General features: G+C 43.5%; 4 protein-coding genes across 8 annotated transcripts; 1 reads left to right on the top strand and 3 right to left on the bottom strand.

Moving 5' to 3' along the window:
- Positions 1–51,470: 51,470 nt before the first annotated feature.
- On the bottom strand, positions 51,471–57,191 carry LOC106587400 (lysozyme G). The gene is made up of 4 exons (XM_014175758.2): positions 56,936–57,191; positions 53,707–53,897; positions 53,446–53,584; positions 51,471–52,008 (listed from the first exon to the last, which is right to left on the bottom strand). Exons 2-4 carry the CDS (start codon positions 53,884–53,886, stop codon positions 51,875–51,877), a joined length of 453 nt encoding a protein of 150 aa, XP_014031233.1. The 5' UTR covers positions 53,887–53,897; positions 56,936–57,191; the 3' UTR covers positions 51,471–51,874.
- A 7,142-nt stretch (positions 57,192–64,333) lies between these two features.
- Positions 64,334–68,594, top strand: LOC106587409 (lysozyme g). 2 transcript variants are annotated; one of them, XM_014175780.2, is made up of 5 exons: positions 64,334–64,632; positions 64,780–64,881; positions 64,982–65,064; positions 65,796–65,946; positions 66,079–68,594. In XM_014175780.2, the coding sequence occupies exons 1-5, from the start codon at positions 64,629–64,631 to the stop codon at positions 66,213–66,215; spliced, it is 477 nt and encodes a 158-aa protein (XP_014031255.1). In that variant the 5' UTR covers positions 64,334–64,628; the 3' UTR covers positions 66,216–68,594. The 2 variants fall into 2 exon arrangements, with proteins under 2 accessions (XP_014031255.1, XP_014031245.2); XM_014175770.2 differs by having other exon boundaries at positions 64,982–65,214.
- A 1,764-nt stretch (positions 68,595–70,358) lies between these two features.
- Positions 70,359–92,608, bottom strand: LOC106587435 (dual specificity mitogen-activated protein kinase kinase 7). Of its 3 annotated transcripts, XM_014175833.2 has the most exons (13): positions 92,514–92,608; positions 92,090–92,213; positions 90,488–90,535; positions 86,117–86,264; positions 85,844–85,910; positions 85,521–85,634; positions 82,617–82,736; positions 82,317–82,424; positions 81,921–82,100; positions 78,072–78,152; positions 76,961–77,103; positions 76,755–76,800; positions 70,359–76,548 (listed from the first exon to the last, which is right to left on the bottom strand). In XM_014175833.2, the coding sequence occupies exons 2-13, from the start codon at positions 92,211–92,213 to the stop codon at positions 76,408–76,410; spliced, it is 1,320 nt and encodes a 439-aa protein (XP_014031308.1). In that variant the 5' UTR covers positions 92,514–92,608; the 3' UTR covers positions 70,359–76,407. The 3 variants fall into 3 exon arrangements, with proteins under 3 accessions (XP_014031308.1, XP_045562584.1, XP_014031313.1); XM_045706628.1 differs by lacking the exons at positions 92,090–92,213; positions 92,514–92,608 and adding an exon at positions 91,253–92,022; XM_014175838.2 differs by lacking the exons at positions 90,488–90,535; positions 92,514–92,608 and having other exon boundaries at positions 92,090–92,467.
- A 554-nt stretch (positions 92,609–93,162) lies between these two features.
- On the bottom strand, positions 93,163–130,504 carry LOC106587417 (serine/threonine-protein kinase N1). Of its 2 annotated transcripts, none has more exons than XM_014175820.2 (23): positions 130,480–130,504; positions 111,479–111,673; positions 111,120–111,224; positions 110,793–110,941; positions 110,309–110,429; positions 108,314–108,459; positions 106,047–106,260; positions 105,463–105,663; positions 105,223–105,332; positions 104,770–104,913; positions 104,536–104,611; positions 104,010–104,139; positions 103,702–103,786; positions 103,353–103,432; positions 97,604–97,676; positions 97,405–97,496; positions 97,043–97,219; positions 96,599–96,661; positions 96,434–96,510; positions 96,128–96,270; positions 95,778–95,885; positions 95,424–95,504; positions 93,163–95,283 (listed from the first exon to the last, which is right to left on the bottom strand). In XM_014175820.2, exons 4-23 carry the CDS (start codon positions 110,823–110,825, stop codon positions 95,080–95,082), a joined length of 2,358 nt encoding a protein of 785 aa, XP_014031295.2. In that variant the 5' UTR covers positions 110,826–110,941; positions 111,120–111,224; positions 111,479–111,673; positions 130,480–130,504; the 3' UTR covers positions 93,163–95,079. The 2 variants fall into 2 exon arrangements, with proteins under 2 accessions (XP_014031295.2, XP_045562577.1); XM_045706621.1 differs by lacking the exon at positions 130,480–130,504 and adding an exon at positions 120,018–120,346 and having other exon boundaries at positions 111,116–111,224.
- Between the last annotated feature and the right edge of the window lie 1,578 nt (positions 130,505–132,082).

The following is a 132,082-nucleotide window of genomic DNA, read 5'->3' as shown; positions in this document are numbered from 1 at the left end:
TAAAGAATTATAGATATACTTCTCCTTTATGCAACCGCTGTGTCAGATTTTAAAATAGCTTTACGGAGAAAGCACATTTTCAATATTCTGAGTACATAGCTTGCCATCACAGCAAGCTATACAGACACCTGCCAAGTTCGGGGTCAACTAAACTCAGAATTAGTATTATAAATATTCTCTTACCTTTACTGATCTTCGTCAGAATGCACTCCCAGGACTGCTACTTCCACAATAAATGTTATTTTTGTTCTAAATAATCCATATTTATGTCCAAATACCTCCGTTTTGGTCGTGCGTTCAGATCACTATCCAAAGGCATAACGCGCGAGCGCAGTACCAGAGACGAAAAGTCAAAATGTTCCATTACCGTTCGAAGAAGCATGTCAAACGTTGTTTGCAATCAATCTTTAGGGTATTTTTTACGTAAAATTACGATAATATTCCAACTGGACAATAGCGTATTCATTCTAGAAGAAAGATGTATGCAGATGATACAGTGATATATGTGCATGCAAAGAGCAAACAACAAGCTGCACAAGAACTCACTACTGTAATGGTCCAGGTTACAAAGTGGCTCAGTGACTCGTGTTTGCATCTCAATGTGAAAAAAACTGTTTGCATGTTCTTCACAAAGAGGGCAACAGATGCTACTGAGCCAGATGTCTATGTGTCAGGGGAGAAGCTCCAGGTGGTATCTGATTTTAAGTACCTTGGAATCATACTTGATTCCAACCTCACTTTTAAAAAGCATGTGAAAAAGGTAATTCAAATAACCAAATTCAACCTAGCTAATTTCCGATTTATACGAAATTGTTTGACCACAGAGGTAGCAACACTGTATTTCAAATCGATGATACTCCCCCACTTAACATACTGCTTGACTAGTTGGACCCAAGCTTGCTATACAACATTAAAACCTATTCAGTCTGTCTACAAACAGGCTCTCAAAGTGCTCGATAGAAAGCCCAATAGCCATCATCACTGTTACATCCTCAGAAAGCATGAGCTCCTGAGTTGGGAAAATCTTGTGCAATACACCGACGCATGTCTTGTATTCAAGATCCTAAATGGCCTAGCTCCCCCTCCACTCAGTATTTTTGTAAAACAGAAAACCCAAACATATGGCAGCAGATCCACAAGGTCTGCCATGAGAGGTGACTGTATAGTTCCCTTAAGGAAAAGCACCTTTAGTAAATCTGCTTTCTCTGTGAGAGCTTCCCATGTCTGGAATACACTGCCATCAGACACACATAACTGCACCACATATCACACTTTCACAAAATGCATGAAGACATGGCTAAAGGTCAATCAGACTTGTGAACATAATCCCTAGCTGTGTATTGCCGCTTTCCATGTTGTCTGTTGTCTGTAGCTTGTGAGGTGTGGAAACACTTTGTTGTTTTTATGGATTTTGTCTTGTTGCTTTTTGTTCTGTCTGTATGCTACATCTTGCTTGTCCTATGTTGCTCTGTCTGTATGCTATGTCTTGCTTGTCCTATGTTACTCTGCGTGTGCTCACTGTTCAATGATTGTCTATATTGTAATTGTTTTTAATAACCTGCCCAGGGACTGCGGTTGAAAATTAGCCGGCTGGCGAAAACCGGCACTTTTACTGAAACGTTGATTAATGTGCACTGTCCCTGTAAAAATAAAAATAAATAAACTCAAGAGAAGGAACGGCGCGCTCGCGGGATCGCGCATACCCAAACCCTTTGTCCATAGGCAGTCCACTGATTGACTGAGCTACTATTATCTGCCCAGTAACAGGAGAAGGCTGAAAGAACTTCTGAAGGCTGTTGACAGCCAATGGAAGCCTTAGGAAGTGCAACGTGACCCCACAGACACTGTAGTTTCGATAAGGATTCAAAAGAAGAACTACAATTCTCAGATTTTCCACTTCCTGGTTGGATTTTTCTCATGTTTTTGCCTGCCACATGAGTTCTGCTATACTCACAGACACCATTCAAACAGTTGTAGAAACTTTAGTGTTTTCTATCCAAATCTACTAATTATATGCATATTCTAGTTTCTGGGCAGGAGTAGTAACCAGATAAAATCGGGTACGTTTTTTATCCGGCCGTGAAAATACTGCCCCCATCCCAAAGAAGTTAAGAAACTGACGCACCCAGGAGGTCTTCTGTCATCAGCAATCTTGTGGGATGCTGTGGTACTTTTAAGCAAGTCCATCATATGAGAACCCCTGACAACATCCCCCTGAAAGATAATCTCTCCTTTGTCATTCCAAGTAGCAGCCCCCTTTGAGTCTTTTATTTTGTTTATAATGTATCTAACATTTTTCCTGTTACGTGCTGGAACATGTGTCAACATGTCATGCATAACATTATCTTCAACATGCATTTGATCTTCAACCGGTAAGATCTCTGGTCCAGGCATTACAGGGGCATGGCTCTCTCTATGCTCTTCATCCTTTAAGGGTTCCGGTAGGGAAAGCGATAAATGATTGCTTTCTCTCTCACCTTGTTTTATCAAGGCCAAATACCTTTGCAAGAGGTTTGTGTATTTTTGTACCTTATCATAGGGATTCAATCCTTTTCTGTTCAAAATATCCTTCATGGCCATATCCAAATCATTTCCCGCTGTTTGTCTGATGTTTTCAGGACCCTGTAATTGCTGTTTCAGTCTATCCAACTCTTGTTGAGGCACTAAGTACATTTTATTGGCCATCAAACTCTGTGTTCAACCCCCACGTCTGGCAGCAATAAGGCTGGTAATGAAGGGCACGGCTATACTTAGTAAAGGTAGACGAAAACCCCCAGACTGTTGTATGGTATGTATTTTCTTTTGAAGATTGCGATCAAACTCTTTGCCAATAAAAGGGCCAGTCTTTTGTCTCTTAAATTTTTTTTATTGGGTCAGGGTAAGTGGAATGCAGCCTTTGAGAAGATTCAAAGCAATCTCACATAGTGATAATATAAGATATGAAGAACAATGGCCCAAGATGGCCTTACGTTCTTTAGAGGTAGCCCCAACTAGGGATCTCAAGAGCGGTAGGTTTCTTTTTAAACGCAGAGACATATTTTTACTTTTTTGGAATGTAAACTGTCAGCCACTCCCACGGAAACTATCCTCAGGTGTTGTGGCGTGTTTGATTTTAAAACCACGTTTAAATAAGAAAATGGTGCTTTGGTAGCATCCTCATAGCTTTCCATAAAGTAGGATTTCCTTCCAGGCTACATCTGCTGAGCTAGAATGTTTATTTGTAGTTTGTCTCAAGGGGGTTTTGAACAAAACTAAGTAATTGGCGTTCACACTAATGGTACAGCTATTTATACCTTGGTGAAACACATTTTGTGCCAATTAAAGCACGGACAGGTTTCAACGATGAGTGAGTAAAAGCTCGTGCTATTTCAGGATGTTTACTACCGGCAAAAAGCATATCATCCAAAACCATCAGATTAGGTAAAAGTTCATCATCAGACAGGGATGCGGGTATTCCTTCAACAAACTTGATTTTTATTTTCTTCACAACTCATCATACAAAGGTTGATAACATGAATAACACCAAACAATATTGTCAGGTTTCTGAGATAATACATGTTCAGAATTCTCTAAAATACTTTTTACAAAACAAGTTTTACCGCTATTGGATGGGCCTGCGATTAAGGCCGAAAATGGTATTTGCAACCTGGGATCAAAACCTTCTACAGCAGCCATTATATCTTAAGGGTTAAGACACACAGGGCTTGTAACATAAGTCAGTAACCAAAGGGCGAGGTGGTCCCGTCAGGTGAAAGCAATCTCTTGTCATATAGACTACCCGGAATCTTTTAGTAAGTGGGGACCCTTTTTTATCCCTAACAATCTTTCTGTAGGAGTTCAAAATTTCTAATTCACTATTCCGGTCGTTTATGAACCCCTCGACTAAGCGTGTGATTGATTCCAAGTTTACACGGTGGGCATTTTCATAGTTTTGAGTCACACCTTTGCCTTTCAACACCACGTGATTGTCTTTAGTTCTAAAAACATATATTTTGGGGCCACAGGATGACCACTCTATGATATGGTCACCATCTTCGAGTTCACTCGTTAAACCACCCAGATAGTTGCTAAGAGGGGGGTTCCAATCACCAGGTTTGCTTACATAGACCACGTTTACATTACCTGGGGGTAGAACCCACTTCTTGTTACGTCTCCATTGCACCAGGGCAATGTCTTGACTCAAGAATGAAAAATGGGAAATTTCATATTGGTCTGAAAAAACAAATTCCATAAATTCTTCGGGATCTTTAATGATCAACATTGTTAACATATCACTACTCTTGGATAATTTCCCCCAAAGCGAATTTAAATACAATTTTGACAGATTTCTTTTGGTTTTGTTGACCTCTATTTTGTCAGGGTCAAGACGTATGCCTTCTTTTTCATGATAGTCCTGAATGTATCTGTCTTTGCTCTCTTGATCTGTGACTGATGCAGGATACCCTGAAGCCATTTGCTTGCATCTCAAGAAGGTCTTGATGTACTCTTTAAAAAGACTGTCTGATTTCCTGGAAAAGTTCCACACTTCAAAGATTTTGGACACACGATACCCCTTCTCTATAGCCTTAGAGAATTCAACGATGACCCATACACCGGTCAGAGCTCTTTCTTGATCTCAATGATCACAAGGCTTTTCCTGGTTGTTGTTTTCACAGCAGGTGCAACAAAGGGGAAAGAAACGTTTCCATTGAGGTCCCTTGTAAGGAAAAACTGGCAGAAACAAGCCCTGGGGTGGGTAAACAGTTGCATTTACATTTTAGTCATTTAGCAGATGCTTTTATCCAGAGTGACTTACAGTAGTGAATGCATACATTTCATAAATTTTTCTCCGTACATTTTTTCTCCGTACTGGTCCCCTGTGGGAATCGAACCCACAACCCTGGCGTTGCAAACACCATGCTCTACCAACTGAGCCACATGAGACGTGCTTTTATCAGACCAAAATAGTTTTGTGGTAAGTCAAAGTCACGGTGAATCATTTCAGGATGACCCATAGGATAAGAAGAGGAACTCATTACATGAGGATAAAGGGATGTAAAATCTACATATCCAATTTTCTCATCAGGTTGCGCTATATAAAGCATTGGTATGACCCCTGGCGGGGTTCCAGGGGTTCAGGTATGTCAAAGGTGGAAAGGAGAGCTCAAAAATGAGGATCAGACTTTTTGAGTTCTGTCCACTCATGTTCCCAGATAACCGTAACGCTCACCCCATAAGCAGCCTGTAAAGATTCCAATTTGTCTTGGAACTCCTGGTACATATCCCCAAAAGTATTTTGGGTTAAGACACACATGACCTGGGACACAAAGCAAGATTTACAACCGTGGAAGAAACAACCGTTGTACTCATACACTGTCTCAACACCGTCAAGATGTGTGTAACCATCTACATGGTAGGGTCCAATTTTTTCCCCTCTTTATTCAAAGCATGTTGAATAAAAATGTTTTTAGCCTGGGACAAATTCTCCAACCATTGAATGGAGGCACTAGAGTATGACTTGAATTGTCGGCGGTAGTTGTCAGACGATGGAATAGCTATAGATGCTGGAGGTAAAAAGTGTGTACGACAGGTTTTCATGCATGCCGATGGAATAGTTGTAGAACTCCAGGGGTCAATGCTGGCATCTTTGATTACCTCTTCTCTGAATCTGAGGCATCTTTCACGCAGGATAACCACATCATTGTCACAGTATAATTCCATCTCTTTATGGAAATCAAAGGTATTATGACGTACTGTCTCATACCATGTCATGAATCTCTCTCTCTCTTTGGGAGACATTTGATCACACCAGTGCATTTCGGGACTGGGATAAGCTCCAATATAATGTAGATTCTCCTCAGATGTGAAGAAATGAGGAAACCAAACTTTCACAGAGTTTTCAAAACCAAAGACCTCTGGCATTTGAGCCAATCTCATGGGTAAGAACCTTAAACTGTCAATGTATCTGGTTGAAGGCGGGGTCTACAAAACACCAGATTTTACTACCGTGGGCTATGACCCTGGGTGCAACGCCATGTTGTATCAACGGGTTCAAAAGAAGATCGAAATCTTAGGCTTTAGAATTGTGAGTCGTTTTTAAAAAAATGTTTTAGATAGAGTAGTGCCCAATTGGGGCCTTCTGCCGACCACTTTTCACCCTTGAAAGTCATGGTAGATACAAAAATAGGTCAATTAATTCCTGATTCCTGATTACTCTCAAAGTCATAAAACACATATTTCTCTGAATGTTCATCTTCAGCCAAGGGCTGAATATAGCACTCATGTTCCAAGTCTTAAACCACTTCAGTGTCTCTGCTTTTCAAAGCACCATTACAGATTGGGCAGCGTATGATACCACATACGTGAGGTTGGGGGTTGTCTATTTTAAGGTTGTAATTACAATGGCATTTTGGACATTTCTTGTTAATGTCACATCTGCTTACAGATTTACATGCCTTGGGGTGCCATGTTTCAATTTTGTGTATTTCGTAGAGTAGGCAGAACGACATGTACGATGACGATCCTCACATGGTGTTAGGTGTAAGGGCTGCATCGAACATTTTTCATCCTGACACACTGTCGGTTGTTGCCTGAATGACATGATGGACACATATTGTGCTTCTAAGAAAGCTCTGATGTTGGTAATACCATAACAATTTTAGGTTGTTTGGCAAAAAAAGTACAGAATATGAGAATGAGGTTGAGGGTTGTTCTGGAATTTCACGAGAGCTGAATTAGCTCTACTATGGTACAAAACCACAATATTGATGTTCAGCAAATTTTGCATTTGAATTACTGAATTTGGCACAACCTAAAATTGTCACTTTGGAGTCTGGACTATATGCCACTGAAGATTCTTATGGCTTTCAAATCATCTCACCCGCAGACTTCCTCTTCCAATGCGTACCCCGACAGGGTTGTTCCACTCAGGGCCTGTTCGATCTGTCGTAGAGCAAGTCTTATCTTAAGCCATTCTCTCATCCGCAACACAAGTGAAAAACTCGTTTTTTTTTTTTGTTTTTTTTAACTCTCAAGAAAATACGAAACAATATTAGCAGAATTTAGACGAAAAAACTAAAAGAGCATGTACAGGAGACGTAGAAAAACCCTGAGGCTTGTAAGGCACTTCGTCCTTTCAAATGATTATGGAATAAAAAAATACAAAAAACTATCTTGGTTCAACAAACTGTGAAGTGTTTACAATGAAATTGTAATGCAATTGTAAACAAACACTGTGTAGCTTCAACATATGGTCAACACTATCATTTTCATCCTGTCAGGCCTTGAATCCATATCTTTAACATGTTTCATCATCCAAGACCAGGCATAATCTGTGTCCCAGCAACCAGCCCATATTGGTTATCTGATACTGATAGGTCACACACAGTATGTCTCCTCTGCCCTCTTATCCCAGGTGTGTGGCAAAGCTAACCTCTTCACCCACAGCCGTCCTCACAGTAGCAAACAGCCCTAACAGCCCAAACAGCACCAGGAGAATCACATAGGTTTTAGACCTTCAGGCTAAAACCCTGCTACCAGCTGATCTGAGTTCAGCATCACTACTGCTGACAGGCTTACAAGCAGCTACAGTTGCTGACCTTAGTTAAGTTTTAATTTGTCAATAGTTCAAGGATCATGTCACTGCTGCCCTGTTTAGCTACCAGCTGAACATTCAAACTTTTTCTATGCTGTCTTCACATTTGGGCAAGGAAAGAGGCATATGTGTTGGACTTTGATACTGGCATGGTTATTTCAAGGTTATAAGTCTTGGATCAATATGCAACACTATGATACCGACGACTATGACCCCAGTATCTACAGTTGTTATTATTGATAATTTGTTTGATTCTTATTATTATATTTGATAATATTCTTCATAATAAACTGTCCAAGTATACATGTTTTAGTCTATTGAAGAGTCCAGATGAAAATCGCCCTCTGACCAGTGAAGACGACGTGTGGTGCCCCTCTGTCCCTGTGCCTATTTTGTAGGGTTGTTTTTCTTCACACAACAGTGTAGTAGGCCTTGACCAGTGAATGCATTTATCAGTGATATTCTTCAAGAATCAATGGGTAGCCTGTATTTCATTCATTTAAATGATTAAAAAACAACTGTAAATATGACAGTGGGCCATATTTTAGGATTTTGTGCCCAAAATGTCACCCTATTCCCAATAGAGGGCACTACTTTTGACCAGTGAAGACGATGTGTGGTGTCCCTGTGTTGAGAGGGAGAATTAAAAGAATCTGGCCATTTTTTATTCAGTCTCTCCGTGATTCCCAGTTCATATGCATCACGTTTTATTTTATTATTACCTTGTAACGGCTGTCTTTGGAAGCCAAGGTGCAGCGTGTAATTGTTGGCATCTTTTATTTTGATGACAAGGCACTTTACAAATGAAACAAATGACAGCCACCAGTCCTAGTCAGGTATGCTAGCACACTAAAAGAAAATAATTCTACCTTCACCTTTTCTTGTCAAACACCAAATGAAAACGGCTGCCATATGACTCCAATCAGCGACAACGATGTGACAGCTGTCCCTGTGTTTTGAGAGCAGGCAAAGAAATACAAAGCATAGAAAAAAGGACATGTAGAATGCCCCCTCTCTCCCTGACCGGGAACCTAAATAGAGACATAAAGGCTCTCTCAGGTCATTGTGCGTGACGTTTATTTTATTTTATCCTATCCTCCCGGGGCTGCAGTTTTAATTTTCTTTTCCCTAATTGTGGTTGTTTAAATTTTTTGGGTTAATGAAGTAATGAAATAAAACGTTTTATACAATTATGTCACTGTTTCTTTTCTTTTTCCTTACTAATAGGGTTCAAATCTTTTGCCATTTTTGTGAAATTTCAGGAAATCCCAGTGATTCTCTGCTTATTCCCTCCCTGGGAATGTTGGGAAAGTTACAATAAATGTTTTTCACCATACTTACTAATTAGAGAAGTTGGAGATTGGCTTTTCACATTGCAGCATATCATTGAACATGAAAGATCAATGTTGAATTCAAATGTCAAGACAAACCTAGATTAACGTTATAGAATATATCAGATTCACCATTCCACAGGCCACAATCAGAAGCCTGATCAACTCTATGCAAAGGAGATGTGTTGTGCTGCATGAGAAAAATGGTGGTCACACCAGATACTGACTGGTTTTCTGATCCACTCCCCTACTTTTTTTTAAGGTATCTGTGACCAACAGATGTATATCTGTACTCCCAATCATATGATATCAATAGATTAGGGCCTACACCCACTGTTTGTCTTGACAGCGTTCAACACCATAGTACCATCAAAGCTCATCAATAAGCTAAGGACCCTGGGACTAAAAACCTCCCTCTGCAACTGGATCCTGGACTTCCTGATGGGCCTCCCCCAGGTGGTAAGGGTAGGTAACAACACATCCACCACGCTGATCCTCAACACGGGGGCCCCTCAGGGGTGCGTGATCAGTCCCCTTCTGTTTCCCTGTTCACTCATGACTGCATGGCCAGGCACAACTCCAACACCATCATTAAGTTTGCCGATGACACAACAGTGGTAGGCCTGATCACCGACAATGACGAGATAGCCTATAGGGAGGAGGTCAGAGACCTGGCCGTGTGGTGGCAGGACAACAATCTCTCCCTCGACGTGATCAAGACAAAGGAGATGATTGTGGGCTACAGGAAAAGGAGCACCGAGCACATCCCCATTATCATCGACGGGGTTGTAGTGGAGCAGGTTGAGAGTTTCAAGTTCCTTGGTGTCCACATCACCAACAAACTAACATGGTCCAAATACACCAAGACAGTCATGAAGAGGGCATGACAAAATCTATTTCCCTTCAGGTGACTGAAAAGATTTGGCATGGGTCATCAGATCTTCAAAAAGTTCGATAGCTGCACCATCGAGAGCATCGTGACTGGTTGCATCACTGCCTGGTATGGCAACTGCTCGGCCTCCGACCGCAAGGCACTACAGAGAGTTGTGCGTACGGCCCAGTACATCACTGGGTCCAAGCTTCCTGCCATCCAGGACCTCTATACCAGTCGGTGTCAGAGGAAGATTCCAGCCACCCTAGTCATAGACTGTTCTCTCTGCTATCGCACGGCAAGCGGTACCGGAGCGCAAAGTCTAGGTCCAAGAGGCTTCTCAACAGCTTCTACTCCTAAGCCATAAGACTCCTGAACATCTAATCAAATGGCTACGCAGACTATTTGCATTGCCCCCCCCCCCTTTTACTCTGATGCTAGTCACTATTTATTATCTATGCATAGTCACTTTAATAACTCTGACTACATGTACATATTACCTCAATAACCTCAACTAACCTGTGCCCCCGCACATTGACTCTGTACCGGTACCCCATGTATATAGCCTTGCTATTGTTATTTTACTGCTGCTCTTTAATTATTTGTTACTTTTATTTTGTATTTTTTGTAGGTATTGTTAGGTATTTTTGTTAGGTATTTTTCTTAAAACGGCATTGTTGGATAAGTGCTTGTAAGTAAGCATTTCACTGTAAGGTCTCCCCCTGTTGTATTCGGCGCATGTGACAAATACATTTTGATTTGATTTGTAGCTTGGTATCCGCTTCATCGGACTACTTCCGTATTTAGTGGTTCACTGGTACTTCCTGTTTGAGTTTTGTCTTGTCCTTCTAATTTTTAAATCATTACTGTATGTCTAATACTTTACTGTATGTGTTTATTTAATGAAAATAATGGCAAATATTTTGTATAATTTATTTCCCTGAGCCACAATATACTTTAAAAGGACTAAAACCAAACCGAAACTGTGTAGTAATGACAATGGAACTATATACGTTCATACAATTTCTTGACAGTGTCTAGCTTGCCGAAATGAATGCTAGACAATCAGGGATCATGGAAAATTCCCAAAACAAATATGGAGCCTATTTTCAGTTTGGCCATCCGGAACCGAAGGCCACCCCTGGGGCAAAATGAGCGTTGTACATGGTGGTGTTCGAGATCTTCAGTTTCTTGGCAGTTTCTCGCATGGAACAGCCTTCATTTCTCAGAACAAGAATAGACTGACGAGTTTCAGAAGAAAGTCATTTACAACATTAACAATGTCTACACTGTATTTCTGATCAATTTGATGTTATTATAATGGATAAAAAATGTCATTTTTTTAACGGTAGTTTATCTAAATATATTGCTCTTGTGACGCCAACGTAGGTTCTCCGGAACTGATTCCTCCTCTTCAGTTCTCTGGAACATAAACATAAACACCCTCCCTCTCTCTGTCAGCGCTACCCTATAAAATATTGATTTATTGAAACCAACAGGTTTAATCATGCCGTGGAACACAATCTTCAAAAAGGCAGTAAGCAAAGCTGGTGCTTAATTGTAGAAGCCTAGGTCTGTGCAACGGCATTGCCTTGTTTTGTTAATTTAGCTAACGCTTTCTGTCAGTGCTACCCTAAAAAAGTCGAACCAGTTATTGAGTGTAAAAGGGGGCAATTCATTTTTCACACAGGGGAATTGGGTGTTGCATAACTTTGTTAATTAAATAAATAAAGTAAGAATACCTTTTTTTGTTACTTGTAAAATCAGGTTCCCTTGGTTCCCAGGTTTTGGTTGAAGATCTGATAACATTCAGTATAAAAAATATGCAAAAATAGAGAAAATCAGAAAGTGGGCAAATACTTTTTCACAACACTGTATATTAGCTTGTTTTGTTTGGTGTATTTGTAAAACAGATATATTAAAAAAAATACAACAAAAATAATGATTTAACTTAACATGAAACTGTGATTGAAATCAATGTGAAAACGAAAATATGTAGATTATATAGTCAAATGAAATCAAACTTTATTTGCCACATGCGCCTACTACAACAAGTGTGGACTTTACCGTGAAATGCTTACTTTACAAGCCCTTAACCAACAGTGCAGTTCAAGAAGGAAATATTTATCAAGTAGGCTAAAATAAAAAGTAATAATGAAAAGTAACACAATAATAGTTGCGGAACTCCAATTTGAGCAGCAGCAGCTGAAAAATGAGCTCCTACAAATATTGAAATTTACATGGTTTTTAGAGTGAAGTACATCGGAAAAAAGCAAAAGAAAACTGCAAGACTGAATAGGAGAAAAAACAAGCAACAAACAAAGAAGATAGGCTTTTGAAAAATAACTATTTTTCATAAAATTGTAGTTATCTTAGCTAGCTGAATTGTTTACCAGTTGCTAAGCAGTTGCTAGGGACTCTTTTGGAAGAAGCTAGCTAGCTAACGAAGAACAACAAAGAATATCTAGTTAACAGAAGAAAAGAAAGAGAAAATCAGGACAGAAGAAAAAGGATATCAAAGTGAAACAGTTCTCTAAAGACACAAGAGACAATAATACAAGAAACAACACTTCTGTAGCTTGTCAACTATGTGTCTGTCTATCCCTGTTCTCTCCCCTCTGAACAGGCCATACAAACGCTTCACACCGCGTGGCCGCTGCCACTTTAACCTGGTGGTCCCAGCGCGCACGACCCACGTGGAGTTCCAGGTCTCCGGCAGCCTCTGGAACTGCCGGTCTGCAGCCAACAAGGCTGAGTTCATCTCAGCCTATGCTACCCTCCAGTCCCTAGACTTCCTGGCGCTGACGGAAACATGGATTACCACAGATAACACTGCTACTCCTACTGCTCTCTCTTCGTCTGCCCACGTGTTCTCGCATACCCCTAGAGCATCGAGCCAGCGGGGTGGTGGCACTGGAATCCTCATCTCTCCCAAGTGGACATTCTCTCTTTCTCCCCTGACCCATCTGTCTATCTCCTCATTTGAATTCCATGCTGTCACAGTTACCAGCCCTTTCAAGCTTAACATCCTTATCATTTATCGCCCTCCAGGTTCCCTTGGAGAGTTCATCAATGAGCTTGACGCCTTGATAAGTTCCTTTCCTGAGGATGGCTCACCTCTCACAGTTCTGGGTGACTTTAACCTCCCCACGTCTACCTTTGACTCATTCCTCTCTGCCTCCTTCTTTCCACTCCTCTCCTCTTTTGACCTCACCCTCTCACCTTCCCCCCCTACTCACAAGGCAGGCAATACGCTTGACCTCATCTTTACTAGATGCTGTTCTTCCACTAATCTCATTGCAACTCCCCTCCAAATCTCCGACCACTACCTTGTATCCTTTTCCCTCTTGCTCTCATCCAACACTTCTCACTCTGCCCCTACTCGGATGGTATTGCGCCGTCCCAACCTTCGCTCTCTCTCTCCCGCTACTCTCTCCTCTTCCATCCTATCATCTCTTCCCTCTGCTCAAACGTTCTCCAACCTATCTCCTGATTCTGCCTCCTCAACCCTCCTCTCCTCCCTTTCTTCATCCTTTGATTTTCTCTGTCCCCTATCCTCCAGGCCGGCTCGGTCCTCCCCTCCTGCTCCGTGGCTCGACGACTCACTACGAGCTCACAGAACAGGGCTCCGGGCAGCCGAGCGGAAATGGAGGAAAACTCGCCTTCCTGCGGACCTGGCATCCTTTCACTCCCTCCTCTCTACATTCTCCTCTTCTGTCTCTGCTGCTAAAGCCACTTTCTACCACTCTAAATTCCAAGCATCTGCCTCTAACCCTAGGAAGCTCTTTGCTACCTTCTCCTCCCTCCTGAATCCTCCTCCCCCCCTCCTCCCTCTCTGCGGATGACTTCGTCAACCATTTTGAAAAGAAGGTTGACGACATCCGATCCTCGTTTGCTAAGTCAAACGACACCGCTGGTCCTGCTCACACTGCCCTACCCTGTGCTTTGACCTCTCTCTCTCCAGATGAAATCTCGCGTCTTGTGACGGCCGGCCGCCCAACAACCTGCCCACTTGACCCTATCCCCTCCTCTCTTCTCCAGACCATTTCCGGAGACCTTCTCCCCTTCCTCACCTCGCTCATCAACTCATCCTTGACCGCTGGCTACGTCCCTTCCGTCTTCAAGAGAGCGAGAGTTGCACCCCTTCTGAAAAAACCTACACTCGATCCCTCCGATGTCAACAACTACAGACCAGTATCCCTTCTTTCTTTTCTCTCCAAAACTCTTGAACGTGCCGTCCTTGGCCAGCTCTCCTGCTATCTCTCTCAGAATGACCTTCTTGATCCTAATCAGTCAGGTTTCAAGACTGGGCATTCAACTGAGACTGCTCTTCTCTGTGTCACGGAGGCTCTCTGCACTGCTAAAGCTAACTCTCTCTCCTCTGCTCTCATCCTTCTAGACCTATCTGCTGCCTTTGATACTGTTAACCATCAGATCCTCCTCTCCACCCTCTCCGAGTTGGGCATCTCCGGCGCGGCCCACGCTTGGATTGCGTCCTACCTGACAGGTCGCTCCTACCAGGTGGCGTGGCGAGAATCTGTCTCCGCACCATTCGCTCTCACCACTGGTTTCCCCCAGGGCTCTGTTCTAGGCCCTCTCCTATTCTCGCTATACACCAAGTCACTTGGCTCTGTCATATCCTCACATGGTCTCTCCTATCATTGCTATGCAGACGACACACAATTAATCTTCTCCTTTCCCCCTTCTGATAACCAGGCGGCGAATCGCATCTCTGCATGTCTGTCAGACATATCAGTGTGGATGACGGATGACCACCTCAAGCTGAACCTCGGCAAGACGGAGCTGCTCTTCCTCCCGGGGAAGGACTGCCCGTTCCATGATCTCGCCATCACGGTTGACAACTCCCTTGTGTCCTCCTCCCAGAGTGCTAAGAACCTTGGCGTGATCCTGGACAACACCCTGTCGTTCTCCACTAACATCAAGGCGGTGACCCGATCCTGTAGGTTCATGCTCTACAACATTCGCAGAGTACGACCCTGCCTCACACAGGAAGCGGTGCAGGTCCTAATCCAGGCACTTGTCATCTCCCGTCTGGATTACTGCAACTCCCTGTTGGCGGGGCTCCCTGCCTGTGCCATTAAACCCCTACAACTCATCCAGAACGCCGCAGCCCGTCTGGTGTTCAAACTTCCGAAGTTCTCTCACGTCACCCCGCTCCTCCGCACACTCCACTGGCTTCCAGTTGAAGCTCGCATCTGCTACAAGACCATGGTGCTTGCCTACGGAGCTGTGAGGGGAACGGCACCTCTGTACCTTCAGGCTTTGATCAGGCCCTACACCCAAACAAGGGCACTGCATTCATCCACCTCTGGCCTGCTGGCCCCTCTACCTCTGCGGAAGCACAGTTCCCACTCAGCCCAGTCAAAACTGTTCGCTGCTCTGGCACCCCAATGGTGGAACAAGCTCCCTCACGACGCCAGGACAGGGGGGGCAATCACCACCTTCCGGAGACACCTGAAACCCCACCTCTTTAAGGGATACCTGGGATAGGATATAGTAATCCTTCTAACCCCCCCCCAAAAAAAAGATATAGATGTACTATTGTAAAGTGGTTGTTCCACTGGATATCTTAAGGTGAATGCACCAATTTGTAAGTCGCTCTGGATAAGAGCGTCTGCTAAATGACGTAAATGTAAATGTAAATAGGTAAAACTATAATTTTGATATCATGGATGGTCAGTCCTTGCATCTATAGCTCTGTCTATTAATTTGAGTGGTTACATTTCTCCAGCCCCATCCCTCAGCTTTTTACCAAAGCAGGGGTGGTAAGACCACATTTTTATTGTTTCTTCTGTTGATTGCTGCTTTAAAATCATTTTCTTAAGCAATATGATTAATCATTTTGCTCACAATGTAATTTCCTTAATTAAAATTGAGTAACTCCAATCATATTTTTTATTTAGACTCACTAAATAACAAATGGAATCCTCAAATTATTGACATACTAAAAGAGTGAGATTAGATAATCATTTTTATTAATAGCTAAGTTTCCCATTGGTGGAAATGCTCAAGTTCCTTATATATATTTTACAGTGAATTCAGAAAGTATTCAGACCTCTTCCCTTTTCTACATTTTGTTACATTACAGCCTTATTCTAAAATTGATTAAATAGATACAAGTTCTCATCAATCTACACACAATACCCCATAATAACAAAGCGAAAACAGGTTTTTAGACATTTATGCAAATGTATTTATTATAAAAAACAGATATACCTTATTTACATAATGTCACGTTTTCTTAGGAGCAGGAAAGGTGCAGAGTCAAGAGCAGTACAGAAGTTTTATTCCACCGTTGAAAATAAGGTAGCCGAAAAAGCACAGGGTGCGCACAACACCCAAACGATAACGCACTGGGCGCAGCCCTGCAAACACAATACAGAAATGCAACACGCTGAATACTAAGGCAGCGCTAACTACCGTCTGCCCTCTTAGTGACATACAAACAATCCCGCACGAATTCCTGAACACAAAAGGACACACTAAATACCCCCCCACTAATGACAGACAAGGAACAGGTGCGGACCTAGACAGACAAAACCAAAAGACACAGAAACATAGATCGGTGGCAGTCCAAGCTTTGAATCTGTAGGGGCGGTATGTGAATTAGAGTGGGTCTAGGTTGTCAGGGAGGATGCTGTTGATGTGAGCCATGACCAGCCTTTCAAAGCACTTCATGGCTACCAACGTGAGTGCCACGGGGCGGTGCCACGGGCATTTAGGCACGTTACCTTCGCTTCCTTGGGCACAGGGACTATGGTGGTCTAATTGAAACATGTAGGTATTACAGACTCGGTCAGGGAGAGGTTAAAAATGTTGGTGAAGACACTTGACAGTTGGTCCGAGCATGCTTTGAGTACACATCCTTGTAATCCTTCTGGCCCAGCGGCTTTGTGAATGTTGACCTGTTTAAAGGTTTTGTTCACATCGGTTACCGAGAGCGTTATCACACAATCATCCAGAACAGCTGGTGCTCTCGTGCATGCTTCAGTGTTGCTTGCCTCGAAGCGAGCATAAAAGGCATTTAGCCCGTCTGGTAGGCTCGCATCACTGGGCATCTCGTGTCTGGGTTTCCCTTTGTAAGACGAGCGTCAGAGGCGGTGTAGTAGGATTCAATCTTAATCCTGTATTGACGCTTTGCTTGTTTGATGGTTCATCTGAGGGCATAGCGGGATATTTTATAAGCATTCGGATTAGTCTCCCGCTCATTGAAAGCGGCAGCTCTAGCCTTTAGCTCTAAGCGGCTGTTGCCTGTAATCCATGACTTCTGGTTGAGATATGTACGTATGGTCACTGTCAGGATGACGTTGTCGATGTGCTTACTAATGAAGCCGGTGACTGATGTGGTATACTCCTCAATGCCATTGCATGAATCCCGGAACATATTCCAGTCTGTGCAAACACATATTTTGTATTATTTATTTCTCTGAGACTCAATATACTTTAAAAGGACTAAAACCAAATTCGAAACTGTGTAGAAATGACAGTGGACCTATATACAGTGGGGAGAACAAGTATTTGATACACTGCCGATTTTGCAGGTTTTCCTACTTACAAAGCATGTAGAGGTCTGTAATTTTTATCATAGGTACACTTCAACTGTGAGAGACGGAATCTAAAACAAAAATCCAGAAAATCACATTGTATGATTTTAAGTAATTAATTTGCATTTTATTGCATGACATAAGTATTTGATACATCAGAAAATCAGAACTTAATATTTGGTACAGAAACCTTTGTTTGCAATTACAGAGATCATACGTTTCCTGTAGTTCTTGACCAGGTTTGCACACACTGCAGCAGGGATTTTGGCCCACTCCTCCATACAGACCAGATCCTTCAGGTTTCGGGGCTGTCGCTGGGAAATACGTACTTTCAGCTCCCTCCAAAGATTTTCTACTGGGTTCAGGTCTGGAGACTGGCTAGGCCACTCCAGGACCTTGAGATGCTTCTTACGGAGCTACTCCTTAGTTGCCCTGGCTGTGTGTTTCGGGTCGTTGTCATGCTGGAAGACCCAGCCACGACCCATCTTCAATGCTCTTACTGAGGGAAGGAGGTTGTTGGCCAAGATCTCGCGATACATGGCCCCATCCATCCTCCCCTCAATATGGTGCAGTCGTCCTGTCCCCTTTGCAAAAAAGCATCCCCAAAGAATGATGTTTCCATCTCCATGCTTCACGGTTGGGATGGTGTTCTTGGGGTTGTACTCATCCTTCTTCTTCCTCCAAACACGGCAAGTGGAGTTTAGACCAAAAAGCTCTATTTTTGTCTCATCAGACCACATGACCTTCTCCCATTCCTCCTCTGGATCATCCAGATGGTCATTGGCAAACTTCAGACGGGCCTGGGCATGCGCTGGCTTGAGTAGGGGGACCTTGCGTGCGCTGCGGGATTTTATTCCATGACGGCGTAGTGTGTTACTAATGGTTTTCTTTGAGACTGTGGTCCCAGCTCTCTTCAGGTCAATGCCCAGGTCCTGCTGTGTAGTTCTGGGCTGATCCCTCACCTTCCTCATGATCATTGATGCCCCACGAGGTGAGATCTTGCATGGAGCCCCAGGCTGAGGGTGATTGACCGTCATCTTGAACTTCTTCCATTTTCTAATAATTGCGCCAATAATTGCCAATAATTGCCACATTTTTAACTGCACTGCCCATTGACTTATAGAATAGTGAACTTCCCCTTTAATATAGTATGTCCTCTCTGTTTTTATATCCCAAAAACTGAAATATTACATTTACATAAGTATTCAGACCCTTTACGCAGTACTTTGTTGAAGTACCTTTGGCAGCAATACCAGCCTCAAGTCTTCTTGGGTATGATGCAACAAGCTTGGCACACCTGTATTTTGGGAGTTTCTCCCATTCTTCTCTGCAGATCCTCACAAGTTCTGTCAGGTTGGATGGGGAGCATGGACTTTTTTAGTTTGATGCGCTGTCACAATGCCACTATTAAAATGTTTAAAACTTGTCTCAGCAGCATACATTTTTGATGCAATGAGGGTAGAAATTGCTTACTTGGTCGATATTACTTACCAAGCAAAGCAGAGCTGTTTTATTGAGGTACAAATATCCTGTGCTTTTTTCATTTTGCGCATACGCGTCTAAAACTCAGCTTGTTTAAATTGTAACCACAAAGCATATATGGCTCAGCCAGGACTGTTACAATTGTAACATAATGAAAACATTTTAACAATGTGATTTAACCGATTGGTGTTGGGAAAATATATGGGATAAATGCAGAATGTTGTTAAATATCTGTAAACAGTTCGGAGTGAAATCATGTAATATTAGACCTACTGTCACATGCCCGTGCTCATCATGGTTCTTACAGGCACAGGGAAATGACACAATTTGCTCATGGTCAACGCTGCTCAAATTATGTGTAACAACACCCTGAGTGCATTGGACATAAAACAACGATACAAATGTAACAGCACAGCAAAATATATATATATTTACATTTGCAGGTGACTTTACATTTTTTCTAATTTCAGTCACTAGTTAGCACAGCCACAGACATAAACCCCGCATCATTCTATAATTTAGTAAAATCTGATTTTAAATCTCAACCCAAACCTTAACCACACTGCTATCCTTATGCCTAACACTGACCCTAACCTTAAAAAATGTTATATAACCAATTTAGACTTTGTGGCTGTGGTAGCTGTGGAAACAATGTATAACTCTGCTGATCCAAAACAGTGGCACACTGGAGGGAAGCAAAACCTCCCAGTGGGCAAAACCATTCATCTTGAGGCAACGGGAAGAGGTTGTAAAAAATATATAAAATTGACATATCTGTTTTAATACAGACTAGCTCAAAACATTGCTAATCATTGAAAATGACAACTTACCCAATGGGGATCATGATCCTTTTCTGGTAAGGAAGTGGTGCACCCCTATTTTGAATGTAGGGATGCAGCTGCTCCACTTGCTCCATTGCTCAGGCGCCTATAGTGACATACTTGAGCAAGGATGACTAAGGGGCCATACAGATATGTTGTGTGTATGGGGTACAATACAGAGATGGGATAGTTGTTTAACAAATCATATTGAACACTATTATTTCAAACAGAGTGAGTCAATGCAACTTATTAGATATTTTAAGTAAATGTTTTCCCCTGAACTAAGCTTGCCATAACAAAGGGGTTGAACACTTATCTAACATTTTGTCTTAGATGTTTGTTTTTAAATGTTTACATTTTATTCTTTTTTTATCACTTTGACATGTTTGTGTAGATCAGTCAAAACCCCTAATAAATCAAATGTTGTTCCTGTTTGTAACACAAAAACAAATTGAAAAAAGTCAGAGGGGCATGAATACATTCTATAGTCACTGTAATGAAACTGAACCTCAAGAGACTGTTGAAGCCACCCGTTATCATAGTCTCACACCTACTGACTGGTTCTCAACCTAGTTTACATTTATTATAAAACAAAAGTTGTTGTTACTTTGAATATTTGAATAGTGCCTTATTTCAGTTATTGTTACAGTTGTTGAATTTACATGCATATCTCTTTTTATGTTGACGGAATACAAGATAGCTGGAAGGGAGGAGTTGTTACATGTGATATAGAATTTATCCTAGACACTACTTTGTTGTTACTGTGGAACCTAGAGCATTGATACTAATTGAGTAGCCTACTTTGCCTGCACATGTTCTGCACTTAAACTTAAGTTTGATCGAAAAACTAAAGTTAACGTTACCTCCGTTTCAAGTATCATTATTACTGTTGTAAAGAAGTAAGAACACAACACCTAACGCCAATTTAAAAAAAAACAGTAACAGAGAGCAAAGTACAATATGGCAAATTTAGCAAACTAGACATTTGTGGTAAGTACTTTGGGTCTGCCAACTTCATGAAACTTCACCATTCTCAAATAAATTCTGCTTGACACCAACCCTTGTCTCATTTAAAAATGTTTAATTAGCAGATGGGACCAGGAAGACACCAGGAAGATGGATCACAGAAGACATGCAATGCCACTTAGTGCAATGGTGACTAATAGTGATAAATTGCACATTTAAACTTTGCTTATCGAGATCTGTGCTTTATGTGGACAGTTTGGATGAGGAAAATTATTTAATTTAGTCAGTGGTGTAAAGTGCTTAAGTAAAAATGCTTTACAGTACTACATAATATGTTTTTGGGGGTATCTGTATTCTACTATTTCTCTTATTTGTAAACTTTTACTTGACTACATTTCTAAAGAAAATAATGCACATTTTACTCCATACATTTTCACTGACACCCAAAAGTACTCGTTACATTTTGAATGCTTAGCAGGACAGGAAAATTGTCCAATTCATGCACTTGTCAAGAGAACATCCCTGGTCATCCTAATGCCTCTGATCTGGTGGACTCACTAAACATATGCTTTGTTTGTAAATGTTCGAGTGTGCCCCTGGCTATCTGTAAATAGAAATAAGAAAATGTGCCATTTGGTTTACTTAATATAAGGAAATTTAAATGATTTATACTTTTACTTTTAATAAAAAAGTATGTTTAAAACGAAATACGTTTAGACATTACTCAAGTAGTATTTTACTGGGTGACTTTTACTTGAGTCATTTTCTACTAAGGTATCTTTACTTTTACTCAAGTATGACACTTAGGTACTTTTCCACCACTGAATTTAATCGACTTAACCCTTAATTACCCTCTTTCTCTCCCGCTCTCTTTCTCTCCTCTCTCTATCGTAGCAGCAAGAGGAGGGAATACTTCACATGATGGTGCTACATCACATACCAACAGCCATAATGACAGCTATAATGACAGCCATGACGACAACCGTGTTGACAAAAGTCAACACATATCAGGCCAAAGCATATCAAGCGATATGAAAGGCAATTTTTCCATTGGCAACCAGACCAACATCACCAGTCATTCCGGTATGTAACCCAATCCAACAGGAGGGGAATCTATATATGAATGAATAAATAAATACATTCAACTTTTATTGTTATGCCATGTGGCCATTCCACATGGGATTATAAAACACATTGATATTAGACATTTCAAAGCATAAAGTAATTACATGTCTATATACATACACATTTCACAGCTCAGTTCCAGCACCAGTGTAAAAATACATAAAAATAAACAATTCTTTATTGTTGATCATAGCAGTTTTCTCAGCAAACTCCTAATACTGACAACCACATTTATTGTAGTACTGTCCAATGACTCTCTCGTCCTCTTAGCTCCACCAAAAACTCCCCAAAAATCTGTCGTACCCAGCTTCACCATTGCCAACGTTACAGGCGGCAAAGTGCGTCTCTACTACAAGTCAGAGGAGATGGCTCTCAGTGACCTCATCGAGGGGTGTAAACTCAAGAAGGGCGACTCCATGCTCATCCTGGAAGGCACCGTTAAGAGCGTTCTCCCGCATAAACTCTATGTCACTGGCTTCCAAGTAGAAAATGACAATACTCAATTATGCCCTGAGGAAGGCCCAATTTATGGGATGAACAACCTCCTGGCAGAGTATGCTGAGGGTCAACCCAAGTCCTACATCCTCACTGCTGACAAAGAGGTGAAGATAGCTGAAACAGGAAAGATCTGGGTGGATGAGGACGGGTTGGATCACAACCCCAAAAAGTAACGCCACCAGAGAACCTCCTGTATATTAACACCCTTTATTATTCACAGATTAAACTACTTACAAATTATTGATGAAAAATAAAGAGAGTATACATCACAGATAAGTGAAATAGTGCTTCAAGATACACTCTGTGTATGGTAGAAATCAGCAATGTTATCACTGTAGTTTTGTGACAAATAAATAAATGTTACCTAACTAAGAAAACGTTAGTGTGTGTGTGTGTGTGTGTGTGATTACATTACATGATTGGAGATGCCACCAGATATGCTACATACGGATACTTATGTTAACAAAGGTCAACAACACAAGATTGTAATATACGTTTTATTTCTATGGTTGTAGTCATTTTATTTCAAGCATACAAAGTGATGGTGCAAGACACTTACAGGGAGCACAAATATATATAGCAGAGAAAAAGCCTGCATATTTCCTCATTACCTTGGAATTGAAGATCATGTGAACTAGAATGTTAGATACAGTGCATTCGGAAAGTGTTCAGAACCCTTCAGACTTTTTCTACATTTTGTTACGTTACAGTCATATTCTAAAATGGATTAAATACTTTTTTCTACACACAATGCCCCATAATGACAAAGCAAAAACAGATTTTTAGACATTTTTGCAAATGTAAATTTATTAAAAACTCCAAAATAACTTATTTACCTGTACATACGAATTCAGATCCTTTGCTATGATCGAAATTGAGTTCAGTTGTATCCTGTTTCCATTAATCATCCTTGAGATGTTTCTATAACTTGATTGGAGTCCACCTGTGGTAAATTCAATTGGTTGGACATGATTTGGAAAGGCACACACCTGTCTATATAAGGTTCCACAGTTGACAGTGCATGTCAGAGCAAAAACCAAGCCATGAGGACAAAAGAATTGTCCATAGACCTTCAAGACAGGATTGTGTCAAGTCCCAAATCTGGGGAAGGGTACCAAAACATTTCTGCAGCATTGAAGGTTCCCAAGAATACAGTGGCCTCTATCATTCTTAAATGCAAGAAGTTTGGAACCTTCAAGAATCTTCCTAGAGCTCGCCACCCGGCCAAACTGAGCAATCAATTGTCCGATTTCAAAAAGGCTTTACAGCGAAAGCAAAACATCAGATTATGTTAGGAGAGTACATCGACAAAAATAACCACACAGCCATTTTCCAAGCAAGGAGATATGTCACAAAAACCCAAAACACAGCTAAATGAAGCACTAACCTTTGACGATCTTCATCAGATGACACTCCTAGGACATTATGTTACACAATACATGTATGTTTTGTTCGATAAAGTTCATATTTACATCCAAAAACAGCGTGATGTTCAGAAAATGTATTCCCACCAAAACTTCCTGTGAATGTGCACATCAATTTACAAAAATACTCATCATAAACGTTGACAAAATACATAACAATTATTTTAAGAATTATAGATACAGTACTCCTTTATGCAACCGTTGTGTCAGATTTTAAAATAGCTTTTCGGCGAAAGCACATTTTTCAATATTCTGAGTACATAGCTCGCCATCAAAGCAAGCTATACAGACAAGTTCTGGGGTCACCTAAACTCAGAATTAGTATCATAAATGTTCTCTTACCTTTGCTGATCTTCGTCAGAATGCACTCCCAGGACTGCTACTTCCACAATAAATTTTGTTTTTGTTCAAAATAATCCATATTTATGTCCAAATACTTCCGTTTTGTTCGTGTGTTCGAGACACAAAAAGTAAAAATGTTCCATTACCGTTCTTAGAAGCATGTCAAACATTGTTCACGATCAATCTTTATTGTATTTTTTATGTAAAATTGCGATAATATTCCAACCGGACAATAGCATATTCATTCAAGAAGAAAAAGAAGGAACGGGGCGCTCGCGGGATTGCGCATCTTCAATCCCTTTGTCCTCAGGCAGTCCACTCATTGACTGAGCTCCTTTTCTCTGCCCAGTTACAGGAGACGGATGAAAAAACTTTCTGAAGGCTTTTGACAGCCAATTGAAGCCTTAGGAAGTGCAATGTGACCCCACAGACACTGTAGTTTCAAAAGGGATTAGGAAGAAGAACTACAATTCTCAGATCTCCCACTTCCTGGTTGAATTTTTCTCAGGTTTTTGCCTGCCATATGAGTTCTGTTATACTCACAGACACCATTCAGAGTGTTTTCTATCCAAATCTACTAATAATATGCATATTCTAGTTTCTGGGCCAGAGTAGTAACAAGTTTAATTTGGGTACGTTTTTCATCCAGCCGTGAAAATACTGCCCCCTACACCTTAACTTATTAACCAAAGGTCAAAGTGCAGAAACTGAAGTCTGACGTGCTTTGATTGTCTATTCTGTTTCTGACTGGAAGACCAGTGTGAGGATTAAAAAAAGATAATAGGTAAATTGTATTTACTGCACTGCTCTCCCCTTCTGCAAATCACATTAAAGCGTTTGTTATCTTTTCAGAGTTTCTTTTATTTCTCCAGTCTGGAGTCCCACGTCCACAAGTCCCATGGTGGCAGACACAAGCAGTCGTCATCAACACACACAAAGACTAACAGGGTCAAGGTAGGAGTAACACACCTAATGAGGCAAATAAAGGCCTGCCATGGTACACACTACATGGATAATAAAGGAATTTAAAGCAGACTTGAGGTCAATTCCATTTTTATTCAGTCACCTAAATAGAATTTACCTCTAAGTTCAAAGTAGATACTATGAGGGTCATTCTTGAAGTGGTAATTGCGTCCCTCGCCTTTGCGCCCATGAAAAACACTTTCAAATGACAAATAGTTACAGGTCATACATGTTTTGTTTATATTGATCTGTATCAGTTATCAAACATAATGCAAGTCCTTTATACTGCAATAGCATATGTATATGCATTGTTTCAAATACTTAGGGCAAACAAACTGGCTTGTTCCAGTAGTGATGAGTAGAGTTGTAGTGACATGTTTTGGGAATTTAGAGACAGTAAACAACATTGTTTAATATATATTGTAGAGATCAATAAAAACAAATATAATATGACAAAGTTTTATGTCATAGGTGTTACCGCCTTGATAATCACTCATTATAAAGATATACAGTGAATTAGGAAAGTATTCAGACCCCTTGACTTTTTCCACATTGTTACATTACAGCCTTATTCTAAAATGTATTAAATCGTTTTTTTCCCGCTCAATCTACACACAGTACCCGATAATGAGAAAGCAAAACACGTTAGGAATTTTTGCAAATGTATTTGCCTGTATTTGGGGAGTTTCTCCCATTCTTCTCTGCAGATCCTCTCAAGCTCTGTCAGGTTGGATGGGGAGCGTCGGTGCACAGCTATTTTCAGGTCCCTCCAGAAATGTTTGAACGGGTTTCAAGTCCGGGCTCTGGCTGGGACATTGAAGGACATTCAGAGACTTGTCCCGAAGCCACTCCTGCGTTGTCTTGGCTGTGTGCTTAGGATTATTGTTCTGTTGGAAGGTGAAGCTTCGCCCCAATCTGAGGTCATGAGCGCTCTGGAGCAGGTTTTCATCAAGGATATCTCTGTACGTTGCTCCGTTCATCTTTCCATCGATCCTGACGAGTCTCCCAGTCCCTGCCACTGAAAAACATCCCCACAGCATGATGCTACCACCACCATAATTCAACGTAGGGATGGTGCCAGGTTTCCTCAAGACGTGACACTTGGCATTCAGGCCAAAGAGTTCAATCTTGGTTTCATCAGACCAGAGAATCTTGTTTCTCATGGTCTGAGAGTCCTTTAGGTGCCTTTTAGCAAACTCCAAGCGGGCTGTCATGTGCCTTTTACTGAGGAGTGGCTTCTGTCTGGCCACTCTACCATAAAGGCCTGATTGGTGGAGTGCTGTAGAGATGTTTCTCCTTCTAGAGGTTCTCCCATCTCTACAGAGGAACTCTGGAGCTCTGTTCTTGGTCACCTCCCTGACCAAGGCCCTACTCCACCGATTGCTCAGTTTGGCTCTAGGAAGAGTCTTCGTGGTTCCAAACTTCTTCCATTTAAGAATGATGGAGGCCACTGTGTTCTTGTGTACCTTCAATGCTGCAGGCCATTTTTGGTACCTCTCCCAAGATCTGTGCCTCGACAGTCTCTGAGCTCTACGGACAATTCCTTCGACCTCCTGGCTTGATTTTTGCTCTGACATGCACTGTCAACTGTGGGACCTTATATAGACAGGTGTGTGCCTTTCCAAATCATGTCCAATCAATTTAATTTACCACAGGTGGACTCCAATCAGGTTGTAGAAACATCTCAAGGATGATCAACAGAAACAGGATGCACCTGAGCTCAATTTCACATCTCATAGCAAATGGTCTGAATACTTATGTAAATAAGGTATATCTGTTTTTTATAATAAATACATTTGCATAAATGTCTAAAACCTGTTTTCGCTTTGTCATTATGGGGTATTGTGTGTAGATTGATGAGAACTTGCATCTATTTAATCAATTTTAGAATAAGGCTGTAATGTAACAAAATGTGGAAAAGGGAAGAGGTCTGAATACTTTCTAAATTCACTGTAAAATATATATAAGGAACTTGAGCATTTCCACCAATGGGAAACTTAGCTATTAATGAAAATGATTATCACACTCTTTTAGTATGTCAATAATTTGAGGATTCCATTTGTTATTTGGTGAGTCTAAATAAAAAATATAAAAAATAAAAAATATCATAGGAGTTACTCAATTTTAATTAAGGAAATTACATTGTGAGCAAAATGATTAATCATATTGCTTCAGAAAATGATTTTAAAGCAGCAATCAGCAGAAGAAACAATAAAAATGTGGTCTTACCACCCCTGCTTTGGTAAAAAGCTGAGGGATGGGGCTGGAGAAATGTAACCACTCAAATTAATAGACAGAGCTATAGATGCAAGGACTGACCATCCATGATATCAAAATTATAGTTTTACCTATGTTTTGAAGCTATATAGTGTTTGTTTAAATGTTCTTAGTTTACAAACATACCAGATAAGCAATACTATATTTTGGGTCATGATGGGGTACGACAGTTGAACTAAGCTCTTGAGGTACATATGATTCATTTATAAGTCCTAAAATGGATGTTGCAACTGCTGATTGCCCCTTTAAAGGGTTAATGACCTTAGATTGGAGCATCTGAGGCCTCCATTCAAGAACATCTTTAATGAAATGTGTCATTGGTGTTAACATCATTGGTGTTACTACTTCTACTGGTGGCACAATGTTATCATAATGGTAAAAAAGATTTAAAGTAATTAAAATCTGCCACATTACTTGATATAGAAAAGGAAGATGTTCTGAAATACATTTAAATAAATAAAACAACTAGAAAAATGCATTTCATTCTCCCCAAAATGCCATTCCCAAATGCCACTGCAATTCAATAATGCCCCAATGTATTAAATATGGGATATTGTGTGTTATGTATTATCACAAGGTCTGTTTATCAAGGTTTTGGATGCCATTCATAAACTATATTCAAGAAACACACCACAGTAGAACCTATATGTGGCTATATGGCTTATACAGTATACAGTATGTATGCTGTGTTGTCATGTGTCAGAGGAGCGTACGTTGGGCTTTAATGTGAATAGGAAAGTGTTCAAGCCCCCCCCCAACCCTGTCCACTCACCTGCTTATTCACTCTGACATGCAGCCCTATCTCTGTCAATACTGAGAAAGAGATTTCACCAGAAATCTGACTTGATAAAAACACACCTTAATTCACACAGGTGAATCCGTGAACACGCTATTTTTATTTATTTTATTTCACCTTTATTTAACCAGGTAGGCTAGCTGAGAACAAGTTCTCATTTGCAACTGCGACCTGGCCAAGATAAAGCATAGCAATTCAACACATACAACAACACAGAGTTACACATGGAATAAACAAAACATACAGTCAATAATACAGTAGAACAAAAGAAAACAAAAAGTCTATATACAGTGAGTGCAAATGAGGTAAGTTAAGGGAGTTAAGGTAATCAATAGGCCATGGTGGCAAAGTAATTACAATATAGCAATTAAACACTGGAATGGTAGATGTGCAGAAGATGAATGTGCAAGTAGAGATACTGGAGTGCAAAGGAGCAAGATAAATAAATAAATACAGTATGGGGATGAGGTAGGTAGATTGATGGGCTGTTTACAGATGGGCTATGTACAGGTGCAGTGATCTGTGAGCTGCTTTGACAGCTGGTGCTTAAAGCTAGTGAGGGAGATATGAGTCTCCAGCTTCAGAGATTTTTGCAGTTCGTTCCAGTCATTGGCAGCAGAGAACTGTAAGGAAAGACGACCAAAGGATGAATTGGCTTTGGGGGTGACCAGTGAGATATACTGTAACGGATCTTCTTAGAGAAGTGGAGGAGTCAGGCGCAGGACACAGGAATGAAGGTAAACCAAAACGTGTTTACTAAAATTATTAAATCCATCTTCTCTTAAAAATACATAGTCTGGAGAACACACCTTCAACTACACTAAACAGACAAACAATCACCGACAAGACAAACAGGAAATGCAGAGGTTTAAATAATGAACATAATTAGGGAAACTCAAAACAGGTGTACACAATAAAGACAAAACCAAACGAACAGTGAAACATCGATCGGTGGCAACTAGTAAGCCGGTGACGTCGACCGCCGAACGCCGCCCGAACAAGGAGAGGGGTCGACTTCGGCGGGAGTCGTGACAGTACCCCCCCGACGCGCGCCTCCAGAAGCGCGTGTCGACACCGGCCTCGGGGACGACCCGGAGGACGGGGAGCAGGGCGATCCGGATGGAAGCGATGAAAATCCTGGATTAACGATGGATCCAGGATGTCTTCCGCCGGTACCCAGCTTCGCTCCTCCGGGCCATACCCCTCCCACTCCACGAGGTACTGAAGGCCCCCGCCCGACGTCTGGAGTCCATAATGGCTCATACGGTATATGCCGGGGGCCCCCTCGATGTCCAGAGGGGGCGGAGGAACCTCCCGTACCTCCGACTGCTGGAGCGGACCAGTTACCACCGGCCTGAGGAGAGACACATGGAACGAGGGGTTAATATGATAATCAGGGGGAAGTTGTAACCTATAACAAACCTCGTTCAATCTCCTCAGGACTTTAAATGGCCCCACAAACCGCGGACCCAGCTTCCGGCAGGGCAGGTGAAGGGGCAGGTTTCGGGTCGAGAGCCAGACCCGATCCCCCGGTGCATAAACCGGGGCCTCACTGCGGTGGCTGTCGGCACTCGCCTTTTGCCGCCTGATGGCCCGTTGCAGACGTACATGGGCAGCGTTCCATGTCTCCTCCGAGTGCCGAAACCATTCATCCACCGCAGGAGCCTCGATCTGGCTCTGATGCCATGGTGCCAGGACCGGTTGATACCCTAGCACACACTGAAAAGGGGTAAGGTTAGTGGAAGAGTGGCGTAAGGAATTTTGGGCCATCTCCGCCCAAGGGATAAATGATGCCCACTCTCCCGGCCGGTCCTGGCAATAGGACCGCAGAAACCTACCCACCTCTTGGTTGACTCTTTCCACCTGCCCATTACTCTCGGGGTGGAACCCTGAGGTAAGACTGACCGAGACCCCCAGGCGTTCCATAAACGCCCTCCAGACTCTAGACGTAAATTGGGGACCCCGATCAGAGACTATATCCTCAGGCACCCCGGAGTGCCGGAATACATGGGTAAATAGGGCCTCCGCTGTCTGTAGGGCCGTAGGGAGACCGGGCAAAGGAAGGAGATGGCAGGACTTAGAAAACCGATCCACAACGACCAGGATCGTGGTGTTCCCCCGTGACGGGGGAAGATCCGTCACGAAATCCACCGATAGGTGTGACCACAGTCGTTGCGGAACGGGAAGGGGTTGTAATTTCCCTCTGGGCAAATGTCTAGGTGCCTTGCACTGTGCGCATACCGAACAGGAGGAGACATAAACCCTCACGTCCTTGGCTAACGTGGGCCACCAGTACTTCCCCGTCAGGCAGCGCACTGTCCGACCTATACCAGGATGACCAGAGGAGGGTGATGTGTGGGCCCAACAGATCAAACGATCGCGAACATCAAACGGCACGTACACGCGCCCAACGGGACACTGGGAGGGAGTGGGTTCTGCATGTGACGCCCATTCGATGTCCGCGTCCACCTCCCATACCACCGGTGCCACCAGGCATGAGGCTGGAATTATGGGAGTGGGCTCTGTGGACCGCTCCTCTGTATCATACAGCCGGGACAGTGCGTCTGCCTTGACGTTCTGGTAACCTGGTTTATAAGAAAGAGTGAAAGAAAAGCGTGTGAAAAACATAGCCCACCTAGCCTGGCGAGGGTTCAGTCTCCTTGTTGCCCGAATATACTCCAGATTTCGGTGGTCAGTCCAAATGAGGAAAGGGTGTCTAGCCCCCTCAAGCCAATGTCTCCACGCTTTCAGAGCCCCGACAACAGCTAACAACTCCCTATCCCCCACGTCATAGTTTCGCTCCGCCGGGCTGAGCTTCTTCGAAAAGAAAGCACAGGGGCGGAGTTTTGGTGGGTTACCCAAGCGCTGAGATAGCACAGCCCCTATTCCAGCCTCGGATGCATCCACCTCAACTATGAACGCTAAGGAGGGATCAGGATGCGCCAGCACTGGAGCCGTGGTAAACAGAGCCTTCAGGTTACCAAAAGCTCTATCCGCCTCAGCCGACCACCGCAACCGCACCGGTCCCCCCTTCAGTAAGGAGGTAATGGGAGCCGCCACCTGGCCAAAGCCACGGATAAACCTCCGGTAGTAGTTGGCAAACCCTAAAAACCGCTGCACCTCCTTTACCGTGGTTGGAGTCGGCCAATTACGCACGGCTGAAATGCGGTCAGTCTCCATCTCCACCCCTGACGCGGACAAACGGTACCCAAGGAAGGAGACGGACTGTTGAAAGAACAGACATTTCTCCGCCTTGACGTAAAGGTCATGCTCCAACAGTCGACCAAGCACCGTACGCACAAGTGACACATGCTCAGCGCGGGTGGTAGAGTATATGAGAATATCATCTATATACACCACTACACCCCGCCCGTGCAGGTCCCTGAAGATCTCATCCACAAATGATTGGAAGACGGATGGAGCATTCATTAACCCATACGGCATGACGAGGTACTCATAGTGCCCAGATGTAGTGCTAAATGCCGTCTTCCACTCATCCCCTCCCCTGATATGCACCAGATTGTACGCGCTCCTGAGGTCCAATTTTGTGAAGAAGCGCGCCCCGAGCAATGACTCTGTCATACTGGCGATCAGAGGTAGCGGGTAACTGTATTTCACAGTAATCTTGTTCAAACCTCGATAGTCAATGCACGGGCGTAAACCTCCATCCTTCTTCTTCACAAAAAAGAAGCTTGAGGAGACAGGTGAAATGGAGGGCCGAATGTATCCCTGTCCCAGAGATTCAGCGACATATGTTTCCATAGCCGCCGTCTCCTCCTGTGACAAAGGATACACGTGACTCCTGGGAAGTGCAGCACCCTCCAGGAGATTTATCGCACAATCCCCCGGTCGATGGGGTGGTAATTGAGTCGCCTTCCTTTTACAGAAAGCGATTGCCAAATCGGCATATTCGGGGGGAATGTGCATGGTGGAAACCTGGTTTGGACTTTCCACCGTAGTGGCACCTAAGGAAACACCTAAACACCTCCCTGAACACTGACAGGACCATCCCTTGAGAACCCTCTGTTGCCACGAAATAATAGGATCATGAGAAGTCAACCAGGGAAGCCCCAATACAACGGGAAACGCAGGAGCGTCAATCAGAAAGAGACTAATCCTCTCTTCATGACTCTCCTGCGTCACCATAGCAATGGGAACTGTGACCTCCCTAATCAGCCCAGACCCCAAAGGATGACTATCTAGGGCATGTATAGGGAAGGGAACATCAACGGGAACAATAGGAATCCCTAATCTATTGGCCAAAGACCGATCTATAAAGTTCCCAGCTGCGCCTGAATCTACTAGCGCCTTATGCTGGGAATGCGGGGAAAACCCCGGAAATCTTATAGACAACCACATGTGAGCAACAGGGGGGTCTGGGTGAGTCGTGTGCCTACTCACCTGAGATGAACCACCAGTGTTCCGCCTACCACCTCGACGACCTGGAAAACCTCCCCAGCACCGACCAGCAGTGTGTCCTCTGCGGTCACCTCTGGTGCATGGAACGGTTTCCCCTCCGGTCTCCCTAGTACCAGCCCCGCCTAACTCCATTGGTGTTGGGTCTAAAGGACTGAAGGATGGAACCAACGGACCCCGATCCGGACGTCCGCGGGAGGCCAGCAGGTTCTCCAGCTGGATAGATAAGTCCATCAGCTGGTCCAGGTGGAGGGTGGTGTCCCTGCAGGCTAGCTCCCTACGAACGTCCTCTCGCAAACCACACCTGTAGTGATCGATCAGGGCCCGCTCATTCCATCCTGCACCAGCCGCTAGAGTTCTGAAATCCAGTGCGAACTCCCGAGCGCTCCTCATCTCCTGCTTTAAATGGAACAAGCGCTCTCCCGCCGCTTTTCCTTCTGGTGGATGATCAAACACTGCCCGAAAGCGGCGGGAGAAATCCTCGTAGTTTTCCCGAGTCGGATCTTCCACCTCACAGATGGCGTTGGCCCACTCTAGGGCTTTACCAGTCAAACAGGAGATGAGGGCGCTCACTCTCTCGCGTCCCGAGGGCGGCGGCCAGACAGCCGCCAGGTAGAGCTCCAGCTGGAGTAGGAATCCCTGACACCCGGCAGCTGTTCCGTCATACGCTCCCGGGAGCGAGAGCCGAATCCCACCGGATCCAGACGGCGGTTGGATAGGATCCAGAGATGTCCCGGGCGGTGGTGTGGCTGGGTCGACGGGACATCCTTTCCTCTCCAATCTCTCCATGGTCAGCAGCACAATCCATGGCAGTCATTAGATCCTGGATCATATTCGCCTGCTGCTTAACGCGCTCCTCTATATGACTAGGAGAACTGGCTGCTCCTGCTGACTCCATTTGTGGTCAGTGATTCTGTAACGGATCTTCTTAGAGAAGTGGAGGAGTCAGGCGCAGGACACAGGGATGAAGGTAAACCAAAACGTGTTTACTAAAATTATTAAATCCATCTTCTCTTAAAAATACATAGTCTGGAGAACACACCTCCAACTACACTAAACAGACAAACAATCACCGACAAGACAAACAGGAAATGCAGAGGTTTAAATAATGAACATAATTAGGGAAACTCAAAACAGGTGTACACAATAAAGACAAAACCAAACGAACAGTGAAACATCGATCGGTGGCAACTAGTAAGCCGGTGACGTCGACCGCCGAACGCCGCCCGAACAAGGAGAGGGGTCGACTTCGGCGGGAGTCGTGACATATACCTGGTGGAGCGCGTGCTACGAGTGGGTGCTGCTATGGTGACCAGTGAGCTGAGAAAAGGCGGGGCTTTACCTAGCAGAGATATGTAGATAACCTGTAGCCAGTGGGTTTGGCGATGAGCATGAAGCGAGGGCCAACCAACGAGAGCGTACAGGTCGCAGTGGTGGGTAGTGTATGGGTCTTTGGTGACAAAACGGATGGCACTGTGATAGACTGCATCCAATTTGTTGAGTAGAGTGTTGGAGGCTATTTTATAGATGACATCACCGAAGTCGAGGATCGGTGGGATGGTCAGTTTTACGAGGGTATGTTTGGCAGCATGAGTGAAGGATGCTTTGTTGCGATATAGGAAGCCGATTCTAGATTTAACTTTGGATTGGAGATGCTTAATGTTAGTCTGGAAGGAGAGTTTACAGTCTAACCAGACACCTAGGTATTTGTAGTTGTCCACGTATTCTAAGTTAGAGCCGTCCAGAGCAGTGATGCTGGACGGGCGAGCAGGTGCGGGCAGTGATCGATTGAATAGCATGCATTTAGTTTTACTTGCGTTTAAGAGCAGTTGGAGGCCACGGAAGGAGAGTTGTATGGCACTGAAGCTCGTCTGGACGTTAGTTAACACAGTGTCCAAAGAGGGGCCAGAAGTATACAGAATGGTGTCGTCTGCGTAGAGGTGGATTAGAGAATCCCCAGCAGCAAGAGCGACATCATTGATGTATACAGAGAAGAGAGTCGGCCCGAGAATTGAACCCTGTGGCACCCCCATAGAGACTGCCAGAGGTCCGGAAAACAGCCCCTCCAATTTGACACACTGAACTCTATTAGAGAAGTAGTTGGTAAACCAGGCGAGGCAATCATTTGAGAAACCAAGGCTGTCGAGTCTGCCAATAAGAATATGGTGATTGACAGAGTCGAAAGCCTTGGCCAGGTTGATGAATACGGCTGCACAGTAATGTCTCTTATCGATGGCGGTTATGATGTCGTTCAGGACCATGAGCGTGGCTGAGGTGCACCCATGACCAGCTCTGAAACCAGATTGCATAGCGGAGAAGGTACGGTGGGATTCAAAATGGTCGGTAATCTGTTTGTTAACTAGGCTTTCGAAGACCTTAGAAAGACAGAGTAGGATAGATATAGGTCTGTAGCAGTTTGGGTCTAGAGTGTCACCCCCTTTGAAGAGGGGGATGACCGCTGCAGCTTTCCAATCTTTGGGAATCTCAGACGATACGAAAGAGAGGTTGAACAGGCTAGTAATAGGGGTTGCAATCTGGATTTGGGTGAAGGAGAAATGGTGGGTGCTTTGGCGGGTTGCTGTGGAGAGTGCCGGGCAGTTGACCGGGATAGGGGTAGCCAGGTGGAAAGCATGGCCAGCCGTAGATAAATGCTTATTGAAATTCTCAATTATGGTGGATTTATTCGTGGTAACAGTGTTTCCTAGCCTCAGAGCAGTGGGCAGCTGGGAGGAGGTGCTCTTATTCTCCATGGACTTTACAGTGTCCCAGAACTTTTTTGAGTTAGTACTACAGGATGCAAATTTCTGTTTGAAAAAGCTAGCCTTAGCTTTCCTAACTGCCTGTGTATATTTGTTCCTAACTTCCCTGAAAAGTTGCATATCACGGGGGCTGTTCGATGCTAATGCAGAACGCCACAGGATGTTTTTGTGCTGATCAAGGGCAGACAGGTCTGGAGTGAAGAAAGGACTATATCTATTCCTTGTTCAACATTTTTTGAATGGGGCGTGCTTATTTAAGATGGTGAGGAAGGCACTTTTAAAGAATAGCCAGGCATCATCTACTGACGGGATGAGGTCAATGTCATTCCAGGATACCCCAGCCAGGTCGATTAGAAAGGCCTGCTCGCAGAAGTGTTTTAGGGAGCGTTTGACAGTGATGAGGGGTGGTCGTTTGATTGCAGACCCATTACGGATGCAGGCAATGAGGCAATGATCGCTGAGATCTTGATTGAAAACAGCAGAGGTGTATTTGGAGGGCGAGTTAGTTAGGATGATATCTATGAGGGTGCCCGTGTTTACGGATTTGGGGTTGTACCTGGTAGGTTCATTGATAATTTGTGTGAGATTTAGGGCATCAAGCTTAAATTGTAGGATGGCCGGGGTGTTAAGCATGTCCCAGTTTAGGTCACCTAGTAGCACGAGCTCAGAAGAGAGATGGGGGGCAATCAATTCACATATGGTATCGAGGGCACAGCTGGGGGCAGAGGGAGGTCTATAGCAAGCGGCAACAGTGAGAGACTTGTTTCTGGAAAGGTGAATTTTTAGAAGTAGAAGCTCGAATTGCTTGGGTACAGACTTGGATAGTAATACAGAACTCTGCAGGCTATCTTTGCTGTAAATTGCAACACCGCCCCCTTTGGCAGTTCTATCTTGGCGAAAAATGTTGTAGTTAGAGATGGAGATTTCAGGGTTTTTGGTGGTTTTCCTAAGCCAGGATTCAGACACGGCTAGACATCCGGGTTGGCAGAGTGTGCTAAAGCAGTGAGTAAAACAAACTTAGGGAGTAGGCTTCTAATGTTAACATGCATGAAACCAAGGCTTATACGGTTACAGAAGTCAACAAATGAGAGCACCTGGGAAGTGGGAGTGGAGCAAGGCACTGCAGGACCTGGATTAACCTCAACATCACCAGAGGAACAGAGGAGAAGTAGGAGAAGTGTACGGCTAAAGGCTATACGAACTGCCCTTCTAGCACGTTTGGAACAGAGAGTAAAAGGAGTAGGTTTCTGGGCACGATAGCATAGATTCAAGGCATAGTGTACAGACAAAGGTAAGGTAGGATGTGAGTACATTGGAGGTAAACCTAAGCATTGAGTGATGATGAGAGAGATATAGTCTCTAGAGACGTTTAAACCAGGTGATGTCATCGCATATGTAGGAGGTGGAACAACATGGTTGGTTAAGGCAATTAAATTATGATGATCATTATTATTATATCATTTTTACATCTGGGATTATTTTTACATTGAAATAATAATAACAAGCCTCATGATCTTAGTTTAACTGTCCTACCGCATCAGAACCCAACATATTTGCTTGTTTCACTCCACTGGTTTACTCCATTATTATTATTATTTTTATAATTTTTATGTTATTTATTTTATTATTTATTACACAAGAAAATACGAAACAATATTATCAGAATTTAGAAGAAAAAAATAAAAGAGCATGTGCAGGAGACGTAGAAAAACCCTGAGGCTTGTAAAGCACTTCGTCCTTTCAAATGATTATGGAATAAAAAAAATAAAAAACTATCTTGGTTCAACAAACACTGTGTAGTGTTTACAATGAAATTGTAATGCAATTGTAAACAAACACTGTGTAGCTTCAACACATGGTCAACACTATCATTTTGATCCTGTCAGGCCTTGAATCCATATCTTTAACATGTTTCATCATCCAAGACCAGGCATAATCTGTGTCCCAGCAACCAGCCCATATTGGTTATCTGATACTGATAGGTCACACACAGTATGTCTCCTCTGCCCTCTTATCCCAGGTGTGTGGCAAAGCCAACCTCTTCACCCACAGCCGTCCTCACAGTAGCAAACAGCCCTCCCACAGCACCAGGAGAATCACATAGGTTTTAGACCTTCAGGCTAAAACCCTGCTACCAGCTGATCTGAGTTCAGCTCTACCACCAGCATCACTACTGCTGACAGGCACACAAGCAGCTACAGTTGCTGACCTTAGTTAAGTTTTAATTTGTCAATAGTTCAAGGATCATGTCACTGCTGCCCTGTTTAGCTACCAGCTGAACATTCAAACTTTTTCTATGCTGTCCTCACATTTGGGCAAGGAAAGAGGCATATGTGTTGGACTTTGATACTGGCATGGTTATTTCAAGGTTATAAGTCTTGGATCAATATGCAACACTATGATACCGACGACTATGACCCCAGTATCTACAGTTGTTATTATTGATAATTTGTTTGATTCTTATTATTATATTTGATAATATTCTTCATAATAAACTGTCCAAGTATACATGTTTTAGTCTATTGAAGAGTCCAGATGAAAATCGCCCTCTGACCAGTGAAGACGACGTGTGGTGCCCCTCTGTCCCTGTGCCTATTTTGTAGGGTTGTTTTTCTTCACACAACAGTGTAGTAGGCCTTGACCAGTGAATGCATTTATCAGTGATATTCTTCAAGAATCAATGGGTAGCCTATATTTCATTAATTTAAATGATCAAAAAACGGAAAATATGACAGCGGGCCATATTTTAGGATTTTGTGTCCAAAATGTCACCCTATTCCCAATGAAAATGTCCCTCTGACCAGTGAAGACGATGTGTGGTGTCCCTGTGTCTTTCGGAGAGGGAGAATTAAAAAAAGAATCTGGCCATTTTTTTATTTAAATGTCTCTCCCTGATCTCCCAGTTCATTATGCATCACGTTTTATTTTATTTTATCCTTGTAACGGCTGTCTTTGGAAGAAGAGGACCAAGGTGCAGCGTGGAATTTGTTCATCTTTTATTTTGGATGACAAAAGGCACTTCACAAAGAAAAAAACAAATGACAGCCACCAGTCCTGTCAGGTATCCTAACACACTAAACAGAAATTAACTACCCACAAACCCCAAAGGAAAACAGGCTGCCTAAGTATGACTCCCAATCAGCGACAACGATGTACAGCTGTCCCTGATTGAGAGCCATACCAGGCCAAAACAAAGAAATACAAAGCATAGAAAAAAGGACATAGAATGCCCACCCAAATCACACCCTGACCAAACCTAAATAGAGACATAAAAAAGGCTCTCTCAGGTCAGGGCGTGACAATCCTATCCTCCCGGGGCTGCAGTTTTAATTTTCTTTTCCCTAATTGTGGTTGTTTACATTTTTTGGGTTAATGAAGTAATGAAATGAAAACTTTTTATACAATTATGTCACTGTTTATTTTCTTTTTCCTTACTAATAGCGTTCAAATATTTTGCCATTTTTGTGACATTTCAGGAAATCCCAGTGATTCTCTGCTTATTCCCTCCCTGGGAATGTTGGGAAAGTTACAATAAATGTTTTTCACCATACTTACGAATTAGAGAAGTTGGAGATTGGCTTTTCACATTGCAGCATATCATTGAACATGAAAGATCAATGTTGAATTCAAATGTCAAGACAGACCTAGATAAAAACTATAGAATATATCAGATTCAATTTTGCCTGTCACAAGTAGAGGGCACTATGATCATAGATTTCAGATGTCTTCCACTATTAAAATATATATATATACTGAACAAAAATATATATGCAATATGCAGTGTTGGTCCCAGGTTTCATGAGCTGAAATAAAAGGTCAGAGAAATGTTCCATACACAAAAGCTTATTTCTCTCAAATTTTGTGCAGAAATGTGTTTATATCCCTGTTGGTGAGAATTTCTCCTTTGCAAAAATAATTCATCCACCTGACAGGTGTGACATATCAAGAAACTGAGTAAACAGCATGATTATTACACAGGTGCACCTTGTGCTGGGGACAATTAAAGGCCAGTCTAAAATTGATGTTTTGTCACATCACAGTCCCACAGATGTCTCGTGTTTTGAGGGAGTGTGCAATTGGCATGCTGACTGCAGGAATGTCCACCTGAGCTGTTGCTAGATAATTGAATGTTCATGTCTCTACCATAAGCCACCTCCAACCTTGTTTTAGAGAATTTGCACAATTTCTGCACAAATTGTAAGAAACCGTCTAAGGTAAGCTCATCTGCGTGCTCGTGTGTGGGCGAGCAGTTTGCTGATGTCAATGTTGTGAACAAAGTGCTCTATGATGGCGGTAGGGTTATGGTATTTTATGTCATTTTTTAAATTAAATAGTTTTAACCTCATGTTGCGTATGAGCAGGCATAAACTACAGACAACAAATAAATCGCATTTTATTGTGCCGTTCATCTGCCGCCATCACCTCATGTTTCAGCATGATAATGCATGGCCCCATGTTGCAAGGATCTGTACTCAATTCCTGGAAGTTGAAAATGTCCCAGTTCTTCCATGGCCTGCATACTCACCAGACATGTCACCCATTGATTATGTTTTCGATGCTCTGGATCGACGTGTACGAAAGCGGGTTCCAGTTCCCACCAATATACAGCAACAGCCATTGAAGAGGAGTGGGACAACATTCCACAGGCCACAATCAGAAGCCTGATCAACTCTATGCAAAGGAGATGTGTTGCGCTGCATGAGGCAAATGGTGGTCACACCAGATACTGACTGGTTTTCTGATCCACTCCCCTACTTTTTTTTTAAGGTATCTGTGACCAACAGATGTATATCTGTACTCCCAGTCATATGATATCAATAGATTAGGGCCTAATGAATTCATTTCAATTGACTGATTTCCTTATATGAACTGTAACTCGGTAAAGTATTTTGAATTTGTTGCATATTTCGTAGTATATTTTTTGTTCAGTATTATTCTACATTTCCAAATGACCACCTATTAGTCTATGTGTAACACGATCATCTACACCCACTGAATATGTGAAGGATATTTTTTCCTTTAAAGTAGGGTGAGTTTTGGCAAAGTGGGACACTTTCTGTAATTTTGCTCTCCGGAAAACCTTACAGAATCATCTCATTGTCTTAACCCCCGACATACTATTCTAGATAGCTTAAGAACTCTACTACACTATACAAAGAAAGAATTAAGAAATAACTGGCATGTGTGTGTCCTCAGATCAGGAGTGCAGGGGGCTGGAAAAGGTAAAGGGGGCATGTTTACAGAGTCACCTCTCCAGTTCTGACAGGCAAGGATGGCTGTTTATCCAAAAGCTGTGCCCTGTGGCACTAGATCTGGTTTCTGCCCCTGCATCCCAAGTGTTCATGAACAGAATATTCAAATCAAATCTAATGTTATTTCTCACTTGCGTCATATACAACAGGTGTAAACCTTGCCAGGAAATGCATACTTATGAGCCCTTAACCAACAATTCAGAGTTGTTCAAAAGTAATTAAGAAAAATGTACTAAATAAACTAAAGGAAAAATAGTAACATAAAAAAACAACAACAACGAGGCTATATACAAGAGGTACTGAGTCAATGTATAGATAATAAACAAAGAGTAGCAGCATATGTAAAGATGTGAGTGTGTGTGTGTGTTTTGTGTGTGTGTGTCCGTGTGTGTACATCAAGCCTCTGCAAGAGAGTCAGAGCAAAAAAGTATAATAAATAAGAACAATAGTCCGGGTAGCCATTTGATTAACTGTTCAGCAGTCTTACGGCCTGTGGGTAGAAGCTATTAAGGTGACTTTTGGACCCAGACTTGGCGCTCCAGTACTGCTTGCCATGCGCTAGCAGAGAGAACAGTCTATGACTTGGGTGGCTGGAGTCTTTCACCATTTTTAGGGCCTTCCTCTGACAATACCTGGTATAGAGATCCTGGATGGCAGGAAGCTCTGCCCCTGTGATGTACTGGGCAGTACGCACTACCCTCTGTAGCGCCTTGCGGTCGGATGCAGTTGCCATAACAAGCGGTGATGCAACCAGTCAGGATGCTCTCTATGGTGACAAATGCTTTGAAGAACTGAGGTCCCATGCCAAATCTTTTCAGCCTCCTGAGAATAGTCGTTGTAGTGCCTTCTTCACAACTGTGTTGGTGTTTTTGCACCATGATATGTCCTTACTGATGTGAACACCAATGAACTTGAAGCTCTCACCCCCTCCTCTACAGCCCCCTCGATGTGAATGTGGGCGTGCTCTGCCCTCCTTTTCCTGTAGTCCACGATCAGCTCCTTTGTGTTGCATATGTTGAGGGAGAGGTTGTTGTCCTGGCACCACACTGCCAGGTCTCTGACCTCGTCCTACAGGCTGTATCATTGTCGTCTGTGATCAGGCCTACCACCGTCGTATCGGCGGAAAACTTAATGATGGTGTATGAGTCATGCATGGCCAAGCAGTCATGGGTAAACAGGGAGTACAGGAAAGGACTAAGCACACACCTCTGAGGGGTCCTCCGTGTTGAGGGTCAGCGTGGCAGATGTGTTGTTGCCTACCCTCACCACCTGGGGGTGGCCTGTCAGGAAGTCCAGGATCCAGTTGCAGAGGGAGGTGTTCAGTCCCAGGGTCCTTAGTTTAGTGAAGAGCTTGGAGGGAACTATGGTGTTGAACGCTGAGTTGTAGTCAATGAACAGCATTCTCACGTAGGTGCTCCTTTTGTCCAGGTGGGAAAGGGCAGTGTGGAGTGCAATAGTGATTGTGTCATCTCTGGATCTGTTGGGGCAGTACGCGAATTGGAGTGCTGGAAGCAGGGTTTCTGGGATGATGGTGTTATGTGAGCAATGACCAGCCTTTTAAAGCATTTCATGACTACAGATGTGAGTGCTACAATGCAGTCATTTAGGCAGGTTACCTTCGCATTCTTGGGCACAGGGAGTATGGAGTTCTGCTTCAAACATGTAGGTATTACAGACTGGGACAGGGTGAGGTTAAAAATGTTAGTGAATACACTTGCCAGCTGGTCAGTGTATGCTCTGAGTACGCATCCTGGTAATCCGTCTGGCCCGCTGCCTTTTGGATGTTGACTTACTTTAAGGTCTTACTTACATCGGCTCCGGAGAGCGTGATCATACAGTAGTTCGGAACGGCTGGTGCTTTCATGTATGGTTCACTGTTACTTGCCTCAAAGCGAGCATAGAAGGCATTTAGCTCATTAGGTAGGCTCGCGTCACGGGGCATCTCGAGGCTGGGTTTCCTTTTGTAATCTGTAGTAGTTTGCAAGCACTATCACATCTGACGAGCATCAGAGCCGGTGTAGTACGATTCGATCTTAGTCCTGTATGGACGCTTTGCCTGTTATATGGTTCTTTGGAGGGCGTAGCAGGATTTCTTATAAACGTCTGGATTGGTGTCCCACTACTTGAAAGCGGCAGGACTGGCCTTTAGCTCAGTGCAGATGTTGCCTGGAGTCCATGGCTTCTGGTTGGGATATGTACGTATGGTCACTGTGGGGACTTCATAGTCGATGCACTTATTATTGATGTCGGTGACTGATGTGGTATACTACTCAATGCCATCGAATGAATCCCAGATTCCAGTCTGTGATAGCGAAACAGTCCTGTAGCTTAGCATCTGCTTCATCGGACCACTTCCATATTAAGAGCTCCACTGGTACTTCCTGTTTGAGTTTTTGCTTGTCTTTATTGAATTTTTAAATCATTACTGTATGTCTAATAAATCACTGTATGTGATTTTGCATAATTTATTTCCCTGAGCCTCAATTTACTTTAAAATGGTTAAAACCAAATCGAAACTGCATAGAAATGACAATGGACCTATATACATTCATACAGTTTCTTGACTGTGGCTAGCTTGCCAGGGATCATGGAAAATTCCCCAAATTAACCAAATTCAGCAGTTTTTTGTTTCCAAAAAAAGCTCTTACACACAGTTTCAGAGTGTTATTTCGGCCTCCTAATGTGAAAAGCCCTCCGGAACTATCATTACACACACCTGGCCCTATTCCCAGTGATTAGTAATTGTATAAGTCTGCCCTTGGTTTACCAGTGTCCTGTCGATTATTGTTACAATGTCCGTTGGTTCGTGTGAGTACCTGTGCTATGTTGTGTTGGCTTTCGTGCCGTTGTGGATTGTGCGGATGATTATGGTTTTCGTCCCGTGTGGTATCATTGTGTGCATGTGTGTTAAGGGTCTCGCCCCGGTGTATTTATTCAAGGTACTCCTCGCTCTTTTGTTTGGGTTTCAACCCTGTGTTTTGTATACGTGTTTGTTTGGTCTTCGTCCCCGGGCCTTTACATGGCACGCTGAAAATAAAACCCTATTACGCATTCCTGCGCCTGTCTCCCGTCCCTTCATACCAACGTGACAGATAAATCAAAAAAAAATCGAATTTTTTACTGCACTGCGCCTTTAACTTGTAAGATAATGAGCTTCCCCTTTAATACAGTATGTCCGCTCTGTTTTTCTATCCTATGTGAGAAGCCCCATGCGTGTCAGGTGTGTGGCAAATCCTTCAGCCAGAGCTCCAACCTTATCACTCACAGCCGTCAGCACAGTGGCAACCAACCCTACTACTGACCCCGCTGCCTCTTCGGTTTCCAACGCAAACTGGACCTGAGGCAGCACCAGGAGAACAAATGCACATAGACTACGCACACGTAGGTTCTCTGGAACATAAACATTTACCTGGAATGGATTGGGCCGAGAACTCCCCACCCACCCTCCCTCTCTCTGTCAGCCCTACCCTAAAAGAAGTATGGATTTATCTAAACCATAATATCAACAGGTTTTATCATATCGTCGAACACAATCTTCAAAAAGGCAATCATCTCAGCAGGCGGTTAATTGTAGAAGCCTAGGGCTATGCAATGGCATTCACAAGCCTTTATCACAGTCAAGACACCTATTTAATAGTAATATAAAACAATGTAATATAATAGAACTAAATATTTTTCCAAATGAAAAAAGTTGGCAGTGTGAAGGCATGTGCATCTCCTGCCTCGAACAGTTATTCTCAAATAGTGATAATTTGAAATGAGCTCAATTTGGCGAGTTGAACCACCATTTTTTCAGGGTTACAAACCAAAAAGAATGTGGTCTTTGGTTATAAATCGAGTTTTGGTGTCCGACATAGACTTTTTTTTTTGTTAAAAGCGCTGTCACAATGCCACCATTAAAATGCATACATATTTGATGCAACGAGGGTATAAATTGCTTATTTGGTCGATATTACTTACCAAGCAAAGCAGAGCTGTTTTATTGAGGTACAAATATCCAGTGCTTTTTCTTTTTGTGCATAGGTGCATACAGACATGGTAACCGCAAAGTGTATGTGGCTCAGCCAGGACTGTTAGAATTGTAACAGAATGAAAACATTTGAACAATGTGATTTAACAGTTTGATGTTGTGAAAATAGATGGCAAAAATGCAGAATGGTGTTAAATGCCTGTAAACAGCTTGGGGAGAATTTTTTTTTCACAGATTTAAATCAGGGGCGCAACTTTGATTTTATAAGTGGGGGATATATATACACTGCTCAAAAAAATAAAGGGAACACTAAAATAACACATCCTAGATCTGAATGAATGAAATAATCTTATTAAATACTTTTTTCTTTACATAGTTGAATGTGCTGACAACAAAATCACACAAAAATAATCAATGGAAATCCAATTTATCAACCCATGGAGGTCTGGATTTGGAGTCACACTCAAAACTAAAGTGGAAAACCACACTACAGGCTGATCCAAGTTTGATGTAATGTCCTTAAAACAAGTCAAAATGAGGCTCAGTAGTGTGTGTGGCCTCCACGTGCCTGTATGACCTCCCTACAACGCCTGGGCATGCTACTGATGAGGTGGCGGAGGGTCTCCTGAGGGATCTCCTCCCAGACCTGGACTAAAGCATCCGCCAACTCCTGGACAGTCTGTGGTGCAACGTGGCATTGGTGGATGGAGCGAGACATGATGTCCCAGATGTGCTCAATTGGATTCAGGTCTGGGGAACGGGCGGGCCAGTCCATAGCATCAATGCCTTCCTCTTGCAGGAACTGCTGACACACTCCAGCCACATGAGGTCTAGCATTGTCTTGCATTAGTAGGAACCCAGGGCCAACCGCACCAGCATATGGTCTCACAAGGGGTCTGAGGATCTCATCTCGGTACCTAATGGCAGTCAGGCTACCTCTGGCGAGCACATGGAGGGCTGTGCGGCCCCCCAAAGAAATGCCACCCCACACCATGACTGACCCACCGCCAAACCGGTCATGCTGGAGGATGTTGCAGGCAGCAGAACGTTCTCCACGGCGTCTCCAGACTCTGTCACGTCTGTCACATGTGCTCAGTGTGAACCTGCTTTCATCTGTGAAGAGCACAGGGCGCCAGTGGCGAATTTGCCAATCTTGGTGTTCTCTGGCAAATGCCAAATGTCCTGCATGGTGTTGGGCTGTAAGCACAACCCCCACCTGTGGACGTCGGGCCCTCATACCACCCTCATGGAGTCTGTTTCTGACCGTTTGAGCAGATACATGCACATTTGTGGCCTGCTGGAGGTCATTTCGCAGGGCTCTGGCAGTGCTCCTCCTGCTCCTCCTGGCACAAAGGCGGAGGTAGCGGTCCTGCTGCTGCGTTGTTGCCCTCCTACGGCCTCCTCCACGTCTCCTGATGTACTGCATTCAAAAGTGACCAAAACATCAGCCAGGAAGCATAGGAACTGAGAAGTGGTCTGTGGTCACCACCTGCAGAACCACTCCTTTATTGGGGGTGTCTTGCTAATTGCCTATAATTTCCACCTGTTGTCTATTCCATTTGCACAACAGCATGTGAAATTTATTGTCAATCAGTGTTGCTTCCTAAGTGGACAGTTTGATTTCACAGAAGTGTGATTGACTTGGAGTTACATTGTGTTGTTTAAGTGTTCCCTTTATTTTTTTGAGCAGTGTATTTTTTTATCCGGTCGGATAAACACTCCAAATAGTGTACCCTTTGAGCCATTGGGTAGGCTATGTTTGATGCTGTAAACTAACCTCTCCCTCGTCTTTCACCTTTTCTCATTTCAGTTGAACACTCCAGATGAAAATCACCTCTGACCAGTGAAGAGTACGTGTGCGTGCCCATCTGTCCCTGTGTTTTTCAGAGGGAGAATAAAAAAAGAATCTGACCGTTTTTTATTTTAAATGTCTCTCCCTGATCTCCCAGTTCATTATGCATCACGTTTTATTTGATTTTATCCTATCCTCCAGGGGCTGCAGTTTTACTTTTCTTTTCCTTGTTAATCATGGTTGTTTCTATTTTTTTGTTAATTAAATAATTGAAATTAAAACTTTTTATAACAATTATGTCAATGTTTATTTTATTTTTCTTTACTAATAGGAAATTCTGTCAATTTTCTGAAATGTCCCAATCCCAGTGATTCTCTTATTTTTTATTTTTTACCATACTTACTAATTAGAGAAGTTGGAGATTGGCTTTTCACATTGCAGCATATCACTGAACATGAAAGATCAATGTTGAATTCAAATGTCAGAAGACAAACCTAGATGAACACTATAGAATATATCAGATTCAATTTTGCCTGTCACAAGTAGAGGGCACTATGATCATAGATTTCAGATGTCTTCCACTATAAAAACATATATATATATATATATATATACTGAACAAAAATATAAATGCAACATGTAAAGTGTTGGTCCCAGGTTTCATGAGCTGAAATAAAAGATCACAGAAATGTTCCATACGCACAAGAATATTATTTATCTCAAATTTTGTGCAGAAATGTGATTACATCCCTGTTAGTGAGCATTTCTCCTTTGCCAAGATAATCCATCCACCTGACAGGTGTGGCATATCAAGGAGCTGGTTAAACAGCATAATCATTACACAGGTGCACCTTGTGCTGGGGACAATTAAAGGCCACTCTAAAATGTGCAGTTTTGTCACATCACAATGACACATGTCTCAAGTTGAGGGAACGTGCAATTGGCATACTGACTACAGGAATGTCCACCAGAGCTGTTGCCAGATAATCTCTACCATAAGCCACCTCCAACGTTGTTTTAGAGAATTTGGCAGTACCTCCAACCGGCCTCAGAACCGCAGACCACGTGTAACCATGACAGCCCAGGACCTCCACATCTGGCTTCTTCACCTGCAGGATCGTCTGACACCAGCCAGCTGGACAGCTGATGAAACTGTGAGTTTACACAACTGAAGAATTTTTGCACAAATTGTAAAAAAAAAATACATCTCAGGGAAGCTCATCTGCATGCTCGTGTGGGCGAGCGGTTAGCTGATGTCAATGTTGTGAACAAAACCCTATGATGGCAGTAGGGTTATGGTATTTTATGTTTTTTTAAATTAAATAGTTTTAACCTCATGTTTAGTATGAGCAGGCATAAACTACAGACAACGAATCAATCGCATTTTATTGTGCGGTTCATCCGCCGCCATCACCTGATGTTTCAGCACGATAATGCATGGCCCCATGTTGCAAGGATCTGTACTCAATTCCTGGAAGTTGAAAATGTCCCAGTTCTTCCATGGCCTGCATACTCACCAGACATGTTACCTATTGAACATGTTTGGGATGCTCTGGATCGATGTGTACGACAGCGGGTTCCAGTTCCGCCAATATACAGCAACAGCCATTGAAGAGGAGTGGGACACCATTCCAAAGGCCACAATCAAAAGCCTGATCAACTCTATGCGAAGGAGATGTGTTGTGCTGCATGAGGCATATGGTGGTCACACCAGATACTGTTTTTTTAAAGCTATATCTGACCAACAGATGCATATCTATATTCCCAGTCATATGAAATCAATAGATTAGGGCCTAATGAATTCATTTCAATTGACTGATTTCCTTAAATGAACTGTAACTCAGTAAAGTATTTGAATTTGTTGCATGCTGCGTAGTATATTTTTTTGTTCAGTACTCTGCCCTTGAATTACGTTCCCATGCAAAACTAGACAGACGGCTAACAACTAAGTCTTCAATAAAACTCCCAAGGCGTGACTTTTCTTGAATGAATATATTGAAACGTTTATGTTGTGAAACTGCAAAATACAGAAAAGAATATACTTTAGTATTCAATTCAAATCGACATACTGTAGCTGTACATTATACATTTCAAGTGCATGAAAATACAAAACACGTGCCAAGGTACCATGCATCTGGCATGACGCCAAACCATGTAGCTAATTGTTACTCATATGGTAATTGGCTAACTTCTTTCATTACTCTAATAATGTACAACCATCTCTGTAGAATAACAAAGCATATTACACTAGAAACAGTAACAAAACTTCAGTATTGTATGTTTTACAATTCGTTTGCATGACGCACGAGCAAAGTAATACAGCTGACGACATACATGAAAAGCATTGCAATTTGTGTGAGTAAATACAACCAACCAACATTGATATGTAAGCAACTCTATCAATAACAAGATTATCATCACTAGCTAAATGCTTGAATCGAACTTACAAACAACTATTTTCCGAGGCTGAAGCGTGACAAGAAATAGCTACACTGAAAGACCTGCACCGTAGCAGGTTAGATGCTTCTATGCGTGCAGAACGAATTCTCTACTTCCTGTTTGTGTACAGTCTTTAAGTACCAGAAAGCTCCACTAGGGGGCGAATAACACCATGGAACACAATGAAAATCCATCTTAACCATTGTGATACAAATATCTGTTACCTTCTAACAGGATGGCAGCACATTCAGTATTATTCCACCTTTCCAAATGACCACCTATTTATTAGTCTATGTATAACACGAGAATCTACATCCACTAAATATGTGAAGGATATTTTTTCCTTTTAAGTAGGTTGAGTATTGGCAAAGTGGGACAATCTGAAAATGTGCTTTCTGGAAAACTTTACAGAATCATCCCATTGTCTTAACCCCCAACATGATACTATTCTAGATAGCTTAAGAACTCTACTACAAGGATTGTGTTATTTGGGATATGTAAGGAATTCAGTGAATTCTCCTTTATCACACCGTCATAAACGTGTGATTACAGAAACGGAGAGATTCTTTGCGATTGCTTTTCCATCTTATGGTATTTCTAAAATAGTTATTAAAATATGGCTAACTCTTTGGAACTCGTAGCTAATAGTATAGTTGAGGGTCTTGAGTTAATTACAGCTGAGATGGTTTCCATTCAGACTGTGGCGATGCAAAATCGTTTGGCACTTGATTATCTTCTGTTAGCACAATGGGGTACATGTGTTGTTATTGGTGCTGAATGATGTACTTACATTCCTGATAATTCTGAGGAAATAACTGACCTAATCCAAAAGATCAGGACTGAGGGCGCTAAATATCATGATTACAATCCTGATGATTTAGGCTTAGTCATGCGGTTGTCTTCAACATTCGGTACATGGGTAAGTTTTTTGGGTGAGCATGATAATTCCAATAGTGGGAGTTGTGGTTATTTTTCTTATCCTCATCCAGGTTATCAAGTGTGCTATTGCCCGATGTTGTTCTGCTAAAATCCGACGATTATGTGATAGGGGATATCATAAGATTAATCAAGCGTGTACTTTTGGAGATGGGTGTCAGTGGTGTTCACAAGAATGTGGTGGGGATCATAAGGGTCTTCATCATCACAGCAAGCCTCATGATTGTGGTCAATGTGCCCGTGGTAACTGTCCTCGGTGCTGTAATGAACCATGCTCATTCCGATGTGGTGTCACACTTGTTAATACCTCTTTTCTGTAACTTTGTGTGAAATCTATTTCTTATTGCAACGGCAAGTAGAATATGCCCTTTGTGTTTTATAGAAATGCAAGGTGTTTAATGTGAATGATTTTATGCTTACTGCTAATGTTATTTATTCTGTCAATTTTTTCATGTTCTCTAAAAATACATTTTAACTATATATATATATTTTTTTTTTAAATGGTCTAGGGGGAATATAAGAATATTTTGAAGATAAATACACAACACAGAGGATGAGTGGACGAGAGTACTAGAGTACTAATGGTCAATAGCGAATTGTAAATAGGAGTTCGGTTTCAGTTCAACATCTGTTTGGGATCTGTGGAATGTCACTCCTGAACTCAGAGTGACATGTGCTACGTTCTGTACATTGAGTCGGGGGCAGGATACTTGTTATTTGGCCATTGGCCAAGTTGTACTGCAGGGACTTCTGATTGGTCAACCCCAGGCTAGGGTGGGGGGTTATAAATGGCATCCTGTTCCTTTGTTCAGTGGGGAAAAGCTGAGGACAGAGGAGACTTAACATCTACCTCCCAGCATAACATCTTGATTTGTCCTCTCTGAATAAACCTTTTTTTCTCCCCCTGATTTGCTTTGGAGTTTGTGTTATTGAAGAATAACATAAATTGCTAACAGTCTCAAGAACATGCATATCCTTGCTTCAGGTCTGGCACCTATTACCATACCCTGTTCAAAGGCACTTACATCTTTTGTCTTGCCCATTCCCCGTCTGAATGGCACACATACACACTCCATGTCATTTTAGGTGAAAATTGGGAAAAAAGGGTCTGATCCTTAAGAGGTTTTAAAGAAGGATTTACAAGCCTTGAGACAATTGAGACATGGAGTGTGTATGTGTGCCATTCAGAGGGGGAATGGGCAAGACAAAAGATGTAAGTGCCTTTGAACAGGCTATGGTAATAGGTGCCAGGTGCACCGGTTTGTGTCAAGAATTGCAACACTGCCGGGTTTTTGACGCTCAACAGTTTGTGTATCAAGAATGGTCCACAATCCAAAGGACATCTAGCCAACTTGACAGGACTGTGGGAAGCATTGGAGTCAACATGCACCAGCATCCTTGTTGAACACTTTCGACACCTTGAGGTCCATGCCCTGAGAAATTGAGGCTGCTCTGAGGGCAAAAGGGGGTGCAACTCAATATTATGTTGTGTTCTTAATGTTTTGTTCACTCAGTGTATCTTTTAGTGTAATGATGTAATTGTCTATGTAAGATTGTATTTCTTCATTGAGTGGAAGACCCGTGTATTTGTAACCGTGTAGGTTCCGTCCCTCTCTTCGCCCCAACCTGGGCTCGAACCAGGGCCCCTTGCACACATCAACACCTGACACCCCACGAAGCATTGTTACCCATCGCGCCACAAAAGCCGCGGCCCTTGCAACGCAAGGGGAAACCCTACTTCAAGTCTCAGAGCGAGTGACGTCACTGATTGAAATGCTATTAGCGCGCACCACCGCTAACTAACTAGCCATTTCACATCGGTTACATATTCATGTAAGTGATATTCTGCAAGAATCAATGGGTAGCCTATAATTCATTCGAATATTATTTTTTTTTAATACTGGAAATCAGCAATGTAATCACTCTACTTTGACAATTAATGTTACCCACCTAAGAAAAAGTGAGTGTGTATTCTGTAAAATTGTATTTTGACAAGTAAGTCAATGTGTCATTCCAAGACATGACTGGGGTTGCTACCAGATTTCCATCATACTGATACTTATTTCAACATAGGTCAACAACAAAAGACTGTAATCATGTGTTACCTCTAGGCCAAAAGAAAAATGTGCAACATAGGACAAGGATCGGTAAACACTGGATTAATGAATCATAATTAATTAACAATTAAACATCAGTTTTGATGAGATAGTAGAGGATATGTCATTTACTTCACTATGGTCTGAATCGAAAACTGCTAGGCAATCACTGAGTTGACTTTAATAACCATTGCGTCTGTAAAATTCAGCTCTGGCAAGAACATCCTTGGAGTAGTCCCCCCCAGTGGTGTTCTCATCCACTCTGCTGTATGAGTGGACCTTATCCAGCCCGATATTGTAGGCCGCTAATCCCCCTGAAAAAACAAACACAGGCTGTAATGTAGCTATGTAATCTATGTAGTTGTATAATGCATAATACAGTTTGCATTAAACTTATGACTGATCATCTCTATCAAACTCTGGGCAGTTTCCTTTAAGGACATAAAAATTGACAGCTGTGCCATAGATTGCAAAATTGTTGGGAAGAGATTTGATGTACTGATTCCTTGGCACATGGTTTATGAACTGATACAGAACCACGACAGATTAAAAACTTAGAATTTAAATTATTATACAAAATGATTGCAAACAATAGAATGTTCTGTTATATATGGGGGATACAACCATCCCACATCTCCAGATTTTGATGCGAAGAGACAGAATCATTAGATCATTTGTTTGGGTATTTTCTATATGTAGCTTGTTTTTGGTCGCTGGTTCAGGAATGTCTGAAGAATTGCAACATTTACCAGGAGCTAACTCTGCAAATAGCACTGCTGGGTGATTTGAAAAGTCTGTAACGCCCTGGCCATAGAGAGGGGTTTTTGTTCTTTATTTTGGTTAGGCCAGGGTGTTACATTGGGTGGCCGTTCTATTTTCGTTTTCTAGGTTTTTTGTATTTCTTTGTTTTGGGCCCTGTGTGGCTCCCAATCAGGCACAGCTGAAGTTCGTTGTTGCTGATTGGGAGTCACACATAAGGAGCATGATTTTCCTTTGGGTTTTGTGGGTAATTGTTTCTGTTTCGATAATTTCCTAACAGGACTGTTTGGCTGTCGTGTTTTTGTTCAGTTGTAGTGTTCTCTTTTTGTTCTAATTAAATTCAAGATGAACACTAACTCCCGACAGCCGTTACAAAGTCACAGTCAATCGATAAATAAAATAATAATACTTTTAGCAAAGGTTTTTATCTTTGGTTTGCAATCTGTAGACTATGAGAATTGAAAACTGGATGGTCTTCAGAGATAGATGGGAGGGGTTGACGGCAGCTGAAGGATGGGATTAAAAACAAACAAAAGATAACTATTGTAAAATACATTGTTAGTAAAATCTATATAGTATGCATAAACTGGAAGTAGAAGCCGGGGTGTTGTTTCCCATAAGTTTACTCCAATTAGGAGAGGGGTGGCAGGGTTAGGAGAAAATAATAAAGGTAACTTTATTTAGAAAGGATAGTGATATATATACACTGCTCAAAAAAAGAAAGGGAACCCTTAAACAACACATCCTAGATCTGAATGAAAGAAATAATCTTATTAAATACTTTTTTCTTTACATAGTTGAATGTGCTGACAAAATCACACAAAAATAATCAATGGAAATCCAATTTATCAACCCATGGAGGTCTGGATTTGGAGTCACACTCAAAACTAAAGTGGAAAACCACACTACAGGCTGATCCCCCCCCCCACAAAAAAAAATTAATAAATAAAATAACGATTGGCAAGAAGGGCAGGTCAATTGGTAGGCTATACCTCTCAGCTGCTGCTCTTTGGTCCATGAAGGGAATTTTCTCTGAACCGATCTGATTATATCAACGAGAATCCCAGTTGCTTGACTCAGATGTTCCTCACTGTCCCATCCCCCCCGTGGAATGTGCCAGTTTTTGTCAACCTATAAAAAATATGCAATAGAAATCTATGGACACCACTTACATTGTATTGTGAAATAGGAAAAAGGCTCTCTTGTCTGCAAACAACAGTATAACAAATGTACCTGCAAAACTGAGTACCTACCTGCATGAGTCCAAATGCATTTCCATTGTCCCCCCAACCATTGACCAGTCCTGCTCCTGTCCCAGCCCTGGTCTCTCGTGAGATGATACCAGCTATGATGGATGGCTCCACTCCATGGTTTCGCCCCACCCGCTTTATGATGGACTTATACTTGTTCATGTTTTTCAGTTCGTCTGCCATTTGGTGAGATCCTGTTTGTAAATGAATGTTTGTATAAGAACTTATTATATTTTAGTATTTGTCAGAACTTGTAAGAGTTGCCAGAGACCACTTACAGCTTTATGAGGTACAAGTAGCATCAACCTTCATATCATAGGCTGTAATCAAGACAATTCACTTGAGATTAAATTCAGAGTGCACAGACTACACAAAACAAACCCAAACTGAAGTGTATATTAGTACAAGCCCTGTTGTAAGCTAGCAGTGATATTCCAAAAACACAAAATGTATATAGATTTCTGGTAGGGGAGAGTGGGGTAAGTTAAGCCATTTTTTACATTCAGCATCACTCCGTCAAGGAAAATATAGTAATCTTTCTATTAAATATATCTACATATATTTCAGGATGTTGTGTATCCCGGGTATGGGGTACGTTGAGCTGAGGTACAGGGTAAGGTGTGCCACCTAAACATTTTTTAACTAAATGAAATATTACCATTACCTTTTTAAAACTCTTTATTTCCCAAACAATTCAAAACAATCACAATAGCTTTTTTGTCTTTTAATCATTTTAAGCACCTAACAAACACTGTGCTTTTGTTTTTACACTTTTAACACAGGCCAGGCCCCATTGTTACCTCATATCCCAGTGATAATGCATTGCATTATGCTTGAGAAGAAAACATTTCAATTTGCTTATGGCCATTGGCTCAACTTACCCCAAGGCAAACATTTTGATTATATTAGCCCACACAACTACAAGGATGCACTTTCATGCTAGGTTCAGAACCTCATATTGAAGCTTATCAGGATGTATAGAACAATCTTAAAATGATCTAATTTGGTTTAGATACGAACATCATGAAACCTCTGACACAATAAAATCATTTTTGGGGGCCCAACTTGCTTACCACTTTTTCCATGTGGTTTCTTCCTTCACAGACTCCATGAAATGTTGACCTCTTCCTAAATATTTGGTCAAGTGAATAATTGTGTGTATGGTTTTCTTGAAACAAGAGTGGCTCAAATTACCCCACTCTCCCCCACATATACATTTCAAATAAAATATAATACATAATATGACAAAATTAATATAAATATATGACAGGATATTTTAACTGGTGCACCAGTTTTTGTGAAATAGCTTTAACTAGCTAGATTTTCATGCAAATATTCAAAAATCTGCAAAAATGCACATTTTCCCACCAGTTGTGTGTCTCTTCCAAATGGACTTGTTGCTGCAATATATAACTTTTTGGGTGGCCTGACCAAATTCACATAGAAATGTTAGTTATAGATCTGTCATTCTCATTGAAAGCAAGTCTAAGAAGTGGTCTGTTCTATGTGCACTATTTCTATGCCATATTTTAAGTTTAGTTTTTGCCATTTTTTTTTACTTTCAGTTTTGTACACCAGCGTCAAACAGCTGAAAGTACAATATTTTTGGTTATGGAAAATATATGTCACAGGGTTTAGATGATACAATGGTTCTCTACACAATGACTGCCAATTTCAGTTTGTGACAACAAGCAAACTATTAGAAGTTTATCCAACCAGCAATTTCTGCATATTGCATCTTTAGTTTATGTACCTAATAAAAATCGAAAGTTCAATGTTTCCATCGTATTTTCAACTCTACGGATAGTTTTGTCACAACTGTTGCGTTAAATAGCAAATGTGCCTGCCTGCACTGTTTTTGGCTCGTGCGCTCTTGCCAACGACTCACATATACAATGCGGATGTTGCCAACTAATTTTCAGGGTAAGTTGCTAGAGGCAGGTTGATTTGTTGCTAAAGGACTCTGTGATGTCATTGCGTGATAAAGTAAAACTGCGTCATTACGTAGAATACACAATAACGTTACTCAAATTGACTGGCCATCTCGGCAACAAAATATGTTTGACATTTGTTCAGGTATAGACTCCCACTCTATTCTGTACTTCTTGCTGTACAATTTTGATTGAGACGTGTTGATTGACGTTGTAAATTCTGTTCAAGATCAAACATTCGTGACCAACTATATTCATTGGGGTTGGCTCGTCGAACACGTACTACTGCTGCTGCAGTCAGCCAACAATGATTTGCAATTTGCTGAAATTGCTGCTGGCCTGCTGCTGACGTCACTCACAATGCACTTTTGCAGCAAGACACGTGTGTTGTGACTGAGTGTGTGACAGAGAAAATCGTTTTTGTGTCATTTAGAGGGAAAATGTGTGCATTTTAGCGTTTGAGTCACTTTTCAAAAGTTGCTAAAACTTCTAAATACATTTTTTCAAGTAGCTAAATTTGTTGCTAGGTGCTGTTTGAAAAAAAAGTTGCCAGTGTTACAGTATAGCTTCCGTTCCTCTCCTCGCCCCAACCTGGGCTTGAACCAGGGACCCTCTGCACACATCAACAACTGACACCCACGAAGCATCGCGCCACAAAAGCCGCAGCCCTTGCAGAGCAAGGGAAACAACACTTCAGGGCTCAGAGCGACTGACGTCACCCGATTGAAACGCTATTAGCGCGCACCACCGCTAACTAACTAGTCATTTCACATCGGTTACACCAGGGTAGTCTGAAAAGTTGCTGCTAAATTGGCATCACTGGCTACATGATGAGATTATTATGGAGAAGAGCAAGAATGTTTTTATTTGTCAAACGCAGTCAAGCATTGATCATCATGTCACTAGAATAAGACCATTGATATTTATTGTAAAGGAGCATCAAGCTCATCACTGTGCACTCCGTAGACTCCACAAGCCCAGGTGCTGGTTCAGTTCATCACAATTTATTTCATCTGTAGCCAAATACAAGTAACTGCATGGTTTCCCGTGTCGTAGTGACTCCCTATGATGGTTATTATATCAATATTTGCGCATTAAGGCATTCCCACCAACATGTTTCACATTGGTAAACGTTGGTAAACATTTTACCGAATCTTCCTGTTTCCATCACAGCTGTCCTGATTTTTTTTTTTAAATACAGTATGACTTTAACTCTCATAAAAACTGTGGATGGAAACGTGGTTGGTGGATGGACCCGAATCACACCATTTTGGCTCTGTTTTCAAAAGATAAAAGCTTACCTATGTTGATGTTTTGATTCTTGAAACTGGAGATTCCTCAAAATGTATAAACTAAAACTCAAGTGCTGCTGTTGCAAATATGACAATTATGCCTGACTTAAATCCTCTCACTTCTACTTTCTCCCAGATAGTTCTCGCCTCAGCCCATGCACAACTGACTTCCTTTAGGCAACAATGTTTTTATAACGGACATGGAAAGATTAGGGGCTGACGTACCAATTGCAAGCAAATTGCATTCAATGGCCAAGCTCCTCCCCAGCAGTGGTGGAAAAAGTACTCTATTGTCATACTTGAGATAAAGTAAAGATACGGAAATAGAAAATGACTCAAGTAAAAGTGAAAGTCAACCAGTAAAATACTTCTTGAGTAAAAGTCTAAAAGTATTTGGTTTTAAATACACTTAAAAGTATCAAAAGTAAATGTAATTGCTAAAATATACTTCAAAAGTACAAGTGAAAGTATATATAATTTCTTATTCCTTATATTAAGCCAACCAGATGGCACAATTCTCTTGTTTTTATTTATTTATGGATAGCCAGGGGCACACTCCAACACTCAGACATCATTTACAAATAAAGCATTTGTGTTTAGTAAGTCTGCCAGATCAGAGACAGTAGGGATGACCAGGGATGTTCTCTAGATAAGCGTGTGAATTGGACCATTTTCCTGTGCTGCTAAGCATTCAAAATGTAACGAGTACTTTTGGGTGTCAGAGAAAATGTATGGAGTAAAAACGACATAATTTTCTTTAGGAATGTATTGAAGTAAAAGTGGTAGTGGCCGGAAGTCCACTCGCGGGTTATTGGGAGAGGATGGAACTAGGTGAAACTGGGCCGACGTTCTGCTAATTATCTCAGAGTAATCATCTGATCTGTTGCGAACACAGCACACAAAGTTTTATAGACTTAATGCTTTGCCAAAGTTTTAAAAAATGGCGTTGTTCATAAGGAGTGCAAGCAGGGGCGGAAATCCGGGGGGGACACGACCCCCCCATCCTGGGAAAAATATGATTTGTCCCCCCCAATATATCACTGAAACATAACTATGTAATTTAAATAATATTAATAATACGCAATGAAAGCAATTGTGCTGATTATAGACACTTAATAGCGCGTTTTTAAGTTTCAAAAGATTGCAACCCCCCCCACCCTTTGCCGCACAATGTTTGATCCACTGCCAGTTCCTTAGTTGGCAAGGTAACAGAGGGGTCGTATCTACTGTCTGAAAGGCACTCAATGAACGTAACTGACGTGAGGTTAATCCAGTCAATCGCACCATAGCAATGTTTTGTTTTATGTTGGCAGGGTTCATACAGACACTAGCTGAATGCAGAGCTAGCGCAGAGCTAGCGTGCAAATATTAACTATTAAGCTAGCTAGTACCTATTCCATTTATGTGGCCTCGTCAAAGATGGAATCTTTGCTATCGTCAATTTATTCCAAGATCAGCATGCAGATGATGTAAATTAGTGCTTCAAAGTCCCTGTGATAAGGTTAGCGATAAACTGAAGTCCAAACTGAACAGAACTACACTCTCTTCTACCATTGTCTTAAATATATTTAATGGTGTCGTTACAAAAGCTAAATTGTCGCAAGGGAACTTTTATTTATTTATTTATTTTATTTCACCTTTATTTAACCCGGGTAGCAAAGATTATAGCAAACACCACTGAAACGGAATTGGTGCTCGCCAGCTTTGCAAATTCAGCTATTGTTGGAAGCCAGCCAATATGAAACAAACTATTAAAATTACAAAAGGTTGCAGCATATGTTGTGTAAATGGTGAACTCATACAGCTGTCAACTCTTGTCATTTTAATCCGTTTCACATTTGCTAGCTACCTTTTAGATCGAAGCCCAAATAGAATGATAAAAGATAAGATGATAGAAGCCCATCTCCTACTGTAAATAACCTACACACTGTGTAGGCCAGCCAGCCAGCCAGCCAGGTAGAAAAATGGCAGAAAAATAAAAGACGGACATCAGAGTATTTTTCAGTACACCAAAACGCAAAGTAAGAACCCTAGTAGCCTAATATCTCAAAGACTAGTTGATAAAATGTTCATAAGAAAGAAATGAAATTCTAATGGAAATGTTTCACAACGATGTCATTAGACAGAGCAGGCAACAGATGGCACACAGACAGCAGAGTTGGGGACAGATATGCAGGGACAGAGTGGCAGAGACAGGGAGTCTCAGGTAAGTTTGTTGAGTCTTTGTTTGGCAACATTATGAAAGGTTCTAAAAATGTTTGACTTGTAAAATAGGAACATAATTGGAAAATGCCATGGTTACCCCCACTCTCAACTTAAACTGGTGACTGAACTAAGATTTGTTAAAGGCAATGGTATTGCTGTTGTGATTAGTTGTGTAGTTTTGGGTACCGGTAGTTAGGAGTACGGCAAACACCTTATTTCTTTGGTTCCTCAATATACATTTACCATATTACAATGTAGGCTATGTGTTACAGCACTACTTTTGGTGTCCCCCTCAGGAATTGCTCTTGAGAAAATGTCATGTAATTGTCCCCTCCAAAGTTGATATCAGATTTTCGCCCCTGAGTGCAAGGTCGAACGGAGTTTGTGAAATATGCAAATACATGTTACAATGTGCCAACAGGATCTCGCTAGCTCTTGCTTGGCTTTGCCCACCTCCTTGCTTTTTCTGCCCACTATGCTTCATTTGCTCCCACTGTAAATTACATAGATGAACTATATTGGGTTAGTTATGAATATCTTTGCTTGGGGCTCTATCCAGTCCACATTGCGGAAGTTCAGCTTTACAGCCTGATAGAAATTTAAAGGAAATGTTCCCGCTTTAGTGGAGACTGCATTCACAATAAACGGCTCAATCGTCAATTATCTTTAAATTTGTCTCGTGGAATCTATAAAGCTTCAGCTTTACAGACAGAATAGAGCCCTTGGTCCTGGGAGCCCTATCAATACAGCTGATTCAAATAATGAAGCATCAAGATTTGATTAGCTGTGTAGTGCTAGGGCAAAAAACTAAACAAGCACAGCTTGAGGTCCCCAGAGGACTGTACTACAAAGCAGGATCAATAAGTTAGCTAGATAACTTACCTTAATGTTCTGAAATAACTAAACCAAAAAAATCTGAATATCATTTTGAAATGGGCATGGTCTCAGTGACTGAACAACCAAAAACACATTTCTAAATGTAGCTTTCTTAATGAACCAGAAAATCTATAGTTATTTCTGGTCTTCATCCAAGTTAGTTGGCTAACTCATTGATTCTGCTTTCTGGTATACCCCTCTGGACAGAGTTTTGGAAACGCTGGCTAATAGGCCTTGTGGCAACTGCTTGGGATGTGTCTCGGCCGGGGGTGCCAGTTTTCTCAGCTTCACCCCTTGTAGGCTACACACAGTCAACATCCCCTTCTGCTTCCACAAGTGGAAATGACAGAGCCACCTCAATGTATTTCAATGGGGAAGGTGAGTTGGGATAGGCGCGTCAGGTTGCATGAGGCTCCATAAACCAATTTTAAGTCCAGCCAGATATAGTGTGATTCATACTGTATTTTCACAGGAGCTGATCACGGGACAAAATATCATAACGAAACTCAAAACAAAGTGATGATTTAAAGATGCCCTCCGGGATCTTAAGCACAACAAATGTCTTAACATATTGCAAGAATTGAATTCGTAGCACGTCACACAATTTACCAAATTAATATGATATCATACAAAATGCAAAATTCGTAACATATCATACGAAATGGAAAACATACAGTGCCTTGCAAAAGTATTCATCCCCCTTGGCGGTTTTCATATTTTGTTGCATTACAACCTGTAATTTAAATGGATTTTTATTTGGATTTCATGTAATGAATGTACACAAAATAGTCAAAATTGGTGAAGTGAAATGAAAAAAATTATTTGTTTAAAAAAATTTGGGAAAAAACCCCGGAAAAGTGGTGCGTGCATATGTATTCACCCACATTGCTATGAAGCCCCTAAATAAGATCTGGTGCAACCAATTACCTTCAGAAGTCACATCATTAATTAAATAAAGTCCACCTGTGTGCAATCGAATTTCACATGATCTCTCGCATGATCTCAGTATACATACACATGTTCTGAAAGGCCCCAGAGTCTGCAACACCACTAAGCAAGGGGCACCGCCAAGACACCATGAAGACCAAGGAGCTCTCATAACAGGTCAGGGACAAAGTGGTGGAGAAGTACAGATCAGGGTTGGGTTATAAAAAAATATCCAAAACTGAACATCCCACAGAGCACCATTAAATCCATTATTAAAAAATGGAAAGAATATGGCAACACAATAAACCTGCCAAGAGAGGGCCGCCCACCAAAACTCATGGACCAGGCAAGGAGGGCATTAACCAGAGAGGCAACAAAGAGACCAAAGATAACCCTGAAGGAGCTGCAAAGCTCCAAAGTGGAGATTGGGGTATCTGTCCATAGGACCACTTTAAGCAGAGCTAGGCTTTACCGAAGAGTGGCCCGAAAAAAGCCATTGCTTAAAGAAAAAAAAAGCAAACACGTTTGGTGTTTGCCAAAAGACATGAGAGACTCCCCAAACATATGGAAGAAGGTACCCTGGTCAGATGAGACTAAAATGTAGCTTTTTGGCCATCAAGGAAAGCGCTATGTCTGGCGCAAACCCAACATATCTCATACCCCTGAGAACACCATCCCCACAGTGAAGCATGGTGGTGGCAGCATCATGCTGTGGGGATGTTTTTCATCGGCAGGGACTGAGAAACTGGTCAGAATTGAAGGAATGATGGATGGCGCTAAATACAGGGAAATTCTTGATGGAAACCTGTTTCAGTCTTCCAGAGATTTGAGACTGGGACAGAGGTTCACCTTCCAGCAGGACTATGACCCTAAACATACTGCTAAAGCAGCACTTGAGTGGTTTAAGGGGAAACATTTAAATGTCTTGAATGGCCTAGTCAAAGCCCAGACCTCAATCCAATTGAGAATCTGTTGTATGACTTAAAGATTGCTGTACACTAGCAGAACCCAAGGAGCTGAAGGAGCTGGAGCAGTTTTGCTATCCCAGTGGCTAGATGTGCCAAGCTTATAGAGACATACCCCAAGAGACTTGCAGCTGTAATTGCTGCAAAAGGTGGCTCTACAAAGTATTGACTTTGGGGAGGTAAATAGTTATGACGCTCAAGTTTTCTGTTTTTTTGTCTTATTTCTTGTTTGTTTCACAATAAAAAATATTTAGCATCTTCAAAGTGGTAGGCATGTTGTCAAGGGAGGCGAATACTTTCGCAAGCCACTGTAATATACAATTGGATGACGTAGTACACAAAAAACGGGGAACACTTTTGGCTCGTGAGCGCCACTTTCAAAACTACTGGCAGAAATGATCCAAAAGTTAGACAGTGCATCATTGCATAGGCTAAACACATTCTTATCTAAATTTTAACTGCTGCCTCATTTTAAAGGAACAATATAGGCTAGTCCACAGCAGGAAGAAACCAGATGTCATTGTTTTATATAGCCCTTTATATACCTGACACTAACATTCGTCCTGATCTTGTCCACATTCACATTGTGCCCACATTTAGACAGGAGTGAATGATTAAAAGACCCGTTGTGAACTGATTGTGATCAGATCTACCTGACCAGCTCCAGAGGTGGTCCGCGACAAATTGTTTCTGGATATCTTACAAGGGAAAATAGATCTGGATGGTCAAACCATTTAAATCATAACTATACCGCCTTCTAAAATCATTGACTCAAGCCATCAATTATTGAGAAAAAAAAGTCATTATTTTGAAACAATATCTTTCAAATAATTGGAATGCTTGAAGGGACCAGGAAATCTGGTCACAATGTGGACACATTTTAAAACAATGGGTAGATGTGACAAACCTGTGATTGGATTATCTTGATCGGATCATAAAACCATGGCTAATGAGACAATGGCAAATTAAGCCAGAGCCAATGCTGAAAGTTTAAATATTTGTATATCTGACATAATATAGGATAAAATAACTATTCTACCCCAGGTGCAGAGCCCAATGTGTGGTGTGTGGCAAAGTCTTCAGCCAGAGCTCCAACCTCAGTTTTCGCAACCAGGAGAATCACAGCACCGACCTTCAAGCTAAGACCCTGGCTAAGCTGGTGAGTCAATATTGGAGATAACATGGGACAGCATCCTTGTTGAACACTTTCAACACCTTGTAGTCCATGCCCGGATGAATTGAGACTGCTCTGAAGGCAAAAAGGGGTGCAACTCAATATTAGGAAAGTGTTTTGTACACACAGAGTATCTTTTAGTGTAATGTTGTTATTGCCGATGTAGGGTTGTTTCTCTTCACTGAGTGGAAGACCAGTATATGCGTGTAAGTGATATTCTTCAAGAATCAATGGGTAGCCTATATTTCATTAATTTGAATTATTAAAAAAATAGCTGTAAATATCAGAGTGGAACTTTAAATTATGAGCAGGAACTGGAATACGCTGTCGTACATGTCGATCCAGAGCATCCCAAACATGTAAAATGGGTGACATGTCTGGTGAGTATGCAGGCTATTGAAGAACTGGGAAATGTTCAGCTTTCAGGAATTGTGTACAGATCCTGGTGACATGAAGCCGTGCATTATCATACTGAAACATGAGGTGATGGGGGGCGGATGAATATTACGACAATGGGCCTCAGGATCTCGACATGGTATCTCTGTGCATTAAAATTGCCATCGATAAAATGCAATTGTGTTCGTTGTCCGTAGCTTATGCCCACCCATACCATAACCCCACTGCCACCATGACGCACTCTGTTCACAACGTTGACATCAGCAAACTGCTCGCCCACACGTCGCCATACACGTGGTCTGCGGTTGTGAGGCCAGTTGGACATACTGCTAAATTCTCAAAAACGACGTTGGAGTGCGGCTTATGGTAGAGAAATTAACATTCAATTCTCTGGCAACAGCTCTTGTGGACATTCCTGCAGTCAGCATGCCAATTGCACACTCCCTTCAAACTCCCTTCAAACTTGAATTCAATTTTCACCTCCACCATTCCTACTGTTCCTACTGTACAGCACCATAGGGTTCAAGTTTGTTTTCAAACTATAACATCTAACATTTCATTCAATTAAGTAACATTCTTTAAAAAGACTGAAATTAAGTCAGACCCCAAAAAATATCATATTCACGCACAGTATACACGTATATCTTCTTTCTTACATGATTGTGTATTTGGATAGTAAGCAAGCATAAAACATCACAGGAAGGGTGTAGATGGCTCTAACACGTGTGTCTTCATGAGTGCAGGGGTCTGGTCTGGTACCGTGTCTTTAACCCCTCTCTGTTTGTCTTCCCCTCCATCCCCTCCCTTTTTTTGATAAGGCACGAAAATGAAATAAACGATATTGTATAATTGGGATGATGGAATATTGAATAAGTGTGCTTCAAACTGTTGACTTGAAATGATTTGTAGCTATCGTCTCTATCTGTGCGAGAGAGTGCATTCGACTCAGTTTCGCTACCAGAAACACGTAATACCGTAAAGTGTTGTGTATTCGTGCATAACAATTTAGGCAGAAACTGGCTTGACCATTTTGCGAGTGTCAGTTCAGTTAACAAATGGTCACATTTGTGCAGCAGGTTTTTTCAAAAGCTCCCGGCTCGGCTCAGTTTAACATTTTGAGGATCCTCCAATTTCAAGAATTTTAAGAGAAAACATCAACATGGGTGAGCTTTATGTTTTTTCAAATAGTGTACTTGTGTTTAGTAGTTGGAAAAGATTTAGTAAATAAAATATTTGTTGTATTTTGGCATAGGCCTATTACCTTACAACAGGACAGTTAACCTCAGCTTGTGTTTGTCTTGTTGAGATAGGATTATTTTGGTCAAAGTGTGGAGACAAGTATGGAGACATTATGAAGGTTGAAACTACTGGTGCCTCTAAGGAGACAGCAGATGCTGACGGCCATGCTAGAGGTATGTGGTCTATGAAACTAACAGAACCTACATAATCAATACTAATCCATGCATCCATCTCATTCACAAAAAGACTGAAAACACATTTACTTTACAACAGGTTATAGCGGGGTGAGTGCATCTGAGAGAATGGCAGAGGATGACGAGGATGACGTAAAGAGGTACATTGACATCATCAAAGAGGTGGGGAAAGAGAATGAAATAGCCCCAGCTCTCATCTGTGGCATCATATCAAGAGAGACCAGAGGTGGGAGAGCAATACGTAAACCGTCCCCACCAATCATCCCAAAACAAGGCTGGGGGGACTATGGAAAAGGCTTTGGGTTAATGCAGGTAGTCACTCAGATTATGTGTAACTATTCATCGGTTGTGGAGTGATCATGCATCTCATTTCTTTCAGGGACACTGATGGAAAAATAATTCAATATCTTTGCTGCTGCCGAAAACACATCATAATATATACACAAACTGTTTCGACTTGGACGCATACAGTACGCTTTAGTAGCTTTGCACGAGCGAGCCAGCCAGCATATTTCCTGTGTCTGTAGCATGAGAGAGGTTGATGTCAAAATACAACCCTTGAACAGGATGTTAGTTTATCACATGGTCTTACCCCTAATCTATCTCCTTAATGTTGAGTGCCAAGCAGAGAGGAATTTTTACAATCTTTAGTATGACTCAACCGGGGACCTTCCGATCTCAGGGTAGAAACTCTAATCACAAGGCGACTGAGTTGGTATCTGGATTTGTGAAGGAGGCTAAAAATTGAGTTTATACAGATGAACTTTAAAAAAAGCCATTGAACCTATTTCTGTTTCCATTACCTTTTATTGTTTGATGCTGAATGACATGTTTGAATGGCATTACAACAGAAGTGAAGTACTGTCCATTGATTTCCATAATATATTTCCTAGGTTGATGTTGACCCAAATGGTGGCAACCACAAGAGAAAGGGTGAATGGGACAGTAAGGAACATCTTGAACAAGCCACTGGGATTCTAATTCATTTCATCGAACAAATCAAAGACAAGTTTCCTAAATGTACCAAGGAGCAGCAGCTTAAAGGTACAACGTTTGATAGTTGATAGATACTTGCTGGGTGTGTTGGGTGGGGGGAATACAATGGCAAACAATTCTAACGAAATCAACTGCACTGCATGGCTGGTTGGTAATCCGGCCATGATTGTTACTTTTCAGGGGGAATAGCTGCCTACAACCAGGGGGATGGAGCGATCGATTCGCTATGTGAGGAAGTGGATGAGAACACCACTGGAAAGGACTATTCCAATGACGTTGTTGCCAGGGCTCAATGGTATCACACCAACTTGGTCTGAGGGAAAATAAACCAGAACATTACATCGTATGGTTCACAGTTTTATCCAAAATATTCTCAGGCGTTGAGTCATTCAATCATTCTGATGTGTTAGCATTGCAGTTCAGCAAGAGACAACACATTTGGCAAAAAACCTTCAGTTAAAAAAAATATACACAGTTAAAGGGGCAATCTGCAGTTGCTATATCATGTAATTTCAGTCCTTCCAAATCAAATCAAATGTTATTGGTCACATACACATATATAGCAGATGTTATTGCGGGTGTAGCGAAAAGCTTGTGCATCCATAGCTCTGTCTAGGAATTTAGTGGTAACATTTCTCCAGCCCCATCCCTCAGCTTTTTACCTAGACAGTGCTGGCGAGAATGCTTTGTTTTTGTTTCAACTAATGATTGCCCCTTTAAAGTAGGCTAACTGTAATTAATACTACAAACACTCAATACTACAAACTCTGGTGATTGAGTTATAAAACTGCGTGGATAATAGCTAAATCTTTCTTCTTCTTCTTCAATTCATATCATTCATTTTGAAAGAGATAGTAGCTTTTGGACTCCTTATCATTGACCAGCATCCAGACCATTGGAATGACAGAGGATCCAATAGGTTACATTGTGTAGTTCAACTTTCAAACTTCCTCAGGTGTTGGACCATTCAGTAACCTGCTATGATGATTAAAGATACATTCACAATATGTTATACACAATGTAATATGAAGGTTTAGTTTGATGTATTTGTCTAACATTGTAGTTGCTACGTATTTTTTCTAGTTCAGTAGTCTGGTTTTTCCAATCAACATGAAGATCAATGTAATGAGGAATGTGTAAGGGTTTACATTGTGTTAAAAAAAAATGTATTATAATGTTATGTTTGAGTCATAAGAGGCAGGCAGGCATCAGGCAAAACTCTCTTGTAACAAAACTTTTTGGAAATTTTATTTGTCTTTATTAGATTTTAAAGTGTTAAAAAAATATTTTTAATATCCTGAGGTATTCACAATATAATGGCATTTATTCTGTTTGAAATATTGAGGAAATGAGACAGGGAAATGAAAGACAACAAAAAGCAGAGTTAGACAGTAGCTGTGTAGATTGATACAACTGTCAGAACAAACCCTTTGAGTCATTCATACATGCATACAAAAAGCCTTGGAATTGAAATAGCCATGGAAAAAGTACACAATTTCCCCCTTGTAATAAAGCAAGTCATGCAATACTGTGATTAGAAACCCTAGAGAACAAGCAAATGATTCTATACCAAAACATTTTAAAACAGGGGTTCCACCTCACATACTTAGCATGTTAGCTAACCATGCCTCTAACCCTAACCCTTTAAGCTAACCCTTCTCTTAACCCTAACCCTAGCCTAGCTAGCGTTAGCCAGCTAGTCAGAATTCGTAACATATCATATGTTTTCCAATTGTAACATATTGTACGTTTTGCAAATTCGTAACATATAATACAAATTGTAATTCATAACATACGAAACGTAACATATCATACTAAATGGGGACATACATAAATTAATACATACCATACGAAACGTAACATTTCGTACTAAATGGAGTGTCTCGGAATAACGTACAGAATAATACGAAATGCTCTGAGACTAGGTTGCAAATATTAAAAGTATGCTAATCAGGCAGCCATGTGAGGCTCTTTTCACCAAAAAGAGCCTTTAAAAAAAAGCTGTTTGTACGCGAACGACCCATCACTTGCAGCTATTTTTTGAGGCTTCAGTTTCAGGGAGAAGGAAGAGGTGCGACTGTGTGAGGAGGAAGTCATTAACTGTTACATTTTTGCGACAGGTTCTTGCAAAAGCTCCCGGCTGCGCTTAGTATATCATTTTGAGTATGCTCCAGTTTTAAGAATTTCAAGAGAAAACATAAAAAAGGATAAGCTTTATTCAGTGCTGTCAAATGGTGCAACTGTGTTTAATATTTGTAAAATAGCTTTAATAAATTTGTTACGTGATATCTCAATTGGCCCAAGGGGGTCGCTGCATCATTCGTGGGGGATGACATGTTTACCGTTGCCTTGTTACTTTACAATCTCTGTCTATTTATATAAGGTGATAGGTTTGGTTTCTGAGCTTTAACTATTATTAATCATTAGTTATAAAAGAGACATGAGGAGTGTCATAATGAAGCTTAGGAGGGGCTGAGTGCTGGGGAAAAGATCACATGTGGCAGTACTGATAAGGGGAGGAACCATTTAAGGCCCATATCACTCAGCTCCCTGCCTAGCAATAATGATGCAATGTTTGGTGATAACGAGGAGACTCTACCCAAAGTGGGGTATGTATACTACCACGGATGAAGCCATGTTTTTGTCTAATGCAGCTGTATTGACCCTCTGGGAAGAATAAACTTGGTTTAAGCTTTCATAGTGTCTGTTGAGTTTTTACTCTGAAAATTAGAACCTAACAAAGGGATGCATGCATCTGAGAGAATGTCTGATAACAATGACGTAATGAGGTACAAGGCCATTATCAAAAAGGTGGGGGGAAAGTATGAAATAGACCCAGCTATCATCTGTGGCATCATCTCAAGAGAGTCCAGAGGTGGGAGAACAATACATGACAAGAATGGCTGGGGGGGGACTATGGAAAGTCCTTTGGGCTTATGCAGATAGGCACTCAGATTATAATTAATTGATTGGAGTCACTGATTGGCCAGAGAATTCCAGTCACCTGGGTCGTATTCATAAGGGCAGGCAACACAAAGGCAGCTTTCTTATTGGACAAATCCAGGTAGTCCCTCTGTTTTCTTCCGCTTGGTGCCTAATGAATACATCCCTGGTGTCCAAGGTATGAATCAGGCCCTCGAAGCCAAGATTTGAGAGCTATGAATGGAATTTATAGGTTAATAAATTTGTTAATCTTATTTCTGTTTCCGTTAGCTTTTTTGATGCCGAGTGCCATGTTTGAATGAGATTACAGTGGAGGCTGGTGGGAGGACCTATAGGAGGACAGGCTCATTGTAATGGCTAGAATGGAACAGAGTCAAATGTGGTTTCCATACGTTTGACACCGTTCCAATAATTTCATTCCAGCCATTACAATGAACCTGTCCTATAGTTCCTCCCACAATCCTCTTCTGATTACAATGTAAGTGAAGTGCTGTCCATTGATTTCCATCATATTTCCTAGCTTGATGTTACTCCAAACGATGGCAACCACACTCCAAAGGGAGAATGGGACAGTCAGGAACATCTCAAACAAGGCACTGAGATTTTCATAAATTTCATCAAAAAGATCCAGAGAAAGTTTCCTGACTGGACCAAGGAGCAGCGGCTGAAAGGTACGTTTCATACTTCCTGGACCAACCAAATTTGTGGCCCTTGTCAAGAACGTTTTAGCCTCTTATGGAAAGCATTGCTAAAACCTACCTTGTTTTTACCCTCAGATGACGTGTTATTTTGACTAATATTATTGTACTGCCGAATCTCATGAGAAAATGGACACCTACACTACCAGGAAGGAATTCCATGATATTGCCTTAATACATTGCATAATGGTTATTAAAAGTAAACTGTGGGACCTACCATCCATTTCAGCCAGACCATTCTAACAACATGTCCTCTGCTGTCTGTGTAGCCTAAATGTATCTGGAGGTTAGGCCATACAGACTTGATTAACAAACAGCTAACAATGTATATTTTTTTTGAGACAGGCAAGCAAATCAAAAAGTTTACTTTGTAAAAATACTATAGCAACCTTAGTTCAACCTCATTACCATATAATGACAGATATTTTATAGGATCTCTGTTGTCAAGACCCCATGTGTGTCAACAGGGGCATCCGTTAAACAGTAAATCAACATTGTATGGCCTTAGGTTGCATTGTGTGGTTTTCAGTAGCCCGACCTCATGATCAATGCTTAATTCACAAAATGGTATACACAATGGAATAGGAAGGTTTAATATAATGCATTTGTCTAACATTCTAGTTGCTTTCAATTGACATGAAGATCATGCAACAAGGAATGTTTCCTGCTTTACAAAAAGTACAGCTTTTTCTAATCTATTGGTATTTTCGGTAGGAGTCCTACAACATCAATATGCTTTAGAAAAGAAAAAAAAAGAACATTGAGTCATAAGAGGCATGCAGACTTAAGGCAATAAAGACTCATGTAACATATCTCCACAACTTTTTGGAAGTTTTCTTTATTTGATTTGTCTCCAAAAAAATCCTGAGGTATTCACAATATAATGGCATTTATTCTGTTTTAAATAGAGGAAATTTAAACAGAAAATGAAAGACAGCGAAAAGCAGAGGGAGACAGTAGCTGTGTAGATTGATACAACTGTCAGAACAAACCCTTTGAGTCATACATTCAAACAGCCATGGAATTGCAATGGCGATGGAAAAAGTATACAATTTCCCCCTTTAAAATCGAGCAAGTCATGCAATACTGCATTTAAAAACCCTAGGGAACAAGCTAATTATTCTTTACCAACATTTTAAAACAGGGTTTCCACCTCGCTACAGAGTACAGATTAAATACGAGCCAATCAGTCCACTTCGGAATAGAAATCTATTTTTTCAGTCAGAGTATGCATAAAACGTTGACTGCTAGTCTGTTTCAGGAGGATAATTCATTACTTGTGTAAAACCAAACCAAGTTTCAAACAATAGGAGCTAACTTAAATGGGTATTAGATTAGCTCTCTCTCTAATACCACCCATGCTGTAAATGTTAAGGTTTAAACCATAACCTCTGTTTGGCTTGACTGAGCAGGATTTCAATGAAATGAGTGCACACACTAAAGTATACAAACATGAAGACCGACATCCTACAGCTCAGCCAAGCCAGTACTAAAAAAGCATACACCATCTAGAATTTAAACCACTCCACTACAATAGCAATGTTTCCTGTGGGTTAGTGTGGTTTGATATTTGGCTTTTGTATCAACGGCAACGCCAATGACAGACGATTCTCTTTACCATGTGTGTCTTGTTTGGCTTAAAAAAAAAAACAAAAAAAACACAACCAATAAATAAATAGTGATAATACATATACATTGTTGAAATCAGTTTTCTGCCAGTCGCAGGTCTGTGATTGGTCAAACGGGACATCTGCAACCCAAAAGAGCTCCCAATGACTCCTCCCCACCCGACTCAAAAGCCGCCCAAGTGCAAACTCCACTCATGACAATTTCAGCATTAATAAGACGCTCTCTCATGGTGCCGTCTCAAATGGCACCCCATTCCTGATGTAGTGCACTACTTTTGGTGCACCATTTAGGGAATAGGGTGCCATTTCAGATGCAGTCAAATTAGTTTGACCATACAGCATCAGAGAACCACAAAAACAAAGTGGGGCTTCTTGGGTAGAGAAAAATAAAATGGCACAAAAGATTTAAACCGAAAAACAAAATTCAGTTAGGAGGATATCGGAGGACCAAAGTTTTACAGCGACACAGGGTGAAGAAGAAGCGGCTAAACGGAGCAGTGAAAGTGATCACTCCGCTTTGAGAGAAAAAGACACCTTTGACCCAGCCGTTCCGGAAGGACAGAAAGAAAACTTCTCTAACTACACTGTCACACAACTCTCCATCTCAACCGCTCTCTAGGATCAACCCGGAAATTTCTTTATTCAATTTGGTGTCATCTTTTCCCTGAATATAATACAAATATATATATTTTTTTTTAAAGGACGAAAAAGGTAATAATAATCATAGACATAACACTTCCAAGACACAGACCTTGCCCTCCATCCATCCATCCATCCTCACTCACACAGCTAATTGAACGAAAGACACACAGCACATTCAGGAAAAGAAACGGACAAAAAAAATAATTACACAAATGACAACTCATTCTCGCCATGAAACCAACTAAAAGACAATACAGGTAAAAATGTATATTGCAAATTGCAGATTGAAAACAAGTCAAGAGAACATAAAGGCAAAAGTGTGTATTTTCCTAAGTATACAATTCAAAATTTTGCAAAAGAATATATAATATGTAAAAATTATAAATAGAGTTGTGCCCCCCCGTCCATAATCTAAAATCAATAGCAGTTACATCAGTGACAATAACATGCAATTGATATACTTACAGCATTGGACTAGCAACTCCCAAACTACAAATCCCATTTAACCCACCCCAAAAACTACAACCCAAGGGCCCCACCCCAACACAATCTTTAAATAGTCAGCTCATTCAAAAACACGTCTCTTGCTTAACTCATTCTCCCTCTGGACTAGCTGAAGGCATGAATTCAACCATACTAGGGAGAAGATCTCATATTTTCACCCAACTCCAGTTTCATCACCATATGTTTATATACAGGAGGACTTCCTAACGTACAGCAAGCTGACTGATTTGAATGACTGCATAGTGAAAATGATATTTGGTTTTACTTACAGATGGGGCGATGACACACCCTCCCACCGCACCCCCAAGGTACAGCGCAGCAGCAGACTATGTGAATCCAAAATGGCACCCTATTCACTACATTGTGCACTACTTTTGACCGGGGTCTTATGAGCCCTGGTGATAAAGTAGTGCACTACATAGGGTGTGATTTCAGAGGCACCCTACCAGAGTACATCTTTAACAGCGCTGGCTTTGCCACTGCCTGCTAAGAACACAAAGCCACTAAACAGCAGCCAACCAGCACCACTGTGGACATATTGTCTATAGCCTACATTTGGAGTGTGTGTGGCACGCCACCGCTGTCCTTGGCAATGGGTTAGGATTAGTATTCAAACTTAAAAAAAAAAATGTATTATACATTTTACAAACACACACTAAAACACCCAAGTCATTCAGGTTTTGCACCAGGGGCCAAAAAAGTTCTTGCCGTTTGTAGAAAGGTGAAGAGTGGCACAGTCACCTGTCAGGTGTTTTCCAACCACGTGTGAGTGCTTGTAAAAAGACATCAGCAAAACAAGAGAAAGTTGACAGTGGGAGACTGGGTCTGACACAGCACTGGACAGCCAAGACTGGGGGAATAGGGTGCACTTTGAGTAGAGTGCACTTTGAAGTGATTTTGGAGAACCCAAGGGGTAGAGAGCGTGTAAATTACAAGGGATAATACTAATAAAAGTACATAAAGTCAGTATTTTAAAACTTTGTTTTAGCAAGTGGACCAGGCAGCGTAGATTGTATAATAATGTGTCTGTCATTACTACCTGATTGCCTATAGGAGAACCAAAACCAAAGAGCAATGGTTCAAAGTTGGTACATGATGATTTGCGGAGGGGCAACAAGAAACAGGACGTTGCAGCCTGAAACATAACGCAAAGAACCAACACTGTTCTCTATTCCACAACGATAAGAGAACCATGTATATTCTACCTGCAACACAGCCAATCTCCTGAACTCTCCCAAGACCTGGTGATGGTGAGCAGTGGCTTATTACAGTACCAGTTTACACAGTAAAAAGGTCTGTCTGGCTGAGATGTCTGTCTGGCTGTGTGGGTGTGATTGCTGTGCCCAGGCTTTGTCAGAGTACAAGTCTCTCCCTGTATTCTACACACACGGGCATTGCTACCTCTAAAGCACCCCCTCCCCCACACTAGCTACAGAAAAACTCTGAATATATCGTAGTCATAGTAATCAATTAGAATATCAATAACAATAATAACTTGTTTTCGTTGATGACACCTTTGGTGTGTAATGTCAAGGTCGAGCTTGCAGGAGGCCCACGGACGGACAGACGGACAGGTAGACAGACCATTCTAAAATCAGGGTGACCCTGGACTACAATGTCTAAGGTCAGGGAGCAAAAGGTCAAGGTTCACAGGTCAGGACGGACAGACGGACACTCCTTCACTAATAACTAGACTTTGTGGTGCTGTAGTGCGATATGTGACTACAACATGCTATTACACTGTTAGATACATGTGAGGTGTACATTTGCGTGGATTAGTTTAGTGACGTTAACCTATGCTACTCATCTATGGGTTTAGCGCTCTGTCACTGTTCTCTCACACCCTTCACCATCAGACTTGCTTTTCTGTATTTGGTAACTGTAAAGACATTGCATTACTTCACTTATTTGGTTTAAAAAGATAAAAGTATTTGTCCTTTGGGGGACAATTATCGACAGCAGAGTCTAAAGCAAAAATTTAGCAGCAGTAGTAGCAACGTAATAAATAATTAAATATTTTTTGAAAGATACAATAATGAATAGAACAGCAAACAATCAAAACACAAATCCTAATTCACTCTAAAAATCATAATTGGTATATTGGTGCAACACCATTGAAAGCTTTTACAATGTCCAGATAGCTTTACAATGTCCAACATCTGATCCATAGCCTGGCTGCCTATGGCTGAATTCAGGGCTCCAAACTCTCTCTCCTCCTCACATCTCTCCGTTATCAAAACACTCACCGCTCTGCTGTCACTCACTCTTCCCTCACTAGCTCTAGATGGCCCTTACCTTACTGTCACGTACCTCTCTTGACCTTCTTTCTCACTTTCTTATCCTTCTCTTCCTCTGCTCCTTTTCGCCTCATCCTTTCATCCCAAATACTTTTTTTTTTTTTTTATCCAACTCTTTCCTCGTCTTGCTTCTCCCTAGCTCTTCCTCTGCCCATATTCATAGTCGACGTTTCCGGTTCCCTCTCTCCATTTCTCTGACATACCGTTGATCTCCCTCTCCTATCGTGTCTGTGTCTAGCAGTGATTTGGCTTGGTTGTTTGGGAAGTCTAGCCTGATCCCAGATCTGTCAGTGCCGTCTTACAAACTCCTAATGCTCAGGCTAGGAAAGGGGGGGGGGGGGGGTAGTAGTCTTCTCTACCTGGCTTTGGCTCTGCAGGAGGAGAGGCAGCAGTCAGGAGCAACGAGAGGGCCTTGTGTGACACCCTCCACCAACAACTACCACCTTTGGTTTGACAAAACTGTGGAGCCTCTAAAAGATGGAACAGCAGAAAGAATGAAATAAAGAAGAGGGTGAGTGGCTGAGTGCCATTGAGAAAGAGCAGAAGGAGGGAGGGTTGAAATGCTCCACAGCCAAAAATATCTAATTGTATTATTTGTAAAGGGCAAGCTGCTGTCTCTTGCCACAAATAACTCACACCTCCGTTCTCCTCCAAACTGTTTTCTTTTCTAACACTCCTCTTCAACAATAAGCAACACTGCTTTAAACCTCATCTACCTGGCAGTACAGTTTCCCTGGCTGAGTTTCACAGCATCTGGGGGTAAATGCAGTAAACCAAGTCCGATAAAAGGCAGACTTTTGTCCTCCTCTGTATCCCTCCCACTCATCCACCGGTTATCCAGGCCCACTCAAAACCATCCTGAACTCAAAATAAATAAATACAAAATACCTTTTCTACAGAGCTATGCATAACCCAACTTTTTTTGTGTGTTTTTCGCCGTTTTTCCAATTCAAAACTGCTAGAACATGTACTTGTTGATATTCTCTCTAAGCATTTGAATCAAAGTTAATGTTTCTGTCATCTATTGTATTTTCAAAACGATGGTTAAAAACCAGACAAACAAATACAGCGGGTCTAGTTGGTCTGTTAGAGCTACAGTGGGACAGCTATTTGCCATCCATAATAGTGAGCGCACACTTGTGTCTTAGTACACACACTCATAAAACCTGTTGAAGAGTAAGTATAGAAACAATAACACCTGGCTGAATATTGCACTGAGCCTAGCCATCACTGCGGAAGAAACTGGGCCTCTGGGCTTGCCGTAGGGACTCTTACATTGTCTTAACACTACATGATGTAGCAGAAATTAGCTCCAGTGTGTATCGACTACTCTGTTGTCAGACCCCGTAGCTATGACTAGGGCTGGAGCTGAACAAGATTATACAGGCGTGTGAGATATGACTAGTGAGTGAGTAGTATTTATGTATGCGTCTAACCACGTAAATGCATTTACAGTATCACTACTCTACGTCAGTATCAAACGGATGGAAAAGTGTGCAAGCATTGTGGATACAGAGTAACCTACAGTAAGTGTTCACGATGATAATGTACATGTGCTGATATGACTTCTGATGACGCCTAACTACAGTGTGAAGCTCTACTCTCCCTCGTGTCTGTCTGTCCTGATCCAGACTCAATCAAAATCGATCAACCAGACTCAATCAATCCACCGAGCCAGTCTGTCTGTCTAGGGATAAAGGCCTACTCCGTGTCTCCGTCCCTCTCCGGGGTCTCCCGGCTGCAGGCTAGGGCGGCTGCAGGCTCCAGTGGCTCCGGGGCGGGGCCAGTGGCCGGGGGCTACCTGCTGAAGAGCGAGTGGAGCTGGTGCTGGCTGTAACATTGGCTGCTGCGCGGAGACTCAGTGCGCTCCATCACCGCCTGGAACCAGCCCGCCACGTCCACCACCAGCACCTCATAGCGCCGAATGAAACTGTGCTCCTGGGGGAGGGGGGAGACGGTGAGAGGAAGGGCAGAAGAGAGGAGTTAGAACACTGCATCCATTCCCTTTCTCTCTAATGTACAGATTTTTTATTCTACTAAACATTTAATTCAGACAACAATCTTCCCTTTCTTGTAATCCCAAATCATGGTTTAGAGTGGTGGTGGTGAATCAGTGTGTGAACAGCTGGAGGGGAGAGACTTACGAGCAGCTTGTGGTATTTTGGCCTTTTTCTGTGATCCTTTGTGAGGCTGTGGAAAGAGGCAGTCAGTGAGGTAAAAATGAACAGACAAAAAGCGCTTGATATTACTTAGCAACTGTACTGTCAGCAGAGACTGGTTGAGAGCCGTAAGACTGCAGAAATTAACAAACTCTCTCAATGAGTCACACAGTGCGTGTGTTTTGTCTCACCAGTCTTTGACGAAGGACTGGAAGTCGAGGGAGAAGTCCATGCTGAGGGGGAGCGAGGGAGGGTCTTCCTGCAGCACTTTGGTCAGGACCTCAAAGTCGGTCTTGCAGTTCTTATAGGGGAACTGTCCTGTGGCCAGCTCCACCTGCAGGCCGATACAACACATTACAGCGTTAAGGCCAGTTTATACTTGGTCTAACGACATGTCTGTAGACAATTAGAATGCGACAAGCATCGCTGGTCAAAACGACATTTACATTTATACTCCAGTGGAACGTCTGTAGACCGTCGCTGTGACTGTCAGTTTTCTTGTTGCGACTGTCGCTATGTCCGTTGTTACCAGACAGTTCTATAATTCTCAGATACAATGACAAACTTATTTAGTCACACTGTGGCAGTAAGCTATTTTCTGTAAACTCGCCATTACTTGTGAGTTTATTTTGCTATAATAATGAATAAAAAGTAGCTAAAGTTAAGACGTTGTCAGTTATTCTCTGGTCATTATTTGAACTGGCTAACGAACCAAAACATTGTTTCGAAAATTGCTTTTAGTTGCCTGGCTTGCTAGGTTGACATTTACTGAATTCACTTTTAAAACGGATGGGTTTATCGGTGTTAAAATAGAGAACGTGCGTTTATAATTTTTCATAACTACAAGTTTGATGTCGGACAACAATAGAATGTTCATGACGTCGCTACGTAAATTTTCTACAGACATGTCGATAGACCGACCGTAAACCAGCCGTTACACTCACAACAACAGGTCACTAAGACTAAAGGTATCAAACCTCTTCACTAGTTAGAAATCAACCCTTAGTCCCTAACCTAGACACCAGTTCATGCTCCCTTGTAGATGTGAAAAGCTGGATGGGTGTAAACAATATGGCGGAAAGTCCATCTAGCCTACCAAAAGGCTTGATGGAGCAATTATCAAATTACTTACACCCATTTGATCCTTTCAGATGGATGACGGGACATTGAGAAGTGTCAAAGCGTAGAAGGTAGGTAAGGCTCTCAACTTTTAGCCAGGGCCAAATACGAAGGCACAGGACTGACCAAAAGAAGTGCACTACATAGGGAATAGGGTGTGATGTAGTGGTGTGGCTGTTTTACCAGAGAGATGCCCAGGCTCCAGACGTCTGCTCGGATGTCATAGTCAGGCTTGCTGGGATCTGGGGGGTCTATTCTCTCAGGCTGGGGACACAGAAACAGGCTTGGGTTAGGGGGAAACTGAATTTATTGTACCAATACACAGGGAAATTAAAAACATTTTACAGAGGACAGCAGCATTCAGAATTTTTACAGAGTTATGTGCAACCCCAGGTGGAAAAATAGTGGCACTTTAGCATCAAAATGGCAGCCTTCACTTCGGTAGGTTAACTTTTTATGGATAGGGGGCAGTATTTTCACGGCCGGATAAAAAACGTACCCGATTTAACCTGTTAGGGCTAGGGGGCAGTATTGACACGGCCGGATAAAAAACGTACCCGATTTAATCTGGTTACTACTCCTGCCCAGTAACTAGAATATGCATATAATTTTTGGCTTTGGATAGAAAACACCCTAAAGTTTCTAAAACTGTTTGAATGGTGTCTGTGAGTATAACAGAACTCATATGGCAGGCAAAAACCTGAGAAGATTCTGAACAGGAAGTGGCCTGTCTGACAAGTTCTTGTTCATCTTGGCTCTTTTTATTGAAGACTGAGGATCTTTGCTGTAACGTGACACTTCCTACGGCTCCCATAGGCTCTCAGAGCCCGGGAAAAAGCTGAATGATATCGAGGCAGCCCCAGGCTGAAACACATTATTTACATTTAAGTCATTTAGCAGACGCTCTTATCCAGAGCGACTTACAGATTGGTGCATTCACCTTATAATATCCAGTGGAACAACCACTTCACAATAGTGCATCTAAATCTTTTAAGGGGGTAGAAGGATTACTTTATCCTATCCCAGGTATTCCTTAAAGAGGTGGGGTTTCAGGTGTCTCCGGAAGGTGGTGATTGACTCCGCTGTCCTGGCGTCGTGAGGGAGCTTGTTCCACCATTGGGGTGCCAGAGCAGCGAACAGTTTTGACTGGGCTGAGCGGGAACTGTGCTTCCTCAGAGGTAGGGAGGCGAGCAGGCCAGAGGTGGATGAACGCAGTGCCCTTGTTTGGGTGTAGGGCCTGATCAGAGCCTGAAGGTACGGAGGTGCCGTTCCCCTCACAGCTCCGTAGGCAAGCACCATGGTCTTGTAGCGGATGCGAGCTTCAACTGGAAGCCAGTGGAGAGAGCGGAGGAGCGGGGTGACGTGAGAGAACTTGGGAAGGTTGAACACCAGACGGGCTGCGGCGTTCTGGATGAGTTGTAGGGGTTTAATGGCACAGGCAGGGAGCCCAGCCAACAGCGAGTTGCAGTAATCCAGACGGGAGATGACAAGTGCCTGGATTAGGACCTGCGCCGCTTCCTGTGTGAGGCAGGGTCGTACTCTGCGAATGTTGTAGAGCATGAACCTACAGGATCGCGTTTGGATAGTGGCCGGTCAGACTACTCTGAGACTCAGGCTCGTGCACGAGATGTTTTTATTTTCTCTCTTTGTACGTATACACGCTTTCCCGGTCGGAATATTATCGCTTTTTTTACGAGAAAAATGGAATAAAAATTGATTTTAAACAGCGGTTGACATGCTTCGAAGTACGGTAATGGAATATTTAGACATTTTTTTGTCAGAAATGCGCCGTGCCCGTCACCCTTATTTACCCTTTCGGATAGTGTCTTGAACGCACGAACAAAACGCCGCTATTTGGATATAACTATGGATTATTTGGGACCAAACCAACATTTGTTATTGAAGTAGAAGTCCTGGGAGTGCATTCTGACGAAGAACAGCAAAGGTAATAACATTTTTCTTATAGTAAATCTGACTTGGGTGAGTGCTAAACTTGCTGGGTGTCTAAATAGCTAGCCCTGTGATGCCGGGCTATCTACTTAGAATATTGCAAAATGTGCTTTCACCGAAAAGCTATTTTAAAATCGGACATAGCGAGTGCATATAGGAGTTCTGTATCTATAATTCTTAAAATAATTGTTATGTTTTTTGTGAACGTTTATCGTGAGTAATTTAGTAAATTCACCGGAAGTGTTCGGTGGGAATGCTAGTCACATGTTAGTCACCTGCTAATGTAAAAAGCTGTTTTTTGATATAAATATGAACTTGATTGAACAAGACATGCATGTATTGTATAACATAATGTCCTAGGGTTGTCATCTGATTAAGATCATCAAAGGTTAGTGCTGCATTTAGCTGTGGTTTGGGTTTATGTGACATTTTATGCTAGCTTGAAATATGGGTGTCTGATTATTTATGGCTGGGTACTCTGCTGACATAATCTAATGTTTTTTGAAATCGGACAGTGTGGTTAGATTAACGAGAGTCTTGTCTTTAAAATGGTGTAAAATAGTCATATGTTTGAGAAATTGAAGTAATAGCATTTCTAAGGTATTTCAATAACGCGCCACAGGATTCAACAAGCGTCCCACCTAGCCCAGAGAGGTTAATCTGATTATTACTCCTGCCCAGAAACTAGAATATGCATATAATTATTAGCTTTGGATAGAAAACACTCCAAAGTTTCTAAAACTGTTTGAATGGTGTCTGTGAGTATAACAGAAATCATTTGGCAGGCCAAAACCTGAGAAGATTCCAAACAGGAAGCGCCCTCTCTGACCATTTCTTGGCCTTCTTTGTTATCTCTATCCAAAACAGGGGATCTCTGCTGTAACGTGACATTTTCTAACGCTCCCATAGGCTCTCAGAAGGCGCCAGAACGTTGAATGATGACTTTGCAGGCCATGGCTGAAAAACAGTAGCGCATTTGGTAAGTGGTCGATCTGAGAACAATGAGACTGGTGTGCGCGTGCACGAGACGACTCCATGTTTACATTTTCAGGCTTTGAACGAAAACAACGACTCCCGGTCGGAATATTATCGCTTTTTTTACGCGAAAAATAGCATAAAAATTGATTTTAAACAGCGTTTGACACGCTTCGAAGTACGGTAATGGAATATTTTGAATTTTCTTTGTCACGAAACGCGCCGGGCGCGTCACCCTTCTTTACCCTTCGGATAGTGTCTTGAACGCACGAACAAAACGCCGCTATTTGGATATAACTATGGATTATTTGGAACCAAACCAACATTTGTTATTGAAGTAGAAGTCCTGGGAGTGCATTCTGACGAAGAACAGCAAAAGTAATCCAATTTTTCTTATATGAGTTTGGTGAGTACCAAACTTGGTGGGTGTCAAAATAGCTAGCCCGTGATGGCGAGCTATCTACTCAGAATATTGCAAAATGTGCTTTCACCGAAAAGCTATTTTAAAATCTGACACGGCGATTGCATAAAGGAGTTCTGTATCTATAATTCTTAAAATAATTGTTATGTTTTTTGTGAACGTTTATCGTGAACAATTTAGTAAATTCACCGGAAGTGTTCGGTGGGAATGCTAGTTCTGAACGTCACATGCTAATGTAAAAAGCTGTTTTTTGATATAAATATGAACTTGATTGAACAAAACATGCATGTATTGTATAACATAATGTCCTAGGAGTGTCATCTGATGAAGATCATCAAAGGTTAGTGCTGCATTTAGCTGTGATTTGGGTTTATGTGACATTATATGCTAGCTTGAAAAATGGGTGTCTGATTATTTCTGGCTGGGTACTCTGCTGACATAATCTAATGTTTTGCTTTCGCTGTAAAGCCTTTTTGAAAATCGGACAGTGTGGTTAGATAAAGGAGAGTCTTGTCTTTAAAATGGTGTAAAATAGTCATATGTTTGAAAAATGGAAGTTTTCGGATTTTCGAGGAATTGTATTTCGCGCCAGGATATTGGAGCAGGTGTTCCGCTAGCGGAACGTCTAGATGTAAGAGGTTAAACGTGGTAGGGTACGTGTGCGTGTGTCCACCAAGGTGACTCACAGCCATGTAGGCAGCACAGCCGGCGCTGCGGGTCTTGGCCTTGGAGTCGACGAGTCGTCCACTGATGCCAAAGTCACACAGCTTGATCTGGCCCTTGTTGTCCAGCAGGATGTTGGAGGGCTTCACGTCCCGGTGGATCACACCGTGCTTCTCCTTCAGGTACAGCAGAGCCGACACGATCTGTACACACACACACACACAGGGTAACACTACTACATTGAAGAGAAGTTGAACAAACTTTTTATGGGATAGGGTCAATTCCACTGGAACTGAACATAAAGAAACCTAATTGAAAATGAAGGGCAATTTTTTATTCTGAATTTGAGTTTCAGTTCAAAGCCTGAATTGAGGGTATGAGAGCGCAAGAGATAATAGACGAGAGTTGGAGAGACTCACTGCCACGGTCATCTTGCCCAGGATGCGTTCAGGGATGGGCCCCTGGATCCTCTTCTTGAGTTTCTCAGCACACGTCCCCATCAGCTCCATTGCGATGAACACATCCGTCTGAGGACCAATCACAGTCAGTCACATAACATTGGCATTTTAAAACAGGGAAAGTGCTACAAGAAAGAAGCTATTTCTGTCAATTTGAATAAATATGGTTTAAATGTGACATACTAAATTATCTGTGCGTGTGACACATGTTGGTAACTATAGCGTGGCAAATGAACTTATTTAACTGTGTGTGTGACTCACGTTGGTAACTATGGCGCCGTAGCACTGGATGATGTAAGGGCAGTCGTGGCTCTTCAGAACCACATCCAGATCCATCAGAATCCTCTTGTTCTCGTCCTTGTTTCCTGTCCGGCGCATTTGCTAGTGACACACACACACACACAATAAATCAGTCATCAATATTCAACGTTGATATTTTAGTTGAGGGAGGAGAACTTCAAGCAACTGGATGGCACCACTAATTTACAACTCCGCCCATCCCACACACCTGTCTAGCACTTAACCATTAGCCAATCGCATACTGCCGGTTTCCCGGACACAGATTAGGACTAATCCTACACTAAAAAGGGGATTTAAAAAGGAGATTATCCACTGAAAGTGCTTCATAGTCCAATCTGTCTCCGGGTAACCATAGTATCCTACCTCACCCCAGAGTATCAGCTGTTTCCAGCAATCTACATCCCCTGCCCCCTCCCCATGCAAACCTATTCCCTCTCATCTATATACAGTAGGTCACCAGATGGTGAAAAGTGAAACTGTATATGATTGAACGATAGAGGTAGGCCTATGTATTTTAAGAACAGAACACACTGATTATAAAGTTTATACCTGCCAGTTAAGGCTGAACAAAACATAATAGCATTCTACATCTTAAATTGCATAGCTATAATATATCATTTACAGCTCCAGTCATTATCCCTGTAGGCCATGTTGTTTGTGCTTGTAACCATGACTGTGTATACCAAGGATAAGCATTGTATGCAACCCCCCATAGACTAGTAGTGACTGACTTCCTAATAGTTAAACAGTTAAGATAAATGGTGGGGGGGGGGTTAACAATGCTTAATTGTAGCAGTGACGATACAGTATAATTACTATCATTGTGTGAGGATAAACAATGGAAGGCAAAGCCCAGAGAGAAACCAATAGAAAAAAGAACAGCGATACTGAACTGACAAACAGCCCAGGGCTGCCTTCAACAGTTATATCCTCTGGCCAAATCGGCTGCTATGGAATTATGTGTTCTGCCACAGTAGGAAAAACCAATGCTATGGCCTTAACCCAAATAGCGGCAGTAGAACATCCACACAGCACTTGCATAACGGAATAGGCCTAATGTTTCGAGCTGCTGGAAGGCGATTAAGGTTCCCACTGCTCAGCAAGAATAGGAGCAAGGCTAGTTTCATGCCATTAGGCTGTTGAACAGTGGGACATAAGACAGATGCAGGCCCAATACACGGTCAGACAGTAGGCCGCAGAGACTTTGAATACGTTAAAATGTAAGTGTGTACTTGTGGACTAACTTTGCAGTTTTCCGTACTGCATGTAATATGTTGTGTTTGTATGCTGTCTAGGGATGCACAATATAAGCATATCGGAATCGGACAATATTCGCTAAAAATGCCAACATTGGCATCGGCCCGATGTCTAGTTTAACGCCGATGTCTAAGCTGACGTGCATACCTATATAACGTAGGTAGATGACGTAATGATGCCACGAAAAATACAGCGCTACACAGAACAAAAGCAGAAAAATACTAAGCGCACACTTCCAACAACTAAACAAGTTCAAGTCGAGCAGTCACTTGAAAGAGTAAGAACATTTCAGCGAGACAACTCGAAGGCGAAATCCATTAACGCCAAGAAAATGGAATTCATTGCCCTCGACAATCAACCGTTCTCTGTCGTGGATGTTGGCTTTCGCTGACTGGTCAATCACCTCGAGCCCCAGTACACACTACCAAGTAGGTGCTATTTTTCCAGATGTTGCCCTACCGGAGATACACAGTATTGTTGAAACGCACATCTCTGAGCAACTTGCTATGGGCGTCACTGCTATTAGCTTCACGACTGACATTTGGACCAGCGATGTCAACCCCATGAGCATGCTGAGTTTGACAGCACAGTGGGTCGACGAGGATTTCCTACTGAGGAAAGTCGTATTGCATGCTCAAGAATGTGCTGGTTCTCATACCGCTGCTGCCATTTCAATGGCATTTGAGAACATGTTTGAAACTTGGATACATGAACACACTCCTAGCTCCATTCGAACAACTGACTGGAGAAATTAGCTCATCAACTGTGTCTGCAGCAGACGTGATACCCTCTGTCATGGCATTGAAACACCTGCTCAACAAAACTGCCAACACAGACCGTCGGGTTAAAATGTGCAAAAGTACTCTACAAGAGGCTGTGAACAAGCGATTCCGTGGCATTCTCTCTGCGCTTCCATGTTCTATGCTAGGTACAAGGACCGCTACTTCGATGCAGACAAGAAAACAGGGTTTACGTGAAATGTTACAGACACAGCTGGACAAGATGGAAACGGACAGTGCGCACCGAGGAAGAGAGGCCACGGACAGAGAGAGCTGAAACGTCACTGCTTGACATGTATGATGAAATCCTGGTTGAGACTGAACAAATGAACAACAAAACAGCACGTAAGTAAAAGAAACAGGTTTTGATTAGGTTTTACTGGTAATGGGGACATACGTAAATGCCAACGAAATTACTTTTTGGTTAGTGTGTGTGTGTTTCAACTATTTAAAATGTACTAGAACGCTTAAAAGGCTGCTAAAATTGTAAATATCGATTGTTTTTTTTGGCAAGGAAAATATCGGAATCGGACAAATGTCATGTCGGTGTATCCCTAATGCTGACACCATGAAATGAATTTCCATCTAAATGGACAATAAAGTATATTGTATCGTAAGTGTCAAACTGCAACAAGACAATGCATCCAGGACAACAGAATCAGAGCGGAGGCCGGATGGACAGACTTCTCATCCTCAAGACATGAAAGTGAAGTGACCCCCTGCCAGACAATGTAACGCGCTTCCAGACTGCCTGTTTAAAATGCAATCCAGTACTATTATATATTGTCTTAATGCCAACAAGCTGTGGTTGGAGGTAGACAAGGCTTACTTTGACGGCGATGACGTGGCCCGTCTTCTTGAAGCGCACTTTGAACACCTGACCGCACGTGCCGCTGCCGATCTCCCCCTCGCTGATCAGGTCACTGACCTCAGCCGGGTACCGCTGAGGAGGGGAACAGGTCACGAGTCTCAACATGTCAATGACAAACATACATGTCATATGTAGCATGATGTACTACAGTACCTATAATGCTCTGTGTATTCTATCCGGTTATAAATGGTGTACCGTCTCCTTGTCAATACAGCACATTATTTTTAATGAGTAGAGAGAAATTTCAAAAATAATATTAACTTCAGGCTATTGTCTCTTACCTGGCCGTCGATCTTCAGGTAGCCTGTCTGTTTCATGATCTCCTGCAGCTTCTGGTCTATCTCCGCACTAAGGGGACACGGCAGACGCACAAAAAGGTTAGGTGTGTCATTTGACGCATGTGTGTGAATGGAAGCAGGTCTATTTTTCTTTACTTTCTGTATCCCTTTCCAGAACATGAATGCTCCGTGTGCATGTGTATACATTTGTGTGCGTATCTGCATCATGCACGCGAGTGTGTGTGTGTACGCTCCGTGCATGCGTGTTTGTCTTACTTCTCCACGCTTTTCACCAGGCTGTACTGTGGCGTGGGCAAGTTGAGCATGTGTCGCGGGCGGCTGGGGTAGGAATGGTGCTGGGGTGAGCTCTCAGAAGACGAGGAGCGACTCCCCCCTCCGTCGTTAGCCAGGGGAAGCTGAAGAGCTGGGGGGGAGGAGAGGAGGATTATAAAGAAGGGAAGGTAAAAGAGGAAGACTGAGGCTATCCTTTATTAGCCTGGGTGCCAGTCTGTTTTAGCCTGTTTCTGCTTTAGGAAACTTGTCGTTGTCAGAAACAGATTGGCACCCAGGCTAGTGTTACTGTAATCAATTAATTCCACTCTCCTTTCCTCATCTCTCTTCTTAATGATCATTGAGCTTACAGGATTGAAGAGGGCAGCGTTGGCTTCAATCTAGCTCTTTGACCAAACAGTGACACAGAGAGAGAGAGAGACCTAAGGAAAGGAAGCCAAATAGCATTGGCGCACTGGGATTCTGCTAACTCCCTGTCACTGACGGGCTATTCAAAACACCCTGACAGTTAGAGGTCTACAGTGCCTTCAGAAAGTACTCAGACCCCTTGACTTTTTCCCACTTTGTTACAGCCTTATTCTAAAATGGATTAAATTTAAAACAATTTTCCTTAATCTACACACTATACCCCAAAATGACAAAGCGAAAACAGGTTTAGACATTTTTACTCATAAAATACCTTATTTACATAAGTATTCAGACCCTTTGCTATGAGACTCAAAATTGAGCTCAGGTGCATCCTGTTCCATTGATCATCCTTGAGATGTTCCTACAACTTGATTGGAGTCCACCTGTGGTAAATTCAATTGATTGGACATTATTTGGAAAGGCACACACCTTTCTATATAAGGTCCCACAGTAGACAGTGCATGTCAGAGGAAAAGCCAAGCCATGAGGTCGAAGGAATTGTCCTTAGAGCTCAGAGACAGGCTTGTGTCGAGGCACAGATCTGGGGAAGGGTACCAAAAAATGTCTGCAACATTGAAGGTCCCCAAGAATACAGTGGACTCCATCATTCTTAAATGGAAGAAGTTAGGAACCACCAAGACTCCTCCTAGAGCTGGCCGCCCGGGCCAAACTGAGCAATCAGGCTTTGGTCAGGGAGGTGACCAAGAACCCAATGGTCACTGACACAGATCCAGAGTTCCTCTGTGGAGATCGGAGAACCTTCCAGAAAGACAACCATCTCTGCAGCACTCCACCAATCAGGCCTTTATGGTAGAGTGGCCAGACAGAAGCCAATCCTCTGTAAAAGGCACATGACAACCTGCTTGGAGTTTGCCAAAAGGCACCTAAAGGACTCTGACCATGAGAAACAAGATTCTCTGGTCTGATGAAATAGAGATTGGACTCTTTGGCCTAAATGCCAAGCGTCACATCTGAAGGAAACCTGGCACCATCCATACGGTGAAGCATGGTGGAGGCAGCATCATGCTGTGGGGATGTTTTTCAGTGGCAGGGACTGGGAGACTAGTCAGGATTGAGGGAAAGATGAACGGAGCAAAGTACAGAGAGATCCTTGATGAAAACCTGCTCTAGAGCACTCAGGACCTCAGACTGGAGCGAAGGTTCACCTTCGAACAGGACAACGACCCTTAGCACACAGCCAAGACAATGCAGGAGTGGATTTGAGACAAGTCTCAATGTCTTTGAGTGGCCCAGCCAGAGCCCAGATTTGAACCCGATCAAACATCTCTGGAGAGACCTGAAAATAGCTGTGTAGCGATGCTCCCCATCCAACCTGACAGAGCTTGAGAAGATCTGCAGAGAAGAATGTAAGAAACTCCCCAAATACAGGTGTGCCAAGCTTGTAGTGTCATACCCAAGAAGACTCGAGGCTGTAATTGCTGCCAAAGATGCTTCAACAAAGTCCTGAGTAAATGGTCTGAATACTTGTGAAATGTGATACCTGTGAAATGTGAGAAAAAAAATTGCTTTTGCTTTGTCATTATGGGCTATTTTTATTTTATTTACCTAGGCAAGTGAGTTAAGAACAAATTCTTATTTACAATGACGGCCTAGGAACAGTGGGTTAACTGCCCTGCTCAGGGGCAGAACGACAGATTTTTACCTTGTCAGCTCGGGGATTCGATCTAGCAACCTTTCGGTTACTGGTCCAACACTAACCACTAGGCTACCTGCCGCCCCGGTATTGTGTAGATTGATTAAGAAAAACAATGTCATACATTTTAGAATAAGGCTAACGTAACAAAATGTGGGAAAAGTGAAGGGGTCTGAATACTTTCCAAACGCACCGTATAGGTTGGCTTATAAAATTCGCGGTTATTCTACTTCAAGGTCTCACCCATTGCCTCTCTGTTTGTACACATTTAGTGTGCATCCCAAACATCCCCTAGTGCACTACTTTTGATCAGAGCCCTATGGGCCCAGGTCAAAAGTAGTGCACTATAAGGGGAAATTGTTCCATCTGGGACTCCCCCATGTTTCTATTCAGACTTCGAAAGGAGTGAATGAAAGCAGTCCATGCTCAATTTGACCTTGACGGACAGACAGACAGAGCAGGCGTATAGTGCATGTAGAACGATATCAGTTCAGTCTCCAACAGAGGTCGGCTGTGAATGTCTATAGACCACAATACGAACACTTCGACAAGACATTCCACAAGTATTAGCAATAGCAAGACAACCCTTAGCCTGTACATTAGCAAAGCATAGGTAAACAACTTCAATTGAACTTGAAGGCTTGTTTAGTCGATTCATTTTTACTACATAATTTGACACAAAGGCTAAAAGTGTTATTGTTCAAGGAGACGACACTTCACAGGCATATAGACAGGATGAGCACTGGAGACCAGCTACGAGAGTAGTGTTAGCTTTGACCCACCATGCAACCACACAAACAGACCATGCGTTCAGACTGCTGCTCAGTCAGTAGCTAGCTAGCAGCACCACCAAATGGAGTGGACCCTCTGCTGCAGAACATTGGAGCTCTCTGTGACCCGCCTGAAGAGAACCCCCCCCCCCCCCCAAACCCTCAGTTGAGACTGTTCAATGTATTTTCTTTCGATTAAATCAACACATTTCATATGATATGTTTTATACACTGTGTGAAGAGCGCCCCATTCCTAATCTGTGAATGGGGTTGTTTTGCAAAGGGCACCTTTGGGGCCTTTGGTTTGTTTGAGGTTTTCAAAGCAACAAGGTAGTGTCGAGCAGTTCTTTAAAAAAAACGCCTTTTCAAGAGAAAAATGCACCAACGCCAGGCAGTAGCTTTTATCCCTGGTTCTATCACCTGCAGCCAGGACCTGCTCACTGGAGAGAATCAGTTAGTGGGGGTTAGTAGTGGACTCGGGCAATTTTTGGTTTGGCAAAAACCAGACAGTCCTCCACACAGCTGGATCCAGACAGACACACACGTCAGCCACTTAGGCACTGCTGGCAATTGACAGTGCCACTGCAAGGGGGATGCCAGGGGAGAATGCTTAGTTAGCGCACCCTGAGAAAGAGCATGGAAGAAACAGACGGACACACAACAGGACAGAGAAATTAACCTGTCACAGCCTGAACTGCAGAGCAAAGAGAATGCCAGCTTGGGCCCAGCCTGGATGAAGACATGACAGACAAACAGACTGAAGGACAAGTCTTCAGACGTGAAAGGAGGAAGAGAAGAGGTGGTCAGATTTGGTCACAGCAGCACTCCTGCAGACCAACCAGTGGTGGGATGCTGGATTAGACTGTGTAATAAAAACCGTGCAGGAAGCCACATGCACCTTTTCTCTGCATCCAGCAAAACAGGTTAATAATATCCTCACACACACGCAGACACAGGCATACCCTGCCACTGGCACTCACACATGGAGAAGAAGGGATGGAAAGATGGAGGGAGAATGAGATTAGAGTGGAGGTGAGACTGCGACCAACTGGGGATACAGTGCCACTTGAAAATAAAAAATGCCTCGTCAGAATAGTCTTAGAATATTTTAGGTGTGCTGTGTACAATTGTGGGCTAAACATCTGAAATTCTCAATTTTACACAACAATAGCCTTAGCCTATTACACATATTTTGTGAGAGGAGAATTCATTGGCTGTGTGTTGTGTACTGCAATTCATTTAGGCCTACATTCAACTCTATGGATAATGTATAAGCGCTGGTTAGGTATCAGTCAGGCCAGTCATTCAGGTTTGGTGAAACCATCTGAAGAATGTATGAAGTGACTAGCGTCTATACAATCTGTTCTGAGCTACTGAGGGTGAAATGTTCCCTTTCTGTTGAATAGGAGGAGTGACATGGAGATGGGGAGAGAAAGGAGAGGGATAAAGAATGGATTGTGAGAAAGAGAGGGAAGGATGGAGGGTGCAGTGGCAGAGAGAGAGAGAGCGATGATTGAATGATACCTGCACGTTGGGAAGGAGCTGGAGCAGGACTGAGCTGGATCACGATGACTGGACAGTGGAGAGAAAATACACACGTGCACATTACTGCACTGTTCAATGCCAGGTACTCACTCACACACACCCAGTCTAACACCCACAGAGACTCACCAATAAACTACCACACACACACACACACACACACCAATGAACTACAACCCCATATTAACACACACACACAAAACAAAATGAAGGAAGGTTCAATCAAACAAGAGCACCTCAGACCAGTTGATATGCTGTGTGTGCGATAAAAAAAGAAGAAAAAAACTAGCACTTAAAATGCTGATCTCCTCAAAGATAAGAGAGAGTTGCATTACCACACCATCTTTGCTTTCCCATGCCTTTAGCTTTCCAGTGAGGCTGGGAGAGAAAACGCATCAAGAAGAAATGCATTTAATACCTTGATATAAAAGTATAGAAATTGAACTCAGGGCGACACCACCACTATCAGCATAGGGTTGAGTACCCATATCACCACATTGCACTGAATGTGGCTGGCATTGCATGGTGCAAGACGAAATTCACCCATAAGCATTGGGCAGGAGCCAAGCCTGTTTGAAATGTTTGACCTTCATATCGGCTGTAAGCTGATCCTAAATCGGGGCTGTTGGGATAAATCCCACATGGTGCATTTTGGTGGCTTGGCTGGCAAAGTCTCTAGCTAGCCAGCTATATTTTGCCCACACATTCTGCCAGATGTGTTCGTCTACATTATGACCAAAACATTACCTGCCAAAGATGTTCAAGACTGCCGAAATAAAGAAATATCCATCATGCCCAAAATATGAGAAAAGCATTAATGCAAAACAAATCACGAGCTTATCAGACATATGGAATTGGTTTAGAAAATGAAAACACCGAAAACATAAGTTGTTGTTTAGTTCTGTAGTTACTAACACCACCATATTTGTGAAATTTGTGACGTGACAAGAGCCACTTTCAGGGGTAGTTTGCTAGCTATCTTGAACGTTATAGTTGGCGAGTTTGTTCACGCAACTAACTGGCAAGCTGCGTTAGCTCAAAAAGCTAACGTTAGCTTAGCTGGCTACTAACAACATTGACTCGGTCAAAATCATATTTGAAGTTTCGCTAGAAATGTATACACACACAAGCCATGTCTGGTTAATGAACCATATTAGCCCAGATATACATGTCAAATACTGATAAACAGCTAATTTTCCGAAATTAACAACAAATTGACTGACGGATGGATGATGGGGCCTACTAGAGCTAACTTAGCTTGTTGCTAGCCAACAGTTGCCAGGACAGAACCAAAACACAGTTCGGGATTTAAATTGAGTTTCTGTTACAACGTTGCACTGATACCAAATTCTGGTTTACATAGTTTCAAAATGTTTATGTGATATGTTATATACATGGAAAAGGCATGACACCTCTGGGCAGGGCAACGTCCCGAGTTTGGGTATTTGTTTATCTATTTAGCCTGTTAGCTAACAGTAGCAACATATCCCTATTACACCCACTCTCTCGTGCCCTCACTCTGCCTCTCCTTTCGCTTATTTTCCCTGTCCTCTCTCCGTTACCGACTCCCCAACGGATACTCACTTGGCCTCGGACGTGACCGTTGTGGACTCATGTCGATATTGAGGTCAATTCTTCTACGAGCTTCTTTATTTTCTTGCTTTAGTTTCTCCTCGATTCGGGAGAGTCTCTGTTCCAGCGACGACATCTTGAAAAATTGAACACGATCAAAGATGATCTATTATAATGAGTAGATAGCAGAGTGACCGTTCTAACGGTGGAAATACATGCCCTCAATGATTGAAGGCAGGCGCGATCAGGTGGGACCATTCTAGCCAATGAGAGGGCATATGCGAGCGTGAACATGCACAACTGAGTCGTTTTTCTCAAATTTGCCAGAATGCCACGTTCATCCACTTATATTAATATATTTGTAAATCCTAAACATTACAAAACTTCTATTCGATCAAATAAGCCTAACGTAATCCAACTTCAGACACTCATTTACCTCCGTACAGAAAACGGGTTTATCTCACTCCGACAGATGAGTAAATCCTCTCGCTTCGCCTCTTCCTCTCTGGCATCACCGAGCGTAACCAGCTAGCTCAAGACTCCCTCGCTTGTGGACTATACAGGCAGGGACGGCTGATGTCCCAATGACCTCCCTGTTTGAAACATTCTCAGGTCAGACATTTCCATAGAAAATTGGCTTGCTTGTATGTTTGGAATAGCATGTTGTAAAATTTGCTGTCAACTTTGGGGCCATAGAACTCATTGACACAATGTAATGAACTAAAGTATGCATGTCAATATATCATGCAAATAAAAAAATACTATTTTTCCAAATTAGCATAGTCCTACAATTTACTAGCTCATCACACAGAGCCCATTCAAAACATAAATAAAGCTGCATTTTTGTGATTTATTACAAGGTGGATGTTGATGTTTGCATCTATTTTTTGTTTTCTACATGAATTTGAGAGGACATGAGAGGACAATTCTTCATGAGTTTACATGGTAAAGCTTGTCTAAAAATGACCTTTGTTTTATGACCATCTTACTTGTAAAGATACAGTATTGCATTAATAGCAGGGAGGTGACAGAGAATGGTCTGATGATGAGACACCCAATCAAACACAGTAAACCGTATACACAAATTTTCCCAACAGATTTTCTTTATAAATAACTAATCTCATACTTTCACTTCCTTTTGTATAGTCGTACACAAGATAAGTAGAGTCTGCAGCCAGACAAACATGATTCAAAACACACCCCCATACACAGAGACAAGGGAGGTAAAGTTTGTTTTCTATTGACTTCTGCAGATGAGCATGTACTGTAGTTGGAGGATGAAGCTGCCTCTAAGTTCTGACCTGAAGTCAGTTTTCTTTCCTAGTGGATGAGGTTGGAATAAACTGATCCTAGATCCGTTCTTAATGGTCACTTCAACCTGGAGAAGCCTGAGCATGATTCATTGCTTGGATGTGTGTCCACTTCATGCCACTGATTGAATTTGAGTGTCTTGAGCATTAAAGTCTCTGTGTGTGTACGTTTGTGTGAATATTTAAATGTTTGGAACGAGACATGCATCCTTCAGCCTTTCTTTTGTGTGTTCAGATATGACCAAATGGCACAGGTGTAGACTGCCACATGACACACCCTTATATAAAATTCACAGACTGGACCAATTAAAAGGCAACAGGATAAATTCAATAACGCTCTCTGTTGCTTTTCTCAACGACTTCATTATCAACCAAAAACAGAACCAAAAGCACTGTCGAATTTTTCCCCCCCATAATAACTCAAATCAGAACATTTTAAAGAATGTTAAAAGGGCAACAATTGCCCATTGTGAATGCACTAGGGATCTGGTTGGATCAGAATTGACCGTTCCTCCAAGCAGTGGTTCTTTACCCTTCTGTTGACACAAGACTAACATTGGGTAACTTGATGGGTGATTGTTCACAACATTGTAACAATGTAGAGTACATATATATAGATGATTCTACACACTGTTGATTCAACTTCCTCCAAGCAATCATTTTGATAGGCAGATGGAGGTACTTCCTTTTCTCCTCTTAGCATTTATGTAAAACATTATCACCCTCATTGCATACCAAGGACCACAGTTAGTTACCAAGGACCACAGTTAGTTACCAAGGACCACAGTTAGTTACCAAGGACCACAGTTAGTTACCAAGGACCACAGTTAGTTACCAAGGACCACAGTTAGTTACCAAGGACCACAGTTAGTTACCAAGGACCACAGTTAGTTACCAAGGACCACAAAATAACAACATGAAATGCAATTCTATAGATCCCAGTAGAAATTTAAGGCATCATTTCAAGCCATGCACCCACCCCACCACACCCTCTCCCAAATATTATTTGTGTTTTGTCACAGTATGAAGGAACCAGGGTTGGGGCACCATTCCATTTGAATTCAGGAAATAAACTGAAATTCCAATTGACTTCCTGAATTGACTGAATTGAAATGGAATGGATCCCAACACTGAACGTTACATGGAGATCCTCAGATCTCAGAGCAGAATCAGAGCAGACTACAACACTGGCACAAAGGAGGATGGAACTGGAAGGCAAAGTTAAAAGGGGTTGACTGTGTAGTAGAAGTTACACATGTTATGACATGTTCTTGTAAGGACACAGCCAATGGAGTGTTCTAGATAGGGAGGAGGTGGCACAAGCTTAGCGGGCGTCACAGTTTCTTTTTTTCTGTCTTCTTTTCCTTTGGAAAACATAGCCACGTCTCATTGTAACAGAACTTCATTTCCCATCAACCACCAGTCTTATTGACGGCCCCTTCTCACAGTTGTGTGAGATGCTGCTGCAGTATAAAAAAAAAACACAGTCACAGAGTCTTGGCCTGGGTCTGCATTAATCTCCTCTAGTTCATACCTCCCACACAGACGTAGACTACACTACAGACCGACCCTTCTCCGTTTCTCATATCACATTCACAGTGTGGTGGATGCAGCAGACCACCCTTGCAGACTGCCGTGACCCCATGACCCTCATATGACGATGACGTGATAGAGGTCACAACCTCTCGACCCCTAGCAGAGGTCGGAGACGTAGTCGAAGTCGCAGAAGCTGTCCTGGTCCTTGCGGGAGAGCGTGCGGGGCTCGCGCGGCGGCGTCAGGGCGGGAGGCTCGGCGGTGAACTCCTCATCAAAGTTGCTGACGTCCTCTCGGCCCTTGATGGAGGGAACGAAGGGAGGGGGAAGCTTCCTCTGTAGCAGGGCCTCCCAATCCAGACCCTGGAGGAGAGAGAGAGAGAGAAAACAGGGTTAACAAAAAGCAAAATCACAGTGGAAAAATATGTTCCTGCAAAAACAACAAGTGTGGGATGAAGAGAAATGGAAAAAGATGAATATGGTGTCATGGATTTCTGACTCACCCGGAAGAAAGGCTGTTTCTTTATCTCATCAGCATCTTTCTCACCAGAGCCTAGTCTTCTCTCTGGGTTCCTCCTCAACAGCTGTTCATGACACACACACACACACACACACACACACACACACACACACACGAATATTGATAGCCATTATGGAAGTCAAACTACCAGCTGTTATACTAAACTTGCTAATGAGAGAATTATGGGGGTTATTGGGAGAGAGAGTCTTTTCAGAACTGCTGTTCCCAGGTAAACAAAATCATGAATTAAAGAGACAAGAACTACAACATTACCATCATTAAATGGACAAATCTGTGAGGTGCCACAGACCATGGACCTATGTGTGTGGTCACATACCCTCCTCATGATGGCGATGGCCTCTGTGGAGAGGAATCGTGGGTAGCGGACCTCGTCATTCACGATGCTGTCAAACACCTCCTCCTCATCGTCACCAGGGAAGGGCGACTAGCAGAGAAATACACTCATACAATTGAGTGGGAAACCCATTTATAAATACCAGACCTCACAATATAGACACAAACCAAACCCAAGGAGATGTACTTTTTTTGCCGTGATGCGACATTTCTGTTCACGGTATACTGCTACCAAGTGATGTACATTGAATATGTCTACTCAAATAAAGAGTGGACAGATATTTTCTGTCCTTCCATATCTATATTTTGTCCAACTCTTCAATGACGTCTCACCTCTCCCACCAGCATCTCATAGATGAGGACCCCCAGGCCCCACCAGTCCACTGCTCTGGTGTAAGAGGTGTCGGTCAGGACCTCAGGGGCCAGAAACTCTGGAGTACCACAGAACGTACTGGTCCTGTCCCCATAGCCCATCCCTATAGAGGGGGAGATGTTATTACACAGTGTTACGCAGGCCGGAAGAGACGAACGCAGGCAGATACACACAAACTCGCACTCACATAAGTGTTCACACACACTAGGTATCCAGACGTATGCGTCATAGAAGTGTAAAGATTCGACAAACTTCTGACCACTCACCTTCCTTACAGAGTCCAAAGTCGGCAATCTTTACATATCCGTCTGTATCCAGCAGTAAGTTGTCTAGTTTAAGGTCTCTGGAGGAGGGAGGAGATAGAAAATGTTACAGACCGGTCATGGACTTGGACAGAACGCCAAGAGAGTAGATGTGTGTCATTGACTCACCGATACACAATCTTGTGGTCATGGAGAAACTGCAGCCCCAGAACCACACAGGCTGAATAGAACCTGTCAACAGAGACAGAAACATGTAAGACACCTATTAAAAAAACTAAGTGGAGTACACACACACACACAGGGACTACATACACACACACACTCTGGGACTAAGTACACACACACACTCTGGGACTACGTACACACACACACACACACACTCAGACTACATACACACACACACTCAGACTACACACACACACACACGCACACACACACACACACACTCTCTCTCTGGGACTACTTACACACACACTCTGGGACTACGTACACACACACACTCTGGGACTACATACACACACACACACACACACACACACTGGGACTACGTACACACACACACACACACTCTGGGACTACATACACACACACACACACTCTGGGACTACGTACACAGCCCGTGGTTCAGTGAAGACATCAGCGTGGATGTGCATCATGAGGTCACCGCCAGCCGTGTACTCCATGACGAAGCACACGTGTTCTGGGGTCTGGAAACACGCAAACAGGTTGACCAGGAAGGGGTGCTGGGAGACGTTCACCGTCTCAAAGATACGCTTCTCACACATCAGACTGGAGGGAGGGAGAGGAGAAAAACAACAACGGAGGTGATGAAAATGAGATCTGTGCTTTCAGAGTTCAATTTCAATCCTTGTGTGATGACAAATTGTTGCAGTCATGTAAAAACAAGTCAAGTTTGTAAATGTATAAATGAAAGCTCCGCACACACACACACACACACACACACACACACACACCTCTCCACCTCATCCCGTGCAACAATATCTCCTTTCTTCAGGGCCTTGATGGCGTATATACTTCCTGTCTTCTTGTACTCTGACAGCAGCACCTAAGAGAGAGGACAGGTAAAACAGAAAAGGTTCAAGGGTCGCATTTCAGACTAAATCAAAGTGTTTATTTGGACTTTAAGGCCAGAGGGAGGTTAGAAACGCGTACCTTTCCAAAGTGTCCCCGGCCCAGCACAGCGATCAGCCTGAAGTCCTGGAGGCACAGGGTTTTCTTATGTTTACTGTAGAGAGAGACACACGTTTCCACAATAAATAATATCTACACAGTAAACACAGTGACTGGTCCAGCATGGCCAGAGGTGTGTACAGCATTCAACTTGCAGACTTGTTTACGTGCTGCTGTGCGTTTTGTTGCCAACCTTACTTTGCTACCTGACTACTTTACGGTTTTTACTTTTTAATTACCGTTTATATTTTTTGTTTTTCCCTCACTCAACTTTTTTCATTCAACTTTTTCACTCCGGACGTTTTATCTGGACATGGTTCATCAGGACTTCCAACAGCCGAAGCTAAGTAACATTAACATGATGCCTTCTAATTGCAGTCGGTGTACTCATAATATACAGGAGAACGATCGCCTTACGGCGAGGATAGCTGTGCTGCAAGCCCAGCTTCAGACGCAATCGTTAGGCAAGGGTAATTTCAGTGTAGGAAAGGATGAAACAGCGGCTGTGCCACCAGTAAGTACAGATAGTAACGTTAGTATAAATCCCCTGGCACGGTCCCCGCAGCCGGACAACTTTCTCATGGCTTCGGGAGGGAAATGCTGTAGGAATGCTCAACCGGTGTCGCTCATTCAGCCGACAGAAACTTTCAACAGGTTCTCCCCATTAAGCAGCGAGTCGGAGTCAGAGGCCGAAACTTCTCTGGTCTCTACTCCTCCCGTTACGGGGTCTGAGACGCCGAAGCTTCCCACCATTAGCTCTGACAAATTGAAAACCCTAGTCATTGGCGACTCCATTACCCGCAGTATTAGACTTAAAACTTGTCATCTCCCGTCTGGATTACTGCAACTCGCTGTTGGCTGGGCTCCCTGCCTGTGCCATTAAACCCCTACAACTCATCCAGAACGCCGCAGCCCGTCTGGTGTTCAACCTTCCCAAGTTCTCTCACGTCACCCCGCTCCTCCGCTCTCTCCACTGGCTTCCAGTCGAAGCTCGCATCCGCTACAAGACCATGGTGCTTGCCTACGGAGCTGTGAGGGGAACGGCACCTCCGTACCTTCAGGCTCTGATCAGGCCCTACACCCAAACAAGGGCACTCCGTTCATCCACCTCTGGCCTGCTCGCCTCCCTACCTCTGAGGAAGCACAGTTCCCGCTCAGCCCAGTCAAAACTGTTCGCTGCTCTGGCACCCCAATGGTGGAACAAGCTCCCTCACGACGCCAGGACAGCGGAGTCAATCACCACCTTCCGGAGACACCTGAAACCCCACCTCTTCAAGGAATACCTGGGATAGGATAAAGTAATCCTTCTAACCCCCCCCTTAAAAGATTTAGATGCACTATTGTAAAGTGGCTGTTCCACTGGATATTATAGGTGAATGCACCAATTTGTAAGTCGCTCTGGATAAGAGCGTCTGCTAAATGACTAAAATGTAAAAATGTAAATGTAAATGTAAAACGAATCATCCAGCGATCATACACTGTTTACCAGGGGGCAGGGCTACCGACGTTAAGGCTAATCTGAAGATGGTGCTGGCTAAAGCTAAAACTGGCGAGTGTAGAGAGTATAGAGATATTATTATCAACGTCGGCACCAACGATGTTAGGATGAAACAGTCAGAGGTCACCAAGCGCAACATAGCTTCAGCGTGTAAATCAGCTAGAAAGATGTGTTGGCATTGAGTAATTGTCTCTAGCCCCCTCCCAGCTAGGGGGAGTGATGATCTCTACAGCAGAGTCTCACAACTCAATCGGTTGAAAACTGTTTTCTGCCCCTCCCCCTCCCCTCCTTTGTAGATAACTGGCCCTCTTTCTGGGACTCACCCAGAAACAGGACCAAGCCTGGCCTGTTGAGGAGTGACGGACTCCATCCTAGCTGGAGGGGTGCTCTCATCTTATCTACGAACATAGACAGGCCTCTAACTCCCCTAGCTCCACAATGAGATAGGGTGCAGGCCAGTCAGCAGGCTGTTAGCCAGCCAGCTTAGTGGAGTCTGCCACTAGCACAGTCAGTGTAGTCAGCTCAGCTATCCCCATTGAGACCGTTTCTGTGCCTCGATCTAGGTTGGGCAAAACTAAACATGGCGGTGTTCGCCTTAGCAATCTCACTAGAATAAAGACCTCCTCCATTCCTGCCATTATTGAAAGAGATCGTGATTCCTCACATCTCAAAATAGGGCTACTTAATGTTAGATCCCTCACTTCAAAGGCAGTTATAGTCAATGAACTAATCACTGATCATAATCTTGATGTGATTGGCCTGACTGAAACATGGCTTAAGCCTGATGAATTTACTGTGTTAAATGAGGCCTCACCTCCTGGTTACACTAGTGACCATATCCCCCGTGCATCCCGCAAAGGCGGAGGTGTTGCTAACATTTACCATAGCAAATTTCAATTTACAAAAAACCCCAGACGTTTTCGTCTTTTGAGCTTCTAGTCATGAAATCTATGCAGCCCTACTCAATCACTTTTTATAGCTACTGTTTACAGGCCTCCTGGGCCATATACAGCGTTCCTCACTGAGTTCCCTGAATTCCTATCAGACATTGTAGTCATAGCAGATAATATTCAAATTTTTGGTGACTTTAATATTCACATGGAAAAGTCCACAGACCCACTCCAAAAGGATTTCGGAGTGGGTTTTGTCCAAGTGGGTTTTGTCCAACATGTCTCTACTCACTGCCACAGTCATACACTGGACCTAGTTTTGTCCCATGGAATAAATGTTGTGGATCTTAATGTTTTTCCCCATAATCCTGAACTATCGGACCACCATTTTATTACGTTTGCAATCGCAACAAATAATTCTCAGACAACCCAAAGATTCCTTGATGCCCTTCCAGACTCCCTCTGCCTACCCAAGGACGTCAGAGGACAAAAATCAGTTAACCACCTAACTGAGGAACTCAATTTAACTTTGCGCAATACCCTAGATGCAGTTGCACCCCTAAAAACATTTGTCATAAGAAACTAGCTCCCTGGTACAGAAAATACACGAGCTCTGAAGCAAGCTTCCAGAAAATTGGAACGGAAATAGCGCCACACCAAACTGCAAGTCTTCCGACTAGCTTGGAAAGACAGTACCGTGCAGTATCGAAGAGCCCTCACTGCTGCTCGATCATCCTATTTTTCCAACTTAATTGAGGAAAATAAGAACAATCCTAAATTTATTTTTGATACTGTCGCAAACCTAACTAAAAAGCAGCATTCCCCAAGAGAGGATGGCTTTCACTTCAGCAGTAATAAATTAATTAACTTCTTTGAGGAAAAGATCATGATCATTAGAAAGCAAATTACGGACTCCTCTTTAAATCTGCGTATTCCTCCAAAGCTCCGTTGTCCTGAGTCTGCACAACTCTGCCAGGACCTAGGATCAAGGGAGACACTAAAGTGTTTTAGTACTATATCTCTTGACACAATGATGAAAATAATCATGGCCTCTAAACCTTCAAGTTGCATACTGGACCCTATTCCAACTAAACTACTGAAAGAGCTGCTTCCTGTGCAGAAAATATAAAAACCTATCGGCCTGTATCGAATCTTCCATTCCTCTCAAAATTTTAGAAAAAGCTGTTGCGCAGCAACTCACTGCCTTCCTAAAGACAAACAATGTATACGAAACGCTTCAGTCTGGTTTTAGACCCCATCATAGCACTGAGACTGCACTTGTGAAGGTGGTAAATGACCTTTTAATGGCATCAGACCGAGGCTCTGCATCTGTCCTCGTGCTCCTAGATCTTAGTGCTGCTTTTGATACCATCGATCACCACATTCTTTTGGAGAGATTGGAAAACCAAATTGGTCTACACAGACAAGTTCTGGCCTGGTTTAGATCTTATCTGTCGGAAAGATATCAGTTTGTCTCTGTGAATGGTTTGTCCTCTGACAAATCAACTGTAAATTTCGGTGTTCCTCAAGGTTCCGTTTTAGGACCACTATTGTTTTCACTATATATTTTACCTCTTGGGGATGTCATTCGAAAACATAATGTTAAATTTCACTGCTATGCGGATGACACACAGCTGTACATTTCAATGAAACATGGTGAAGCCCCAAAATTGCCCTCGCTAGAAGCCTGTGTTTCAGACATAAGGAAGTGGATGGCTGCAAACTTTCTACTTTTAAACTCGGACAAAACAGAGATGCTTGTTCTAGGTCCCAAGAAACAAAGAAATCTTCTGTTGAATCTGACAATTAATCTTGATGGTTGTACAGTCGTCTCAAATAAAACTGTGAAGGACCTCGGTGTTACTCTGGACCCTGATCTCTCTTTTGAAGAACATATCAAGACTGTTTCAAGGACAGCTTTTTTCCAGCTACGTAACATAGCAAAAATCTGAAACTTTCTGTCCAAAAATGATGCAGAAAAATTAATTTTGTTACTACTAGGTTGGACTACTGCAATGCTCTACTTTCCGGCTACCCGGATAAAGCACTAAATAAACTTCAGTTAGTGCTAAATACGGCTGCTAGAATCCTGACTAGAACCAAACAATTTGATCATATTACTCCAGTGCTAGCCTCCCTACACTGGCTTCCTGTTAAGGCAAGGGCTGATTTCAAAGTTTTACTGCTAACCTACAAATCATTACATGGGCTTGCTCCTACCTATCTTTCTGACTTGGTCCTGCCGTACATACCTACAAGTACGCTACGGTCACAAGACGCAGGCCTCCAAATTGTCCCTAGAATTTCTAAGCAAACAGCTGGAGGCAAGGCTTTCTCCTATAGAGCTCCATTTTTTATGGAATGGTCTGCCTACCCATGTGAGAGACGCAGACTCGGTCTCAACCTTTAAGTCTTTATTGAAGACTCATCTCTTCAGTAGGTCCTATGATTGAGTGTAGTCTGGCCCAGGAGTGTGAAGGTGAACGGAAAGGCACTGGAGCAACAAACCGCCCTTGCTGTCTCTGCCTGGCCGGTTCCCCTCTCTCCACTGGGATTCTCTGCCTCTAACCCTATTACAGGGGCTGTCACTGGCTTACTGGTGTTCTTCCATGCCATCTCTAGGAGGGGTGCGTCACTTGAGTGGGTTGAGTCACTGACGTGGTCTTCCTGTCTGGGCTGGCCGTACTGCTGCTCCAGTTTCAACGGTTCTGCCTGCGGCTATGGAACCCTGACCTGTTCACCGGACGTGCTACCTGTCCCAGACCTGCTGTTTTCAACTCTCTAGAGACAGCAGGAGCGGTAGAGATACTCTCAATGATCGGCTATGAAAAGCCAACTGACATTTACTCTTGAGGTGCTGACTTACTGCACCCTCGACAACTACTGAGATTATTATTATTTGACCACGCTTGTCATTTATGAACATTTTAATATCTTGGCCATGTTCTGTTATAATCTCCACCCGGCACAGCCAGAAGAGGACTGGCCACCCCTCATAGCTTGGTTCCTCTCTAGGTTTCTTCCTAGGTTTTGGCCTTTCTAGGGAGTTTTTCCTAGCCACCGTGCTTCTACACCTGCATTGCTTGCTGTTTGGGGTTTTAGGCTGGGTTTCTGTACATCACTTTGAGATATCAGCTGATGTAAGAAGGGCTATATAAATACATTTGATTTGATTTGAACAGTTCATACGTTAACGGAGGTGCCTGGAAGGCACATGGTCACTGGTAGCCGCCAATATAACATTGTTGTGTGTGTGAAACCCTCGTGTGTGTAGGTGTATGTAAATGACCACTCGTCTGTCCGCATAGTGACCGCGTCCGTGGGTACGAGTGTGGTTGCACACCTGCTCAGAGGGGGGGTTTGGGCAGGGCGATCAGGGGTGAGGTCTGGGGGAGAGAAGGGCTCAATCACTGGCAACCGCTCCTGAGAAAAAGAGAGGAGGGAGAAGAAGAGGATAGAGAGATGGAGGGAAGAAGAGGATAGAGAGCAGAGGGAGAAGAAGAGGATAGAGAGATGGAGGGAAGAAGAGGATAGAGAGCAGAGGGAGATGAAGAGGATAGAGATGGAGGGGGAAAAGCAAAGCCAGGAGTGAGAGAGAGAGGTAAATAAAGTGGGTGAGTGTGTGAGGTTCCTCTCATGTTGTATTTTGCTATTCTCTTATTGGGTTTCTCGTCTTTCTGTCCCTCTCTCACCGGGGTGTTATTATCAGAGTCTCTCCTGTAATCATGCCTGACTGGAGAGTCACTGTCCAGACTTAGTTTCTCCACTGAGATCTCCCTGAAAACACGTGCAAACACACACACACATGTATATGCAAACACACACACATACAGACACAAAAGGGTGGTTAGCTACAGGGTCCCGAGTGCATAGCATTCTACGTGGAGTTCATTCAACAACTTAGAGGGATGAATTTGAGGAGTAGATACTTGGGTACAAGTTGCTTGCGTGGGCCACACACCAAGTCGTTTGTGTGTGTGTGGGTGTGTGTGTGTAATACCCAGAGTTGAGGTTGTGTGCATTGGGGCTGTAGGTTCCTGTGTTGTTGACAGTGGGGATAGCGTTCCTCAAGAGTCGGACCCAGGTCCCGATGTCAACGTTCATCTGACGAGCTCTCAGGAAAGCCTTGCCTGCAAACACACACCGGAACAGTTCAAACACACACACACACACACACACACACACACACACACACACACACACACACACACACACACACACACACACACACACACACACACACACACACACACACACACACACACACACACACACACACACACACACACACACACACACACAATAAATCCAGCTGGACACAGCAGCAAACGCACCCATTTTCAATAGACACCATGCGGTTAAATGTGTTATGACCACAAGGGGGTGCTATGGTGAGGTCAACCCTTCCGTTATCATCATAATAAAAACGCCAGAGAAATACAATCTCATTCTAGCTCTGTGGGAAATACTGTAGTAAGATATCCACTGTACTAGTAGGTTCTGGATTTCTCCCTGCCCTCTCTCACCATGCTGTTTGGAGAAGACCTTCTTCTGTCTCTGAAGGCGTGGGACTCTCTCAATCACCGGGTTGAAGAATATCACCTGAACAAATCACACACGTCACACCTGCACTCTATATAATGGATCTATCAACTCACTTACCAAACACGGTTTTGATACTTCTTTAATGATGTCAAGTTTACAGCGTGTGCGTGTGTGTGTGTGTGTGTGTGTGTGTGTGCGCGTGCGTGTAAACCTACCTCAGCCAGAAGCAGCCCCTGTGGCTCCAGCTCCAGCTGAACTCGGTGTTTCTGGTTGTCCAGGAAGTCCTCCAGCTTCAGGTACTTGAGAGCACACAGCGAGCGGTAGTCCTTCCAGTACACTGCTATCTCCATCTCCCTGGACTGGAACACACACACACACACATTAACAGGTTTCAACTAAGATATATACACAGACACATGATACCTCTTCAGAGAGCTGACTAGTGTAGGAGCAAGAGTGTGTGAAGAGGTTTGGTCCTTTTGTGTGTGTGTGTGTGTGTGTGTGTGTGTGTGTGTGTGTGAAGACTTGTTTCTTTTGTGAGTGTATGAGTGAGTACGTGCCTGCGTGTGTGTGAGAGAGAGAGAGGACATTTGTACTTGTGTAAGCATATTTGAATGCATAATATTGTCTGTGTGTGTGTACGTGTGTGTGTGTGTGAGACCGCTCACCCTCTCCAGCTCCACAGTGAAGGTCTGGTCCCAGGCCTGCTCCCCTACACTCTTCCAGGCTGTCTGACCCACCACTGAGTTATCCATCTTCAGCACCGCACTCACCTCCGCTACAAACACACACAATTATTACACACACTACACAAACACACCTTTACATAAATATCCATTTAACAGCACAATTCATGGTGACGGTATGGTTCATTTGACACACACGCACACTCTACCCTAGCCACTCACAGGAGAGTTCGTCGGTCTTGCTGGGAGTCTTGCCGCTGACGCTCCCGCTGCGTCCGTACAGGTTGCTCTTGCTGCTGCGGTTCATGAAGGAGCGTCCCTCCCCGGGGCTGTAGCAGGGCAACATGACCGCCGTGCCCTTACTGCGCCCCGGGACCACCTCCAACACCCCCACACAGCCCAGCAGCTGCACCTGGAGAGTACCTGAAGACACGGGGACACGAGGACAGAGAGTAGAGAGCCTTCCAGACACCACTATCTAACCTAAAGCAAACGCTTCATCACTTGACGTAAAGATGCTCCTATCCATGTTTATTTTGAAATGGCATGGTGAAGCTAAACGCTATGAAACCGCTGTCAACAGTCCACCATCAAGAAGAATCCGTAAGCCAGGGCATGATGCCAGCGAAACAGAACGAGTGTGAATGTACAGTATGTCAAATGTATGCACGCATGACTGTAAGTCACTTTGGATAAAAGCGTCTGCTAAATGGTATATTATATTCGTAGATGGTTGAACGTGATGGATACTATTGAGTGTTGTGTACAGTCAATCCTACTGACACATTTAGACCAGTGTGTCTCACCAGTGAGCGGGGAGGGCTTGCTGAGGGTGCTGTACTGGTTGTGAAGGTAGGGGGCACTGTGGCGGGAGCTGAAGGCCGGGGAGGCGGCCAGGACTAGTTCCTCCTTGATGAGGCAGGCCTTGGGGTGGTCCTCCGGCAGGTCGGCCAGACGCTGGTCCAGAGAGTCCCTCAGGACGTCCAACCGCTGGGACGCCTCGCTCAGACGACACTGGGCCTGGAGATGAGAGGGGCGGAAGTGGGCTGAGATACTCGAAATCAGACCAGGAGTGTGTGTACTTTATAGAAATGTGGGTTTACAAATGACACTTGGCTTGGAGGTAGAGAGATTCAGGGATTTGGAAGGATAGGGGTGAGACCCTAAAGACCAAACCAGGGTCGAGCTCGGTGGGCATGAAAACGTTTCAATGAACTTCTAAAGGTTTATTTTTGGAATCTGTACGGACAGATTTTCACCTGTTTGTACCCAATGAACACAACTCTGGAGAATGGGGTTGTAAGTGTGTGTTCAGACAGTAATTATGTTCTGTATGTATGGATTCATATGCATCCATGTAGAGTGAGTTTGCACGCAATGAGTTCTGTGGTGTGTGTTTGTGCGTTCGTGTTCTGTGTGTGTCTACACGTGCATGTGGTGTGTGTTTGTGCGTTCGTGTTCTGTGTGTGTCTACACGTGCATGTGGTGTGTGTTTGTGTGTTCGTGTTCTGTGTGTGTCTACACGTGCATGTGGTGTGTGTTTGTGCGTTCGTGTTCTGTGTGTGTCTACACGTGCATGTGGTGTGTGTTTGTGTGTTCGTGTTCTGTGTGTGTCTACACGTGCATGTGGTGTGTGTTTGTGTGTTCGTGTTCTGTGTGTGTCTACACGTGCATGTGGTGTGTGTTTGTGTGTTCGTGTTCTGTGTGTGTCTACACGTGCATGTGGTGTGTGTTTGTTCGTGTTCTGTGTGTGTCTACACGTGCATGTGGTGTGTGTTTGTGTGTTCGTGTTCTGTGTGTGTCTACACGTGCATGTGGTGTGTGTTTGTGTGTTCGTGTTCTGTGTGTGTCTACACGTGCATGAGGTGTGTGTTTGTGCGTTCGTGTTCTGTGTGTGTCTACACGTGCATGTGGTGTGTGTTTGTGCGTTCATGTTCTGTGTGTGTCTACACGTGCATGAGGTGTGTGTTTGTGTGTTCGTGTTCTGTGTGTGTCTACACGTGCATGTGGTGTGTGTTTGTGTGTTCGTGTTCTGTGTGTGTCTACACGTGCATGTGGTGTGTGTTTGTGTGTTCGTGTTCTGTGTGTGTCTACACGTGCATGTGGTGTGTGTTTGTGTGTTCGTGTTCTGTGTGTGTCTACACGTGCATGTGGTGTGTGTTTGTGTGTTCGTGTTCTGTGTGTGTCTACACGTGCATGTGGTGTGTGTTTGTGTGTTCGTGTTCTGTGTGTGTCTACACGTGCATGTGGTGTGTGTTTGTGTGTTCGTGTTCTGTGTGTGTCTACACGTGCATGTGGTGTGTGTTTGTGTGTTCGTGTTCTGTGTGTGTCTACACGTGCATGTGGTGTGTGTTTGTGTGTTCGTGTTCTGTGTGTGTCTACACGTGCATGTGGTGTGTGTTTGTGTGTTCGTGTTCTGTGTGTGTCTACACGTGCATGTGGTGTGTGTTTGTGTGTTCGTGTTCTGTGTGTGTCTACACGTGCATGTGGTGTGTGTTTGTGTGTTCGTGTTCTGTGTGTGTCTACACGTGCATGTGGTGTGTGTTTGTGTGTTCGTGTTCTGTGTGTGTCTACACGTGCATGTGGTGTGTGTTTGTGTGTTCGTGTTCTGTGTGTGTCTACACGTGCATGTGGTGTGTGTTTGTGTGTTCGTGTTCTGTGTGTGTCTACACGTGCATGTGGTGTGTGTTTGTGTGTTCGTGTTCTGTGTGTGTCTACACGTGCATGTGGTGTGTGTTTGTGTGTTCGTGTTCTGTGTGTGTCTACACGTGCATGTGGTGTGTGTTTGTGTGTTCGTGTTCTGTGTGTGTCTACACGTGCATGTGGTGTGTGTTTGTGTGTTCGTGTTCTGTGTGTGTCTACACGTGCATGTGGTGTGTGTTTGTGTGTTCGTGTTCTGTGTGTGTCTACACGTGCATGTGGTGTGTGTTTGTGTGTTCGTGTTCTGTGTGTGTCTACACGTGCATGTGGTGTGTGTTTGTGTGTTCGTGTTCTGTGTGTGTCTACACGTGCATGTGGTGTGTGTTTGTGTGTTCGTGTTCTGTGTGTGTCTACACGTGCATGTGGTGTGTACCTCTGACAGGGCCTTCTTATCCTGGACCTTGCTGGCCCCCAGTAGTCGGAGGACATTCTTAGCTCCCTCTGCCACAGCGTGTTCTACCCTGTAGTGGTGCCTCAGCTCCTCAATACGCAGCTCCACACCACACACATCCTGGTTACCTGGAGGAGGGAGGGAAGAGAGAGAGAGAGAGAGAGAGGGAGAGGAGAGGGGATGAGTGAAAAGTGTATATAAGGAGTGAGTAGACCTAGGTGTATGTGTTTAATGCATGTGATTGACATAGGTTAACTTCAATAATAGTCTAGGAGTTTCTGATATACTCTGATATATTCTGATATACTCTGATATATTCTGATATACTCTGGATTGTTTTATTTATCAGGAAAACTCTATCCCTGAGAGAAAGATGGTCAGAGTAGTTTAGGTACTGTACTTTATGCTTTCTGTCACAGCCACTAATCTGAACTGACTTGACAGGCGAACGGACTAGACTGGAACGGTCCTTCTACCATTCTGCTTTCACCCGTCACTGGTGATGTGGGAAATATGGCTTCTCTCCGGGAGTACTGGGACATAAACTCAAGATGACACTTCCTTTTATTCAGACTGCGGAATAGCAGAGGGGTTGAGACATTTCATCAATATGTGTTGGACTATTGTCGAGGATAAAACCTTTTGGATGTCCTGTATTGGTTTAGAGTGTACACTGTGCTTATGGGAGAGGGAGGAGAGGGGGAGAGAGAAGCAGAGAGAAAGAAACAGACAGAGAGAGAGAGAGAGAGAGAGAGAGAGAGAGAGAGAGAGAGAGAGAGAGAGAGAGAGAGAGAGAGAGAGAGAGAGAGAGAGGAGAAAGGTGGGTGGGTATGTGGTTGAATTCCTTTATCTCCTAATAAGGTCTTCGGCTGGGTGCCAGAGACCCTTCTGACTGACTGTAAAGGGTGTATGTGTGTGCGCGTGCGCATTTGTGTATATACAGAGGGAGTGTGTATTTACCTTTGTGTGAGTATGTGTTTACCTTTAGGTGAGTGTGTGATGGGGGTCTGTTTTTGCAAGTGTGTGTGTGGAAGTGGAAGTCGTTGGCTTAGTAACCACTAAAGGCACTTATGGTGAAAATCCCATCCTCAACACCACATTCACCCTGCTTTAACAACGATCCCTCATCATATAGGTCTACATTTGAAAGTTAAAGAAGTGCTTCTGACCAGCGATGAGGAAAAAACCTGGAAGACATATTCCATAGCGAATAACTATCCTCACTAGCCAGAGTTCCGTTGGGTACAGATGAGTACACCAGAAAAAGCCTGCCCATAGGAATACATTATGCTTAAAATCCCTCCAAATAGCTTTCAGTTGCTCTCTCCTCCTTACTCCTTTCCCTCCATCTACCTCTCTTGACCTCCATCAATCCCTCGCTTCTCCAGATGACCCCATTAGCTGTTTCCTGAGGATGGAGGGCCCATAAAGGCCCCTTCACATGCCATTGAGATTCATCGATCGCCTGCTAACTCATAACGCACGATGAGTGCTAGTGTGCATGTGTGTGTGTGTGTGTGTGTGTGTGTGTGTGTGTGTGTACTTTGCGAGTCAATGTTTGAGCGCAAAAGCGTTTGTATGCATGTTCTCTCGGGCAGTTCTCTGGGCAGTATTGTATTGATGGCCTTTTGACTGAACTGCCATTTGACGGATTGAAATGTGCTGGCAACCTTGCAGCCTCACAGATATAATGTGTCTCGGAGGTACAGGTTTTATCTCCACAGTCCAAAATAGACAGTTACATTTTGCAGGCAGACAGTTGGACAGTGGAAAAGTATTGACCTGCAAATCAGACAAATAAATGGACAGAGACACAGACAAACAGTGAGAGGGCCGCCCAGACAGATGGACACACAGAGAGAGGGCCGCCCAGACAGATGGACACACAGAGAGAGGGCCGCCCAGACAGATGGACACACAGAGAGAGGGCCGCCCAGACAGATGGACACACAGACAGGTAAGTATACACTGTCCTACCCTGTGTGTCCTCGGTGTGCTCAGTGGCCTGCACGTTCTTGCGGATCTGCATGCGGATGATGTCGATCTTGGTCTTGCTGTCCTGCAGCATCTGCTGGGCCGTCTGCAGCATCTTCTTGTCCTGATTGGAGGAGGAGGAGAAAGACACAGGAAGACCCGGGTCACATGTCAGGAAGTAGAAGATGTGATGAATCATCTCAAGTCTAAATTGCTTTATTTTCTTTTCTGCATCTGCACTGATGTGATATACATATGCAGGCTAAAGCTAAATCCTGGTATAAATCCACCATGTTGCTTTTCCCGGTTTCTGTGTTTTCAGATCGCTGTAGATTAAGGTGAAGCATGCATTTAAGCGGGGAGGACCTAGAAAAAAGACCCGAGGTGACAGGAGACAAGGACAATCAGCAGATGGGGGAGGGAGGAAAGAGGTGCGGTAAGTACAGAGGGAATGAATCAGCAGATGGTTGGTTAGAGAGGACAGTACCTTGGTGGATCCGTTGGCGTAGATTGGAATCATGTTCTCGGCTCCCTGTTTGACCTTGAGCTCGATGTTGAGCTGTCTCTCCAGGGCGGCAATGCGGTCCTGGCTTGCTGACGAGCGGCTCTCCGCCCCCGGGGACTGGGGTGGGTCATCTGGGGGGTGGGGAGGTCAAAGGTCAGATACATGTTGTCATCGTAATACCAAAGCAATACCTTGAGGTTTAATCTATCATGACAACCAAAAATCTCCCTTTTCATACTTGCATGGCTATGACTACGCAAGGGCGACACGTAAAACGCAAAGTATAAATGGAATCATCTAAAAACATACCCTTGTTGTCGTCTCCCCCTTCACCATGATGTGAGCGTCCAGCTCCTGTAACTGAGCATGCAGGTCTTCCAGCTTACGGTTGGAGCTGCGTAGTTGGGAATCCACCTAATGAATAACACATAACAACAAATGACATTTATATAGCAACTTTCCAATGCTCGTAGCACTTTACATCAATGCTTGTCAGTGAATGTGTAATGCCTCGTGTTGTGCTGTGTCCCTATGATAACTTACTTGTAACACCCTATGCTTTATTTGATAAGACCCAATAAACACAATAAAACAAAACAAAACTGTTATATTACATTGTAAAAGGGGGGACTTATAGTAAGAGTGTAAGGGGAGGAAACCTAGCCTACCTGGGAGGCATTCCTCTTATCGGTGGTGGCCCTGCGGAGATTGTCAGCCCCCTCCTTGATCTTCAGCTCCTTCCTGATCTCCCTGCGGATCTTCTCCCTCTGCTCATCAAGACGCTGCTGCACCGTGGTGTCTGAGAAGTCCGAGCTCTGGTCCAGACCCAGCTGCTCTAAGACGGACAGCCCACCTGGGTCACTCTGGATAGGGGGAAGAGGGAGGGGAAGGATGACGGGTGAAAAAGGGGAAGGGAGAGAGAGGAAAGGGGGTAACAGAAGACAGAAAGAGGGAGAGGAAGGAAATTGGAAAGATAGGATAGAACAAATATTAGCATGTGTTTGTAGAAAACTCAAATGCAGGCTAAATACATATTTCAGGAGGATGATAGCTAGCTACAACGTTCAAGACTTCACATCTCTCCAGTCCACAGTCCCCCCTGAAATTGCCAATGTTCTGAGCTCTAAATCGGAGCTTGACTGTACAGTGGTTACCACAAGCTGCAATTCCCTCAGGGAGAAAGCCAGCCAGCAAACCAGCCAAACAATCAGGGAACCAGCGGGAGACTGAATGAATCACTGCTATAGGAAATCACAGCCCTCTCCCCCCAAAACTGTAAACGATACAAAAACAACACATCACCCCCTGGCTGTCGTCGTCCTCAAACAGCCCATCGCCATGCCAACACATAGTCCCCTTTCACCTTGAAATTACAACCGCCAGACCACAGAGAACCTCTGACAACACCGCTGGCTAAAACCACACCAAGGCTCATTGAGTTGGAGTAGAGAAACAGAAAGGAAAAGACAGTCAGGGTTGTAGAGGAGTGACGTTAGGGGGGGACAGGATATCCGTCCCACACCAGCTCAGGCCCTTCCTGTTTCCTGCTTGTGTCGCTCTGCTATCAGGGAGAAAAAGAGAGGGGCCACGTTCCCAACATACTAAAATGCATCCTTCCGTCCTGTCTTTGAAGAAAATGACTAACCACGTTTCCATCCACTGCTTTTATGTGAGTAAAGTCATAGCGTATAAAAAATAAACCCTGACAGCTGTGATGGAAACAGGAAGTGTCGGTACAATTTTATAAATGCCGACAGATCATTTGTCCGTTCGACATGGTGGGATCTTTTTGTGTCGGTAAAATGTATTATGCGAGGAATGGCGGTGGAAAAGCCTTTATGTGCAAATACTGATATAATAACCATCATATCATATAGTTCAGTTTGTCAAATCTGAGGGCTTGTTGTCCGGACCTCTGGCAGTCTCTATGGGGGTGCCACAGGATTCAATTCTTGGGCCGACTCTCTTCTCTGTATACATCAATGATGTCGCTATTGCTGCTGGTGAGTCTCTGATCCACCTCTACACAGACGACACCATTCTGTATACTTCTGGCCCTTCTTTGGACACTGTGTTAACAACCCTCCAGACGAGCTTCAATGCCATACAACTCTCCTTCCGTGGCCTCCAACTGCTCTTAAATACAAGTAAAACTAAATGCATGCTCTTCAACCGATCGCTGCCTGCACCTGCCCACCCGTCCAGCATCACTACTCTGGACGGTTCTGATTTAGAATATGTGGACAACTACAAATACCTAGGTGTCTGGTTAGACTAAACTCTCGTTCCAGGCTCACGTCAAACATCTCCAATCCAAAGTTAATTCTAGATTTGGCTTCCTATTTTGCAACAAAGCATCCTTCACTCATGCTGCCAAACATACCCTTGTAAAACTGACCATCCTATCGATCCTCGACTTCGGCAATGTCATTTACAAAATAGCCTCCAATACCCTACTCAATAAATTGGATGCAGTCTATCACAGTGCCATCCGTTTTGTCACCAAAGCCCCATATACTACCCACCACTGCGACCTGTACGCTCTCATTGGCTGGCCCTCGCTTCATACCCGTCGCAAAACCCACTGGCTCCAGGTCACCTACAAGACCCTGCTAGGTAAAGTCCCCCCTTATCTCAGCTCGCTGGTCACCATAGCAGCACCCACCTGTAGCACGCGCTCCAACAGGTATATCTCTCTGGTCACCCCCAAAGCCAATTCCTCCTTCGGCCGCCTCTCCTTCCAATTCTCTGCTGCCAATGACTGGAACGAACTACAAAAATCTCTGAAACTGGAAACACTTATCTCCCTCACTAGCTTTAAGCACCAGCTGTCAGAGCAGCTCACAGATCACTGCACCTGTACATAGCTCATCTATAATTTAGCCCAAACAACTACCTCTTCCCCTACTGTATTTATTTATTTATTTAGCTCCTTTGCACCCCATTATTTCTGTTTCTACTTGCACTTTCTTCCACTGCAAATCTACCAAATCTACCATTCCAGTGTTTTACTTGCTATATTGTATTTACTTCGCCACCATGGCCTTTTTTTGCCTTTACCTCCCTTATCTCACCTCATTTGCTCACTTTGTATATAGACTTATTTTTCTACTGTATTATTGACTGTATGTTTGTTTTACACCATGTGTAACTGTGTTGTTGTATGTGTCGAACTGCTTTGCTTTATCTTGGCCAGGTCACTGTTGTAAATGAGAACTTGTTCTCAACTTGCCTACCTGGTTAAATAAAGGTGAAATAAATAAATAAATCAATAAAAATATCTAAGTAAACTGTTGTATGGTCCTCCCACTACGACTCGAGAAACCATGCAGTTTACATTAGGCTACAGATGAAATATGTTATGAACTTCACAGGGTGGTGAAAGTGCATGGAATGAGCTTGATGCTCCTTTCCAATAAATGTCGAGGGTCATATTTTGGTGACATGATGATCAATGTTTGACTGCCGTTTTGACAAATAAAAACATTATTGCGCTTATCCATTAATCTCACCGTGTAGCCTACCCGCACTGTATCTGCGAGCTGTTGGCTAGAGCGCACGTACCAAGACCAGAGTAGGCACGTTCACTATTTAACGCAACAGCAAAATTGCAGTTGAAAATGCAATGCAAACACATTGACTGCACGGACAGGCACGACTCCAACACCATCATTAAGTTTGCCGATGACACAACAGTGGTAGGCCTGATCACCGACAACGACGAGACAGCCTATTGTAAGGTTCTGGGTGTAGCTGGTGCAGAGGAGTCAGGCGCAGGACAGCAGAGATGAGTAACACAATGAACTTTACTCAAAATTATCCAAATACATGAAGTAATACCAAGCCCACAAACAACGGACCCAACTTACAATAAAACAATCACTCACAAAAACCATGGGGAAAACAGAGGGTTAAATAATGAACATGTAATTGGGGAATTGAAACCAGGTGTGTAAAACAAAGACAAAACAAATGGAAAATTAAAAGTGGATCGGCGATGGCTAGAAGGCCGGTGACGTCGACCGCCGAACGCCACCCGAACAAGAAGAGGGACCGACTTCAGCGGAAGTCGTGACACATACAGGGAGGTGGTCAGAGACCTGGCCATGTGGTTCCAGGACAACAACCTCTCCCTCAACGTGATCAAGACAAAGGAGATGATTGTGGACGACAGGAAAAGGAGGACCGAGTATTCCCCCATTCTCATCGACGGGGCTGTAGTGGAGCAGCTTGAGAGCTTCAAGTTCCTTGGCGTCCACATCACCAACAAACTAACATGGTCCAAACACACTAAGAAAGTTGTGAAGAGGGCACAACAAAGCCTATTCACCCTCAGGAAACTAAAAAGATTTGGCATGGGTCCCCAGATCCTCAAAAGGTTCTACAGCTGCACCATTGAGAGCATCCTGACAGGTTGCATCACTGCCTGATATGGCAACTGCTCGGCCTCCGACCGCAAGGCACTACAGAGGGTAGTGCGACGGCCCAGTACATCACTGGGGCCAAGCTTCCTGCCATCCAGGACCTCTATACCAGGCGGTGTCAGAGGAAGGCCCCAAAAATTGTCAAAGACTTCAGCCACCCTAGTCATAGACTGGTCTCTCTGCTACCGCACGGCAAGCGGTACCAGAGCGCCAAGTCTCGGTCCAAGAGGCTTCTAAACAGCTTCTACCCCCCAAGCCATAAGACTACTGAACATCTAATCAAATGGCTACCCAGACTACTTGCATTGCCCCCCTTTTATGCTGCTGCTACTCTCTGTTATTATCTATGCATAAGTCACTTTAATAACTCTACCCACATGTATATATTACCTCAATTACCTCGACCAACCGGTGCCCCCGCACATTGACTCTGTACCCCCTGTATATAGCCTTGCTATTACTATTTTACTGCTGCTCTTTAATTATTTGTTACTTTATTTTATTTTTTAAATATATTTTTTGGGTATTTTTCTTAAAACTGCTTTGTTGGTTAAGGACTTGTAAGTAAGCGTTTCATTGTAAGGTCTATACCTGTTGTATTCGGGCACATGTGACAAATACAATTTGATTTGATAATTAGATTTTTATTCAGTACACGAAAACTTAAGCGAAAAAGTAAATTGTATGTGCACTACTTCATCACGCACTGATTAGTATCTGCAACAAGTCACTTTGCTGGAAACCCAACTGGTGGGAAAATATTTTCTTTATGCAGATTTTAGAATATTCTCATTAAAAAATGTTTCAATTGGATAGAAACTTAGCTACTAATAGACATGGCTGAGAGTGGGAAAGCTGTGAACCCTTTGCTTTCACCAATCAAAACGTGTTACATCTGTGATTAGTGATTACCTCAAGGAAGGATGGAAGGACACACTTCAAAACTACTGGAATGGGGCCAGTCAAATAAGTATGGGAAGATGAGCCATTTCGACCTTTGACTTCCTCTGAGCTCATAATGTGCACTGGACTGAGTGCCGTGGCCGCTAAAAGCGAACCGCTACTCTTTAACAAGAGGGAGGAGAAACAGAGCAGAGTAGAAAGCATCCTTGCCCAGGCTGTCAGCTCACATTACAGGAAAGGAGGAGAAAGGGAGGTTAACGGGTAGCACACGCCTCATCCAGATCATATGACAGGAAGAGATATGATAGGAAGAGGCTAACGGCTAGCTAGCCCCAACATCCATCTGATATGATAGGAGCGGCTAACATAAAGTTAGCCTTTAGAACTCCCTGCCTGTGGTTTCTAGTGATGAACTCCTTCTAGAACCCTGGGGCTAACGGCTAGCTAGTCCCAACATCTATCTGATATGATAGGAGCGGCTAACATAAAGTTAGCCTTTAGAACTCCCTGCCTGTGGTTCCTAGTGAACTCCTTCTAGAACCCTGGGGCTAACGGCTAGCTAGCGCCAACATCCATCTGATATGATAGGAGCGGCTAATTCTAGCAGTTAGCGCGGCTCTAGGACCCTGGGGAGGTGCTCCGGGCCCAGACTGAGTGGGTGGGAGGTTTGCAAAGTCTTCAGGCCCGCCGCGACCTGAATTAAAGATGACAAAGTTTGCTGCTGTGTCTGTAAAGCATGGAGGAGGAGAGCGAGGCGAGAAAACCTCTCGCTCTGCAGACTTGCTGGTACACTCCCTGCACTGTACTGTTAGCCTGGTTAGAGATACACTGTACTGTAGTATAGAAGGCAGTGGGTGTTGAGTTGACTGGGGTTTCAGTCTGACTGTGCTGCTTTGTTGTGTTCTACTGCTACCACACCATAGGCCTAGAGGACGCCTGAACCGAACCCGTCTGTTTCTGCTTCAGGAGCTTGGTGTTGTCTTGTGTGCTGGCAAGGCAATGTTTTTGAATGCAGAAAGAGTCTGGTACACAGGATGTCTGAACTGTAGCCGTACTGCCAGTCTGTTTCTGCTTTAGCAAACTTGTTGTTGTCTAGTGTTGTTGAATGTAGAAAGAGTCCAGTATCCAGGTTAGCTGAGCTGGCCCTTAGCACAGGAAGGCCAAGGTGGATTATTTGGTCAATATTTTCTTAACTCGCACTGTTGGTTAAGGGCTTGTAAGTAAGCATTTCACGGTAAGGTCCACACTTGTTGTATTCGGCGCATGTGACAAATAAAGTTTGATTTGATAGAGAGTGTGGGGGTTGAAGATGAACAGAAAAGATAGTAACCCTGATAGAGGAAGTGTCAGTGTGTGAGGTTCCTGTGGGTAAAAGTTGGCCTTCGCCACAGATCTAGGATCAGCTAGGTCCAAATCCTGGCCTTGACCATTAGTGGGGAAAACACAAAACTGACCTTAGATCAGTGTCTAAGGGCAACTTCGTCCTACTCCAGTTACTGCACCACCAGAGCTCCAATTAAATGGCAATTGAATTAGGCCTATATCATTGTCAACACGGCAAGTTGACCAGCTGCTCCTAGACCCGCTAGGACTTTCACACAACTGCACCAATGTGTAATACGTAGCCATCTGGTTGGAATCCCCAATGCAGAAAGTATTGATAAGTGCATAGAGATAAGGGCTGGCTGATTCAATAGATAGTGGTGCCATTAGCTATACGCTAACAGAGGCTAATTCAATACGACCAGCGGAGGAGAGAGAGAAGAGAGGGAACTGAAGAGAAGGACAGAACGTGGTCAGATTGCATTAGCATGTCATGAGCTCACGATGGAAAACAGTCCGTCGGAGTTTCCTGCTCCGAGATAACGATTTGAACAGAGATACTGTCAACACACACACACTACTGGCACGAGATACTGTCGCTCACGCTCACACACACACACACACACAGAAAGCTGACTCACTCACGCCAAAAACCCCTCCCTTGGCCTGACTTAAACTCTCCACATCACTGCAGGTCTCCGGAGCGTGTCAACACGCATGACCCATTGCCAGGGTATTGTTATTGTAGAGGGTGTGATCGCTGTACTGACTGGACTCATACCTCATCCCGTCGTGTGTGTGTGTGTGTGTGTGTGTGTGTGTGTGTGTGTGTGTGTGTGTGTGTGTGTGTGTGTGTGTGTGTGTGTGTGTGTGTGTGTGAAGCCAGCGGCGGTAAGTGAACCATTGACGCTCCCCCGCGACTCCATTCCATTGTGACGGAAAAGAGCTCACAGGTCGTCCATCTTGGAAAGTCTTCTAGGGTCACCAGACATACACAAACGTGATCAACACGCCAAAGCAGCGGCACTGACAGAGTCTGTGTGTCCTGGTTGCCAAATAAAGAGCAGATAGTTATTACACCCGTCGTTATGGTGCACAGAGTCTCTCTGACAGGAGTGTGTGTGCGACTGTGTGACTGTGTTACATCCAGAGGGAGTGTGTTCTGTGTCTTGATGAGGAAGACAGTACAGTCAGTACACAGTTAGAGCACAGGGCCCCTCATGAGGTAAACAGACAGTTTCTCTCTCTGTGCTCCCACTTCTTGGCAGTCTACACAGTGTATAAACACACACACACACACCATCTCCCACACACACTATGTATGGGGCCATGGCTGGTGAACACACACACACACAGGCACGTATACAGACAAATGTGTGCGCGTATGCAGGTACAATGGCTGCTTTTTGAAATGGGTTTTCTGTACTAACTTAGTAGGCCTAATCAACGTTCCCTCTCATCAAGTGCAACATGGTCACGTCTTTCTGTTCGCCTACTTGCAACAGCAGGGAATAACCAGTTACCACATATAAATAAACTGGATGAGAAGGCAGACGGGGGAGATGTTTAGAGAGGAAAAACAAGGAGAAAGAGCATGTCATCCCCAGGGCTTGGAGAGAGAGAAGGAGAGAGGGAGGCAGGGTGCGAGAGCGAAAGAGAGAACGAGAGCGCAACACCTGCAGCTTTACTGCACATATGTCTCTCAGTGGCTCCAGCCCTGCAGTAATGAGAAAGAGAGAGAGAGAGAGAGAGAGAGAGAGAGAGAGAGAGAGAGAGAGAGAGAGAGAGAGAGAGATGAAGGGAGAGACAAAGACAGACAGAGAAATAGAGAGAAAGGCGGCGCCGGACTAGTAGAGACAGTGGGAGAGTGAGAGTAGGAGGATAAAAGATTCTAGGATAAGCAGGGGAGACAGAGGGAACACAGAATGCAAGAGAAAGAGAGGGAGCCAGGATGAGCAAGAAAGGGAGCATGCGGAGTGAATGAAAGAGAGAGGGGAACTGGAAAGCCAACACAAACAAAGAGAAACAGCACGAGGGGGACAGGAAGAGAGGGAAGAGAGAGGCAGATGACGCACAGCTGGGCTCGTGTGACAGAGAGAGCGAGAGAGAGAGAGAGAGAGAGAGAGAGAGGAGGACAGAACGAGACGGACTGAGGACAAAACAAATGAAGCCAGGAGGACAAAGAGGAGAGGAGGGAGACCCAGACAAGAGGAGAAATATCCTAGTCATTCAGCTAGAGACAGAAAACAGAAAGCAATTTAAAAACATCATTAGAAGTGGATGTGGAGGGGAAGAATGGCAAGCAGACAATAAAGGAAGTAAACAGCTGCCTATAAGGCAAACTGACATAAACAAGAGAGACCCAGAAACTAAAAAATACAGGCACTTGTGAATTGAATGTACAAAGACACAAAATGAAAAATACACGCACGCACACGCACGCACACACACACACACACACACACACACCCCCCCATGGGAAAGAAGGCACAACCACTGATTACAGCAACACACACTGACAGTACAGCACAGTAAATACATGCCCTTTGAACCCTACCGCTGTGTCAGGGTGAGCGCTGTCTTCCGACCGCTCCCCCGGGCTCTCCCCCATCGCCTCTTCGCTCGCCATCACCCTCCTTCTCTTGCTGCCTCCCTTCCTACCGCTCTCTCTGAAAGTCTCCCCCCTAGAGCACTGCTTTATCTCTCCCTGCTCAAATCCACTGCCAACTTCCCTCTTCAAAAGGGAAGAGAGAGAAGAAGGAAACTACAGGGGAACTAGAGAGGGAAAAGGCTGCCTGGTCAAGAGACGAGACTAGAACGCGAGGCGAGAGACAGACAGAAAGAAAAAAGAGAGACCGAGAGTGACGGAACTCTACCCTGCACAGCTTCCTGGTTTTAGAGAGAGAGCAGGAAAGAGAGCTAAAAAGCGAGAGGGAGAGAGAGCAAGAGTGTGTAATTGTAAACATTCATTTAGGCAGGGTCGGTCTAGAGACTGAACATCAGAGAGAGAGAGGAGAGCAGTTCTATGTGCTCATTGTGTGTGACAGAAAATATGACCAGAGGGCATAATAACAGAGGTACTGAGAAAAAGAGGTAGGGGGAGGGAGAGAGAGAGAGAGAAAACAGACAAGAGAGGCTCTAGCGCCACTACATCCCTCATCCTCCCCCAGCTCAGATAAGGCCTGACGGATGAAGGGAAGGAGGGAGGGGGAAGTCTAGAAAATGATCCTGGCACTCTCTCCTCCCATTGCTCCTCCTTCGATCTCTCCGTGGCTTCCTCATCGTGTTAAAAAGCATAGTTCAGCACGTCAGAGGAGAGCGATGTTCCGTTATGCAAACCATAGGTACAGTACATTTGGAAACTTCTCAGACCCCTTGACTTTTTCAACATTTTGTTAGGTTACAGCATTATTCTAAAATTGATTAAAAATAATAATCCTCATCAATCTACACACAATACCCCATAATAACAAAGCAAAATCAGGTTTTTATTACAAATAAAAAACAGAAATACTTTATTCACATAAGTATTCAGACCCTTTGCTATGAGACTGGAAATTGAGCTCAGGTGCATCCTGTTTCCATTGATCATCATTGAGATGTTTCTACAACTTGATTGGAGTCCACCTGTGGTAAATTCAATTGATTGGACATGATTTGGAAAGGCACACACCTGTCTATATAAGGTCCCACAGTTGACAGTGCATATCAGAGCAAAACCCAAGCCATGAGGTCAAAGGAATAGTCCATAGAGTTCCGAGACAGGATTGTGTCAAGGCACAGATCAGGGGAAAGGTACCAAAACATTTCTGTAGCATTTAAGGTCCTCAAGAACACAGTGGCCTCCATCATTCTTAAATGGAAGAAGTTTGGAACCACCAAGACTATTCCTAGAGATGGCCACCCAGACAAACTGAGCAATAGGGGGAGAAGTGCCTTGGTCAGGGAGGTGACCAAGAACCAGACGGTCACTCTGACAGAGCTCTAGAGTTCCTCTGTGGAGATGGGAAAACCTTCCAGAAGAACAACCATCTCTGCAGCACTCCACCAATCAGGCCTTTATGGTAGAGCGGCCAGACGGAAGCCACTCCTCAGGAAAAGGCACATGACAGCCCACTTGGAGTTTGCCAAAAGGCACCTAAAAGACTCTCCAACCATGAGAAACAAGATTATCTGGTCTGATGAAACCAAGATTGAACTCTTTGGTCTGAATGCCAAGCGCCACATCTGGAGGAAACCTGGCACCATCCCTACGGTGAAGCATGGTGGTGGCAGCATCACGCTGTGGGGATGTTTTTCAGCGGCAGAGACTGGGAGACTAATCAGGATCGAAGGAAAGATGAACGGAGCAAAGTACAGAGAGATCCTAGATGAAAACCTACTCCAGAGTGCTCAGGACCACAGACTGGGGCGAAGGTTCACCTTCCAACAGGACAATGACCCTTAGCACACAGCCAAGACAATGCAGGAGTGGCTTTGGGACAAGTCTCTGAATGTCTTTGAGTGGCCCAGCCAGAGCCCAGATTTGAATCCGATCAAACATCTCTGGAGAGACCTGAAAATAGCTGTGCAAGCCAAGCTTGTAGCGTCATACCCAAGAAGACTCGAGGCTGTAATCGCTGCCAAAGGTGTTTCAAAAAAGTACTGAGTTAAGGGTCTGAATACTGTAAATGTAAATGTGATATTTCAGTTTTACATTTTTAATACATTTGCACAAAAAAAGTCATTATGGAGTATTGTGTGTAGATTGATGAGGAAAAAAACAATAATCCATTTTAGAATAAGACTGCAATGTAACAGAATGTGGAAAAAGTCAAGGGGTCTGAATACTTTCCGAATGCACTATACGTCCCAAATAGCACCTATTCCCTTTATAGCGCACTACTTTTGACCAGTAGTGCAAAAGTAGTGCCCTATAAAGGTAATCAGGTGCCATTTGGGACGCATAATATGGGTGGAGCACTGACTCCTCACCTGGCTTATTGCTCTCATGCAACATTAGATCACACTCAGTTGGTTCACATACACAACACTTAACCCTATGAACACACAGATTTAACCTAACATAACACAGTATCAATCACAAGGGACTAAGTATAGGTGCTTTAACACTGGGTATTCTCACCGGGTTATGGCTAATGACAGTATTGTCGGACCAAATTATGTAGCTGGTCCGCACTCAAAAAGGAGATTCAAGGTTTATTTTTAGTATTTATTTCCTTCAGGGGTAAGTAGAGACAAAAACGTTTCTGCCTAAGCCTTTGTCAGCCGCTCAGTCACAACCTTCAGGTAGGTTGTGACAACAAAACCTCAGCCAAGTGTTTGAGCTGCAGAATAGGACTACAGTGTAGTTCAGACCTTTGCTCTTTGTGACATCATGCCTATATTTCAGGAAGAACCTCACCCATCACTCCCAGAACAGAGCAATATCCATCACCAACACTCACACACAGAGACAGGAAGGAGGAGTGTCAGACAACACGGAGCAAAGGACAGGGGGAGAAAAGAGAGATAGCGAGGAGTGTGGGAAGGAGACGAGAGCTTCAAGTTCCTCAGTGTCCACATCACTAAGGACCTATCGTGGTCCAAACACTCCAACACAGCCGTGAAGAGGGCACGACAACGCCTCTTCCCCCTTAGGAGGCTGAAAAGATTTGACATGGGTCCTCATATCCTCAAAAAGGTTCTACAGCTGCACCACTGAGAGCATCTTGACTGGCTGCATTACTGCTTGGTATGGCAACTGCTTGGCATCCGACAGCAAGGCGCTACAGAGGGTAGGGCATACATTCTTAGAAAAAAGGTGCCATCTAGAACCTAAAAGGGTTCTTCGGCTGTCCCCATAGGAGAACCCTTTGAATAACTATTTTCAGTTCCAGGTAGAGCCCCTTAACAGTCCCATGTAGAACCTTTTCCACAGAGGGTTCTACATGTAACCCAAAAGGATTCTACCTGAAACCAAAAAGGGTGACAGCTGAAGAACCCTTTTTTCTAAGAGTGTACGGCCCAGTACATCACTGGGGCCAAGCTCCCTGCCATCCAGGATCTCTCTACCAGGCAGTGTCACAGGAAGGCCCTAAAAATTGTCAAAGACTGTTCTCTCTGCTACCGCAAGGCAAGCGGTACCGGAGCGCCAAGTCTGGGACCAAAAGGCTCCTGAACAGCTTCTACCCCAAAGTCATAAGACTGCTGAACAGTTCATCAAATGGCTACCTGGACTATTTGCATTGACCCCCTTATTTTTTGTTGCACACTCACACATACCTACCAGGTACGACCCCAAATCCGTAACCATGGGCACCCCCATAGATATCATCCTGACCAACTTGCCCTCTAAATACACCTCTGCTGTTTTCAACCAGGATCTCAGCGATCACTGCCTCATTGCCTGCGTCCGTTATGGGTCCGCGGTCAAACCCCCTCATCACTGTCAAGCGCTCCCTAAAACACTTCTGCGAGCAGGCCTTTCTAATCGACCTGGCCCGGGTATCCTGGAAGGACATTGACCTCATCCCGTCAGTAGAGGATGCCTGGTTGTTCTTTAAAAGTGCTTTCCTCACCATCTTAAATAAGCACGCCCCATTCAAAAAATGTAGAACTAAGAACAGATGTATCCCTTGGTTCACTCCAGACTTGACTGCCCTTGACCAGCATAAAAACATCCTGTGGCGTACTGCACTAGCATTGAATAGTCCCCGCGATATGCAACTTTTCAGGATAGTCAGGAACCAATATACACAGTCAGTTAGGAAAGCAAAGGCTAGCTTTGTCAAACAGAAATGTGCATCCTGCAGCACACTGTAAAGTCCATGGAGAATAAGAGCACCTCCTCCCAGCTGCCCACTGCACTGAAGCTAGGAAACACTGTCACCACTGATAAATCTATGATAATCGAGAATTTCAAAAAGCATTTCTTGCCCAAGCCCCCCACCCCCCCAAAGCCAACACTTCCTTTGGCCGCCTTTCCTTCCAGTTCTCTGCTGCCAATAACTGGAACGAATTGCAAAAAGTTGGAGACTTATATCTCCCTCACTAACTTTAAGCATCAGCTGTCAGAGCAGCTTACCGATCGCTGCAGCTGTACACAGCCCATCTGTAAATAGCCCATCCAACCAACTACCTACCTCATCCCCATATTTGTTTTTGTTTTTCTGCTCTTTTGCACACCAGTATTTCTACTTGCACATCCTCATCTGCACATATATCACTCCAGTGTTAATTGTTAAATTGTAATTACTTCGCCACTATGGCCTATTTATTGCCTTACCTCCTTACTTCATTTGCACACACTATATACAGATTTTTATATTGTGTTATTGACTGTACGTTTGTTTATCCCACGTGTAACTCTGTGTTGTTGTTTTTGTCGCACTGCTTTGCTTTATCTTGGCCAGGTTGCAGTTTTAAATGAGAACTTGTTCTCAACTGGCCTACCTGGTTAAATAAAGGTGAAATAAATAAAAATACTACACTGACACACACATACTCTCACACACACAAAACACACACACACATGCATATTGACGCACACACACACACACACACACACACACACACACACACACACACACACACACACACACACACAAAACACACACACACATGCATATTGACGCCACACACACACACACACACACACACACACACACACACACACACACACACACACACACACACACACACACACTCACTCGCAAACAGACACACACACACACACTCGTTGCTACTACTGTTTATTATCTATCCTGATTGCCTAGTCACTTTACCCCTACCTACATGTACATATTACCTCAATCACCTCAACTACCTCATACACCTGCACATTGACTCGGTACCGGTACTCCTTGTATATAGCCTCGTTATTGTTATTTTATTGTGTTACTATTCCTTTTTTATAGTAGGAGGGAGGGAGAAAGGCCCGTGGAGAGGAGGAGCGGGGAGAGATGTTATAAGGACAAACACTCCCACCTTGGATGTAAACAGAGCGAGGTCTGGTGGTGAAGTGGCTCATATCCATAAACAGTGAACCATCTGAATAACTCCTACTTTGGCATAGAGGGAGGATAGAGAGACGGGAGAGGCATGGAGGGAGAGAGAGAGAGCAAGCAAGTGAAAGAGCAAGGGAGAGAGAGATGGACAGATGGAGAAAAAACAAGCCCTAGAGTAGCCCACAGAGACTGAAGGCCTTGGCAGCAGATGCAACAGTATAACACACACACACACACACACACCGCCAGATGAGCCCACGGCTGTCCAATCAGCAGGGGGGGAGGGGGGGTCCCTCACCACACCAGCCTGTCCATCACTCACCGTCTCTCTCCCATGCTGAGTCAGTGAGTGGGCTAGACACCTGTCAATCATCCCAAGGCCTGGGTTCAGTCGGATAATGCAGGGCAGGACTAGTTGAACTTGACACTTGTTTGACAAGTGGTGGAAGGTTTCCTGCTGTGAAGGCATGTTGGCGGTCTTGTTGAATTAACACTGTTCATGAAGAATCAGATGTAGTACATATGGCCTCAGTTCTGTTCCAAGACAGGTCTTGTCATTTTAGTCCTTATGATAACAGATGGCACTGAGGTAGTAACAGCTGATCCTAGACCAGCCGTTAGGGTTGAATCTCTCCCTGGATGGCCCTTACATGCTATTAAACCATCCACCGTGCTGTGTCCCACTACTAGACACCTGTGAAAAGCTGCATTCACTCTGCAGTGATGAGGTGTGAAACTAGTGTAGCCAACAGAGCAGTAACACAAGAGGATGCACAGGCCTTTCACACCCCAATGTGTGTGTGTGCGTGTGTGTGTGTGTGTGTGTGTGTGTGTGTGTGTGTGTGTGTGTGTGTGTGTGTGTGTGTGTGTGTGTGTGCGCGCACAATGCCAAATGGACGTTGGCAGAAGTCCTGCATAAAGTAACTATTTTAAATACATTTTATATGCTTGCACAAATATCAAATACAATACACTGATAAACACATGCAAGACCTAACTACAGACAAAGACAACCCAAAGGCACACAGTCTGTGTGTGTGTCTGAGCGCACGTGTGTGTGTGTGTGTGTGTGTGTGTGTGTGTGTGTGTGTGTGTGTGTGTGTGTGTGTGTGTGTGTGTGTGTGTGTGTGTGTGTGTGTGTGTGCGTGTGCGTGCACAGTGTGCCGTTTGGGAGGCCTGACTTGAATGAAGATTTAATGGAGTGACTGACTATTAAACATGTCCTGTGTTCTGTCTGAGTCCGGGTCACGTTGACACACGGGGAGATCAGGAGACCCAATCCTCTACTACTTGCACTGCTCTACAACAGAAAACCAATTAAGTTCAACAACACACTCCTGAGATTTCCTGGACAGCTAGACACAGCACGTGCAGACGTTGAGTCACAAATAATAAACAGACACTTTGTAGCATCAGAGTGAAGAGAATGGGGGGGACAGCAGCCTCAAGGATACATTTTAGATAGGGTTAAACAGTCTTTCATCAGGACAGACTATATTAAAACATTGATTTCTATTGTGTGGCAAGTACACCCGACTGAACTGGGATGATCTCGATGGGTGAGTTCCATATTCACTCTAATCAAATCAAATTGTATTTGTCACTTGCGCCAAATACAACAGGTGTAGACCTTACCGTGAAATGCTTACTTACAAGCCGTTTTAACCAACAATGCCGTTCAAGAAAGAGTTAAGAAAATATTTACTAAATTAACAAAAGTAAAAAGAAAAAAATATTATCAATAAATATAACAAGAAATGTATATAACAATAACGAGGCTATGTACAGGGGGTACCGGTACCGAGTCAATGTACGGGGGAACAGGTTAGTCGAGGACTCTATGCCAGAACTCTACATCTGTTGTTTGTCTCGACCGAACATTGACTTTATTATTGAGTAAACATACAAACTGAAACCTGGATAGCCCTCTCCCTCCCCCACATCCCTACTTTCTCTCTCCCACTGTTAGTTATGAGTCTGGTCCACAAGGCCCTGAGGGAGCCACACAACTCCCCTCTCTATGTCTCCTCTCAACCAAAACAATACACTATTGTAGAAGAATAACATATAGGGCCTAAATACAGAAGAATTATGATTTGTTATAACCGGCTGATTCAAATTACATAACGCAGCATGTTTCTGTTCCCACAATATTTCACCTCTACGAACAGACAATTCTCATATGCATAATTAATATAGGCCTAAGTGTGTAATTCACTCACTGTACCAGATAAATAAGTCAGTGTGTGAACCTGAACTAAATCTCCCTCTCTCTCTGCATATAATGTAGGCTATGCAGAGAGTATCAAGGTGAGGATGTGTAAGCACTAAGTAGGGGGGAGATGAATTATAGAGACTAGTTATGAATAAACCAGTGCGAGCTAGCTGCAGTGTTACTGCATCTACTCGTGGAAGAGACTGGTATGAACTGTGCTCCTAATTGGAATGACAAGCCCAGAGTTAATCCTACAGCCTACACTGAACTGAACAGAGTAATCCCACCCCCCTTCTTCTTCCTCCTCTCTGAATCATGAGTCATACGTCGACATATCTGGAGGGGTGGATTCCTGGGATGTCTGTGTGGTGACGTCAGCAAGACCTGGGAGGGATCAGGGCTAGCCTAGCAGGCAACCACAACCACAGGATAACTTCTATTGGGGTAAACGACGCGAGTCCGTCATATCTATGCGTGCTACTGTAGATGAAACTGTACCGTGTGGTGACAGCAGCAGGACCTGGGAGGGATCAGGCTTAGCAGGCAATCACATCTACTAGGAACGCAGATAGGCTCACTACACCCCTCTATATGGTTTGCTCTGCCGCCTGTGGATACTAGGCTACTGTACAGTCGTGGCCAAAAGTTTTGAAAATGACACAAATATTAATTTCCAAAGTTTGCTGCTTCAGTGTCTTTAGATATTTTTCTCAGATGTTACTATGGAATACTGAAGTATAATTACAAGCATTTCATAAGTGTCAAAGGCTTTTATTGACAATTACATGAAGTTGATGCAAAGAGTGAATATTTGCAGTGTTAACTCTTCTTTTTCAAGACCTCTGCAATCTGCCCTGGCATGCTGTCAATTAACTTCTGGGCCACATCCTGACTGATGGCAGGCCATTCTTGCATAATCAATGCTTGGAGTTGGCCAGAGTTTGTGGGTTTCTGTTTGTCCACCCGCCTCTTGAGGATTGACCACAAGTTCTCAATGGGATTAAGGTCTGGGGAGTTTCCTGGCCATGGACCCAAAATATCGATGTTTTGTTCCCAAAGCCACTTAGTCATCACTTTTGCCTTATGGCAAGGTGCTCCATTATGCTGGAAAAGGCATTGTTCATCACTAAACTGTTCCTGGACGGTTGGGAGAAGTTGCTCTCGGAGGATGTGTTGGTACCAGTCTTTATTCATGGCTGTGTTCTTAGGCAAAATTGTGAGTGAGCCCCCTCCCTTGGCTGAGAAGAAACCCCACACATGAATGGTCTCAGAATGCTTTACTGTTGGCATGACACAGGACTGATGGTAGCGCTCACCTTGTCTTCTCCAGATAAGCTTTTTTCCGGATGCCCCAAACAATCGGAAAGGGGATTCATCAGAGAAAATTACTTTACCCCAGTCCTCAGCAGTCCAATCCCTGTACCTTTTGCAGAATATCAGTCTGTCCCTCATGTTTTTCCTGGAGAGAAGTGGCTACTTTGCTGCCCTTCTTGACACCAGGCCATCCTCCAAAAGTCTTTGCCTCACTGTGCGTGCAGATGCACTCACACCTGCCTGCTGCCATTCCTGAGCAAGCTGGTGCCCCGATCCCGCAGCTGAATCAACTTTAGGAGACGATCCTGGCGCTTGCTGGACTTTCTTGTGCGCCCTGAAGCCTTCTTCACAACAATTGAACCGCTCTCCTTGAAGTTCTTGATGATCCGATAAATGGTTGATTTAGGTACAATCTTACTGGCAGCAATATCCTTGCCTGTGAAGCCCTTTTTGTGCAAAGCAATGATGACGGCACGGGTTTCCTTCCAGGTAACCATGTTTGACAGAGGAAGAACAATGATTCCAAGCACCACCCTCCTTTTGAAGCTTCCAGTCTGTTATTCAAACTCAATCAGCATGACAGAGTGATCCCCAGCCTTGTCCTCGCCAACACTCACACCTGTGTTAACGAGAGAATCACTGACATGATGTCAGCTTGTCCTTTTGTGGCAGGGCTGAAATGCAGCGGAAATGTTTTGGGGGGATTCAGTTCATTTGCATGGCAAAGAGGGACTTTGCAATTAATTGCAATTCATCTGATCACTCTTCATAACATTCTGGAATATATGCAAATTGCCATCATACAAACTGAGGCAGCGGACTTTGTGAAAAGTAATATTTGTGTTATTCTCAAAACTTTTGGCCACGACTGTACACTGGACAGGAGTAGGATGTACCGTCACAAAGGCGAAAGTTCAATACAGATTTCTGGAGGTGGGGAGGTCGGCTGCTTTCATCAAAATAACTGCGTTCAATATGGTCCACTTCTAAAGCGTTTTACTTTGATTTTCTACAGGTCGCGGTCTCCTGAGCCACACTGTGTTGTTTACTATCCTCCTCAGTCCTTTACTCCCTCGAGGCTGAGAGGTGGTGAAGAGAGGTGACTAAAGGTTGGGAAGAGAAGCAGAGGTAGACGCCGCCCTTCTCCCCACGAGGCCTTCTATGTGACAGGCCAGGGGAACCTCTGAACCGACAGAGAGAGACAGAGAGATTGGGCCAGAGGAAAGAGACTGAGAAAAGTGTGTGAGTGCCAGGCCTTGTATACAGAGAGAGAGAGAGAGAGAGAGAGAGAGAGAGAGAGAGAGAGAGAGAGAGAGAGAGAGAGCAGAGAAAGAGAGCTGGTGAGGTGATACAGATAAACATGGCTCTGGAAAACCCCTGTGACTGAGAGGGCAGCTGAAGAAAAGGACGGTTGGGATGACGGACGAGGAGATAAAAGGAGGACTATAGAAAGACAGACAGTGACAGAACGAGGGATATGAAGATCAACTTCTGAACTTTACCATAAGCCTCTTGTCCTCTCCCGCTGTACCGAAGCCGTCAGTACATCTGAGAGGGAGGACAGGACAGGGCAGTGGAACATGGAGGCTTCAGAACAGTAACCCTACACCCTGGCCTGACAGCAGAGAGAGAGGGAGAGAGGGAGAGAGAGAGAGAGAGAGAGAGAGAGAGAGAGAGAGAGAGAGAGAGAGACGGAGGATTTACTTTGGCAAGGAGCCCGGGGACAAAGGCAATGAGACAGAATGAGAGAGGGGGGGAAAGGGAAAGAGAGATGGGTAGAATGGTTGTTAAACTTAATTCACCATGTGCAAGGGAGTGTGAGAGAGGAGAGGTGTGGGAGAGGAGAGGAGAGCGGGAATCAGACTAGATTCAGCATGTGTTAGCTAGACAGTGTGAGTGTGTGGGAGAGAGAGAGAGAGCCCGCTAGAGCGAGAGGAGGCAAGGGATGTGGGATTTAGAGTTAATGCAGCGGAGGAGAGTTCACTGCATGTGAGGCAATACATCACCATCCACCACCACCACCCAGCTGCTCAGGACTAGTTAGCTTTATTTTCACCTAACCCTACCACCCCTCCCCTAACTGGAGTAAACTAATGGTCAACAATACTTAGGCTTCCACTTCCAGCTCATACATACTACGTACATTTCACGGACACCTCAACCTCTCCCGTCCATCTCTGAAGACCATCCAGTTGGGATTTCTAGCTGCCATATATTTGTTTTTTAGCTCAACAGGTACAACAGTCACACTGTGTTAAATTTGAGACGCTCTCTCTAGAGTCAACGTGAGTCTCTCCTCTGGCCAACAAGATGGCCATGGTAATGCTGCCGTTAGCACCGCAGGCTACAATCCCACCCAGACACAGCAGTTGTCCCGTACAACACTGCACCAACTGCAAGTCTGTCTTTGGTGTCTATTGAGGTCTACCAAGTTCAGAACTCGCTCTCAGACACACACACACACACACACACACACACACACACACACACACACACACACACACACACACATCCTTAGAACTCAGGGTCAGTGGTGGCGTGCCGATACACACAGCAGCAGAATAAGAGAGGATACGCACACAACTGTCTGAAGCTGGAGAAGCCAAGGAAAGCGGGATTAAGGGAAGAAGGGCGGGTGAGCAGTGAGCACTGCGCCACGTTAGCCTTGGGTCTTTAGCTGGAGCGCTGTGAATGGACATGAATGGCCTCATTGTAGCCCGGTCTGTCCTCTGAGGGAGTGCCGTGTGTGTGTGTGTGTGTGTGTGTGTGTGTGTGTGTGTGTGTGTGTGTGTGTGTGTGTGTGTGTGTGCGCATGAGTACTCCTGTAAGACCTCTTGAATGAATTGGTACTTGTATCGAGAATACTGTATGGGGGTGGACACACAAACCTCTCTTCCTCCATTTTCGGGTCGCTGCGCCCCACAGCACTCTGGGTAATGGTGTGTGTGTGTGTGTGTGCGAGCAAGACCTCTTAAAGTGGTACTGTAACTAGAATGACCCTCTCCAATGTTTCTGTGTGGTCACAGCTGGACTACTCGGCTCAGGTCCATGTGTTGTTTTAAAGACTTCTCAATAACAGCTGGATCACAAGTAGAAAAGGCCGGA

Source organism: Salmo salar, chromosome ssa02, assembly GCF_905237065.1.
Source record: "Salmo salar chromosome ssa02, Ssal_v3.1, whole genome shotgun sequence".
Lineage (NCBI taxonomy): Eukaryota > Metazoa > Chordata > Actinopteri > Salmoniformes > Salmonidae > Salmo > Salmo salar.
Note: the sequence above shows the minus strand (reverse complement) of the source record. Positions and strands in the feature narration are given on the sequence as shown.

Excerpts from the sequence above, each read along its gene's own strand:
- LOC106587400 (XM_014175758.2), bottom strand. The coding sequence starts at position 53,886 with ATGGCAGACGAACTGAAAAACATGAACAAGTATAAGTCCATCATAAAG. Across the intron at positions 53,585-53,706 it reads ATGCATTTGGACTCATGCAG|GTTGACAAAAACTGGCACAT; the intron begins GTAGGTACTCAG and ends TATTTTTTATAG. Across the intron at positions 52,009-53,445 it reads CAAAGAGCAGCAGCTGAGAG|GGGGATTAGCGGCCTACAAT; the intron begins GTATAGCCTACC and ends TTGTTTTTTCAG.
- LOC106587409 (XM_014175770.2), top strand. Across the intron at positions 64,882-64,981 it reads TGCTGACGGCCATGCTAGAG|GTTATAGCGGGGTGAGTGCA; the intron begins GTATGTGGTCTA and ends ACTTTACAACAG. Across the intron at positions 65,947-66,078 it reads CAAGGAGCAGCAGCTTAAAG|GGGGAATAGCTGCCTACAAC; the intron begins GTACAACGTTTG and ends GTTACTTTTCAG.
- LOC106587435 (XM_014175833.2), bottom strand. The coding sequence starts at position 92,213 with ATGTCGTCGCTGGAACAGAGACTCTCCCGAATCGAGGAGAAACTAAAG. Across the intron at positions 86,265-90,487 it reads AGCTCCTTCCCAACGTGCAG|CTCTTCAGCTTCCCCTGGCT; the intron begins GTATCATTCAAT and ends CCTCCCCCCCAG. Across the intron at positions 82,425-82,616 it reads ACGGCGCCATAGTTACCAAC|ACGGATGTGTTCATCGCAAT; the intron begins GTGAGTCACACA and ends ATTGGTCCTCAG.
- LOC106587417 (XM_045706621.1), bottom strand. The coding sequence starts at position 120,089 with ATGGCGAGCGAAGAGGCGATGGGGGAGAGCCCGGGGGAGCGGTCGGAA. Across the intron at positions 104,914-105,222 it reads TCACTGTGGAGCTGGAGAGG|TCCAGGGAGATGGAGATAGC; the intron begins GTGAGCGGTCTC and ends TGTGTGTTCCAG. Across the intron at positions 95,886-96,127 it reads ATGAGATGCTGGTGGGAGAG|TCGCCCTTCCCTGGTGACGA; the intron begins GTGAGACGTCAT and ends TTTCTCTGCTAG.